Here is a 121,896-nt window from a genome sequence, read left to right as displayed (position 1 = left end):
CCACCAAACCCAGCAACAAATTCTTTGATTTTTTTTTTCAAACTAAATCTTTCATGTTGAACATGCAGATGCTGGAGAAGGCTCTATGCAGTGTGTTGACGGAGGGTCTTGGACTCTAGAAGACATCACTTACTAGCTCTGTGTCCTTAGGTGTTCACCCAGACTCAGTTTCCTTATCTACAAGCAGGAGACAACAGTGCCCATCTCCTGAGATTGCAGTGAGGTAAGAGATGGCGGTGCAGGGTGCGCCTGCATGGGCTGAACCGTCACACATTGTGATGTGAGTAGTAGCAATAAATAGAGAGTAGCTCCCCTGTTTGAGGACGGGAACCTGGAGGCAGGGGCCCCACATTCTAGATAGCACCTGACCCCAGAGCGGTGTGACCTTGGGTTTGTTCCCTTACACAGGGCTTGCCCTGGAAAAGCTCTCAGGTTCCTAAGGTGGCCCCATGCCAAGCTACAAGTCAGCTCCCCTTGGTTACCTACCCAGGTGCCCCTCCCCACCTGCAGGGTAACCCTACTCACTTCCGGGGAGGCAGGCCCTTCTGGAAGTCTTTCCCTTCCACTTCCCGGCAGACAGCACAATGCTCTGCCCTTCTTGTTTCCACGCCTGCCTTCTAGATGGTGACCCACTGCCCAAGTTCAAGTTCTCCATATTTGAGGGGGAAGGCTTCCTGGCAGAAGAAGAGAAGAAAGAAAAGAAGATCACTTTCTCTGCGGAGGTTTCTGAGATATCCTGGCTCCTCTCTTACTGTTTCTTTTTGTGGAAAAACGAGTTTGGAAATAAGCTGAGACCTGGTCTCCTCTCTCTGGGTGGATAAACAGTTGGGTCGTTTTGGGACACAGCTGCAGGTTAAGCCCTTTGCCGCCCCTTCCAGGTCTGGAGAAAGTGAGGTGTGAGGAGGGCCCTACCCAAGGCGGGAAGGTCAAGCACCAGGCGTCTCCTGGACAGGATGAGAAGGCCGAGTCCACTCCGCTCACCCTTCCTATGCACAGAGGAAGCCAACAACCTTGACCTTGGAGGCAGCAGCGCCCTTGAACGACGGGGACGACCCCACGGGGAGATCCACTGCCGCCGGGGGAAAGCTGCATAAACAAAGGGCGTTCCTCAGTGTCCACCCCAAGCCCGCTCCGCCCGGCCCGGGCCCCGGTTCTCCTCCTCCCCGGCGGCGGGCGTGGACCCGCGGGGGTGGAGGCCGAGGTCCGGCCCCTCGGCCCCTTCCCTTCCGCTGCCCCTCCTCTCGCTCCCCGGGGCGCGGGGCGGCCTCTTCCCCACGCGGCGGGATCGGGGCTGCAAGTCGGTCCCCGAGCTCTGCCTGCCTGGGTGGGACAGGCCCGAGGGGCCTGGCCTGGCCTCGCCGAGGGATGGAGGGGACCGAGGAGGCCCCGGCCGCGGGCCGCGGCGCGCGGTGAGTACGCGGGAGGCGGCGGGCGGAGCGGGTGCAGGAGCCGGAGCCCGAGCAGGCCCGCCCCGCACGTCCATCTGCGGGCTGGCTTCCGAGTTCCAGCAAACGGTGCCCGGGTCACAGCAGACGGCGCCAAGCAGGACAGCCAGCCTTCCTCTCCCGACTGTGCCCACGGCACCTGGAGGGGACGTCTCTTTCTTTAAGTCAGGGACACCGATCGTCCAAAGTTCTCGCATTACCTCCTAAGCCTGTTCTCTGTGCTGGACCTGAGAGCCCAGGAGGAGGCGGCTGGGCTGCAGTGACAAAGCTGGTCCATTCTAGATTTCTGTCCTAGGCGACCTCTTGCACGGTATGTGCACGTTGCTTTGAGAAACGTCCATTGTCCACTCCTGAGACGTTGTGTAAATCGGATTGTTTTAAAACTACTAGAGAAGGGCTTGGCGATGAAGGTTCCTGGCGAGCCCTCAGTCAGTGTGTGAAGGGAAGGATGGATTGCTAACTTGTGGCTTGTGTGTATGGGTGGGACCCAGCTAGATGTGTGATGCTGAATGGGATTTTCTCAGACAGCCCAGTATTAAAACTCTGGATGGGTATTATGCAGGTTAACAATGCCTCGATGAAAAAAGCCCCATGTCACTTTCCTTCCCTATGAAGTCATTAATGTCAGCCATGCCACTAAGGAGCAGTGTAATGCTGGTGAGTCACTTACCCCCTGTGGGCTAGCAGTCCCATCTACAAAATGAGGGGGACGGATGAAGTGATCACCAGTTTTGGAAGAGCCTGGGGCTCCTCCTTAGCACCTGTGTGAAGTAATCTCTCTACCTCAGTTTTTCCAGCTGTAGAGGTGAGGATAATAATGCTTCTCTGGCAGGATCTTCAGGGTTATTTGAGAGAGTGTTTGAAAGCACTTGAAAAGACATGCCTGGTGTAGAGCAGAGAGCAGATGGGAGTTGGGGGCTGATGGGGGGAGGGGGAGCTTCTCCTTTGAGCACAACAGGGTGAAGCTAGGAGGCAGCACCTTCCCTGGCGGGACAGATCCTGTCTGTCCCCTTCCTGAGGTCCCTCACACACCCTTAGTAGATGTTGACATCCTCCTCTGAGGCCTCCCTCCAGCAAAGCAAGAGGCCAGGAATTGGAGAATCACCTTGGCTTTCACTATGGTCTCCATTTGGCATGGGATTGTTTGAACTCTCATTTTGCTCACCTGTAAAATGGGAATAGAGCTAGAATAAGAGAACTGGAATGCTATAATTCATTACTAACATTTGCCCTGGATGTCCTCACATTGTTTAAAGGACACTCCTCTGCTCTGACTCCAGGTTACTCTCATCTGGACCGGGCTCCACGCTGAAGCACTTTGGGGACCAAGCAGGTTGCCAGAGCCATCTGGTTGCTGGGTCTCAGAATCTCTGTCTCTTTTCTCCTCTAGAGGGTCCGAGAAAGGGAGCAGAACAGGCAGCCCCATTCAGGTGACCTCAGCTGTAGAAAGAAATGGTCCTGAGCCACAGCTGGATAACAGAGCCCTCCCAAGACCCTGGCCATGTCCTCAGAAAGACAGAACACCCTGCCCAATGGTCCCCCAGCCTCCCAGAGGATGGGGGGTGCAGCTCCAAGGCCCCTCTGTGCTGGAGTCCAAGGTGAGGGCTTTGAAGGAGAAGATGACAGCAGGCAAACAGGGGGCCGACCTCGACCTCACTTCCCATGAGTGCTCATCCCCCAAGAAAACCAAATGCCGGCGAGTCAAGACCAGAGGAGTCCAGACACCTTCAGAGGGCTCTCTCCTGCCAGAGGCGGGGGTGGTTCCCCATGCTCAGACCCTGAATGATGGGCAGCTGGACAGCAGTGTCAATGAGGAGGAACCTGCCAGGAATGGGGACTCCAGGCCTCCCAAGCTTCCTGCATCTGGGCTTGAGTGCTGGAATGGGCAGAGTCTGTGGCCTCCAGAAGCAGTATGGACGTTACCCGGCCACAAAACACTGCCAGGACCCAGCTCTTTGCAAGACAGCTCCACCGGCAGAGTCACACCAGACCAGCCAGGGGGCCCTGGTCCATGTAAAATCACCCAGATGACCATTCTGAAGAAAGGAAGGCCGTCCTGCCATGGAGACCATCTGTTCACAGGGGGATATCTGGACAGCACATCCCTGACCCCTGAGGAAGACTCAGATCCCAGGACAGCCCTGCTGGGGGCCGTCTGGAAAACTGGAGAACGGGGGGCTCTGGGCACTGGAGACAACACTTTGTCCCTGTCTGACCGAGTAGAGAGGAACCGTGTTCTGCTGCAGGAAATGCTGAAGGTCTCAGGACAGAATCTTCCCAAGGTGGGAATTCCAGCCTGGACCCCGTCCTTGGACAGAGCTACACCAGGTAAGGCTCACAGTAGGTCTGGATGGGGCAGCAGGAAGATGTCCAGGTGAAGGAGAAGGAAGGGGGCCAGTCATGGCAGGAGCAAGAAAGGAGGCGAACACATTTGTCTGTCACCAAAATCATTAGTGTGTCCTCTTACTGTTGGTATTGATATAGGTTCTTTACCACCTCCCAGGTAGCCCCGCATGCTGAATTCCCCATGACCCTCCAGGTCAATGGGAGGTTACCCTCTGTGCTTGGAGGAGAGGTTACCAGGACTTCTTCCCTGTACCTTGTAGCCCTTTCCAGAACAGCCTTTTGTACTCCCTCCAGGCCAGCCCTCTCCCATCCAGCGAGCGTCATTGCCCTCTGGTGGATAGCAGACAGGGGCCCTTCCCTACAAAAGCCTAGCTCTGACTCTGCCTGGCTGAGCTTCTACCCACTGCGCTAAGTGCTGTGGTGGCACTGCTGGGATGTGTGACCGTTCAGACCCGAGAAGGCGGCCTTCCTTCATAAACTCACTCATCACCCACCTGCAGGGCATGTGTGAGGTGGCCCATCCACAGTCATGGTAACAGACTGTGCTTCTGATTCTCAGGCTGAGACACAGCAAGAGGTTGGATTTTCCTGGGGAATAAATTTCTGGAAAGACCTCTCCCAGCATTCGTTAAGTAGCAGCTGAGAGCCCAATTTCTGGTAGTGCCCTGATCTCTCCTTCTGTTCTGGGCCCTAGAGCCACCAGCAGGGGGCGTGGACTGGGACTCCGGCATTCCCCTGCAGGACTCAGACACAAACAGGTAAGGGCTTGAAGCCCAAATTTTCTCTCCCTCCTTCCTCGCTGTCAAACTTGCACTTACTGCACACCAGGACAGTAGGGACCTTGCAAAAGCCATAGGACAGGCAAACCCTGTGCAGGTGGACAGAGACGCACTGCCACTCATCATCCCTGAGACCCTGTAGACGGTGCCAGGTGTCCCCCATGCCCCAGGCTGCTGCCCACCTGCTACGTGAGCCAAACCACCAGGCATAGAGGTGAGGATTGCCAACTGCCTGCACCTTGTCCTGTCTGGGTTTCTGTCTGTCTTTAAAGTGAGAGAAATCGTATCTGACTGGTGTAAGGCACGATAATGGTTATGAAAGTCCTCAGGAAAAGTAGAATGCAAAGCTTTTACTCCACCTATTCTTTTCCTGATCGAAGGAGTGTGTTGGGATCAGGGTCAAGGATTTCACTTCAACCTCATAGTGATGGTGACAGACTTTTTGGCCCCTCTATCAGTGTTGGGAGGACACCAACACCTGTCCACGGGCAACATCTCGAGCCAGGCAGAGTAAGAGAAGTACAGTCAAGGCCTGAGCCACCGCTGGTGCCCACACAGAGGTTGGCCCCAGCCCCTGTTGGCACACACGTCTGAGAGGCCCTGGGACTGGGGCCGGCTCCCATTTCCCCAGCTGCATGGTGATGTCAGCCTCTGCGGGGTCTGGTGATTTCTGCTGAGGGCGGAAAGCAGCACTGTTGCTTCTCTGAGATGAGACTGCTCCCCGCAGAAGTCCCACTTAGCTTGACCCGCCCTCCAGAAAACACAGACAGGACCTCTCTCAGAGTCCATTCAAGCTTCGACAACAAAATAGACTGGGTGACTGATACATAACAGAAATGTACTTTGCACCGTTCTGGGGGCTGGCTATCCGGATATTCAGGCAGATTTGGTGTCTGGTGAGAGCCTGGTTCCTGGTTCATAGATGGCACTTTCTCACTGTATCTTCACATAACAGACAAGGAAGCTGTCTGTAAGGACATTAGTTACCTCCTCAGACCCCTTTTCCTAATATCATCATATTGGAGGTTCAGTTACAACACAGGAATCTGGGGGGTGCATAAGCATTCAGACCACAGCGGTCCCCAGTCCTGCACTCTGCTTCACAAAGCAAGGGCTGCCCAGTGTCGGGTGATTTGGCTTCTGGTGAAGAGAGGGATGTCTAGCTCTTTAGTCTCTCATTATTTATGACCTCCTGCCTCCATGGCCACTCTTCTTAGCCTCTTAGCTTGTCCTCACCTGACCCCGCCAGTGTGGAGGAGCGAGACTGCAGAACGGACCGCTGTCCTCAGCGACACTCTGCTCCCCTTGGCCTTCCCGCTGCGCTCTCTCTATCTCCTGCCCTGTGAAGCCTCCTAAGGAGAAGGCCAGAGCAGAGGCCCCTGTTGTGCCTCAGAGATGGGGCCCCTGCCCTGCAGCTGCTCCACCACCCCCTCCACCTGCACCCTCTCTCATGGGGAGTGCTCTGCAGGAAGACACAGCTGCCAGGAATTTGTTCAGAGGTCACTGCTGGAAGGAGAAGCCAAGCTCCTGACTTGCACTGTGGATAATAAGTAACACAACAGACTCATTTTAAAAAAGGAGAACATCATCGTGGGGGAGGGGCTTTCCCATAGTCCTGTGAGGAGATGGCACTGGGGGAGACTCCTCAGGTCAGAGACCTCTGGATTGTTGCCCAGCCTGCCAGTCATCTGCAGCCTTGTGCTGTACCTTAGAATTCAGGTAGGTGTGTGTGCGTGGATGATACACAATACCTGTGTATTGCATGATTTGTGCGAGTCTGTGTGTGTGTGCGTGGATGATGGGTGAGTGGGGAAGGGAGAGAGAGAGCAATCTTGGTTCAAAGACCAATGAAATGTCCACTTGGAATGCCCAACAGATAGGGACACAAAGTTGATAAGAGGACCAGATCTCTGCTAGGTAGACACCCAGGTTGAGGGGTCAAGGAACATAGCCAGATTGAAGGAGGGAGGAGTGCCGGCTGTGCTACGATGCCCCAAAACACTGCCAGGCTCTGTCTCCTCTAAGTGGGGTGGATTTACTGATGCCACTTCTGACAGCCGAACTTCCCACAAGACCTGTGGAGTAAGGCAGGCTTCCCTTAGCTCTGTGCTACATGGGGTTAGGGTTCAGGGCTTGGGGTCTGTACTAAGGAGTGTAGGACCCTGGGCAGAAGAGTGTACCAACACTGTGGCTGACCACCATCATGACCATTCTCAGGACATGCCCTAGTGGAACCTTCTCCAAGGGGCAATGAGTCCTGAGGATCTTTTCCGGGTTTGAGGATTAAGTGGTCCTGCGTCATCCACGCGAGCTTAGCATCTTTGTGGTTAGTGTTGCAATCCAGTAACCATTCTGACCAAGTTAACCCAACATGTACTTATTATGCTTGTGATTGGTACTGCTGTGCAAAGTAAGAAGACCAGAAGCTCATGACATTGACTGCAGAGTCCAAGACAGTTCTTGGTGGATGGGGGGCTGATCCAGCTTGCTGTGGGGTGGTCCTCGGGAGTCAGCTGTGGAAGTGAGCCGTAGAAGTCATCCAGCACCATCAATACTAAGGATCGGAAGAGGAGAAGACCTGTACCCCCAGCCCCAGGGTTGCCCCTCTATTAAGGGATAGGAGAGGACTGAGGCCTAGAGGATCTGAACTTCCCAGCAGCCAAAGGAGCAGGCCGGCAGCTGCTGCTTTCCCACTCTTACTATGTGCCAGGCGCTGTGCTAAGCATGTTCCTGCATTCTCATTTTATCCTAATGACAAACTTTATGTGTTGTTCCTGGTTCACTGACAGAAACCTCTCTGGGGGGAGGTCATGTGACTTGCCTAGGGCTTGGGGCCAGGCACTCAGGGCTGCCTGGCTGCAAAGCCTGTGCTCTATTATGCTGCCCTGCCTTGATCTGTTCTTTCCATCCCCTCACCAGACCTCCTTCCCTTGGGTTGGGAATCTGGGGATCCTCTGCATCCTCCAGCCTGGTCTGTTCTCAGGTATGGACAAAGAAGGGTAGATGAGGGCCTCATAAGATAAGCTTGTTCTTGTCTGGTGCTGGTGGCTCACGCCTGTAATCCTAGCTACTTGGGAGGCTGAGATCAGGGACAGATGGTAGTTTGAGGTATAGTTTGTGAGAGACCTCATCTCCAAAATAACCAGAGCAAAATTAACTGGAGGTGTGGCTCAAGCGGTAGAGTGCCTGCTTTTCGAGCGTGAAGTCCTGAGTTCAAACCCCAGTCCCACCAAAAATAAAAGGTAAATGCATTCTGCCTCTGTGGAGATGTTGAGACAATGGGGCCTTGATTTGGGTAAAGGAGGTGAGAGGTGGGACCTCAAGAGAGCACAATCTGATCAGTGCCTGGGCTAAACCCCTGAGAGAAAGAAGCAGGAGGACCAGAAGAGTGCACTGTGCTTGGGCTACCTGTCAGGCGCCTCCACTCTCAGCAACCCTGGCTACCCTGTCTCACTTGTGCAGGGGTTCTGGATCTGGAATTGTCGTCGCTATAAAATGGCCACAATCATCTTGGCCTCTTCCCTTCTCTGAGAGACGTTGAGATTAGAGTTTCAGGGCATCCCGTATTGATCCAGCATGAGCTAAAATTCTGTGAAACCAGACAAACCGCAGCAGTCCATGCAGTGCTGTCTCCAGACCCTACACTTACAGTGCACACGGGCACCTATAGGACACCTTGTGTGCACCTGTGTGTCAGGCTACATGCGGGCACCAGGAGGCCCCTGAGGTCCAAGGGCTCTCCGTGGCAGTCTGAGAGACAGTACTGCAGGCCCTGACACTCTGGCTGAAATCAGAACTTTGTGGATATGATCTGGAAGGCCCCAGACCCTGGAGCGTGTCTGCAAGGGCTTTACTGATCTGCTGTGGGGAAAACAGGGAGGAGAAGCTCTTTGGGTTGTGCTGTTTATGCCAACATATTGAGTGGTTGACGAGGGGAGTGATGGCCTGGGTGGCTTAATTCCCTTCCTCCCTGTGGGAGGATGGGCCCCTAGGGCATGTACCCCTTCAGGAGGCCTGCTGTGTGTTCGTGAGCAGAGAGGGACAGTGGCGCAGTGTTAGCCACATAGTTCAGACTTGGCAGGGTCTCCATTTTCAGGCCTCTGCTGGAATAGCTTGGGTCAAAACTCGTGCTTTCCAGCAGTTTGGAGACTCTAATTTAAAGGTGAGCAGCCCTAATGAATTTCAGAGGCCTGGCCTGTGCCTTCAGTGGTCAGGCCCGTAGCTGTGAGGAAAACAGCCCTTTAAAAATTAATATATTAACTAGTATTTTTGGAGACTGCTTGAGATTGGGGAAAAAAATTGCTTTTCCAGAACACTTCACCTTCAGTCACCAAACATATGGGGATTTTGCCCCCACACCAAGCAAGTCTGTAGTGGCCACCAGCTGGGTGTCCTGCAGTTCAATTCAGTTCTGACATATCGACACCGCGGTGGTATCACATCCCACACGTTGAGGGCCCAGTCCCATAAGACTGTCCTCAGATGCCAGTCATAAGTCCTGGGCTGTGACCTATGCTTCTGGCCAACTAGCTATAAATCACCGTTTTTACCATTTCCTCCTTAGGTTCCATTAATTTGCTAAGATGGTGCACAGAACTCAGGGAAATGCTTCACTTACGTTTACCCCTTTATCATGGTGGATATTACCAAGGATATAGGTGATAGTCCTTGGAAGAGATGCACAGGGCAAGGTAGGTGTGTGGGAAGGGGTGAGACCTCCATCCTTCTCTGGTTATACCCAGCCCTGATCAATTGCATCACTGGCCATTGTGAGCAACTCAACCTTCTTTCCCTGTCACCTCTCAGGAGGTTGGGGGCAGGACTGAAAGTTCAAACCTTCTAACTCTGTGTTGGTGGGGACCAGCCCCCATCCTCAAGTTATCTAGGGTCCCCCAGCCACCAGTCATCTCATTAGCACACATAAGACATGCTGATAACTGGAATTTCTGTAGGTGTGTGCCAGGAACCAAAGGCAAGAGAGCAAATGTATATTGTGTCACAGTATCAATGGAGTCTCATGTGAGTTGACCACTGTGGGGTGTGTGCATTGTGCGTGTGCGTGCGTGTGTGATTTCAGATAGAATGGTCCATTTCTGCTCTCACTGCCCACTGCCTGACCTGGCTGCAGCCCTAGCTGTCTCTGGTATAGCTTGCCTCTATGGAGGACAGAACCATGTGGTTCCCAGAACGGGAGCTGAGGAAATGTCTGGCAGAGGCCAGTAGGCTGGAGCCTGTGCGGGCTTGTGAAGGTCTGGGTGGAAGCGGGAGCGGACATACCAGATGGGTGAGGCCTGCAGAAATGCTTGGGGGAGCCTGCAGTGGAATGTGGGCACGATCCTATCAGGATCCAGGGTAGAAGGCGGCTGAGGCCACTTATGGAAAGCCCTGGGATTTAGATTTTAATCTGCATGTAGAGACATTTCACATTTAACGGTCTTCCTCCTGTTGCCCAGTCTCCCAACAGCAAGATAATCTTATCTCCTGGAAGTGTGGACTGGCATTGGGCCCTATGGGCTGGCACACTCCTGGTAAAGGAGTTTGAAGGCCATTCAATTCACTGGTGAGGTTCTAGATCTTCTGGTGTCTTCTAGTACCGGGGTCACAATGATTCCTGGGGTAAGCATGGAAGAAAAGACACTCCTGCCCTACCCCAAGTTTCCGAGGGCCAGGAATCACTGAGAGTCTCCAGGGCAAGGTGTCACTAAAAGTGACTGAGCCCTGCCTGTCTTGGTGATCCCTGCACCCCCTCCCAGGCTCACCCTGCCCCATGGAAGAGATCTGCAGGCACAAAGGAAAACCTGTACCACTCCTGGCCCCACCGAGACTAAAGGCAAATGGAAAAAAAGCTAATTTAGCCTCAACCCACTGCAACAGTGTCTAGTGCTATGAACCCTATGTGAGAAGGAGCCCTACCAAAGCCAGTGCCACCTGGAACAACTGCATGTTGTTCTGTACCATGTACTCAGCACTCTCACATTTGCATCTCACATGAAAATCCCATCATAGTCCGATCTTTACCAATGAAGGTGCTCAGGAAAGTAAGTCTATCCAGGGCCATTCCTCTGGAGAAGCTAGGCTGAAAATCAAGAAAAGTCCTTCTCCTTTCCCTCCGGAGCCAAGCAGGCCTCTGCTCCCCTCCTCCATTGGGGGTATCTCAGAAACCTGCTGCCACCTATGGCCACTTCTGTCCCACCCACACTGAGCACACGCAGGGTTGACCAGCCTTACTGGCGTTCAACAGGGAATTCATCACCTTCTGATGTGTTACAGCAATGTAACACGTCACTGTTGATAACAGCAAAAGTAATAATAATAACAATAATAATAAATGCTAACATTTATGGAATCTTAGCAAGTGCCCACCGCTGTGCTAAGGCCTAACTTTAAAGGAATTATTCTCACTTATCTTAACAACTGAACCCTTATTTACCAGATGAGGAAACTGAAGCTTAACCCTAAGTCACCTGCCAGATGACAGAGCTAGGAAGGGACAGTCCAGAGCTTAGAACTGGGGCAGGCTGCCCTGAACCAACTGTGAGCCACCTCTCTGGGCAATGTCTGGTCAGTATCTATGACTAGGTCCCTGCTCTCATGGAGCTTGTTGTCCACAATGTTTCAGGCACAGCTTTTCCTCTTCTCACTCAGGAAATTGCACACAGTATGACAGTAAGAGAGTTTTGTCCTTGGTCATTGAAAACTTTCAAACATACAGAAATAGGCCAAATGGTAAGCAAAGGGTTCACGTGTCTTCTGTATGCTAGTTCCTTCCACTTTATTGACCACATCCTGTTCCCCAATTCATGAACTCGAGATGAAAGGGTTAAACCCCGGCTTGCTGGAGTTTATCATTTCACTCTGGGATTATGATGGCTGCAGAAAAAAGCCACTCTGACCTCTTGACCTCCCTAGCTAAGACAGAAATGGTGGCTCTCCTGACCTGCCTGGCTGTGAGGGGAGGTGAAGTCAGCGCTAAGCCTGCCCCTCGCCCAGGATCCTTGCCTAGATGGAGAGACCAGAGGGGCAGGGGCACATGCTGTCCTTAGGGAGCTGGTGGCTGGAGGGGAACAGAGAAGGTCCTGAACATGCCAGTGGTCCTCTAGGTTCCACCAACAATTACTTCTTTGTAGGCTCCAGACTTCTGTGGTATGAACTTCCCAAGCTGGGGAGCTCAGAATCCCCCACCCTACTGCAAGCTGCCTGGCCAAAGGCCCAGACTCCCAAGGAGGCAGTATGAGTCCTCTCCTCTCTCCAAGCCCCTGCTTGCAGGTGGAGAAACTGGGACCAAGAGAGGGAAAGCACTCTCTGTTCTATGCTCTACACACCAAGCTGATGAGCCCCAGGGTGCAGGCTTTCAAGATAGTGGTAGATGCTGTCTAGTCTTTGGTGGGAATTGCCTTTGCCTGGCTGTGCACTGACTGCCCCCACCCTACCAGGAAATTTCCAGAGCAATTGTGAGAGCCAGGATATGTGGATCATGGGTAGAAAGGTTGACTCCGGACTGTGTGACCTTGGCAGAGGCCAGGGTCAGATTAGACTGGAAAATCTCCCTCAGATGAGAGAGTCTGAACTTGGCTGGTCAGGCAGGTTCAGCATCCCTCAACACTGCACCTGTGGGAGAAAGGCCACCCACCCTCCACAGGGCTGGCTAGGGCCTCCCATCTACAGGGTACACAATAACTAGGAGTCCTTGTTCTGCTGACCTCGGCTGCCAGCTGTGAAGGGGACTGCCACTCTCCTCCCTGCTGTGTGTTACTGCATGAATGCCTCCAGGCATCTAAAAAGTCTGCTTTTATAATCAGTGGAGAAACCAGCTTTGTCTGCCAGAGACTGAAGCGGGGCAGCTGATATGGGCAGGGTGGAGGTGGAGGTGGGGGAACCTGCTCTAAGGAGAGGGAGCAGAAAGGAAACAACAGAACTGGAAAATGGTTTAAAAACCTGGGGGTGAGGCTGATGGTGGCAGCATCTGGCCAGCTGCCTAGGGACCCTCCTGCAGGCCTTGTGACAAATGCCCTCTGACAGCCAGGGAAGCACAGCTGTCGCCGGAAAGTTCTGAATGTGTGGGCGGGCAGCCAGAGGCCCGCGGCTGCAGGGCCACCTCTCCAGGCTGGTAACCTCATTATCTGTGCTGTCGCATCAGGAGCCCCAGGGAACACAGCTGTTCTCTGCTGCGTTGGAGGAGCTGCCTGCTCTGGAAGTCGGCTGGGGGAGGGGTGGACAAGGAGGGGGGTGTCTCTTCTGCCAAAGGAGGCCTCCTGGGGCAGCAGGCCTGGAAACGCACTCTCCCACATCACTCCCATGGAGCCTTCCTTCCTCCAAGGTAGGGCCTTGCTCTGCCAAGGTTCACAGGCACAGCTGGTGTGTTTATGCCATCAGTCTTTCCCCCTCTGATCCAAAGGAGGGCTTGATGCAAATGACGAGAAGAAAATAAAAAGAGAATTGTCTGTCCAGAGCTTGTCTGAGGATGTCCCGAGGAGCCCTTGCCCCTGGAAACCTCAGAGTTTGTCCACTCACATCTTTGTCATCAGGAAACTGTCTGGTACCTCCCCTGGTCAAGATGAGGCTCCTTTTCCTGCAGGGCGTGAAGAGTGGGCTGGGGGATCCCAGGTCTGAGATCCAGGCCATCAGTCTTCTGGCTGCCTGAGTTCTTTCTGTGGACCCTATTGTGAGGACACCCCAGCCTATGTGACAGTGAAGTTACATCAAAGGGTGTCCCTGTCCTTGGCCATAGACATCTTGGCTCACCCTGGGAGCCAAGAAGGCAGAAGACAGGACACAGAAATAATGCTGGAGGCGACGGGCTGCCTGCTGTCTGCTCTGCTGTGCTCTCAATTGATGTTCGACCTTGAGCAATGTGCCACCGGTCCTCTCCACACCGGACACCCTCATCTGTCAAGTGGAGAGAGCACCTGCCCTTGGCCAGCCTGGCTGGGGAAGCGGTCCTCGGAGAACACTGTCTTGTCAGGGAGGGGTGGGCACTGCCGTAACCCGGCACAGGTGGCGTGTCACTGTCTGGGAGGCAGCTTTGGAAAGTGGAGATGTCATTTCTGCAGCTCTGGACTGGCCGGGGAGGCAGCACATCTGGTAGCTGCTGGGCTGCTAGAGGACTTTTATTATTATGAAAATCGAGCCATTTGCTGACTTGGTTCGGGTCCAGTTTCATTTCTCCCAGCCACAAGCATGTGAGCCCTGAGCAGATGCCTGACAGGTTGGGATTGGGACTCAGGCAAGGAAGCACCAGGATTTATAAAAATGTCATTGCCCCAAAGGACCTGAACTCTGATGGGCAGTGCCCGGATCCTCTCGGCGGTGGGCGCTGGGGGCGGTGGCGTGTGTGCTTGAGTGGGGATGTGTGTGGGTGCCGAGAGACAGAAGGAGACGGTGAGGTCTGCACAGAGAGACCATCTGTCTGGGCACAGGCCCAGCCTCACAACCCCAGGGCCTTCTCTTCCTCCTCCTCCCAGACCGCTCCTGCTGTCTGCCCCTGAAGGAACAATAGACTCATCTGGAGATGCTCCTACCCTTTCCAGATCCTCCCGGGGTCTCCTCAGCTCCCAAGTAGATGCCTGAGGCAGGCCAGCTCCTCAGCCCCTGTGTGAGCTCGAGGCCATTTTCTAAGCCCCAGAGCCCGGGCAGGGACCCTCTGCGTGGAGCAGGAGGAGGAAGCACACACAGGGCTTTTCCTGGCAGAGCTGGTGCTGGACACTGTGAAAGTCCTTCTAATCCCTGTTATTTTTCTCTAATCCCTCCCCACCCACCCTGGCCTGTGTGCCACCCTGCAGGGTCTTGGGTCCCAAGCCAGAGCCCGTGCTGAGCACCAGGCCTGAGGAAGGTGAACGCCTGCTGCAGCATGCTCGCACGAAGACCAGGACTCAGCCTCTCCGTGCCAGCCATGATATTGTGCCCACCATTGCTCAGGGCAGCCGGTGAGTGGGGGCCTGAGCCAGGCTGGCTTGGGAAGGCCATGGCAGGGAAGAGTCTGTAACAGGGACAGATGAGTCCAAGCCAAAGTGCTGATGCGTCTTCCTCCCCTCTATGTGAGTGTGTGTTTCCCAGGCCAGGCACTTTCTGTGATCATTTAGTCAGCCAACACCCTTTTACAGAGGGACTACTGCGTGTCATAAATTGAGATACAGAGATGAATGAAACATGATCTGCTCTACCCAGGGGTGTGGAGGTCACAGTCTCCAGGGAGCAAGATAGCTTACTTAGTTCTGAGGACTATGGTGTAGGAGAGGGAAAACAACATGTGTATCCAGTTGGACCCTGTAACTCCACCTGGAAAGGACAGGTGGGGCTCTCAAGAGGAAATGGCTTCTTGGCTGGGGCATGAAGAAGATGTCATACTCACTGGGCAGATGGCGGGGAGGAGGTGGGATGAACATCCTCGGAACCGTAGCTGCAAGCAGAAGCACCATGCTCAGCCAGGCTGGAGAGCCAGAGGCATTGCAAGATGGGGGCGTGAAGGCTGCAGGATGGGGGTGTGAAGGCTGCAGGATGCCCCTGCTCCACCGGCTGGAGAGCTCATGGCATCCCTCAGGCCTGCTGAACAGCTCCATGTCCCCATAACAGCTTGGAGTCCCTGAAAGACATTCAGCCGGTAGACAGCACGATCCCATCTACTGACAATGCCATTTGACTGCAGGGCACGTTGGATCCAGGAGACTGAGGCAGGAGGAGGCTAGTGCCATGGTCCTGGTGAGAGGAAAAGGGAGGAGGGCATGGAGACTTCTCAGAGGTCTTCAAGAACCAGAGCACGTTGGCCTACCAGGCAGCAGAGAAGCCAGACTTCTGGGGTTTGATTCTGACCCTGCCAGATACTAGCTGTGTGTCTTTGGAGAAGTCTCTGTGCCTCAGTTTCCTTATCCAAAGAATGGGACTATATTAGTGCCTGTTTTACAGGTTGTCACGAGGGTTATGTGAAGTAATATACAGGATGTCACCTCTAAGTATTAATCATTCGATTACCTAGCAGTGGAGGCAAGAAGAGAGGAGCATCCAAGACATAGTCCGGGGTTCCCACTCTGTCTGGGAGTTTGGTGGGGCCCTGGCCAACCAGTGACACCAAGGTGAGGGCCAGACTTTGGAGGGGGGAGCCCCAAAGCAGCCATGGGACCCATCAGGCCACTGGATACAGGATGTTTATTTTATTTATTTATTATTTTTTTAATGGTGCTGGGGTTTGAACTCAGGGCCTCACGCTTGCTAGGCAGGCGCTATACCACTTGAGCCACTCTGCCGGCCCAGACACATGTCTTTAGAGGAGACATCAGAGCTGGAGGTAGGGTTCTGTCCTGATTGCATGATGCTGGAGCCAAAGTGTGATGAGACAGAAAGAAAAAGTTCAAGGGCTTTCACATCACGAGTGTGGCTGCCCCTGAGTGGCCACCCTATCTTTAGTGTCGGGCCTCGTCTGTGTATGGTGAACCTTAAAGAGCCACTTACCATGGAGTTCTCCAGCACGCTGAGCCAGCCCCTAGTCACACTCCTCGGCTGAGATGAGGCTCCCGGGCCAGGCCGCATCTTGCCAGGCCTGAGCAGGACCACCTGTGTAGTTAGCAAGACCTGTGACTCACAGTGGGCATGCCGGATCTGCCTTCTCTACCACCATGTGGCACTGGAGGGAATTAGGACTGCTGGTAAAACTGGACCGTGTACTCTTTGGTTGAGGGTGGTGAGCCTGCTCATTATAATTGTGGTTGTTATTGTTATTTGGGGTGCTGGGGATTAAATTCTGGACTTCATACTTGCTTGGCAAGTGCTCTACCACTTGAGCCATGTCCCCAGTCCTTTTGCTGTTTAGTTTACTTTTTCATTCTTTTACCTGGACTGTTTTCCAACCATGATCCTCCTACCTCTGCCTGCCAAGTAGCTGGGATTACAGGCATATATCATCATGCCCAGCTTGTTTTAAAAATAGACTCTTGCTAACTTTTGCCCAGGCTGGCCTCAAACCCTGATCTTCCTGTCTCTACTTCTTGGGAGTCCATCATGTCAGTGTTCAGTGTTCATTGTAACCCTAAGAGGAGCTTGGGGGACCCTAAATCTTGGCAAAATGTGCCTATTAGGCTTACGCTTCCAACGACCTCCTCTCCTGCTCTCACTTTCTATAGATATTAGACTAGGGTAGAGAGTCACAACTCGGACAAGACTATCTGCGAAACAGACTTCCTTGTGTAAATGTCCTCTTCAGTACTTTCTCTCTCCAAATCATTTCAACAGCTCTCCATAATCCCAGTCACTAACCTAAAATAGGTTCCTTTATTCCTGGCCATAGAAATATGCAAGGTGACCCACTTTAGGAGCTGTGGTGTCCAGAAAAGCATTGCTATGGCTTGGCATCCCGGTGAATCCTCGGAGGATATTGCTGTGAACTCCACACCAGATGGCTTACTGCAGCTGCTTCTAAAGGTTATGCTCCATCAGATCGTCCCACAGGGCCGAGCAGAGTAGCCTGGTGATGCCACACAGGCCCCAGGCCTTGGCTAGCTGCACCCAGCCCTGATCTAGGCCCGTGCATCATTTCTCCCAAAGAGCAGCTTGGCGAGAGATGAGGAAGAGGAGGGGCAGGCAAGTCGGCTACAGAAGGCCTTCTTTATCTTGGGTCTGGCTGGACGCGGCCAAAACAGGGCTTTTCCAGGACGTGAAGCGGTGGCGGCAGCTGTGTTTGCTGGAAACAAATCGCAAACCAATGTGGAAATTGAGCGACCCCTGGACATGCAAGCTCTTGCCGTTTGGGGAACAGGCCCACTTAGACCGGTGTTCCTAATCCCAACAGGGCAGGATGTCAGCAGGATGCTCCCTGGTAGGGTGACACTAAGGGGTATTTTCCTGTGTGGAGACTCATGTGGCTGGAATAGCACTGCCATGGAAAGTGGTGCTGTAGAAAGGGGACTCCTCATTAGGCCACACAGCTCCAGGACTACAGCAGAGGCTCTGAGCACAGTCAGACTGGAATCCTGTTTTCCAGAAGTGGTTACTAAGGCCACTGAGGGCTGCCATCTAAAGAAGCTGCCAGCTCTGGGACTTGCCAGCTGCTCAGCTGGCTCCCATGCTCTGCCTGCGCCTTCAAAGGCCTCTCCCTACTTTTCTGCTCTGTTGCGAACACTGCTGGCGTGGGCTGTGGGTCTGAATAATTGGGTTGAAGACACCTTACATGATTAGCTCTCCTTCATTTCTCCTTCCTCCCTTTCATGCAAATTCTGGGATGGCTCCACTCACCATCTTGGTGTAAAAGTTACGGCCACTGATGTAACTTATGGGAACTGGATCTATTACCGTACTGCCTTGAAACTGAGTTTTTTTTTTTTTTTTTTCCTTGCCAGAATTTACAGTCCACAGGTCCCCGGCAGCACAAGGCATTGGCCCTGGGTTCTGTGTGGGGATGGGGGCTCCAAGCTGTGTGCAGAACCTCCAGTGAGCCCTGCCTGTGTTGGGTGGTCCTCGCTGGTAAAAGTATCCTGTTTCGGTGCAGGGCTTCTGCTTGGCAGGGTACCCCTTGACCCTAGGGGGCATGGTGACTATTTCTCAGCAGCCCCTCCAGCCCTAACATCTCTCAGTCTGTGATGGCAAACGCAAAGCGTAAGTGTTCAGAGGACGGAGACACTGTCGTGGCCATTAGTCAAAGTCTCCAGAGAAACGACCAACATGATGTGCTTACAGAGGGAGGTTTATTTTAAGGAATTGGCTCACACACTTGCGGAGGCATGGCAAATCCAAACCTGCAGGCTAGAGACCCAGGGAAGAGGTGCAGTTCAAGTTCTAATGTGGTCTACTAGCAGAATTATATCTTGCTCGGTGAGATCAGTCCTTGTTCTCCTAACTCCTTCAATGATAGGACAAGGCCTATCACATTGTGGAGGGTAGTCTGCTTGATTCCAAGTCTACAGATCTCAATGTTAGTCTTGTCCAAAATACATCTTCACAGAAACATCCCAAATGATGCTTGACCAGGTATCTGGGCAGTGTGGCCCAGCCAAATTGACATAGAAAATTAGCCATCACACACGGTAGCTGTGTAACAGGTAATTTTTAATAAACAGGCATGAAAAGCATACAGACTGAGAAGGAAATTCCAGGAAATGATGGCAGGAGGGCTACACCCGGAGAGTGGGGAAGGAAGCCTGACTGCCTTATGAGTGGGGGGGCTGGGGGAACAAGAGCTGCAGAGGGAAGTAGAGAGGAGTGTGTAGGGCCTGTATTTTCATCCCAAAGCCCATCACCTAAATCCTGTGCTCCCTTGGGGGGCATGATGCCAGCTAGGCACCAGGGGGACCCACAGGAGGCAGGTAGTGAGCTGGACAGAGGCCACTGCAGTATGAGAGAAAAAGAAGTGATAAATGAGAGAAACAGGGTGAACCCCAAATTCTTAGCAGTAGATTGGTGGGAGGCTACTGGTGGGAGGGGAGAAGTATGGGCCTCTGATAGGAACTAGCCTGTGAGCCTGGGCCCATTTGCATAGTGGTCTGTCTCCAGGGGCCCTGGTGTGAGGTTTATGAGTGGGAGGGGTGGCTTTTGTTGCTAAGGAGAACTTGACCACCATCCAGGGTATCTCCCAGAGCCAAAGCTAATGGTGGACGCAAAGAGTCTCCCCAGGACAGCAATGTCATAGTCAGAGACAGGATGAGCAGATGTGAGGCAAGCTGGGGAGGATTTGGAATGGTTAAGACTTAAGAGTCCAAAGTCTGCATGGAGGTGCATGCCTGTAATTCCAGTGCTAGGAAGGCTGAGGCAGGAGGACTGTGAGTGCAAGGCTAGTTGAACATACATAGTGAACCTCTGTCTCAAAAAAAAGAAAAAGACTCAGAATCCAGGGAAGAAGGTCACTGTCTATGAGTCTGAATTTTGTCCAGCCAAGGTGATTAGGAATCCTGAGTGGAAACTCCAGGTCAAGAATGCACAGAAACCCTGACTTCAGGGCTCACACAACCTCCGTAAAGATTTAAACTTAATGTCTTCCTGTGAGGGCTATAATCTGAGGGGGACTGGTTCTAACCCCCCCGATACCAAAATCCATGAATTCCCAGATATGAAAGAGTATAGAATTCACATATAAATTGTACATTCTCTGGTATGCATTAAGCCATCCCTAGATTACTTAAAATACCTAACACAATGTAAACACTATATAGCAGTTGTTACACTATATTATTTAGGGATAATGAGAAGAATGAAAAGTCTCTACCAGCTCAATACAGATGCAATTTCCCTTCCTTTCTTCTTTCCTCCCTTTCTTTCCTTTCCTTCCTTTCTTTCCCTTCCTTCCTTCCTTTTTCCCTTTCTTTCCCTTCCTCCCTCCCCTCCTTCCCCCTTTTCTTTCTTTCTTTTGGTGGTGGTAGTGGGGTTTGAACTCAGAGCCCTGTACATGCTAGGCAGGTACTCTACTACTTGAACCATGCCCCCATCTCTTTTTACTTTAGTTGTTTTGGGGATAGGGTCTCATATATGCTGGGACTGACTTGGACTGGGATCCTCCTATTTGTGCTTCCCACGTAGCTGTGATGACAACACACTACCATGCCTGACTTTTATGTTTGACATGGGGTCTCATGAACTTTTTACCTGGGCTGGCCTTGAATTCCACTCCCCCCCACCCCAGTCTCCACCTCCCGAGTAGCTGGGATTACAGATGTGAGCCACCATGCCCAGCTCAGATGCAATTTCTTTTTCAAATATTTCATTACATAGTTGGCTGAATCCACAGATGTGGAGCCCACAGATACAAAAGGCTGATTGAACATAGCTCCACAGTTCACTAGCAGAAACTCACGATGGCCAGATCACTTCCTTTCCCTAAACACCCACACACTCACTCCACATGTATAATGTCTTAATGTCTTTGAAATCTTCTTTCTGTATGATCAAGAGTTTAATAGTGTTTCATTATGACATTTCCACGTATGTATGCATTATATCCTGAATTGGTTTGTCCCCACTATTTTTCTCCTTTCTATCTTAGTCTCCTTCTTACATTGATTTCAACAGGTTGGAAAATTCAATATTCATTCCAGAAAGTACATCAGCCGCATTCACCTTCTCTACTTCCTTCTTTTCACTGTTCCTCACACTGAGCCAGGCAACAGAGCAAAAGCCCAAAGTAAGGAAGTCCATGTTGATTTTGTTCAGTTGAGTATTAGGATGGGCTTGTAAGCTCCTGTGGCTTGCCACTTGGCTCCTCAGGAACTTAATTTGGGCTAACCTTGTAGCTACCACAGAGCATCATGGGAGACTGGACCTCGGGGTGAGGAGGATAGGCCAGGAGGGCCCAGGAAGGGGTCCCACCTTCCTCACATCTTCAGCTTGTCATCGCTCTCCTGCCTCTTCTTTAGAGATGGCCAGAGAAGCCCAGCCCAGGACCCCAGGATGACATTTGTCTACAGAGAGAACCTCCAGAATGGGAACCTGAGCGACTCCTCCAGTGGGGAGTCCAGCAGCGGTCAGTGGCCCAAGCGGGGTGTCGCCCCATCTCATGTCCGCTTCAAGGACGAGTCTGCCCAGGAAGCTGAGTTCCGTTACCTGCAGCGGTTGCAGCAGCACCAGCGCCAGGTGCTGAGCTCAGTGCTACAGGCGGTGGGCCAGGGCCCCCTGCGCTCCAAACCAGACCTCGCCGACTACATCCACCGGGACCCAGGGGACAGCAGGTTCCACAGGTCTGTGGGTGGCCAGGACCACGGCGACCTCCCTGTGCCACGGCCCACATGTGACAGTGAGAGGAAGTGCCCAGCCTGCGGCAGCTGTGTTCAGAATGGACGTCCTGCTGAGGGGACACTTGGCCCAAGGATCCTCCAGGACTTCCAGGCTGCCGATGGGGCCAAGGCAGTGCCACTGGAGTCCTGTAATTCTCATGGCCTGAATTCCCCTTTTCTGTCCCTCTCTGCCCATCAAGGGCTTCACACAAAATGGATCCAGGAAACACACATCAGAGACACTACAACACGTCCTGAGGAGAGGGACTCTGCCCTGGACAGCACAGACACCTCTGACAGCTGCCGGACAGACAGTGAGGAGACTGGAACCTCTCAGCCCACCAGGGCCTGCAAGCCCACCCAAGGCAGCAGCCCACAGCAGCGACAGCGACAGCGGGGCTCCAGGCCTCAGGGAGACCACAGGTGGTCCAGGAAGGCTGAGATGGAGCTGCCTGGTGGCCTTCAGGCCCAGCCTCACCTGTCTGGGGTTGATGATGTGGAGAGGGGAGATGAGGGAGAAGGAGGCAGAGGACACACTCACGAGGAGACTCCGTTTCTTCGAGAGGATGCTATCCCTAAGCCTCTCGTCCTGGAACTTAGGAGGACTTCCTTGGGATCCCAGAGGCCACCTGAAAAGTGCCTAGGAAGCCACCAGGCCCACTCTGAGGACTCCTGTGCTCCATGCAGGACAGCCTATGACATGACAGTGTCTTCCGAGCCAGGCAGACCGGACCAAGTTACAGAGAACCACAAGTCTCTAGAAATTGTCTCTGCTTCTTCCCTGCCGCAAGGCCATGCACAGCCTTCTGCCCCCCACCCATCCCAGCAGCTAGCTGCTTCCCTCTCCCCTGAAGGCTGGGTGCCAACCCCTCCCTCTTCAAGGAAAACCACGTACCCCAAGTCTCACAGGAAGGTGGTCCGGACTGGACCCCACAGGCCAGGGGGTCAGGCAGAGCCTGTAGATAACACTCTGCCACTGCCTCCTCCAAGAACTGTGGTTCTCAGTCCACCCCAGACCCAGTTCTGCAGCTCCCAAGTTAGGCACCCACTGCCAGACTTGTCTGCTAACAACCATTCCCCTCTGGGGCTTCAGGAGTCCAGGGGAGCAGCTGCCCACAAGGGCAAGGTGGAGGGGAACCCCTGTGTCCAGGAGTCGGAACTGTCCCTGGAGAGCCATGGAGATGGTAAGAATTGCTCTTGGCCCCACTCAGGACAATAGCCACACACCACTGCCAGCAGCCCCGGGGACAGGTGTCAGGGAGCTGGTGGTTATGGACTAGATACAGGATTCATGCTGAGAACAGATTAGCCAATTTCCCCAGGAGAGGCAGGACCATTGGAAAGGTAGACATGACGCCCTCTTACTGCTGGTAACCCTGAGGAGTGTAGGGAAGTTTTAAGCTCCATGGCTGCTGGAGGCCTGGGTTTTATGGGAAATTGACTCCTGCAAAACAGGAAGAGGAATAGCTCTAGGATCTGTTGTTTGCCTACAGTAGTAAATGCCACTAATCACATGGTGGGGGCCCTTCTCTCCAACATCTTCAGTCTGTGCCATGCACTCATCCTTTCAGTATTGCTCGAGCACCTGATACATGCCGGGTGTGGCACTATCACTGTGAGGGACACATAAGTGAATTATGTCAACATGAGCCCTGCCCTTGAGGCTCTGTATGGCCAGACAGACATGCTGTCCAAAAGACAGCGACCAGTGGGCAGAGCTCCTTCAGGGAGGAGCTGCTCTCTCTCCTGAGCCCTCCCTGATCCTGCCCTGCTGGGCTGCTGGACGGTTCCAACACACACAAGACTGCTGGAAGGAGTAGGATAGGCACTCTTTGCTCTTGGAAGGGGACCTGATGTTGTGGGCAGAATCTGGGTGCCAGCAGACCCAGGCTCTGATCCCCACTGCTGCTCAGCTACTCATTCTTGGACATAGGTAACTTACCCATCCCACATCTTCTTCCTTTAATGCACCATGGCTCTGACTGCCTGGGGACTGGCATCCAGGCCTTGGAGGAGAAGGTAGAGGGATGACAGACCATAATGACCTTTGTGAGGATGTGGATGCGCCCCTAACTCCCACAACCATGTGCCCACCACACTGACTCTCCCTCCCTTGCTCATACAAACCTTGAGGCACAGGCCTCCCCTGAGGCCCGACCTGCCCTATGCTCCGACCTGCCCTATGCTCCGCTGTAGTTCCCTTCTCTTAGGTGGGCTCTAGCCTGATGGTTAGCTTGTTCCTAACCACTTCCTGCAGGACTTCTAGCCTGAAACCCAGTGACCTTTCTGGGCAGCTCAGGCCTGTGCCTCTTAAAGGCCTGGAGCAGAGAGTGAGGTGAGGCTCCTCTTATTAGCTGTGAGACCCTGGGTGAGTCACTTAGTCCCTCAGCACTCCATCTGTCCTCCACAAGTGAGGATAACAATGAAACCGGAGAGGTCATCTCTGCAGGGATTTAACTCATAGAGCTGTCCCCAAAGCCCTGGCTACTGTTAAAGCCATGAGAAATCGAGTTTGTTTTGTCTCCCAAGAATACAAACTTTTCCCCTGCTCCCAACTGTGTCCCTCGATAGGATGGGCATGACTTATGACAAGCAACCCTGTCATTTAAACACTTACAAATCATCTACTGTATTCTAGATACTGTTCTGGGTGATTGGGGTTCCAGCAGTCCGTAAGATCTGGTCGCTGTCCTCAAGTAGATTCCAGTTCAGAGGATACTCAGAGATTGACACTGGGCCCTGATTGACTAAGAGCTACTTCCCTGTACTCCATCATCCACTGCTCTCCTGGGGTCTCGTCACTGCCTCCACTGCTCTCCTGGGGCTCCCACTTTCTCCTGCCTCTGAGTCTGGGATCCCCCTTTCCCTGACTGTGACCTGTGGGGATGGTCAGCTGACTCAGGAGGGATGCTTGTGACTGTTGCAGGAGGACTCCCAGGCTCTGTTGGCTCAGCAGACATTGCCACAGTCAATTCCACAGGCATCACCCTCTCCCTGACCTTGGAGGAGCCAGAGTCTAGACAGGAACTGCAGGGAGGCCTCCAGAGGACTGAGTTCAGTTCTGGAGGACACATGCCACCCAGGTAAGTGACAAGAGCAGGAGCCTGGACCACAGAGGTGTTCTGAGTGGGGAAAGATCCCCTACTAGCATGACTAGTCTCACTACTCCCAAATCCTTGGAGGGTTCCTAGACCATGCTTGGCACCCCAACACCCCTTTCCAGTTCCTTTTATCTGATGGACCTGGTTATCTATTCACTGAAGTCCCAGTGTCCCACTGAGCACAGCATCCCTCAGGGTACTCTTAGGGGTTACCTGTTGGGAGGACCTGCTTCTGATCCTAGGCTTGTGAACAGCCAGACATGAGTAAACTCTTTCCCTTCTCTGCTTCAGCTGGATTGGGGTATGAGGTTTTGCCCTGGGAACCTCCTTGGGCTGACTTCAAAGCTGTGGTAAGCCTGGTGTTCTGGCCAGTCACCAATGCCCAACACCATGCCCAGTCACCAATGCAACTCAAAGCCTCCTGTACCACCCAGCCAGCTCCCCATTTTCAGCTCTGTGTACTTGCCAGAATTCCATGTCTGTTCGGCCAGTCCCTCCTGGACATCCCCCAGGGGATCAACACAAGCTGCTTCTTCCATGTTCCCTTCCCAGCAAAGGCAGCCACCACTGCTCACCCATTGCTCAGGCCCCAGACTGGCTCCTTCCACTCCTTCCCACTCCAGTCCACTGGCAGGCCCTCTCCAGCACCCACATGCCCCCTTACCACCATTCCTTCTGGTGTTAGCTGTGTTGCTTTTTCACTGTACGTCTCCAGGAGCCCCCTTTACTCTCTGCCTTCACTCTTGTCCCCTACATGTCATAGTCAAGGGCATCTTTTAAAAGCCTTAATTAAGTGGTGTCATTCTCCTGCTTAAAACCCTGCAATGGTTTTCCCTCTCACATGGAATGGAACTTAAACCCCTTACTGTGGCTATGTAATCTGCTCGGTCTGGTCTGCCTGTCTGATTGTATCTTGTGCCTCTGTCACCCTCTCTTATTACCTGTGTCTAAGCACTACGGCCTGGCCAAGCCTCCTCCTGCCTTGGCCCAGGCACCAGCTGCTCCCTGCACCTGCAGTTCTCACCTCTAGGCTTGGCAGCCTGGCTCCTGCTTATCATTTGGCCATCAGTTTAAAGACCATCTTCTCAGAGAGACACCTTTCCTGGCCACTATTTTAAACAAATGCTGGGTCACTTGCTGCTGCCCTCCACATTCCAGCCACCAATGGTTTTTCGCCTGGTTTATTGGTGTGTTGTTGATAAGCTCCTGAGAGCAAGGACCTTGTTTGTCCTCTATACCATGTACTCAGGGATGGCACACAGCAGGTTCTTAGAAATACTGAATGAGTAAATGAATGGGTGAATCCATCACTGTGTTTTATGGCAGGCACTTGTCTGAGCTATTCTCCCTGGAAGCAAAGCACCCAGAAGAGTCCATGTGGCCCCCTTTCTGCAGCCTGGTTTCAGTTTCTCCCATGAGGCATTGGTGCCAGCCCATCTGAGGCCCATAGGACTGTTACCTCACTACTTATACTCTCCTAGCTCCACTTCATGTCCACCCTTATGTTACAGAGGATCACCAGTGGCCAGGGAAGGGCCCAGGCCACCCTCAGCTGCCCCTTCTGATGGGAACAAGAAAAGAAGCAGCAGTATTGCCTCCGCCCTGGGGCTTAAAAAGCTCTTTTCAGCCCTGGGCCACACTTCCCGGCTCAAGCTGGCCAAGGCCTGCAGCTACACAGAGGAGCAGCAACAGCCTGAGGCACCTGGCCCAGCTTCACACAGCAGCACCCCCAAAGTGAAGAGAGCCCCATCGCTACAGTTCCTGCATCTGGTGAGTCCTCAGGGCCCACCCAAGGGGTCGTGAAGCCTGTGGTGATACAGCCAGTGGAAGAAGGATGAGAGGAGAAAGGCAGTGCTGAGGGTTTCTCCCAGGGGCTCCAGGTAGAGAAGGGGAAGCTGCTGCTGGCATCCCCACTGCTGGCCAATGAGACTTGGGTTCCCAGGACACAGGGTCAGCAGGCAATACCCCTCAGTTCTGTTCTTCCACCTAACCCAGGCCTGGGCTCATCCTAGACTCCTCCCTCTTTGGGCACCTCAACTTTGCCATCTCTACCAAGTCCTGGAGAATTCATGTGTGATCATTCTAGAATCTGCTCCATGGCCACAGCAACTCTCTTAGTCCAGGCATAAGTCATTTCACACCTGGACTACCTCAAGCAACTCTTGACTGGCCTTCTTGCCATGGTCATTCTCCTTATGGCTACTATAATAGTCTTTCTGATATGCAGGGGGTTATTGTTTTGTTTTGTTTGGTGGTCTCGGGTTTTGAACTCAGGGCCTCGTGCTTGCTAGATAGGTGCTCTACCACTTGAGCCACTCCACCAGCCTGGTCTTTCTGATATGCAACTCTGGCCATACCACTCCTTTGCAGGACAAAAGTCCTTGGTTACTTGTCATGTTCAGGATAAAGTTGAGGCCACTTAACATTGCCAGAAGGTTCTATGGTCTGTCTGCTTTCATCTCCCATGGTTCTCTGTTGAACACTCTTGATCCCAGGGATGGCAGACCTCCTTGAAGTTCTGCACTCAGATCTCACTGTCTGACCTAATCTTCACTTGAGGATTTCTCCCACCTTCTCCACCTACTGACGTCTGCTCCTCCATCAACGCCCCCTTTAGAAGCCATGCCAGTCCTTCCTCAGGCTGAGTGAGGGCCTCTGCTCTGCACTTCCCTCCTTTGTGGAACTTGTCATATAGCATTTCCATTGACTTTTGGCTCTCTCCCCTCACTGGAGTGTGATCATTATCCTCCCAACACCTATTACAGTATTACACTTGATACAATGTGCACTCAGTATGAACTGAATAAATGAGTGAGTGAGCAGGGCAGCTTGCTACAGTTCTCCCTTCCTCTGTGCCAGTCTTAGCAAACCAACTACAGCACACCAAGTCACCCAGGCCTCTGGAAACTGTTTTGTTCCAGCGATTTTCAGGAGTGTGTCTCTTCTGTTCTCTTCCCACTCCCACTCCACACCCTGGGTAGAATGAGGTTGATGACCCTGGTCAGAAGCATCAGAGCCTTCATTTCTCAGGCTGAGGGCTGAATGAAAGTCCCTGGCTTGCTTTCACCAAGAGTAATATTTAGAACATGGTTGGTATTCAGTAAATCTCTGCCAGCCAAACCAGTAGAAGGTGGAGAAGCAGAAGTAGGGGGCAAGCTGGGAGAAAGGCAGTGCAGTGACCTTGTGCTCTCGAAAGCTACTGTCTCGTGGAATCAGATTTGTGCAGTGTCTAAGCTGTGACTCACAGATTTATTGCCACCCAAGCTTCTATTGCCATAAGCTCATCAATGGAAGTGACACTGTTAGTGTCACAGAAAGGTTTATGGGTAGTTTAAGCTGAGTGAGTAAAGATAGTAAGCAGCTAGGCCAAGAAAGGGTAGGAGGAAGTGCAGGGAGGGCAGTGCAGCAGAAAGAAATTCTCAAGAACTCAAAAATGGAAGAAATTTTCAAGAAAAAAAAAAAAGACCAAGGAATCTCTCTCACCCAGAAGTATTTATGACATGCCTCAGGGTGAGATACTTCCTGTTGGCATGTGGTGCTGCCACATGTTTGGTGAGGGGGGAGGCGGATGCTTCACTGGTTTGATTTTAATTTTGTTCATGAGTGGGCAGCTGGCAGCCCTCACACTAGACCACGCCAGCTGCTCCCACGTTCTCTCCTCTGTGGGCTGTGGCTCTCTTCCCGGGCTTTTGAGCCTGTGTCTGGAACCCCATTCTTCTTCCCCAAGAGACTCCTACCTGTCCTCCAGGTCTGAGTTCAATGAGGCTTCTCTCAGGAGGCCTTCTTGCGTTTGAAGTGGTCAAGCCCTGCTCTTAAGGCTTCTTGATAATATGCCTGCCTTCTTTAGAGCACTTCTTCATCCATTTGGGCTGCTGTAACAAAATACCATAGAACAGGTCACTAATACACAACAGAAATGTCTTTCCCACAGTTCTGGAAGCTGGGACTCCAAGGCCAAGGTGCCAGCATAGTTGGTGTCTGGTGAGGGTCCGCCTTCTCACAGACCTAACCTCACCAAGAAGAACGGGCAGGAATCTCTGCGGGAGGTGGGGGCTTCTTTCAGAAGACCAAATGAGGCTCTGCCTTCCTGACCTAATTACCTCCCAAAGGCTCCATCTCCTTAGAGATTAAGTTTTAACATGTGCATTTGGGAGAGGGAGGACACAAATATTCAGACCATAGCAGCATGGATTCCAAGTGTAATAAATAAGGTGTGTAATATTTGTTCTCTCTGCTTCGGTCTCTACACCCCCAGTCTCACCTTCAGAATCGCCCCCTATCGATTGGGTCATTCTTGAGACCACAGAACTGTCTTTGTCCCTCAGTAGCTGCTTAGCAGGGCATTTAGGTCCTTCAGGTCTGGCCCGTGTCTTAGGCCCATCTCCCACACTCTGCAGTCTGGCCACTCAGGCCACATGTATGTTCCAGAACATACCATTCTGTCTTTCATCTCTCCATGTCTTCACACATGCTATTTTTCTTTTGCCTGGAACACATGTACCTCTCTTTTCACCTGGACAGCATTTGCTTCCAGCTTCACCCAAGCGCCAACTCCTCCAGGGTCCCCAGACTGCCTGGCCAAAGTCTCTCTCTGCTTCCCACAGTCACCCTCGCTGTCAGTCCAGCACTTACTACGACTCATCAACTTACTTGGCTCATTCCCACCCTAGCGTTTTGTGAACACCTCAAGGAATTTTCTACTTACCTTGCTTTTTATGCATGATGCTTTGAGGTGCATACTCAGATAAAAAGTTTTGAGCAAAAGTGAGCAAAGTGTACTAAAATTATATTTATTATTCTATGATTAGTTTGCTTATACTTCTTAATCAATGAAAAAGTTGATTTTCTTTTTTGAGACAGGGTCTTGCCTTATAGCTTGAACTCATGATCTCAGTCTCCTGAGTCCTGGCTAGATTTTCTAAATCAATGAGATAAGTTGTATTATAATGCTAAATTGTTACTTCAACTGAAGAAAAGAACCTGACACTTCGGATGACCTGTGTAGTTCCATCTCCTGACAAGTGTTAGAGACTCTTGCTGTGGATTTGGATGTGGTGACCAAAGCCTACATTACCACTTCTCTCGAAGAGCCTTCTGGTTCATGATTGAGGCAAGTCCTCTGTCAACATCTTCCCAGGTGACTTTTCTTACCTGCAATACTGTGGCTTTCCCACCAGGTGTCATCCTCCCACCAACATCGGAAAGCTGCCTCCTTTCAGAACCTCCATGCTCTGCTGAGCGGCAAAGGGGACAGGTCCAGCCTCTACCTCGTAGAGGAGCCAGGGAACCCCAGTGCACCTGGCAGGTAAGTACAGGCACAAATGGTAGGACGGATAAACTCAGAGTGGCCAGAGGAGATTAAAACTCCTTTCACCTCAGCATCCTGGCCCTGTCTGTGCAGGGAAAGGTAGTACAGGAGCCTCAGAGTGTCCGTCTCTCAGTGCCTTGTTCTGTGCAGGTGAGCACCCATATGTGGGGTGCCATATGAGTAAAGCTGGCACGTGTGATACTCCCCCCACACTTTTCTGTCTGATGACATGTTAAAAATTAATGTTCAGAGAGTTTCCTCAGCCCGGCTAAAGATCTGATTAAGCACCCAGAAACAAGGACTCCCCAAAGAGACCCTTGACCCATGACCTCTCTGCAGAGGCCCTCTTGACTAGCTGCTCTTACCCAAGTCCATCTGCTCTGTGGATGGACTTCAAGAGGTCAGTTAACTCCTGAATATGTTACAAGAAATTACAGCTTTCCTAAAACTCCCAAGGTCTCTACCTAAAAACGTAGAAACCATTGCTCTTGGTGATGGGGGAGGAGGGCTTACCAGTTTTGTAGCAGATCTGGAGGAGCCTGGGGCAGATGTGGGACCCCTCCCATCTCCACCTCCCTCAGGATGTTTGTTTTGCTAGTTGGGCGTCAGAGGAATCCCAACCTCCATGTCATATTCTTTAGTCTGAGAGGCATCTGTCATCTCAAAGCCAGGGAAAAGCTGGCCCCAGTGCCCAAATCTCTTGACCTCACTGTGTCTCTGGTCCCCTTGCAGGCCAGCCAAGGCCCCTCCCCGGCGTGCCCTCAGTGTGGAGGATGTGGGTGTCCCCAGCCTGGCTCGCACGGTGGGCCGTGTGCAGAAGGTGTTCCCAGATGGCACGAGCCAGTTGCAGCTGCAGCGCCCCCCAGAGGGCACTTTTGGCTTCTGTGTGGCTTACGGGAATGGGCGCAGGGACTCAGGTATGCCCTCCCCTTCCTCAGCAAACTCCGGCAATGCCTCTGGGCTGAAGTCTGTTCGTTCTGGTCATTGGCTGAGTGGAAGGACTGCCTTCTCTTCTTATCCTCCTCTGGGAGCACTTCCTAGGTCTCAGGTCCCCAGGAGCCCACACCTGCAGTGACTTTTTGCTCCAGCAACTGCAGTTCTGGTGGTGTGGGATGCTGGGGGGATAGGACTGGCAGGTTGACTCCAATGTCTCCCCTTGCTGCCTGATGACATGTTGAATTCAGAATCTTGAAGGCCATCTTTTCTAAGGAGAGGCAGAGGGAAATTGTCTGTGCTTGCCAGGTCTCAGCTATCCCTTTTGATGTGGTCGATGTGTTGCAATGACTCCTTCCTCCAGCTGCAGGTCTGTCTGGGCATGTGGAGTATGCCTGCCTGTCTGTGCAGCCTGGGCCACGGCCCTCCCTCAACCGGTTCCTGAGGTTGTGTTCAGTTGGATCCTGGCTCCAGGCCCCAGGCTGGGTTGCCTGCTGTGTCTTGATTCAGCACTGGCAGGGCAGTGAGGAGCTCTTGACCTCATTTGGCACTCCTGCCAGTTCTCAGTCCTGCCCTGTCTATGAGTCCTTTAGTCAAGGTCTGTGGTCTTGAATGCATACAAGGACAAGGGACCCTAAAGATATTCCCTGGATAAGAGTGCACAGGGAAGGAAGACCAGTGGGTATGCTGGGGGAGGGAAGGAGAGCAGAGGGAGGGAGAGGAGTCACAGGAAGACTCACTCAGAAGCCTGTGTGGCCAGGCTCTATGGAGAAGAGCTTAGTCCTGTGCCTTCTCTCTGAGGCCAAGGTTGTTGTTTAGCCTGGAAAAATCCTGCCTGCTGTCATGTTTGCTGAACACAGCATGAATCCTCAAGTCTGTCCCACTTTTCACTGTTTCGGCAAACGTATATTGAGCATCTACTAAGTGCTGTAGATATTGGGGGTTACAGCAGTACACGGATAAGAGCATGCCTTCCCCTGAGCATGCTAGGCTAGCCTTACGACGTGTTAACCTTATATATTATCTATTATATATGTGAGATAGTGAAAGGAAAAGTACTAAAAAACAAACGCAAATAAAGCAAGCATGACGGATAATATAGACAAGCTTTTTTGAGCTGACACTTGAGCAGAGATGGAGGCGTAGTATGTGTGATGCGGGAAGTGTTCCAAGCAGAGGGAATAGCAAGGGCAAAGGCCCTGGGAGGGAAATGAGCTTGGCTCACTGGAGGAACTACATGGAGGTCGGGCAGGGAGCCAAGCTCAGAAAGGTGGTGGGCTGTGTTGTTCTCAGGGGTTTGGTGTTCTCACTGAGTGATTCGGGAAGGCTTACAGCAGAGGAGTGACACTCTTCTCATTTACACTTAAACAAAGCTGCTGTGCTGAGAATACACAGGGGGATAAAGGTGGAACCAGGGAGAACAGTTCTAAAGCTATTTCCATAGTCCAGGAGAGATGACGGTGGCCTGAACAGGGAAGGGGGTGGATTATGCCTGATCTGCAGGTAGCTTTGACTGAGCTTACCAATGGGCTGGAGATGAGTGTGAGAGGGAGGCAGTTCTCCCTGGTCTTGTCAGTGCTCACAGGGAGGTGATGTTTGTGAACACAGGCTGAGCATCGCTTCTGCCTCTTCCTGTAGCCTCCTCTCTGCAGGTAAGGTCAGCCTGGCCCTTGGAGACAGGGCCTCTGGAGTCAGACAGGAAGAGACAGCAGTGTGTCTCTGCTGGCTGGATGACCTTGAGCAGGGGACTTACCCACTCTGAGCCTCAGTTCTCTTGTCTGTGGAATGGGCATAATAATACCAACCTGGAAGTCAGAGGAGTGTTTGATAAGGATCAGAGGATGATGCCCCAAGCTTTTCTTCTCTAATCAGAAAGACATACATTCATCTGTGGACCACTTCCCTCTAAATCCCTTTGGGCCCCTTTGTAGGCTGTGGAGCCCTCCCACCTGTCATGGATCTCTGATGAGCAGGGTCTCTAATGACCAAAGGCTCCTTGGGCTCTGTCCTAGCTCTGCTCCCCCTGCCCAGGTGGAGCCCTGCTCCTGCTACTGCAGCTGGCTGCTGGATGTCACTCAGAGCTCCCCACACACACACAGAGCATGGCAGGTGTTGGAATTCCTTACCACAGGCCCTCTTCCAACAGCCAAGGGTCACTTCTGGGCCTCAGATGGGCTGGTCTAGGACTGGGCTGGCCCCTTGCTAAAACATCAGGATCTGGGTACCTGTCGGGCTTGTCAGCTCTCACATCTAGTGAGAACAGCAGACTTTTCTTTCTGCTTGGCTTACCCAGAGATTGCACACACTTAACAAAGGCCATCTCCAGCAGACAATAAACGCCTACAAGAGCAGTCCCACTGTCATACTTTGGTCATGACTTTCAGCTGGGAAACCTACCCAAGTCTCCCCAAAATGGCTGGAGTGATGTCAGTGTCTGGTTTGGCTCAGCTGCATTCTTTTGGGTTTTATCATCACTCCCACCTGCCTTTTCTGCTGCACAGCAGACTCCAGGGGCCCTCACTGCCTTCTCCCTATGCTACCAGCATGTAGGCTAGGGAGACAGGCTGCTGGAACATGAGAGTGAGGAGGAAAAGATAAGGCAAGGGCCTAAGCGAAGGAGCTTCATGCAGCCAGGGAGGCAGACAGGCTTGGTCAGGGGAAGACAGTCTTGCTGAGAAGACTCAGCTTGGCCACAGAGGAAAGGCAGTTCTACTCCTTAGACTGGGGCACACACAGCCAGATTTGCCAAATAGCTACAAACCTTCAGGCACCTCAGCAAAGGAGGACTCTAAGTCCAGAGCAGGGCTCAGAAAAGCCTGGCTTCTGTCAGGACCACAGGCTGAGCTGAATGGGGCTGCTCAAGGCCAGGTGGGCCAGAATAGGACTGCTCACCAATCCAAGATGCTAGTAGTGCTTCCTAGCCAGAGATGGAGGCACCAGAGCAGAAGCCTTTCCAGACCTGGTAAGCACCTGATTTAGGAAAAGGAAGTGGAGACAGTAATGTGTGGACAGCTGCTTCAGCCTTCTCAGCCAGCCGGGCCTGAGCTGGGTGGCAGGGAGGGAAACAAGGCTGTGCCAAGCTGTTCCTGAGAATTCCAGTCACGGTCGCCACATGAAGGTCATCCACAAAGGTCCCCCCACTCCCACCCCCACCCGCTGTGGTCCTCCACAAGTGCTCTGTGTTTTCAGACCGCGTGTTCACTCAGCAGTGGCAGCAGGGCTCCACTAGCCCAGGAAGCGCCTGCACCTCCTTTACTGTCTTGGGGAGCAGCTGATTCCTCAGCTGGATGGGCCTGTGCTGCATGGCCAGCAGAGGCCAGGGGAAGCTAGCCCTGAGCTCCAGAACCTGCCATGCAATGCGGGCTCCCTGAGAGCCAGCTGAGGGAAAGACACAGAGAAATGCCCCCACCTCCCACCCAAGGACGCTCAGCACCTTCTAGACCCAGGAAATGATCTACTGGCCAGGCAGGGTCTCTTTGGGGAGGTGAGAGACATAGGGATGTGTTTAAAAAAAAAAAAAAAGGAGAGTGAGAGATAGGTGGCTGGAATTTTTTTATTTTTCCTGGATTTTGGCCCAGATGCTTCCAGTCCCACGTGAGGAACCAGATGTGGCTAAGATTGAGGCAGGGCCAGTCCTGCACAATATTGGGATGCAAATGATTTGGCCTCAACCACTTCTACTACTGCAATGTTCCCCCCCACACACTCTGGCCTTTTTGCTGGGCCTGGGCCACTTGGAGCAGCACCTGGATGTATTTATGAGTCTTGCCTTGTATGGTGCCAGGCACCTAGCAGGCATTCTGCTTCATTTAAAAAACAAAACATTTTTCTCTCTATGCTAAAAAAAAACCTCATCTCAGAAGGAGACGTGATTGGCTTATTGACACTAGGGTGTAGATGAATAACATCTTTAAGCATTATTTGTACTGGGGCATTTCCTTTTTAAAAGAAGACACAGAAATGAGGTTATGCCATGGAGGAGGCACCATGTCACTATCTAAAGCCAATTGTGAGGTGCAGTGAGAAGTTGTATGTGTGGCCATGCTCTGAGTGTACCTGTGCTCCCCTTTCCACAGTCACCCACCAGCAGCTTGAGGAGTGGCAGGCTCTGACATAGCTCTCATGCTGCCTTCTCCTCCTTCCCTTTGCAGGGCTCTACGTGCAAGAGATGGCTGACCTGGACACTGCCAAGCTGTACTCAGGGCTGCTTGGGGTGGGGGACGAGATCCTTGAGGTGAATGGGACCAAGGTGGCTGGGCTGGGCTTGGTTCACATCCAAGACCTCCTGGCCCACTCAGAGAGCTTGTCAATCCGTGTCCTGAGGCAGAGGCCTGTCCCTCAGTGACCCAGAGAGGTGCTCCCCTTATTGACCACCTGGGGTGTGGTTGGGAAAGCACTGCTTGGAGCTGTTTTGTGGATCAAAAACCCAGCTTAGGGTGGCATCCAGCCCCTTGGGCTGTGGCAGGCCTGCTGAGATAGACCACCTTAGGGAGAAGCAAGGTGCCTATGTGTATATTTCATTAAGGCCGTTAATTTAAGTAGAACTGGGGGAAAAAAAATACTATTGGTCTCATCCATAACCTGGGTGGTGGCAACATGGATTTGCCCCTTTGTCGGCTGGGGGGAGGAGAAAAATTCATACCTTCTGAAAAGACTCTCCAGCCTCCAACTCTCTAGAACCAGACACTGGCCACATTGGTCCCTTTCAGCCACATCTCCCCTCCCTCCCATATGCCACCTTTGCTCCTAATCCAGAAAGGGACAGTGTGCTGGAATCACACAGCCTTACAGCCAGGGAGCAAATATTCCAAACCAAACATTAATCAGAACATGTGATTCAGTAGAGTTGTATGACTCTTCTGGGAGTGAGAACATCTGAGTGCACCTTCCTCCCCTTTCCACAGTCACCCACCAGCAGCTTGAGGAGTGGCAGGCTCTGACATAGGTCTCATGCTGCCTTCTCCTCCTTCTGATTATTAGAATTTTAATAATCAGATTAAATATTATTAAGAATTTCTAGGAAATTTTATGATATGTAAAGTTGAAAGGAAAAAAAAAAGAAACCACAGCCAACTTCAGGGAAGTGCAGCTGAGGTAGACAGGATCCAGCCGGTGGGAGGCCAGCCTAACTCAGCCCTCTGCCTCTGCCCCATGGAGGCTGGAGCTGCCACAGCCTGGCCTGGAGGGCCTCATCTTTGTTCTCCTGTCCAGCATGGAGACAGGGCTGCAGCTGGTGTCTGGCTGTCACCCAGCTGCAGATTCCTATCCAGACCTCCCTAGTGGCAGCTGTGGGTGGGCGGGCAGGCAGCAGGGAGGCCACAGAGAGAAGGGATGGCCATCCTGCCTGGGTACTTCCTGCTCTGGGCTTGGGCACTCCCCAGAGGGTTGGAACTCTCTTACAAGTGCATGGCTATGTGTCAGTCTTAAATTATTAAAATGTAAGGTTGAAGCGTCTCTTACTCCGAGTTGCTGAAGTCTGTGCTCACTTGACCTTCACTAGCCCTTCACTAGCCCTCAGAGGACCAGGACGGGGCAAGGGTTGAGAGCGGACAGGTGGGGGCACAGGGCATGCCAGAGGAGAAGGCTGAGGAAAGGTAATGGGGAAATCCAGCCTGTGGGGTATGGGGGGTGTGTGGTTCTTCTAGTCTTCACAGCAGGAGCATTAAAACCCCTCTGCTATTGGCCGAGAGGCTGGGGTGAGAGTGAGGGGTCTGTAGGAGGGGGATGAGGTGGGTTGCCTTGGGCAGGTGGGCAGAGGAGTTGGAGAAACAATGCTTGGGGCTTCAGGCTGCAAAGTAAACACTGGGACACCTCAGAGACAAGTCTAGGCACCCCCCCCACCAATGTGTAGAAACAGCCCCATGGCAGAAAACTAGAAGCATAGGGGAAATCGTGGCAGCTCCTGCACCCTAGTTCCTAGCTAGCCTTGAGGGCATGAAACTGTAGAGATTTCACCTTGAGAAAAGCTTCAAGGGCAAAAAGCACCTTCTGTTTTCTCTGTAAGGCAAGGGCTACTTGCCTCCTGCTGGGAAGAAGTGAAGTAGGGGGCTGAGGCTGGGCAAGGGCAAGAAAAGGCCTCAGAAGCAGGAGCTTCTGTAGCTATGGCCTGCCAGGTGCTGGTCAGGCCCTTAACATACCTTGTGTAGTCCTTCCATGTATATCCTGCTTACTGTCTTCATTTTACAGAGATGGGGAACCAGGTTCAGTGACAATGACAGGACACTCCAACTCCTGTGACTCAGGGTCTGTTCATCCCACTGAAGCATCCTGCACCTACGTTCAGGAAGAGGGAAGGGCACCCAGGGCAGTGGAGACTCCCCAGACTCTGGCCAGGGATCTGAGGCACCTTTGTTGGCCTCTGGTCCCCCCCCAGTGGAAGGCGGTGCTGGGGGCCCTGGCTTCTGTGCAGGGGCTGCAGTTTCTCCAGCCGCATGTCTCACCTCTACTACCTATTCTGTCTGGGGAAACTGCTGACCTAGAAGGCCTAGCCCATCAGAACCTACTGCTTCTTATACCGGACCACATACAGGACCTCAAAACCTTCCCAGAACTTGGTTTATTACCAAGAACCAGGTCCTGTGCAGGCAGGAGGGTGCTCAACACACACAGTTTAGGTGTGGGGAGCCTGGGGGAGGCTTTGGTGATTACAGGAGGAAGTGGGGGCGCCTAGCAGGACTTGGTGAAGTAAGTGGGAAGTGACAAGGACTGAGGCACAGAAAATAAACAGCATGTGCATAGGTGTAGGTTTCGCCTGTAAAACCTATGACTTTCCTGCCACTCACAGAAGGCACCTGACATTGGGTCCACATGCAACAGAAACAGGCATCAACTCTGGCTTTCGGACATGTCAATCTCTGGGATGGGTGGGGGTAATTTCAGAGGTCACCAGATGAAGCGTGGCCGAGTAGCTCAGATGCTGCTTTCTACCTCTCTCCTTAGGGATACCTCTCCTCGATTGCTGGCGGGAGGTGACAGCGTGTCCCTTGGACCCAGGCACCCCAGGCTCTGTGTTTCCTGGAAAGGGAGGGTGAGGTCCGGCGCGGGCGCTGGAACCAGGAGGTGACCGCACAGGCCGTAGTCTTGTCCCACCCTAGGCAAATTTGCTGCAAAGCTCATGCAGCTTACAAGTCTGAACCGCAGGATGGGGTGCATGCCGGGTGAGGGTGGGATGCCCTTGCCGGCCCGCACAGGGCACAAGGCCTGGTTGGTCCTCTTGGCAGGGTCCGGCTGCAGGCAGGAGGTCCGGCTGCGGGCAGGAGGTTCGCCCGCCACCCTGTGGGTGCCTCCGCGCGAACGGACGGGTGGGAGAGGGGCGCCGGGCACATCGCACTGCCTCGGGGGTCCCAAGGCCACTTCCCCGAGGCGGGATCTGGTCACAGGCTGGTTAGAAAGTCAGGAGACCCGGAGCCTGAGGTCGGACCGAGGTTGCAGGCCACCCGCCCCCGCACACACAAGCGCACGCAGCCCCGCGTAGAGGCTGGGATGAAGACCACATTCATTTTGCCCAGGAGGAACGCGGTTTGGGGCGAGGGAGGGGCAGGGCTGCAGGACATGTTGGCGGTGCCTTGCGGCAAGGTATGGGAGGCGGTGCACCGGAGGACGTGCTACAGCTGACCCAGGGTCATGAAGATTAATGGGGCATATTCTGGGGCCCGCGCGCTCAATGCATGCAATGTCCCCAGATCTCAGGCAACATGGGGAGCATGGGGAACCGCGGGCACGGCCAAATTTTGAAAACCAAAGTTAACCTGACAATTCGTGACATGCAGTCGCTTTGCTGCCCTTGCGCTGTTCACCTGCTCTGCGCATACTCCTTGTTATCCTTGGGGACGCAATCCTGAATCTCTGAGGGGCACTACTCTACTAATGACCTGTTTGCATGTGCTGAGTCTGAGGCGCAAACGTTAAATCACTTAACCAAGGTCACAACAGCAAGCAATGTTAGAGACAGGATTCAAACCGAGTCTGCAACTCCCAGCCTGCGTCCTCCCACTTTCCTGGGCCCCTCTGCACCTGGCTTACCCGGGGGCCTCAGGTGGCTACCTGACCATCACCAAGCAATGGGGTCAGGGGGCCATTTTTATCTTCTGGAAGTGAGGTCCAAGTTCCCAACTAATGGCACGGCAGACTGCTTTACATGGCAGTGTTTCCAACCCACTTGTGGGTTGTAAAAACAGTGTTGTGAGTTGAGACTAAGCATTTGAAAGAGGGGAGGAGTGCAACTGAGTGACTTCATAAGCATAGGTTCTCAGTCACCTTAGATTGAGCTGGTGGGGGCTGATGAAACCTGGGCCTAGTCCCTTAGGAAAGACATCCTTGATCCTAAGATCCCAATCACCAAGAAGCCTGAGAACCCAGAAGAGGGTGCAATGACATGACTGTGGACCTCCTGTCCCTCCGAACCGGTCCCAGGGCAGAGGGATTCCCATATAGGTATTTTGGGCAGATGCTTTGGTTGTTAGCTGCCCATCTCCCAGACCCCAACTCCAGGCATTCATTCACCCACTCATTCCCTATGCTTATCCATGGGTCTTTGCCTTTCCCCTTGTCCACTGCATACCCACCCCCTGCCTAGCAGCCTTTGCAAGGATTGGAGGTGCCTGTCTTAGGGAACAGCCCATGATTGGAGGTGCCTGTCTTAGGGAGCATCCCATGACATCTGCATGCTGATTTTGGCCCCTCCCCTGAGCTCCCACAGAATCTTGTACCAACAGCCCTGTCAAGACCCTTCACATGGAATTGCTTGTTTATCCTCCATCAAATTTACCTGGCAACAACTGCACCATTCTAGTGCATCTGCCCAACCCATTTCCCACCCCCAAACCCCAGGCTAATTCTGGAGTGATTCAAAAGGCCCTGCTGTCACAAAATCCTCTCCCTGCTTTCCTCCCTCCCCACCATCTTCTGTGAAGTTTCTTTTTCCTATGAAGCCAGAGCACCTGCTTAGAAATGGCAACAACCTTCCTTGGCAAGTAGCTCTGCCCAGCTCTCTCAGTCTGTGCATTTGGACAGGTCGAAGTGCTGGGCCCCGAGGAAGGGAGCTGCTGAGACTGGCTCAGACACTGTGCCCATGGAGCCAGGGTTTAACAGCTGCCCTGCCAGTCCTGGAGAGTAGCTGGGGCTTTCCTGTGGATGCTTGGCTGCCCACTGGGCCTGCCTTTGTCTTCTCCTTCTGCAGTCTGGGCTCAGGCCCCTAGTCACAGTGTGGAGCTGCCCTTAGGACTATGGCCAGGTGCCAAGCACTGGGGAGAGGCCGGCTCTGTCCTTGGGGGTACCCCAAAACAGAGACAGCTATACCTTTGTCATCTTGAGCACCTCAGAGTTTTTCTGAGTTCACAGGATACAGGGTTTACTTTTAGCCAAATAAAAGCTCCAAAACATCTTACCAGTGAAGCTGACCTGTCTGATATCCTGGACTAGATTTCTTGATTCTACAATGGGTTTGAGACATGGCCAGGTCCAAGGCCAACTGCTGTCCATACTTTCTCTTAGGCACTTTTAGCTCAATGCTGTAACCCACCACTAACTTGCACAGCTATTTTGATGCCTCTTTCCTCTCTTCAGCTTTGTGCTGTTTTTCAGGTTAAAGGAACACTTCAGTGAAACATCTGTTTGCCAACACTGAAACTGGAAGGACATCCTTTTTTCTCTTAAAGGTGGCCTTGTATAGTCAAGTTAGACATGGGTTCCAATTCTGATTCTCCCCCTTTATTAGTTGTGTCTTTGGGCAAATTTCTTTTTTGTGGGGGGTAGGGCAGTACTTGTGTATGAACTCAGGGCCTCACGCTTGCTAGGCTGGTGCTCTACTGGCGTGGCAGATTTCTTAATGCTTCATGCTTTATTTTTTAGGCATAAAAGGGATCTAAGCAGTATTTCCCACATGGGTGTTGAGAATTAAGATGAAAACTATTTTACTTCCTACAGCCTTTGTTTAAGACCTGCCAGAACATTAAGTTTTCATAAAATACTTGCTAGAAGAATATGCTATTTAGATGCAAACTTTGGGAAACTAAAAGAACTCTTCCCATAGGTTAGCACTTCAATACGGGAACAAAGGAAGATTCTCTTTTGTTCTCTCTGTTCCCCTACACTCCTTATCCCAAGGGAAACCCTGTTCTGTGAACTATTTTGTATATTATTTTATTGTAAGTTTGCACTTTTAAGAATTCATGTAGCTGGCAAGGGTGTGGTAGCTCATGCCTATAATTCCAGCTAAGTGGGAGGTTGGACCCAGGGGAAAAATGTGCCAGACACTATCTAAAAAATAACTTAAGAGCTAAAACTCTGGGAGTGTGGCTCAAGTGGCAGAATGACTGTCTAGGAAGCATGAAGCCCTGAGTTTAAAACCCCAGTACTGCCAAATGAATAAATAATTCATGTAGATTGCAGAGAGAAAGCACAATATTCATAATTCTGATATTCTAGCACCTGTCAACTTTCCCTTCTCCAGGCAGATACATGTCACTGTAGGGGTGGAATAAGAGAGTGATCTGTGCTTAAGTGTGAAAAAAAGGAAAGAAAGAAACAAACACCAATGACAAAATACCCACAACAAAGTTCCTGGTCTCTCCATGTCTGTTTAATACTGAACAGAATGCTTTTATACAGTTGTAACATGATTTCAAGAGCAGAAGTAAGAAACATTACTGATAGACTTCAGGGTGTAAAAATATCACTTTTGAGGATGGCTAGTTGAGGGTGCTTTGTTTACACAAGTATTTTTTTTTTTAATTCTCAAGTTTATGGTGTCATCAAATATTAGGATTACAAGCAAAGCCTTAAATGCCATTTTACCTTGCAGGGATGTTTTCCTGTAGCTTTGCAGCAGTGGTTCTCAAACTTCAACGTTCATCAGAACCCCAGTGGATTTGCTAAGACAGAGCTGGCCTCACCCCGCCCCCCACCCCTTGCCAATTTGGTAGGTCTAGGGAGGGGCCAGAAAAGATGCATTTCTAACAAGTTCCTAGGAAATGCTGTGGCTACCACTAGTCTCACACTACCCCTGGAGAGTCACATGTAAAGGAAACAGAAGTCAACCTGTGGTCAAGGGCAAAGGTAAACTTGTGGCCCCAAGGGTCAGGCTGATTCTCACCATGTGGAGGGGAAGTGCCACTGGAAACTACCCAAGTTTTACAGTTCTAATCCCGACCCTCACCAAAGTGCACCTCCCAGTTATTTAAAATTAAAATGCAATGAAGTTATTTATCCTGGGAAAAATATAGAACAGTTTATCCCTGCTGAGTTTTGCCATGTGTTATATATCCTGTTTCTAAATTATACTAATTTCTGATTGTAGAGAAGCCAGGGTTCCACTCAAAAACTGAAGTCATTGTCCTTTACAGCATGGCTCTTTTGCCCTTCCTGAGATGACTTCTAGGTCACCTCTTGTGCCTCTTTGTGAAGAGCTGAGCCCAGTGTGGGCCAGTTATGAAGTAATTACAGAAGCTTAAGAACACTTTCAGGGGCTGCAGTATAGCTCAGAGATAAGAGTGTGTGCTTTAGTACAACCACTCTGGAAAAAAATTTGGAGGCTACTTAAAAAGCTAAACATTGATCTACAATTTGATCCAGCAATACCACTCTTGGGGATATACCCAAAAGACTGTGACAAAGGTTACTCCAGAGGCACCTGCACACCCTTGTTTATTGTAGCACTATTCACAATAGTCGTTATGGAAACAGCCAAGATGCCCCACCACTGACGAATGGATTAAGAAAATGTGGTATCTATACACAATGGAATTTTATGCAGCCATGAAAAAGAACGAAATGTTATCATTCACTGGTAAATGGATGGAATTGGAGAACATCATTCTGAGTGAGGTTAGCCTGGCTCAAAAAACCAAAAATCGTATGTTCTCTCTCATGTGGACATTAGATCAAGGGCAAACACAACAAGGGGACTGGACTTTGAGCACATGATAAAAGCTAGAGCACACAAGGGAGGGGTGAGGATAGGTAAGACACCTAAAAAATTAGCTAGCATTTGTTGCCCTCAACGCAGAGAAACTAAAGCAGATACCTTAAAAGCAACTGAGGCCAATAGAAGAAGGGGACCAGGAACTAGAGAAAAGGTTAGATCAAAAAGAATTAACCTAGAAGGTAACACACATACACAGGAAATTAATGTGAGTCAACTCCCTGTATAGCTATCCTTATCTCAACCAGCAAAAACCCTTGTTCCTTCCTATTATTGCTTATACTTTCTCTTCAACAAAATTAGAGATAAGGGCAAAATAGTTTCTTCTGGGTATCGAGGGGGTGAGGGGGAAAGGGAGGGGGCAGAGTGGGTGGTAAGGGAGGGGGAAGGGGCAGGGGGGAGAAATGACCCAAACCTTGTATGCACATATGAATAATAAAACAATAAAAAAAAAAGAGTGTGTGCTTAGCATGATGCTCTGGGTTCAACCCCAGAACTGCAAAAAAGAAAAAAGAAAGGTAGTCCTATAATCTTGTCAGTGGGACCCCTGGCTGTCCTCTCCTCACCCCACCAGATGGCAGGGTATATACATTCTTCCAAGGACAAACCTCAGCTGCAGGGTGACACTTGCTGTTCATGAGTAGGGTGTCAGTTGAATTTACTTTCTGCTGAGCTGGAAAGAACAGCTCTGACCTTGGTCCTACCCCAGGACTGAAGAAAATCTTAGCTGGAAACAGTTACTGGGCTGCCACCAGAACTTTGGTCAGCAAACAGTGAAGCTGAGTGACCTTAATTCTACTATCCCACTAAAACCCAAGGTTTGATAACTCATAACCTTCCTTAAAAACTGGTAAAATATACTTTCTCATGAAGGTCTGGCTGCCCTGGGCTGGCAGAGTGGCTGAAATGATACAGCTCCTGCCTAACAAGCATGAGACCCTGAGTTCAAATCAAACCCTAGTACCAGAAAAAGAAAAACAAAATAAAACCGTTGAAAAGGTTTGGCTGAAATTGGCAAACCAGATACCTGCAATGTTCTCATGAAACCCACACAGCAGGGCAGGCACAGTTAGCATCTACACAGCCATAGGAAGGACATCTGTGGACAAAGGTCACATCAGAAGGAAAACAGCACCAACATGTTAAGTTCATAGCAGAGGGAAACCAAATTCTTTTCTTTTTCAGCCCTCCCCAGACAGCAGAGTTAGAAAAGAGACTATAATACATAAAGAACTTCCAAGTGTATCTAGCTAGCAACAGCCTCACAAAGGTACCATGTAATTCTCAGAGCCTCAGTGTTAAGCCAAAAGGCAAGAAGCATCACAAAGCTGTGGTGAGGAACTAAGCACAAGTTAGTCTCAGTCTACTTTAGGTTCCGTCAAGGAGGTCAGCTTTAAGGGCCTTAACTTGTCCTACAAAGTGTGTGGCTCCCAATGCAGGGCAGGCAAGCTGCAACTGTCTCCTAACAAGAGGATGGCACGTATGTTCCTCTGAGCCTACCATCAAGATGACAACCAGAGACCTGCTCTTTTGGAGTTTCACCCTGCCCTGGGTCATCAAGTGCCAGGCTCAGTCATGAGACTCACAGCAGTGCTGTTCTGGTCACCAGGGTGGTTCTACTACACTCCCAGCTCACCTGCTTTTCTGGATTCAATACCAGAGCATTTCCCAGTAAACAAGTGACAGTGGCATCCACATTTACATACAACAGACCAATGTGGCCCTTGTAAAAATAAGACCATTTTGGGTGTCAGCATATTTTTTGAAGGATGGGAATTGAGTAAGGACAGCTGGATGTGTAAGAAAGACCACTTTCTCCTATCAGGCCAGCTAGGTTAACTAACCTTCCCCTACCTGAAGCAAAGGTCCTGGGAGTAAGTTGCTGGGTCTCCAGAGAGTTCTCTCTTCAGGAACTGATGGTATCAGGAAGGGTGCCTCATGACAAAGAGGATGATACATTTGGGAACCTTTTGGTTTCATCTTCTCTCCACTTTTTTTTTTTTTGTGGGGGGGATGGGAGTGTTGAACTCAGGGCTTCCCACTTGCCAAGCAGGTGCTCTATCACTTGAGCTACACCTCCGGCCCTTTGTGTTCTGATTACTTTGGAGATAGGATCTTGCTTTTTGCTCAGGCTGGCCTAGACAGTGATCTTCCTATTTTAGGTTTCCTGCTGTTGCTGGGATAACAGGCATGCACCATCATACTCAGGGTTTTTTTGTTTTGTTTTGTTTTGTTTTTTCTGAGATGGTATCTTGCAAATATTTTTGCCTGGGCTGGCATGGAATTGCAATCCTCCCAGTCTCAGCCTCTGGAGTAGGTTGGGATGACAGGTGTATACCACAATACCCAATTATAGGTTGAGATGGGGGTCTCGCAAACTATTTTCCTGGGCTGGCCTTGAACTCCAACCATTCTATCTCAGCCTCCAAGTTAGGTAGGATTAAAGATGTTAGCCACTGGTGCCTGCCTTTCTCTTCACTCTTCATGAGCAAATAACAGTCTTTTAAGAATTATTCTTAAAAACTTGAGAGGGAAGGATATGCCAGGGAGAGGAAGCCAAAGGGAAAATGAAGTTGTGCATTCCGTATTTTAGGACTTGCTTTCTAGATAGCCCATTTTTGTTTTGTTTACAAATTTACCTTGTAGTACAAGGTGAACCCAAGCAGTACTAAGTGACAGAGTTGAAATGCAACTCTTATTTATCATTCAGTTTTTTGTTCTTCAAATGCTATGAATTCTTTAAAAAGGCAATAGGGAATAGATGTCCCTCTGGTCTCACTTTATGGTCAGGGAAATTACCAAAGGAAAAATCTTGGCTCCCCCACCTTTACTTACAGAAGGTAAAACACTTAACAGAGACAGATTTCTGTTGGAGTTAGCTAGATTTCTTTTCACAGCCCTTAATCTCACGAGGTGAGAAGAAGCGGAAGTTGCCAAGTTGTTGGCTACCAGACCCATCAGTCTGTTTAACTCTGGCTAAAAGCAGAGAATAATGGGCAAGTTACCAAATTTCCTCCTTCAGCTCTGGCATGAATTCTGAAATTGTGGAAGATACTCATATAAAACACACACACACACACACACACACACACACACACACACACACACACACACACAGAGCAAATCCATTTGCCATGAAGTCCAGAGCATATACATTTTCAGGCCAAACAAAGACAAGACCAAAAATTAGGACTGAAAACCAAAGGTATTTTGGTTTTCCAGATGGATTCACTTTCTGGCAAACTCTCAATGGATCATTCCTCATCTCACCCTCAAATCAGTTAAAATGTTCAAGTAAACATAAATTGAGCTCTTTCTGTTATCCATCATATTCTGCCAGTTCTTTACAAATGCTGAATATGAAACTCTGTGCAGAAGGTGGCAGGAGAAAAACGCAGCTGCTACCTCCTTGTTGCCTCCTTTCTCTCACTATTCCAGGACATAGGATGAAGGAACCATTAAGTTTCCTGCATCACTGAGAAAGGAATATTTGTCCGTGAGAATAAATATGGGTCCCTGGAATGTTCTCTTTGGCTGTCACAGTTCTAAGTTTGAGTGGAGGGCCTTCGAATGGACCCTTGCTCTGTGGTGACACCCTGGCATGCATGAGAGGATGAGACCAGGACTAAGCCAGTCTGAAGCTGGAGTGGGAAGTCCCACAAGGAGAACACCTGCATTTGAAGCTAACTTTCTCTCTAAATAGTTCCCTGTTCAGCTTCGGTCAAGTCAGGTCTACAACAGCCACTGTTTAGCAATACTTTGAACCTGTGAGATCAACATGCCACTTCAAAACAGATCAGACAAAATTAAGTTGAGGGTCACAAAACCTGGTCCTTGAACTAATAGGAGTATCTTACTCCGTAATGACCAGGCATGTTCTAAATAGGCTAGACTGGCATACAATCTGATAACAGCAGAATAGCATGGCTTGTAAATAGGGTAATTTTAATTCTTTGAGATGCTGTTGCTTGTAATGTGGAGTATGGATTACAGTACTTAGACAAAGTCCGCATTTATTTTTAACAAAAGACTTCTATATTCTAACGTAAAACTAAGGACCATTTATGGTCTAAGCTTATAGAAAGAAGACTGTAACATGTAATGATAGAAGTCAAAAAGCTTTGTAAAACATAAATAACCTAGTACCCTACATTTGAAGCCCTTTGAAATAGTCACTTGTTTCTAATTTGAAAAGAAATAACTTATTTATATATCAAACATCAGAGTTGAATGTAAACATGGATGTCAACCACTCTTTCATTTTTACAAATTTGCTTTTAGCTTCTATCAACAGGCAGATTTCCTTACTATCATGATCCTAAACAAGATAAAATATCCTTCTTTTAAAAATTCTTACAAATATTTATTAAAAAGTGCAATTCAAAAGTTAGCTGGGCAAGCACATCATTGCAAATCACAAAAAAAAGGGGGATAACCCCCCCCAAAAAACCCCCAGGAAATACAAACAAAACAATGACAACAAAATTTAGCGTGCTGAGGAATACACAAAAAGGCAAGCAAAGGAGAAGTCAAAGCTCAAACTCTATCTAGATGTTGCTGCTCTTTCCAAGTGCAAAAGGCAACCATGAGGAGAGACAGGCAGTCTCCATTGCTGAGCTCTGGCTCTGGGTCCAACCATTACTTTTTCAGGGAAGTTATAAAAAATATCCTATATACATGTGCACATTTGAGGCATTTAAAAAGTCATCAGAAGTTTAAAGTTTAGTGTCTCAGCAGTTTCAGCTTACTTAAAACTCAATTAAAGCATCTATCATTAAATTTGGACTGGCTCAGTTATTTGAATGGACAATAATAAAGTCAAGTTGTCATCTTTGTAGAAAGCAAAAGAATCAAGTTCATTTACCTACCCATCCTTGCCATTACTCACAGGGAAAGAGAAGTCTGGTCCAGAACCAGCCTTTTTGTGCCATGACTATATCTTTGTAAATGTAAGAAAATGCCCTGACCATCCACCACCACCACTGCAGAATGCCACAGGAATTAAAGTGTCCAGGGGAGGATCACGTAACCCAGTCCACTTGATGTGCTGCAATGTTTCAGCAACACGAAGCCAGCAGGTCTGGCCTGACTCTGGCAACTTCACCAACCTTCCCTAAGCTGTGTCACTGCAGGTCCTACTGCTCTTCTCAACTGTCCCAGCTCATCAGAGCCACAGGCTGTTAGCACCCCAAGCCCCACAGTGGCACAGTATTTTCCATTAGTAATTCCTACCACCAAAAAAAAGCACCTGGCGAAGCAATTTAATCTCAGCTTTTATCCCTGAAAAACTGCATTTTCTGTCACAAACTGCTTCTGAGGCTTCTGTCCCCATCAATAACCAGCTCTCAGGGACTAAGAAATGCTACAGCAATGGGAAAAGAACATACCCAACAACCCACATTCTCAGCAGGTTTCTTTTGATGGGACAGCGGCCTGTCTGAGCAGGGGAAGGGGCTGAGTAGAAGAGCTGCCAGACATGATGGAATGAGCAACAGAACATTAGTGGGTCTTCTAATTCTTCTGTATGAGTTGAAAGCCTCCCTGAAGGAACGAAATCCAGTGAGGCAAAGCAGTGGCTAGCTGTCCTCAGAACAGGACAGGCGGCAGGCAGCTTCTGTTGACCAGCCAGAAGTGTAGACATCTCTCCTCTTGCCGCTAGTCCTTCCCGCACTGGGATGGAGGAGCTGCCTCACTGCAGAGTCACAAGAGGAAGGTCGGCGTGGAGGCACATTTCCAGGAAAGGAGTGTGAGTGACGGAGAGTGCTTCTGCTCCTTTCCCCTCAGCCCATGCAGAGGAGGAGCCCGTACTGCAAGCAGCATCACAGCACCAGGAAGAGGATCAGCACGACCAACAGGACTGCAAAGAGGACAGCTATGGCACACCACTGGCGACGATCTGGAAGGCAGGACATGAAGATTACCCTCTTGGGACTCTGCTCTTCCGGAGACACAAACACAGAATTTGACACAACACCTTTGAAACAGAAAGGGGACAGGTATGCCAATGACGGGCAGATCTTGAATCTGCCTAGGCGCCTGGTACTCTTTGCTGCTCTGACCCTGGCCTGCACTTCATGTGCATTCACAACTTTGCCAGCCTTGTGAAAATGTGCCTCAAGATAAGTACATGCTTTGAGTCCTAAGCCTTTAATTAAAATCTGTGGATCTCAGTTTTCTGTTGGTGGTTAGTGTATCCCTGAAAAAGGTGCTGGCATTGGAATTAAAGATTAAAGCCTGTCTGCTTTACTCTACCACCAAAGTCAAGTCATTTAACTCAACAAAGATCACGTTCTTTTCTCAATGAGCACTGCAACAAGGCAGAAAGGAGATGAAAGCCACTGCTGGTCAATTCAGGAAATAAGCAGCCAAAAAAGCAAGCTCCAGGGAGAAAGCATGATTAATTTCACATCACCCCTAGTCAAGTAAGAAGGAAGACGACTTGAGTGGCAACCATATTACAGTGATTTATACAATTCATCTGTAAATGAAAGCCAAAGTCTTTTCTGAAACCTGCCCTATCAACAATTTAGAACAGGCACAGGGACACAATGTGGTGAGTCCCTGTAAATAGCTGAGAGGAAGGAGCAGACAGGCCCCCAGGGAATGCAGAAACTCATCTCGTAATTCTCTGATTAGGACAAAGATCCTAAGACTTTCCACTCCTTTCCTGAAGTAGAGCTGAAAGGGCATGAAGAAGGAGAGGAGGCCTGTGACAGATAATACCTTCAACCTGCTTAACCATCATGTCCATGGGTCAAGAAAGCTTGTGCATCTAGTATTCTTTCATTTCTTTAAAGATGTTGGATTTCCAGTTTCCAGACTAGCACTTGTCCTAACAAATAAAAAGTTGAACAAACTGAAATCAACAACTCTTCTAAGATCCCTCAAAGAAATGAAGCCACAGGGTAGACTACCGGTCCTAACAAGGCAGGAAACTACAGGTGAACACTGAGAATCATAACTTAACAGTGGACCCCCACCTCATCCAGAAGCAGCCTCCACCAGAACCCATCCTTGGATACAGAAAACTAAACAGTAATTGATGAAATGCTGGAGGCTCAATGTGGACATGTCTAAGATATAAACACTCCACAGGGAATCAGTAAAAGGGAGACCTCCACAGTTTTGTGAGTTTTACCTCCAGAAGATCAAATCAGTGAATGTGGGAGAAAAATCCCCTCTAGCTTCTGAAGGTGGAGGGGTTAAAAAACAAAGAACATTTTGAAATAAACCATAGTATTTTGTTCTTAATAAGGCCAGCCCTCTGGGGAAGCTATTTTACCAGAGTCTAATGTACTGGGGTTTATCAGAGCCTAACTAACCTTGGAGGGGAGAAATAACCAACTCTAGCACGGTATAATCACCCTGCCCCACCTAGATGATCTTGGTCATCAGTGATGACTTTTAAGAACAACAAAGCCATTATCCATGAAAGAAATAATTGATATGTGGACATCATTAAAAGTAAAAACTTCTGCTGTCAAAGACACTGTCAAGAGAATAAATAAGCCACAGATTGGAATAAAATATTTTGTAAATGACACATGTAATAAAGGACTGACATATAAAATGTATAAACAATGTTTTAAAATTCAACAAGAAGAAAACACTCTGATTAAAAAATGGGCAAAAGACCTGAACAGACACCTCACCAAAAAAGAACAATGAACGGCAAGCAGGCAGGCATATGAAAAGATATTCAACATCTGATGTCTTTAGAAAACTACAAATTTAAACAACAAGAAACCACCCCTACTAGAATGGCCAAAACCAAAACACTGATAAGACACCAAATGCTGGTGAGGCTGTGCTGCAACAGAGCCCTTGGTGGAGATGAAAATTGACATAGCCACTTTTGAAGATAGTTTGGTGGTTACTTATGAAACTAAACATTCTGATCATAACCATCAAGCAGTCATGTTTCTTGTTATTTACTCAAACAAACTGCAAGCTTATGTCCATACAAAAATCTGCACATGGACATTTACAGAAGCTTTATTCACAACTGTCAAATACTAGGAAGTAACCAAGATTTCCTTCAATAGATGAATGGATAAATACAGTAGTCCTCCTGGCCCATGGTTTTGCTTTCCACAGTTTCAGTTAGCTGAAGTCAACTGTGGTCTGAAAATACTAAATGGGAAATTCCAGAAATAAATAATCCATAAGTTTTAAATTATGTACCATTCAGAGTACCATTCTGCTCCGTCCAGCCCAGGAGGTGAATCATTCCTCTGTCCAGCATATCTACCCTGTATATGCTACCTGCCCTTAGTCACTAAATAGCTGTTCTGGCCATCAGATCAACAGTATACAGTGCTTATTTATGTTCAAGTAACCCAATGCTACTACTTCACAATGCCTATCCTCCACCTTACGTCATTGTACTATGTAGGTACCGCATGATCTCACATCATCATAAGAAAAAGTGAAGGAGGGTGAATATAGTAGAAATTTTATGTACTCATATGTGAAAATGAGACCTGTTCAAACCACTCTAAGAAGAGGTAGGGAGGGGATAAAGGAGAATGATGGAGGGGTGAATCTAACTAGGATATACTGTAAGCACTTTTGTAAATGTCACAATGCACCCCCAGTACAATAATATACTAATAAAATTTAAATTAAAAAAAGAAAAAGTGCAAATACAGTATAGTAAGAAATTTTGAGAAAGAGACCACATTTACAGTATGTTTATTATAATATACAGCTGTAATTGCTCTACTTTATTAGTTATGGCTGCTAATCTTTTACTGTACCTTATAAATTAAACTTTATTGTAGTTGTATATGAATAGTAAAAACAGTGTATATATAGGGTTTGATACTATCCACTGGGGGTCTTGGAACCCACAGATAAGAGGAGATGAGTACAAATTGTGGCACATGAAAATAATGGAGTATTATTAAGTGCTAAAAGAGAAATGAGCTATCAAACCATGAAGAGGCATGAAGGAAGCTTACATGCATACTACTGAGTATCTTCTCTTACTGAGAGAAGCTGATCTGAAAAGGCTCCATACTGTATGATTCCAACTACATGCATGCTGGAAAGGCAAAACTTTGGAGATAGGAAAAGGATCAGTGGTTGCCAGGAGCTAGGAAGAAGGGAGGGATGAACAGGAATGCAAATCAAAATCACAATGAAAAAATAAAAACCACAAGAAGATGCTACCTCACCCTATTGGAGAATGGCTATTATCAAAAAATGAACAATAACGAATGCTATGAGGATAGCACCATGCAAAAACAGCATAGAAGTTCATCAAAAAACTAAAAATGGAGCTACCATACGACCCAGCAATCCTACCTCTGCATATATAACTAAAAGAAATGAAACCAACATGGTGTAAAGACACCGATACTCTCATGTGTATCATGGCACTGTTCACATTAGGATATGGAATCAACCTAAATGTCTATCAACAGATGAATTTAAAAAGTGGTACATATACACAATGGGTTTACTTATTCAGTTATAAAAAGCATGAAATCTTGTCATTTTCAACAATATGAATGAAGGAGGACATTTGTTAAGTAAGTCAGGCATAGAAAGATAAATACCACATAATCTTGTATGGAGAGTTCTAAAAAGTTGACCTCAGAAAGGTTGAGAGTAGAATAATGGCTACCAAATATTGGAGGGATGGGGTTGGCAAGGAGAGACAGATGGTTGGGAAAGGTGGATCAACAGGGACAATGTTATAGTTTGATAGGAGTTAAATTCTGCTATTCTAAGGCAGAGCAGGATGAATATAATTAACAATAATACATTACATAGCTCAAAACATTCTGGAGAGGATTTTGAATATACTCACCATGGAGAAATAATAAAACTTTAAGGTACACACTGGATAAGGTAATTACCCTGAGTTGATCACTACTCAATGTATGCATGAATCAAAACATCACTCTGACCCTCATGAATAAGTACAAATATTATGGTCAATTCAAAAAATTAAAAGAAAAGAAGAATTTTTAGGGCACTGAAACTATTCTCTTTGATGGAAGATGCAAGTCATATTTTTGTTAAAACCCACAGAATGAATGTCAAGAGTGAACCCTAATGTAAAGTAACTTTTAAGGGTGATAATGTGCCCATGTAGGTTCATGGATTGTAACAAATGTACTACCGTGGTGTCAGATGCCAACAGGGAGCAGGCTGAAGGGGGATTTATGGAACTCTCTATATTTTTCCCCCTCAATTTTGTCGTGAATCTAAAACTGCTCTAAAATAAAGTGTATTAATTTAAAAATATCTCGATAATTTAAAAACCACTCTCATTAAAAGTTTGTATTCTTCTAGTGTAAAAACAGAGAAGGTAATTGCTTCCCACCTCCACCCCCCGCCCCCCGACTTCACACATTCTTCCTATGTCCCATCTCGAATCTCGCTTTTTCAGTGCCAGATTTCCAACACTGACTCAGATTTCCACCTTTTGGCTCTTCATCACCCTCTACCCACATATCCTACTACCCCCAGTCGCTTTCTCTTCTTCAATTGTATTAAAAAGGGATTCTCATCAAGTGGAAACACGTATCACACAAATGAGCACAGTGCAGGCATGCTCTTTTACAGCCATTTTCTTTTGAAGTGGTCAGCTGCTTCTATGAGGCATGAACCAGGCAATCTCAGGGAGCTGCTACTCCAGCAGGCTTCTCTCAAGCACTTCCTATAAAGCTTCAAGCACAGAAGAAATGGGTACTAACCACAACGGCTTTTGTGACCTTGGGTGAAAAGTTTTAACCAGGATCTTCTTTTCTGCCTTTTTTTTTTTTTGGATGGGGGGGGTTGTTTTTGGTGCTGGGAATGGAACCCCATGCAGGCTAAGCACATGCTCTACCACTGAGCTACATCCCCAGCCCTGAGCCAGCTTTGCAAACTCAGGACCTGCCTCAAAAAGTCAGAGGGAAACAAAAGGAACTTCAATGGTAGTTTTTCTTCCTTTCTCAAATATTTTCCTTCCCTAAAAAGAAAAAATGAACCACAGAATGTTGGAAAATGAGATGGGGGAAAATCTCAGCATCACTCAGAAACAGAATATAGCTCTGGGTAGGCAAATGGTAAAAGTGATGTCCCTTGGGTCATTCACAGAAGTAAGCTCTCATGAGGATGAGGAACAGGGGACCTACCTAGCAAGCTGAGACCCCGAGTTCAAGCCCTAGTACCATGAAAAAGGAAAAAGATTTCAGCGGAGGCAAGGGGAGATAAGAAGAGGGATTCTGCCTCTCAAGAGTTAAGGAAATGTGTTCATTTCTTCTTAATCAAACTCTGGTGTGTTTTCAGACTTCCTTATGCACAGGTTTGATAACAAAGCAGTGAATTGAACCAAAAGTTAGGGAAGAGAACAGATATAACTGCAAATTGCCTGGTTAAAAAATTGAAGCAGACACCACCAACAGGAGACCAGTAAGCAGTATTTCTTTTGGTAGCAAGCAAAGATTAAAATGAAAACATAGGGAAACTGTCAAAATGAAGGGCCTCTCAGGCTAACTGCTGTTTCCTGGCTTTTTCTCGTATAAATATAACCAAAGGTCTTACTTTGCTTTACAAATTTTTCTTTTGGGAGAAAGTAGAATAAAGCATAAGTAAGCCTTAGTGCTACTTGTATACATGGAGACACTTTTCCCAGTGCAAGTACTTTCTTAAATTATTCATACCCAGAATGCTGGGAAACAAAGACACAGTGCATCTTTGTTCATTTGCTCTTCCCCAACAGAACTTGTGCTGAAGTAGCTACTTGACTTCACTGAGAGGCCTGGTGTTTAAACCAGTTATATAAATAATACTTCAGTAAAGTATTTCTTTTAAAGCATGGGGGTTAGGGGGAAGGTGGAAGAGTAGAGAACCTAGGGAACAGAAAGAAGACTTTGCAAACCTTTCAGTAAGCACATGAAAAATGAGCTAAGCTGGTGCCTACCTCCCAATTCTCAGTTTCAGGCAAGGAAGTGCCCACTAGAAACATAAAGACATTTGTCCCTGGAGAGAAAGGAACTAAGTCTAGATAAGAGCCTCCCTTGGTTTTGGATGTGCTAGGTCCTTTGCCCTTTAAGGCCATCTGATGCCTTACAATATTTCTTTTAAAAATGCTGATATACTGTTAAACACTTTTATATTATTATTTCATTTAATGCTCATAAGGTGGGAAATAACTTTTTTTTTTTTTTGCAGTGCTTGGAACAGAATCCAAGGCCTTGCCCCTGCTAAGTGCTCTACCATGGAGTTATATTTCCAGCCCTTAAGCTATTTTTATAGGTAAGAAGTTGAGCCCCACAGAACTGTTAGGACTTGGCTAGGAATGAAACTGCTTAAGAACAAACATACATATGTATTTGAAGCTTGCATGTCTCATGCACCTGACAGTAGGAAATCAACAAGAAGGAGGGGTCGAGAAATAGGGACCTTCCAATGGGTTCTATGGTCCAAGAACACTCAAATTACTTCAAGGAGTATCTCAGTCTCTCCTTTCACTAAGCCACCCTCACAGATAAAGAAGAGATACTGGATTTTATTTAAAATCTATTCTTTCCCGTATAATAGGGGAGGTAGTCAGTTAGTGTGTTATAATAAAAAAATGTAGAGTCATTAGAATACATCTTCCCACATATTACTAATCTGAAAACTGTTACTTCTTTATCTTCATCATGGTACAAATTTGCTAGGACATATCAACTGTAGATTTAAATATAACAATTTAAATTATATCTATAGGCCATCTTATTCTTACATAGTAGGTGTTTTTCTATCAATGAAAGAAAAACAGTTCAGGAGAAACAGCAACTGTTTTTTTTCATTTTAGGTGGGACTGAGGTTTGAACTTAGGGCTTCAAGCTTGCAGAGCAGGCATGACACTGCTTGAGTCACACCTTCAGTCCATTTTGCTCTGGTTATCCTGGAGATGGGGTCTTGTGAACTAGTTGTCTGGGCTGGCCTCAAACCTGAATCCTACCCATCTCAGCCTCCCAGGTAGCTAGGATTGCAGCCATGAGCCACTGGCTCCTAGCTTGCAATTGGCTTTTTAATCTGCTTTAAACAGGCTATTTTGGCAAGAAAATAGAAAAAAAAGAAAAAAGAAAAAAAAAGGGATTCTGTAATTGCAAAGAAAGATGCACCACTGGGAGAAAAATCACCAAATACCGTGCAGGGGGAGCTCAAGGTCCATTTCCCAAGCCAGGGTTGCAAGCAGAAGCTATACACTAGTCTTTCATTCCCTGACCCTAAAGCAGCCCAAACAAATGTGCCTCCATCCAGCAAGAGGTCTGCATGGGCATACCTGTGAGGAAATCCCAGAGTTCCACAATTAAGTGCAAATTCTCAAGAGATAAACACACATACCACTGGTCATATGAGACACTTTTGCAAGTTTCTTCATCACATTGTCCAGCCGAGACTGCGTGCTCTCCAACTCATGAGAGAAATCATCCAGCATGCTAGAAAAAGCAGTCAGAGAAGGTAAGTGGTAAGCAGCACCCCGGCAATGATCTGGAGTGGGATTCAATCAGGATCCATTTAACAAACATAAAAGAGCAACAGTGGAACTCAGGACTCCAATCTATTACCCCAAATCCTCGGGTGAAAATATGTTTTGGATTGTGGAATTCTGGAGATTTTTTTAATAGTTAACCATCCCAGCAGAGCCTGGGCAGTCCTATAATCAAACACATTTACATCTCGGCAGGAAAACCTGTGAGGAATCATAGTTCTAGTCAGTTCAGGTGGTTTTTCTGTAACATATGCTTGCTGCAAAAACAAAAACAAAAAGCTCTTAGGTTTGTAGAGCTTTCTAGATTTCAGAATTGTAGCTGTGGCAGCATGGCCTTGACTATACTACACCACCAACTCAAGTGACAGTGCAATGAGTAGAAAGACAGCCCTGTGAAGTCAGACAGCCAGGCTCTGCCACCTGCTACCTTACCTACAATTCTTTGGGACTTTTTAGTCCAACTCCCTTTACAGGGTGCTTGTGAAAACCAGGTAATATACAAAAATACTTTGTGTCAATGTGAATCAAGGAATGTACTTTAACAGATATATTCTTCTTTAGAGCACTCTGTGCTTGATCCTGAGTCAAAAGGGTTCTGAACTAATATCCCTGATGTGTGTGTGTGCACCTCCTTATCTCCTCACAGAAGAGCAGTGTTTCCTCGAGGAGAACCTCTGAGCTCAGCTTAGGAAGCTTCTGTTATTTGCTGTCCAATGTGCAGCTGGGAAAGAAAATGCCAAACTACTGTATTCTTAGGGCAGTAGTGCTTATTTCATAAATTACTATACATTCCAAAGTTTTCCACTTTTGACTAGTGCATGATTATTTTGAAGTTATAACTAACATGCCAGTTAATACTGGGATCTTACTATAAAAGCCTTATTGACTGGCAGTGTCACTGGCAGCTAGAAACTACTGGTCTTGGTATGTGCCCACAAAGGACACATGATAGCCCTGCAGGATTTGGGGCCACCAACTCTTCATTAAGTCAACTATTAAATAAACTCCACACTGACAACTAGACAGATAAGTCTTTGTTCCTTATCTGAGATTTCAAATTAAAACATTTTTAGCTCATCTTAGATCCTGTCAGCATTTTGGCCATGCAGCTGGCAGGCTTATCCAGGCAGGCCAAATACTGCAAACAAGAACTACCTTTGTGTGCTGGTACGGCTTTGCTTACTGAAGACAAAACAGGCACGTCACTCAACCTTCAGCCAAGTACACCCACTAACCAAGTTCTCAGGCCTGTTCTAACTCAATACTGCCCAACTGAAAGACAAAGCTAGTCACATAGGCCACTTCACAATTTCTAGCAGCCACATTAAAAGAGTGAAAATGAATTTCAATAATCCATTTTGTTTAGTTTAATATACCCAAAGTATTATCCTAACATGTAATACAGAAATTATTAATAAGCTATTTTGCCCTTTTTTCACTTCAAAGTCCAGTGTGCATTTTACTCTTGAGCACATCTTTGGTCAGACTGGCCACATTCCACTTGCTCAACAAATGCATGTGGCTAGTGGCTATACTACTGGACAGGTCTAAGCCTAAGACCCATTTTTTTTTTCTTTTCCTTTTTATTTTTACCAGAGTTATATACACACCTAGCTTAAAGAGACAAACTAGTCCTACAAGGCTTTTTTTTTTTTTTTTAATGAAAAAAACAGTTGCTTTACGTTCCTTAGAGCAATTGTTCCCATCTTGTCACAATCTTCCTTGGGTACTTTCTTCATTTTTGGAAGCAACATGCATGTACCTTAGGACCCTCACTTTTGTCTTTAGACTTCACCGACTGATGCAGTGCTAATCAATGAGGATTTAGTTTTCTTTGCATCTGAGTCCCACCTCTGTATCCTTCCCACTTCTCTAATATAGATGTGTCATAGTTTCATTAGATCAATATTAAGCATTTACATGAAGACCATTAAAAAAGTGCTATCCACAGATGAGGGAGCTTTGTGGTGTGAAACACACTGCCTTCCTGGCTGTCTCCACTTCTGGTGGAGGAGTCAGCTTTCTCTGGCCTGAACCAATCAGCTACCTGCTTTCTATAGCTGTTGTTTCTTATTCTGTGTTTTATGTCCCCATAGGTTTTAGGCCTTTAAAACAAAAATTCCTTTGCTCTTATTCCAGTGAGGTTTTGGAAGAATGGAGATAAGGGGTGGATTCAATTCATCATCTTTTTACTAGAAATCTTTCAGGCTGCCTCATCAACACAGTAACTCAAGCCATTAGTCCCTAACCATTTCAACATGGAATTTTAGGGTCAAAACTAACTTTACATAGACAATCTATATAATTACATTGTCAATCTAGACACACTAAGCATGTGTGTCTAGATTCCTGTTATTTCAGCTTCTTAGCTGGTCTCTGCTGGGTTCCACTCTGGTACGCCATCTAAAATCAGTCAGTTTGGCCTTTGCAACACCTGATTATGTTATCACTAGTAACACCACCTTCCCTGGCCTACTGCAATACTTAGAAGGAAAAGCCCTGCCTCCTTGCCATGCTGAAAGGCCTTTTCCACTCTGTTCTTTGCCTCTCTAGATGGGTTTCTACCCCCATTCCCAATTCCCATAGTAGAGATACTAAAAACCTACCTGTTATGTGCACTTTTGCATCTCTACACCTTCACATGTATTCTTTCTCTCTTGACCCACATCCCATCTCAATCTTCTTAAACAACACTGACTCTCACTCACTTGTCTATCTTCTACACATCCTGCAGGTTTCAGTTAAATTCCATTTCTCAGGGAACCCAGGCTAAGCTAAGTCAGGATTCTCCAGGCAGCAGCACTGGCCCTATCACAGTGATATCAGCTTTGCCACTTCAATGTCATCATGTAACCACTGGCTTCATTTACATAATGTCTGTTCTACCCAGTAAGTGGCAAACTCTCTGAATGGCAGAGACAGTGTCTATTCTGTTCACTTCTATATCCCCAGGACCACCCATAGGGCCTGGTGTAGAATAGGTGCTCAGTAAGAATTTACAATGAATGACTACTTAACAATGAATGTGAGGCTGGGATAGAAGAGTTTCTGAAATATCATCGTGGACTGTCTTACTATTTTTTTCCAGAAAAAAAAATTGTAAAAGTGACACTGTGCGGCAGCATTTAAGAATGTTATTTTTGCTACAATACTTTAGAGTATATAAGAGATTATTTTTAAAGAAAAACAAATTTTAAAGTTATGTTTTCCTGGTTTGTTTTGAGAGGGAAGTTTTTGTCAATTGGAGTTAAATTTCTAAGTTTTTTCAAAAAGTTGTAATTCAAGATGAAAACAAAATTCTATTCAATGTAGCAGGAGTCATGGGATGATATGGCGAAGGCAGCTCTAGTATCACATTCACTGGTCTCCCTTCATACCTGTCCATCTTCTTCAGACCAAAAATCTCCACAGGATATAGCCCTATGTTTTGCATTCACATTCTGAACTATGTTTCAAGTATCTGCTCAGAGAAATTTTTATCTGTTCCTAGGAGAAGTTAAAAAATAGCAATAAGTTAGCCTAAACCTCTTTGGGAGGGCAGTCTGTACAACAGAATAAAATGGCTTTGCATTTTACTGTGGAACACCAGGCCTTCTAGGGCTTGTGGATGGCTCCCCCTCAGTTTCACTGCACACAGAGGGGTGTCTCTATACTTACACTGCCTGTTCCTCTAGCTCTCCTCCAATGCGCTGGGACATGTTCTTCAGCACCCCAATGCTGCCAGAGACCAGCTCCAACTGCTCATCCTGCTGTTCCACGATCAACTGGTGCCAGAGAAACGGAAATAAGCAATTAAAATCTATCTTACCTGGTCCCAAGCCCAGCACTCTAGCAGCTGCTAGTTTCTTTGCCAGCTTGGGACAATTCACATTCAGAAGCAAAGCCCAGAAATCAAAGGACCAGACCGTCGCCTCTGAGAACACGCTGCTCAAAAGGCTGGATTGTCAAGCTACTGATACCTCCTGCTGATCCAACTTGTGAACAGTCAGCGGGGCTTGAAGCCACCAAGAGAGATTTACTCTGGTTGGCTGAGGTCCAATGAGGGAACAGACAATGGACGAAAGCACACATGCAGATGATCACTGAGTCATGGGGATGTTTGGAAGCTCACTGCCAAGGTCAAGGTCTCAGTCCACAACACACTGCCACAGCTGAAATGCAAGCCTGACAAATCTCTGGATGAGGGAAAACTATGTACACAGAGTCTTTTCCTTCTTCCTCAAGGACAATCTAGAAGAGGCCCTGTGGTAATAAGTCACCTCAAGGACAACTACTGAAAAGTAGGTATTTTTAATTGTGTTGCATCTCCCTTTCTATAAAAAATTTTGCTTGGTTAACAGCAATTTGATCAAACAACTGGTTAGGCAGGCATGTTAATGGAACTAGAACAAAATAGTACATAACCTATACATATATATAAAACACAATATTTAAGAACCAATAGTTTCAATGAGCAGCTGATCCTCAAATCCTCAGATACATCATTACTTTTCCTTTATTAACACAGCTACACATTAAAAGCTACAACACATACATAATCAACTTCACTTTCCTTCTATCCCTCAACCTCCATCAGTGCAATCACTTTTCTGTGTGATGGAGCAAACTAATAATTTTCAATGAAAAAAACCAATCTTTTCTGAAAGTGTCGTTATGAAAAAATGAACAAAAACCTGAGAATACAAATAAAAGGCTGGGGAAGAGGTACTGTTTTCTTTTTAAAAATCCTTGGCCTTGTCTATCAGTTTTGATGTCTGCTTTGCTTTTTCTGAGACCTAATCAAGTGTGGTTCTTTTGAACATTGTGATCTGAAGGTTTTAAAGCTTTTTACATATGCAATCATTATACATTTGACATTGTCAACTATATGACAAGCTCTGGCCCAACCTGCTTGTCATTAAGCAACAAACTCTGTGGCTGGTAGAGAAATGAGGGCAGGGACCCCACTCATCCTGGGCCATCTGTTTTTGGGGTACCTGTTGCTGTGCCTGCTGCTCCTCAATGAAATGGGAATTGGCTAACTGCAGCTCCCGATCGAGGCGCCGGTACTGATCTGTTGTTCCAGTGTTCCAGTTCTGGCTGCCGCTGTCTCCCAGCAGTGCCTGTGTGAGCAGGGACAACCAGAGCCAGGAGAAATGAATGGATGTTATCTCTGAACAAGTGCTATGTCAGGGTGATACAGAGTTGTAACATGGGCCAGTCTTTTATGTAACAGTATATGTTAGTGCCTATGTGGTACAATTTAAGTAATGCTAGGAAAGGCCCTCTAGATCTTCAAGCCCTCTCAATGGGCCTAACAAATGGCTTTGTCCCCTTAAAGTGCAGTGTCTATATTAAATCAACAGTCACTGATAAGAATTTAAAATTACTTGGTTCTTAAAACAGCTCTTCCTAGGAAGTTCTTCCCTTGGAAGTTCACGAGGGACCCATAGAGTCTAATCAAACTGGTCCCACACATCTGGAGTTTATAATTGAAGGATGACCTAGGGAAGTTTTAAGGTTCTGGGAGAAGAGGTGTCCTCCAGAATAACAAGAAGTTAAGTGATAGTCCCTCACACATGAGAGGCACAGAACCATCCATGTCTGTTAAATTTAACTCCTGAAACTGAAAGCTATAAGCTTCCCAGAGGATAACTGAGTGCTGCTTCCTCAGGCAGGTATGACCACAAGGAGGCACCTGACCTGACACAACCTGGGCACATGGTGGCCCTGATGTCAGAGTTCTCCATGAGGACTCCCAGAGGCCAGGGTTGTGGTCCCCAAGCACAAATTCAAGGAGAAATGGCTAGGTTTGAGACTGTCTTCTTTGTATAGGAAGCCAGACTGGAACATGAGCACTCAGTGTTGACAGTTGGTTTGGAGCAGGTTCCCATTTTTGGTTTTTTTGGGCAGTATTGACGTTTGAACTCAGGGCCTCATGCTTGCTAGGCAGGTGTTCTACCACTTGAGCAACTTCACCAACACTGTTTTGTGAACAGTTTTTCGAGATAGGGTCTTTTGAACTATATGCCTGGCCTGGCTTTGAACCACAATCCTCCTGATCTCTGCCTCCTGAGTAGCTAGAATTACAGGTGTGAGCCACTGGCACAGTTTCCACCTTTCTGACTGGCCAAATCCTTGCTCATGGCACCCCTGAACGAAGACCCAGAAGATACTTGTACCCAAGACTCCTAAGACTCCTTTTCCTTGTACAGTTACCAAAAACTCTACAGGATAGAGTTTTGTATGTGCTGGGACTTGAGCTCAGGGCCTCAAGCTTACCTAAAAGGTACTCTTACCACTTGAACCATACCCCAAGCCCTTTTCTGCTTTAGTTATTTTTTGGATCAGGTCTGTTGTTTTTTGCCTGGGGATGGCCTCAGATCAAGATTCTCCAACCTATGACTCCAACATAACTGAGACCACAGGCATGTATCACCATGCTCAGTTTATTTCTTGAGATGGGTCTTGTTAAGTTTTGACAGTGCTGGTCTTGAACTGTTATCCCTCCAATCTTCACCTCCCTCACAGCTAGGATTATAGCTGTGAGCCACCATGCCTGGCCCCAGGCATTTTTAAAAATCTCTAGCACATTTGAAAGTCTGATCAACTACTTGATCTCTGTCTGAAAACCCCTCCAACAAGCACTTCACGCCTCCTCCTCAACACTGACAAGACTTTCAGAGGTGAGTCCCATTTAATGGCTAGACTTCAAAGGCCAGGAGTGGGAGGCTCAGGATGCAGAGCACCAAGTTCTGAGGCAGTTATTAGAACTCCCAAGACACTCATTTCCCAGACTCTTCTACTTTTGTTGTTTGTTTGTGGTACTGGGTTAAACCCAGAGGTTTGTGCTTGCTACCACTTGAGCCCTGCCCGCAGCCCTTTTTGCTTTAGTTGTTTTTAGGATAGCTCTTATGCTCAGGCTGGCCAGGACTGCCTGAAATAGTATTTATGCTTCTCATGTAGCTGGAATGACAGGAATGCACCACATCTAGATTTTATTGGTTGAGATGGGGACTCACTAACTACCTGGGTTGTTCTCGAACTTCAATCCTCCCAATCTCAATCTTGCAAGTAGTTAGGATCACAGGTGTGAGCCAATGCACCTAGCTCAGAAGCAATTGTTTTGGAGCTCTGAGGGTCTCAAGAGTATCAGTCCAGTCAAAAGGCTGGATGGGTCTGTATCTGGCATAAAGCAGACCCAGGCCTTTTGTGGGTGGCTATGCCAAGATTTAAAGATCATTCTGATTCATATTCTAAGGACCTCCATGGAGCTCAGTAGAACCTAGGGACAATTTCTTTAGGGTCAGAAAGGAGTAGCGCTTACATCATTAGGCCTCTGACAAATAACTGGGGCTTCTTTAGGGCCTGTGTGCTTCTATATCATGTACAGGGTCTACACTGTTGTGGGATATACATTATGCTTTTAAGAGTCACACAGATTTGACAGAAGTAGCTTAGAGTTCATCTGAAGATGCAGAGGACTCCTAGTGCTGGAATACTGAAGGGGGCGGGGGGGGGGGGGGTGGAATGCCTGAGGGGGTGGTCAGAGACGCAGCAAGCAGCACAGCACAGTACCTAGCACTAAGGCTGACTCTGCTACTTGAGGATTTGTTTAGAGAACCGTGGCCCTACTACTCCTTGAAAATTTGAGGCTCTGTGACATTCACTTATGTCCTAAAACAAGATTCTAAGCCATACTTGGAAAGGCAATGCGTAAATACTCATTTTCCTTATATTGCCTCAATTATGCTATCTAAAGAATAAGACATACACATTAAGAGTAACAAGGGAGAACTGGAGGAGTGGTTCAAGTGGTAGAGTACCTGCCTAGCAAATGTGAGGCTCTGAAGTTCAAGCCTCAGTACTGCCTCCCTCCTCAAAAAAAAAAAAGAGTAACAAGAAATGGGTGTTTCTCACCTTGCTGCCACAACTGCTTCAGGTATTGTCACTTGACTTCCTATATGCTCAAGTGCAAACAAGGGAACTCTAAAACTAGCCAGGTATGGCCACTCATTAGCTTCTTTCAAGAGTTAGAGCTAGATGGAATGAGATAGCTAACGGTTTTTCCTATCAGTACTGTTCAAAAACAGCAAGAGAGACAGATAAGAACAAAAAAAACAAGCAAGCAAACAAAAGACTTGAAAAGTGGAAATGCAGGGGAAAAAAAAAAACAAAAGGAAAAGCAAGTTAGGTGGTATTTGTGGAATGCACTCCTTCTCCAAGCTGTTGTAATACTTGTTTTCAAAATTAAGTGGCTCAACAAACACCCACAGGTATAGAAAGTAAGGATGCATATTAGGAACTACTGACTCCTCTTTAGTAAAAACAGCGAGAGATTTCTCAAGCTAAGTGGCTACTAAATGGACTATTGGTACCTTTCTGGAATCTGAATAGAATGAGGTTAAAATAAGTCATTTAAAGCAAATAGTAGGCAGGGTGTGGTGACACACACCTGTAATCCCAGTACTTAGGAGGCTGAGGCAAGACGATCTGAAGTTCAGGCCAGCCTAGGCTACATAGTGAGAATCTCTCAAAAAACAGAACTAAATCTAAGTCAAATCTGAATTGAAATTCAAGTTTAAGTTCTACATGATGTTTGAACACTTTTTTAAAGGATTTTAACAATTAGGAATTTCTTATATACATTAAAGTGTGTAATTCTTTAAAATACTTAAAACAGCTGGGTGTGGTGGTTTAGACCTGTAATCCCAGCACTTGGGAGGCTGAGGCCGGAGGAGTGTGAATTCAAGGCCAGCCTGAGCTACAAAGCAAAAGACCTTGTCTCAGAAGTGTTTGTGTGTATATGTATCTGTGTATGTTTCTATATATGTATTTAAAACAAAGAGAGATAAAATTTAATGCGTATTAAAATTTCCTTAAGTACCTTTGTATCATACTTCAGTCATTATCTGTCTAATGAGTTCTATGAGTAGCAAGGCAGTAACTGCTAGAGATAAAAAACAGGACACAATCCTTCTACCTTCTCAAGGCACTTGGGGCTCAGAAAAAAGAAAGACAGTAAGTTGTTTTAGTGCCCAGAAGAGAGCCTGAACAGTGACTGTGATGAACAGGTACAGCATAAACATAAGAATAAAAGACTCTGTGAAGAGCACTGTAAGGTTAAGCAAAGTTGCTATGGGAGTCCAGGGGAGAACAGCAGAGGGAGAAGACAGGAGGGGAGAGCCCACAGCAGTGTTGGGACAGGCTGACCGGATGCTAGACCAAGCATCCCTGAAAGGCCCATGTGTTAAAGGCTTGGCTCCTAGTCTGTGGCAGTACTGGCAGATTATAGAACCTTTCAGAAGTGTAGCCTAGTGTGTGGTCTTTCCTTTCCCAGTCAGGAGATGAATGCAGTACAGTTGCCATGATGTGCTGCCTTGCCACAAGCCCAAAAAGCAATATGGTCAACCAATCAACAACTGAATGAACATCCAATGAGCCAAAATAAACCTCTCTTCTTTATAGCTGATTATCCCAGGTATGTGTTATAGTAACAGAATGTGGATTAACCAACTAGACTTTCACAAAACCTCCCAATCTCACTTCAGGGACAGCATGCATTGGTCTTACTCTTGATCATGTGATACATGGATGGTCAGCATTTTAAAATTCCAAATATTTAACCATGTATTTTCTTTGGTTCTTATATTCCTATGCCGGAAGTGGCAGCGCATGCCTGTAATCCCAGTACACCAGGCTGAGGCAGGAGGATCACCCAGTTCAAAGCCAGCGTGGGCTACATAGCAAGATCCAATCTCCACACACAAAAAAAAAAAGGTTTGGGAGATACTTATATTCTGCTGTTTTCTCACCTGTCTATTCTTCCTTTCAGCTAATGCCTGCACAGATGAAGTTGACATCTGATCCTTCATGTCCTAATGGGACAAACAGAAGACCGGGAAACAAATGAAAAATATCCTTAAAATCACAGCTAATATTTCTCACAGTAAAACATTCATAATTTATTATTTTCTTTTTTTAAGCAAAATATTTTCAGAGTATCAGAAATAATTTTGTACGGAAACAAAAATTAATGGATCTATTAATCTGAAGCAAAACACTTTTTAAAATATGAGTCATTTTGTTTCTCACATTAACCACACACCAATATACTATACAGATATAACTATAATATTAATTTTCTTTTTTCTTTGAAGAAAAACGGCTGTCAAAACAGTTTGCCATTTTCTGTTAGCAAGCAGACTTATTTTTATAGATGCAAATGTGAAAGTAGTTCAACTTTTAGAAACTTCCTCTAAGACCTATGACAAGCAAGTGCTAGATCAAATAATGCCATCACTTTAGTAATTCCTATTGTGATAAATGAGTAATAACCACCTTGCTTCAACTTTCAAAGTACTCAATCACCCATGCAGCAAATACTGATGTCTGGTGTGTGCCAGGCATACAGCAATTACTGAAACCCTGCTCCCTTGGCACTCACATGGTGATTCATCTGCGTCAGACAATTAATGGGTTGTTAAAATGCAGTTTTCTAGGTCCTATCCAGATCTACTAAGTCACATTCTTTATGGTACATTTTAACTAGTCTCTCCGAGTAGTCTCAAAACTGAAACTTGAGGACCTCTCGTCTACACGAATTCTTGAAACCTCAAAGTGAGATGGTGACAGCCTTATCTCTGGACTGCCAATGTCTCCTCATCTGCAGGATCCCCTTTCTATTTATCAGTTAAAGATAACATTCTGATATTCAATTAACTTCATGTACATTAATAATTATAGAGAGAATATGTGAAATGCTCACTAAGGGTATAATATATGCTTTTTAAAAATAATCTTTCTAAAAAAAAACCAATGAGCATGTTACTTGCATGTGAATGTCAACATATGTACAGAAAACTGACATCTTAGCCTTTGAACACCATATGCAGAATTTGTTTCTGCTATCAGAAGTTGGATGGTGAAGATGAAGTGGCTGTAATGGACAGCAAGGAGGCTAGTGGGGGTGCTGGTAAGACCCTGTAATGCTTCTGGGTGCTGCTCAGATAGGTGTGTCCAGTTAAAAAACTCATCAAGCTGTATACTTAGGATACATGAGCTTTTCTGTACTGTTACACTTCAATAAAAAATTTTTTAAAATACTATTGCTCCTAATTAATAGACAGATGGTGACTGAACCAAATCTTTGAAAATAAATTTTGTCATTTGTGTCAAAAGCCTTAAAAAACATTCATTGCCTTGATTCATTAATTCCACCAAGGGCAATTTATTTTGAGAAAATAATATCAAGTATATACCAAGACAAATGTACAAAAATATACTCTGCAGTGTTATTTAAAATATATAAGAAAAGCAGAAATAAGCACCATGTCAAAATAAGAGACTAGCAACTTACAGTAAATCCACATAACGTAGTATTATGTACTAGACACAATGCTTAGGGGAAAAGTTCCAAAACCAGACAATACACAAATGATCAACCATGAAAAGATGTACGAATCCACTAATGAAGCGCAACTAAGAGAGATTTCTCCATTAGACCAAGTAAGATAAAAAGATTGATAGTATTTAGAATTGATAAATGTATTAAGAAATTTAGACTAAGATAGTCACTGAAGCACAGTTTCTAATTGCTAAAAATTAAAAACACAAATACCTACCTAATAGTAGGTATTTTTAATTTGATAATTAATAGTTGAATAAATCAAAGCAGAGCCAGATTAGAGAAGAGATTAAGAGCATGATCTTTTGTGTTAAAGACCTTGGCCCAAGACTTAGCAATACTTTTAAATAGCTGTGCTAAATTGGACAAATTACCTAATTTTTCTATTTCTCCATTTGGGATAGGGTTTTATAGAGTAATTATGATGACTAATAGAGACAATACATGAAGTGTGATTAACAGTGGCCAACAATATAGTAAACACTGTCACCACACAGAAGTATGCAACCTTTAAAAAGGATAATCCAAATCTACTCCTGTCTAGGATATAAAATCAACATAGAAAAATCATTAGCATTTCTATACACTAACAATGAGCAAACTGAAAAAGAATGTATGAAAACAATTCCATTTACAATAGTCTCAAAAAAAATCAAATACCTAGGTGTAAACCTAACAAAAGATGTGAACGACCTCTACAAGGAAAACTATACACTTCTGAAGAAAGAGACTGAGAAGACTATAGAAAGTGGAGAGATCTCCCATGCTCATGGATTGGTAGAATCAACATAGTAAAAATGTCAATACTCCCAAAAGTAATCTACATGTTTAATGTAATTCCCATCAAAATTCCAATGACATTCATTAAAGAGATTGAAAAATCTACCATTAAATTTATATGGAAACACAGAGGCCACGAATAGCCAAGGCAATACTCAGTCAAAAGAACAATGCAGGAGGTATCACAATACCTGACTTCAAACTGTATTACAAAGCACTAACAATAAAAACAGCATGGTACTGGCACAAAAACAGACATGAAGACCAGTGGAACAGAATAGAGGACCCAGATATGAAGCCACACAACCATAACCAACTTGTCTTTGACAAAGGAGCTAAAAATATACGATGGAGAAATAGCAGCCTCTTCAACAAAAACTGCTGGGAAAACTGGTTAGCAGTCTGCAAAAAACTGAAACTAGATCCATGTATATCTCCCTATACCAATATTAACTCAAAATGGATCAAGGATCTTAGTATCAGACCCCAAACTCTAAAGTTGATATAGGAAAGAGTAGGAAATACTCTGGAGTTAGTAGGTATAGGGAAGAACTTTCTCAACGAAACCCCAGCAGCACAGCAACTAAGAGATAGCATAGATAAATGGGACCTCATAAAACTAAAAAGCTTCTGTTCATCAAAAGAAATGGTCTCTAAACTGAAGAGAACACCCACAGAGTGGGAGAAAATATGTGCCAGCTACACATCAGACAAAGGACTGATAACCAGAATATATAGGGAACTTAAAAAACTAAATTCTCCCAAAACAAATGAACCAATAAAGAAATGGGCAAGTGAACTAAACAGAACTTTCTCAAAAGAAGAAATTCAAATGGCCAAAAAACACATGAAAAAATGCTCACCATCTCTAGCAATAAAGGAAATGCAAATTAAAACCACACTAAGATTCTACCTCACCCCTGTTACAATAGCCATCATTAGCAACACCACCACCAACAGGTGTTAGCGAGGATGCGGGGTAAAAGGAACCCTCTTACAACTGTTGGTGGGAATGTAAACTAGTACAACCACTCTGGAAAAAAATTTGGAGGCTACTTAAAAAGCTAGACATTGATCTACCATTTGATCCAGCAATACCATTCTTGGGGATATACTCAAAAGACTGTGACACAGGTTACTCCAGAGGCACCTGCACACCCATGTTTATTGCGGCACTAGTCAAAATAGCCAAGTTATGGAAACAGCCAAGATGCCCCACCACTAACGAATGGATTAAGAAAATGTAATATCTATACACAATGGAATTTTATGCAGCCATGAAGAAGAACGAAATGTTATCATTCGCTGGTAAATGGATGGAATTGGAGAACATCATTCTGAGTGAGGTTAGCCTGGCCCAAAAGACCAAAAATCGTATGTTCTCCCTCAGATGTGGACATTAGATCAAGGGCAAACACAACAATGGGATTGGACTTTGAGCACATGATAAAAGCGAGAGCACACAAGGGAGGGGTGAGGATAGGTAAGACACCTAAAAAATTAGCTAGCATTTGTTGACCTTAACGCAGAGAAACTAAAGCAGATACCTTAAAAGCAACTGAGGCCAATAGAAGAAGGGGACCAGGAACTAGAGAAAAGGTGAGATCAAAAAGAATTAACCTAGAAGATAACACACACGCACAGGAAATTAATGTGAGTCAACTCCCTGTATAGCTATCCTTATCTCAACCAGCAAAAACCCTTGTTCCTTCCTATTATTGCTTATACTCTCTCTACAACAAAATTAGAAATAAGGGCAAAATAGTTCCTGCTGGGTATTGAGGGGGTGGGGGGGAGAAGGAGGGGGCGGAGTGGGTGGTAAGGGAGGGGGTGGGGGCCGGGGGTAGAAATGACCCAAGCCTTGTATGCACATATGAATAATAAAAGAAAAAAAAAAAAAACAAATCTACTGTCCAACCCAGTGGCTAAAACCAACTGTAGCAACTGAGCACTTGAAATGTAGTCAGTATAGCTGAGGAACTTAATTCATTTTATTTTAATTTAATTAACTGAAACTTAAATTCAGGTACTGGAAAACTTTTAGGTATGTTTGGAAAAAATTAGTTTTGTAAATTTACTATTTCAACTGTACGTTTTATAAATCTAAATAGATTTAATTACTTCCAAATAAAATTTCACATCTGAATTGAGATGTGCTTAAATGTAAAATGAATGCCAGATTTAGAATTATTAGTACAAAAGTTTTAAAAAATTAATCTCTCATTAATATTTCTTATATTGATTGCATGTTCAAATGATAATCTTTTGAATGTATTAGATTAAATGAAATATATTTATAGTTTTAAAATGTAGCTTCTAGAAAATTTTGTTTGACATAAATGCTCACATTATATCTACTGGACAGCCTCCTCTAGATGTATCTGTATTGACAGAAGACCATGTCCACAATATCTTTTTATTTTCTGAGACAGAATGTCACTATACAACCCAGGTTAACCTCAAACTTATGATCCTCCTGCTTCAACCTCCTAATTGCTGGAATTATAGGTATGAATCATTATACCCAGCTTACAATATACTTTTTCACAGAAAGAAATTTATAGAATATCATGTTATTCCTTTTTATGAGTTTGTGTATTTCAATGTCCATAAAATGGCTGGAAAACTGTTGACAGTGATCTCTCCAGGGAGCAAATTATAGACTGGAGGGGCATTTTCACCTTTCAAACACATCAGAATTGTTTGCATTTTAAAAATAGCAAGTATAGATTTTTTATTTTAAAAATTAAAAAAAATTAATTACTGAATAACAGTAGGATCACAACTGTGTAAAAAACATAACTACTTTGTATTAAGAGGAAAATGACTAAGAGGAGAATACAACAAAGTGTGCTTAGGTATCATTTTGAGTTTCAGTTTCTTTATTTTTTTTTCCTGTAGTAAAATTGTTCTAATTTTCTTTAATGAATATGCATTACTTTAATGAAATATGTACTTTTAAATTCCAGACTTAGAGATTTTCTGCTTAATTAAAAACGTGTATGTGGAGGAGGAGGTTTTGAGTCCTGACTGGACAAATTCTTCAACACCTGTGTGGTGGGCATCTGGTGTATGGCCACTGCTGCAGGTAGAGAGCTATGGCTTTTAATTCTAAGATGACATTTTATCTAAGTAGGTTAAAGTCACCTAACACCATACAAGGGATCACCTTTATATTAGAATGTGGCATCTAAAGCTATGTTAGCAAACACTTTTAAACATTTTGTAACAATCTATCATGCCAAAAACATAATTACTCATCCTCTTCCTAACACACGAAGTTTAGAACCAGCAGTTAAAAAGCAGTCAGTCCCAATAAAATATGGTTCATCTGCCAAAAGAACAACAAATGCCCTGGTTACTTATGCTCCTGTTTCCATTTCATCACAGTCTTCCAAGCTGAATGGATGAAACATAAATCCCAGTGCTTCCTACTTAAGTCTCACATCCCAATGACTGTAAAAAATTCTTGGGTTGAAACCAGTTGTGGGTTTTTTGGAAGGAGGAAGAGTGGAGCAGGTATAGTTTGATTCCTTTTGAAAGTTAAAAATAAAGTCAAAGAGTGTTAGTTTAAAAAAAAAATCACTGATAAAACAGATCCAGAGAAGAAGAGGCTGACTTATCATCATTAAAATTTGTTAAGGTCACAGCTTAGCCTGTAACTCAGGTTTCCAGATCCCTTATTCATTTTTCTCTGCCACATACTGCAAAACTAAATACACTACACTACAAAAGTACCAAACTCACTTCTGGAATGCATTTTCAAAACACACAAACCTCATATGTGAAATCTAATAGGGTGACTTTACAAATGTAAAAATGATTACCTCAAAAATACAAAGATGGTCTGAGGATGTAGCTCTGTAGTAGCATATTTGCCTAGTATGAGCAAGGCCCTGGGTTTAATCACCAGCACCACCAAAAAACAAAAAAACTAGAGTATTCTGCTTACTTCAGTAAAAACTACCAGCAAAACTTAGTAAAAACTGCAAACTTCAAAGATGCTTAAAAATCATACAGAAGACTCTTTAAACAAGGGAGGCTTAATAAGCCCATGGCGAATGGATATTAATTGAGAAGTCACACAGGAAGATTTACTTCTTCAGGTAGAGGGAAAAAAAGGTGTTCAGAGTACCACTGACTCCCCCTGCCTAAGAAGAAGGCGTAATTGGCACAAGTTGTTTTAAAAATAAAGTAGATCAAAATTTTGGAGCAGTATTAAATAAAATCCCACTGATAAGAGTAGATTGAGAATAAATATAATGATTAAAGAATATATGCTTTACTGCAAGGCACCATTAAACATTAGGACTGACAGCAGTATCCTTCAGAAAACCTATTCTTATTATAAAAAAAGAAGGAAAGAAGGAATGAAGGAAGGGAGAAGACTACACTTATTAAAAATTAACTGGGGACTTATTCAGCATACAAAAAAATACATCATCTAAAATCAGGGCTTACCAGATTAGCATTTTGAACTGGCTATTAATCGGGAGGGTCTAACCTAAATACTGTCTAGATAGGGCACATAACATCAGAAATAGGCCCTCATCAAATGTGGGCCTATTTATAAACAATTTTGGCGTAAGTATATAGAAAGGCAACTACTGAACAAAACAAGAAATAAGAGTATATAAAGTTCAATGATAATTTACCATTTGAAATAATTTCAAGAGGAAATCACATGATAGAAAGTCTTTGGCAAACACATACTAAGGTTCCTGCCATATGTTAGTACTGGTCTGATCCCAAGTCTTTTTATTCAAGGAAGCTGCTTTCTAGTACATATGTAAAAGACAGCTGGTTCTCTTATATCTAGTTATGCTAATTGAATGGCTTAGCCATATAGTTTCAAAATACAAAACATATCTTAATGATGCAAGATTTTACTTAAATGGGTATTACTCTAAAATAATTCAGGACTAAAAATTTATCCACTTGGATTTTTTTTTTTTTTTTTTTTTTTTGGCATGCTGATAGATGTTTGCTTGCTCTGGATAGCTCCTGAGAAGCTGTCAAGTTATATATGACAATGTCAATAACAAGGGCTGCAAGATTTCCAGAAGCAATTCAGATGGTAGAAGCAGCCACCATCCAAACCCAGGAAGAGCTACTCTTCAACAATGCAAGGGACTGCCAATCAATCACAAAACCAAATGGCTTTACAATAGTATACTAAGGAAAAATGATCATTATTAGTGATATGACAAGTAGGATCACACTATTACAGTATGCTTCTGAAGGCAGCAGTTCAATGTTTTATTTTTGCTCTAGTAAGTCACCCAATACTAAAAACATTTTTTTGTCAATCAGAGAAGTTGTATGTGGGAAACCAGCAATGAATTCACACTAAAAAGTGGTTTCAGAGTCAACTTACTAGTTTACAATTAAGGGAACGAATTCTAAGAAGTGTAGGCACTTCTTACACAGATAACACAGTAAGATCATATTCCTTACCCTGACGATTTGCCGAGTACTTGTAATGAAGGCTTTTCTTATGCTCAATTCAGTTGCATCAAGGTTGAATTTCCTAGGATTTGCTTCAACTATGCGTGGGTCAAAAGTCAAGGTTAAGCAATTTCACTATCAAAAATCTGACAACTTGTTAAACCACAGAATCATTCATATGCCAGCAATCAAAACTGCCCTAAACTTTCTGAAAACACAGTCAACTTGACACTAAACATCCCAAAATTTGCCTGTCCATACCTATGTAAAGATCTCTTTGCTCCAAGACAGAGAGATGACCTGTCAAGTTAAGAAATGGTTCCTGCTAACCAGGTGTGGTGGTACACACCTGTAATCCCAGTACTTGGTATGTGGAGGCATCAACCTGAGATACATAGTAAGACTCTGTCTCAAAAAACCAAGGGTTGGGGTTGTAGCTTAGTATTAGATTGCTTGTCTTACATGCATAAGGCTCTGAGTTTGATGTTCAGCAACCCCCCTGCCACACACACACACATACACACTGCCCCTGCTGACTGGGTTTACTACAAATCTGTAGCTGTCTAAGCATAGGTGAGCCAGGACCTTCCTAATGCTTACCAACACCAATACTATTTTGACTTCTGATTATTCTTCTCGTGACAGACAGCTTTTGGCAAGCCTTTTACAATTGCCATTCCAACATACTTCCCCTTAAGCTACTAGGAGGCTCAATTATATATATATATATATATATATATATATATATATATATATATATATATATAATCTACTCCTTGAGCCAAATCCCCAGCCCTTTTTGCTCTGGTTATTTTGTGAATAAGAAGTCTCACTTCTGCAATCTTACTTTAGGCTTCCCACCACAGCTAGGATGCCACCATGCCCAGCTTTTTTTCCCTCCCACTGAGATGGGGTCTCAAAAACTTTTTTGCCCTGGGGCTGGGCATTGGTGGCTCATTCCTATAATTCTAGCTACTCAGGAGGCAGAGATCAGGAGGATCACAGTTCGAAGCCAGCCCTGGGCAAATAGTTCTCAAGACCCTATCTTGGAAAAATGACCACCACAAAAAAGGGCTACCTGAGGGGCTCAAGCAGTAAAGGCACCTGCCTAGCAAGTGTGAAGCCCTGAGTTCAAACCCCAGTGCCACCAAAAGAAAAACCAACTTTTCTGTCCAGCCTGGTCTGGAACAGTGATCCTTCTAATCTCAGCCTGTGTGCTAGCTTGATGACAGGCACAGTTCTACTGTGCCCAGCTACTGGCTGAGATGGAGTTTCAAGAATATCAACCCCCATTTCCCTTTACTGGCCCTGAACTATAATCCTCCAGATCCCAGTCTCCCAAGTAGCTAGGACTGTAGATGTGATCCACTGGCCCAGGGCTCAAGCTCTCCTTCTTAATCTAAAGAAATCAAGCCTTCATCACAGAAGCTGTCTTTGGTCCTTGTACCCTCTAGCATGGTCCAACTACCTTAAGTCAGACACTAAAAAAACCTCAGTACTCTCTTAGAGTCTCTGCAATTATATATTTGTGTCATTGTTTGATTAATATCTGTTCTCCACCTTAAATTCCATGAGAGATGGTACATTGTTTCAGTTATTAATCTAATCTCAGTAACCAAAAATGTCTGGCATATAGAATATTCAAGAAATTTTTGCAGAATGAATGGTACCTATTAAAACTTTTGTTCTCTATACATCACCATTTCTTTTTTGTTTGGTTGTTGAGACAGGGTCTCACTATAGTGACCCAAACTGATCTGAAACTCACTAAGTAGCCCAGGTTGTCCTCAAACTCACAATTCTCCTGTCTCACTCTCCAGAGTGCTGGGATTACAGATATAACCACCATACTTGGCCCTCACAATTTCTTTAGTTCCCCAATCTTTGTTACTTCCCTCCTGTTTGGGAAGAAGTACCTTCTAGTAACTGTACTTTTGATCCATCCATTCTCTTACTTTTTTTTAGGGAACATACTTGTCTTTTAATAACTCAAAAAGGTACCTCAGATCACTATGACAGAAATTAAGCATGCTACATATCAACTGCATTTGAACTTATGCTAACTATTGAGCAATCCTTATAGAAGCTGGTTTCCTGAATGCTGTATCTCTTTTATGAAAAACAAAATAGAACTCAGACATGCAACTGGCACATCTGAAGTTTTGATTAAATGGGCTTTTCAGATGAAAAAAGGCCACATAATTCAGCTTCAACAGATCTCTGGTTCATCAGTCAGACCAGCGGACTTTTCTTTTAAACATTAATAGCATGAATTAACATAACATATCTATTTTTATTAAATACAGTTTCATGTACAAGATTACTCTCCAATAAATACTGTCTTTTTTTTTCTTTCCCCTCCCCACCCCCTCCTGTCTCAGTACTGGGAATTGAATCCAGGATGCTGTGCATGGTAGGCAAGCACCCCACCAGTTGAGCTATGCGCCAGTCCAGACAACAGCATTTTAACATAACTTCTTAAACAGAAGGAAGAAAAGGATTTTCTTTTGATCTAATTGCCAATGTATAACACTGGTTGTATCTTTATGTACAATATTGATCTATATAATAATGACCATTAATACTTTTGTTTTGAGGTTTTTCCTGCAGTGCTGGGGGTGGAATGCAGGGCCTTGAACGTTAGATTGGAGAAGTGCTATACCACTGAGCTACACCCCAGCCCAAGAGCTAATACTTTCATAGAAGCTTACTGTGCACTAGGCACCATTCTAAGTTCTTTACACGTGTAATTCTTTTGACAATCCTATGACCTAGGTACTCTTATTATCCTAACTTTCTAATGATAAGGAAACTGAAGCACAGAAAGGTTTAGGAATGTGCTCAAAGGCAAAGAGTTAGTGACTGATTGTGATTCTATAATAAATACATATTTGGTCTCTGCCTCTCATTACTGGCACATAGGTCCTAAATCCCTTAGAAACTCTAGAGTGATTAAGGGTCATTCTGTATGCTAATGAGATGACTGAAGGCTGGAAGGTCTTAGACAGCTATAGAATAAGGGCTGGTCATGATGGGAACCTACTTTGCGATAACAGAGTATGAAATTTCAGTTCCAGTCCCTTCCCATCTCTGGGAAAGGGATAGGGTCTAAAGGTTAAGTTGATCACCAATGGCCAATGATATAAATCAATCATGCCTATGTAATGAAGCTTCCATAAAATCTCAAATGGACAGGGAGCTTCCAGATACATGAACAAGTGGAGATCCTAGACAGCGGTGCTCTTGAAGAGGGCATGAAAGCTCCATGCCCGTTCTCCCATACATCACTCTAAGAAGCTGTTCCACTTGCATATTTCGTGTAATAGCTTTTATAATAAATGCGGATCATAACGAAAGTTTTTCCCTGAGTACTGTGAGCTGCTCTAGCAAATTAGTCAAATCTGAAGGGGGTGGGGGCTCAGAAGCATAGGTTAGAACTTAAGAGCTTGGGACTGGCATCTGAGGATCTTATGGGATCAGATGCTAGCTCCAAGTAGACAGCGTCAGATATGGGGATCTTATGGGATCAGATGCTAGCTCCAAGTAGACAGCGTCAGAATTGAATTATAGGACTCCTAGTATCTGTTGGGTAATTGCTTGTCATGTAGGGGGAAATACCCACACATAATACGGTGTCAGAAATACTTTACTGAGTGTGAGAGTAGAGAGAAAAAAATTTGTTTTTACCTTCATAGTGGTGAAGCCAGAACTTGACCATCAGCAGTCCAGGGTCAAAGTCACAACCACTGCACTATGCTGCCTCCATACTGTAAGACTGTTACATGCTGTAGAAGAACTAGGCTATTCTACCTTAGCTTACTGTGCAATTATTTTAAATGTGTCATGGTACAAATAAGAGCAATGTCAACTGATTATATAAAGGAAATACCTTTTTTATGTACTTGAGACATATGGATAAAAACCTCTCCGTTTGCATATGTACCCCAAGTGGCACAGGCATCACAGAAAAGGATATTGATAGTTTCATCAAGGTCCTCCAGATCCCACTCTATGCTACGGAGGTTGTTTCTCAGCTCGTTGGTGGTCCAGTCGATTTCTTCCCTTGTTGCTACAGAGGGGTCCTGGAGGAGCTCCGTCCATCTCTGAAACAATCCCTGGGCAGTGTTGACTGCTTTTTGTACCTCTCTGTAATCAAGGGGAAGGAAAAGAAGAAATCACACATGACATATCCCATGAACAAGTGAACAATCATACACCAGCCTCAGCAACCACAGTTCCCCCAGAAGGTGGCTCTTCATGAACAAGCATCAAAATTTGAATATACAAACTAAATATTTTGTTCTCATCAGATTCTCAGAATAAAATAGACATTATTTAAGAAGCTCTAACACCAAGATGTTTGAGGGGAGCAAATTTAATTCTTCTCTGAACAGACTACAGATAAAAGTAATATAAAGCAGCAATTCCACAAGTTGACTACAGGGCCCTTAACATTCCACTGCTTCTACTAGGTGTCACAGTAATTTATATTCAGATGAAAAAGTCCTGGGCGCTGGAAGGGGCAAAGAAAGGGTTACTCTTACATAGCTTTTATTTTATAGATTGAGGATTTTAATCTGAGACATTTTAAAATCCAAATCTCATTAGATGTCCAAACATTATTAGTTTTAAATATATCTACTTTCTAGACTTAAAAAAAATGCTGTCCAACAGACTATAGTGTTTTTCCTGTTTAGAGTGTGAGACTAGACCAGTAAGTGCTATGATCTATTTGCAAGGTTTTAAGAACATTCCCCCAACCACTGGGCCAATATCCAACACTTAAATCTTATATTCTAACACTACTGAATAAAAATGCCAAAAGAGTAGTGTTAGGTCATAGGGTCTCTCATATAAAAAGATAATAACTCCAGTTGCTCCAAACTAAGAGAACTGTTTTGATCCTTTTATAATTTCTTAACCAATTCTTCTGGAACAGCACAAAAATGTGTTCTAGATGGTTAGTGTGTCTGGTGCCTATGGCTTTAAGATAGAGTCTGCATGCATCCTGTTCCCTCTCACATTTCAAGTACCAGACAAGAAAAGAGAAAGCACTAACAAAAATTATGAAAAGCATCTTACAATATTTAGATTTTTAGCATAGTAGTAAGAGCTCAAAGGCTAAATGTTAAAGAAATAATATATCTACTGGACCCAGACAGAATCAAACAGGGAACTATAAGGCCAACAACCAATCTATGAAGAGATGTTCACATCTAGTTTATGGGTTAGGCAGTCCTCTCACTGTTCCTTAAGTCAGCCTTCAGACTTCCAGTGTTAAAAAGAAATTCTATTCCTAGCCAAAGCAGTAAGGCAAGAAGAAGTAATAAAAGTAACACAAATAGGTAAAGAAACTGTCAAAGTATCCCTATTTGGAGATGACATGATCCTATACCTCAAAGACCCAAAAAACTCTACCCCAAAACTGCTAGACACCATAAACAACTTCAGCAATGTGGCCTTTCTAGACACTAACAATGAACAAATTGAGAAAGAATATAGGAAAACAATTCTACTTACAATAGCCTCAAAAAAAAAATCAAATACCTAGGAGTAAACGGAACAAGGATGCAAATGACCTCTACAAGGAGAACTAAAAACCTCTGAAGAGAGAGGCTGAGGAAGGCCACAGAAGGTGGAAAGATCCCCCATGCTCAGGGATTGGTAGAATCAACATAGTAAAAATTTGGTAGTAAAAATTTTACTACCAAAAGCAATCTACATGTTCAACGCAATTCCCATCAAAATCCCAATGACATTCATCACAGAGATTGAAAAATCTACCCTAGAGTTCATTTGGAAACACAAGAGACCGCCAATAGTCAAGGCAATACTGAGCAAAAAGAGCAATGGCTGGAGGTATCACAATACCTGACTTCAAACTATACTACAGAGTCACAGTAATAAAAACAGCATAGAACTGGCAGAAAAACAGATATGAAGACCAGTGGAACAGAATAGAGGACCTGGAATCCACACAGCTATGCCCATCTTATTTTTGACAAAGGCACCAAAAACATATGATGGAGAATAGACAGCCTCTTCAACAAATGTTGCTTGGAAAAGTGGTTATCTGCCAGCAGAAAACTGAAACTAGATCCATCCATGCCTATCACTCTGTACTAGTCCTTAATATCAGACCCAGAACTCTGAAATTAGTACAGGAAAGAAAAGGGAATACTCTGGAAGCAATAGGTATAGGCAAGGACTTCCTCAGTAGAACTCCAGCAGCCCAGCAACTAAGAGGAAGGATGGACAAATGGGACTATATGAAATTAAAAAGCTTCTGCACAACAAAAGAAATAGTCTAAACTGAAGATACCACCCACAGAATGGGGTGGTATATATATCAGGCAAAGGACTGATAACCAGAATATACAGGGAGCTCAAAAAACTAAACTTCCCCAAATCAATTAACCAATAAAGAAGTGGGCAACTGAACTAAACAGAACTTTTTCAAAGACAGAAATTCAAATGGCCGAAAAAATGCTCACCATCCGTGGCCAAAAAGGCAATGCAAATCAAAATCACACTAAGATTCCACCTCATCCCTGTTAGAATAGCTATCATCAAAAACACCACTAACAACAAATGCTGGCGAGAATGTGGGGGAAAAGGAACCCCCATACACTGCTGGTAGGAATGTAAGCTAGTACAACCACTTTGGAAAACAATATGGAGGCTTCTTAAAAAACTAAACACACATCTGCTATATGATCCAGCAACACCACTCCTAAGGATATATCCAAAGGAATGCAACTCAGATTATTCCAAAGGCACCTGCACACCCATGTTTATTGCAGCACTATTCACAATAGCCAAGTTATGGAAACAACCAAGATGCCCCTCTACCGACAAATGGTTTAAGAAAATGTGCTATTTATACACAATGGAATTTTACTCAGCCACAAAGAAGAATGAAATGTTGTCATTCCCAAGTAAATGGATGGAACTGGAGAACATCATCTTAAGCAAAGTTAGCCAGGCTCAGAAGGCCAAAAAATTATATATTCTCCCTCATATACAGATTATAGACCTAAAACAATTGCATGGGTCATATTCTAAAGGGAAAGTGGGCACAGGAGAAATAGGGAAAGGGAAGGAAACCTAAAACTTGAATGTGGGTGCTATACCCATGGTAGGTGAGCAAATATGATTATATTAAACTGACAGAGGCCACTATGAGAAGGCGACCAGGAAGCAGTAAAGAGGTCTGGTAGAGATGAACCAATTTGGGTTGTAATATGCATGTACATGGAAGCAATGCTAGGAATCTCTCTCTATAGCTATCTTTATCTCGAGCTAGCAAAAATGCTATGTCTTTCTTATTATCTCTTATGTTTCTCTTCAACAAAATTGGAGAAGAGAGTAGAACAGGTTCTGCCTGGAAGCAAGGTGGGGAAGGGTGTAGGCAGAGGGCGACAGACGACCCAAACAATGTATACACATATGAATAAATGAACAAACAATAAAAAATAGTAAAATTAAAATTTAAAAAAAGATAAAAGGGAAGGGTAGGCAGGTGTGGTGGCACATGCCTGTCATCTCAGCTACTAGGAATACAGAGGCAAGAGGACTGCTAGTTCAAGGTTAGCTTGGGTAACTTTAGTGAGACCCTACGGCAAAAACAAAATACAAACAAAAAGATTGGGGCTATGTTTCAAATGATAGAGCTATTTGCCTAACAAGTGCAAGGTACTGGCTCCAAATCCCAGTACTGCAAAAAACAAGACAAAACAAACAAAAACAATGGGGTGGGGGGGGGGTAGGAATTAAGTGAAATGTAAAATAAATCTACTATTTTTATACTTTATTAGGGTTTTTGACTAATTTGGTGAAGGTACTTTGTTTATTTTTAAGTATAAGTATCATCTACCATAACAGAAAACAGAGTGTTAAGTTACCATAAAAGCTTCTCATTTTAAAGAATATAAAATTTCTAAATTCTCTAAAGTAAAACACCTTCCTTCTCAAGAACCTGAAGTTTCAAACCAAGAATCTTTGGTTAGGATGTGCCATGTTCTCCATCACCAGCACATGATGATGCTAGAACTAAACTCTCAACAGCAGTTTGCAAACTTGTTTGAAGAACTTGGACTAATGTGGGCTTTACCTATTACCCTTTACCATAACAGAAATTCAAACAGACATTTAAAATGAATTTACATGTTAATGTAATACTCTTTAATTCTAAAACAAAAAAATTAGTGAGAACAAGTGACAGTGTTGTACATTTCTGCAAATTTCTTTATTACTTGGTGGCTAAGTCACATACCTGCTTCTACATTGTCTTTTGCTAAACACTTTAGTTGAAGAATACAAGCCTCCAGTCTTACATACACAGTAGGAATGAGGAGAACTTTAATAGTCTTTTAAGATAACTGCAGATAACTCGACAGTACGAAACCTGACAAATGGTATTTCTTAAAGGTTGTTGCAATATGGAATCTGAAACTGTATTAAGTAACTTTTATTAATTCTCATAGATTACACTTCATTGGTCCATCTTGCACTTTGAATGGATCTCTTTTACCCATAAATGATTTCATACCAGCATGGGACAGTCAGGGAAGTAAGAGTTCACTAAGTATCTCAGACTTCCAAACACCAACTTATTTCATTATATTATATCCAAAGTCTTATTTGTTACAATCACCACCAATCTCATCAGAAAACCTTAAGGAATGCTGATCTACAGAAGAAGGAGGAGAGAAGAGAGGAAAAGGACGAGGATGAGGAGAAGAAGAAGAAAAAGCAGGTTTGTCTAGAAATGTAGCTCAGTGGTAGAACACTTGCCTAGAATACATGGGGCCCTGGGATTAATCCCCAGAATTGGGGTGGGAGTGAGGCCTCTAATTGTTGTTGATAAAAATGTCAGTTGTTTCGTTTCTCATAAAGTGGAAGGCTTACCTCACTCATTTTTGAGAAAACAACTCAAGAATTCTTTTTAATAGATAATCTTGAGACTTGAAAAAACATGTAAATCTAAGCAAGCACTTTTATCAGTAATTTTCTCAAGGAAAAATGAGATTCTGATGGGGGGGTTACAGAGAGCTTTTCATCAAAACAGCCATCTTATTTCACACCATAATGCTTTTATGTACACTCCCATTTTGTCCATGGAATATATTAAAATGTCCACTAAAGGAGAAAATTCTTACAGATTATGTATCTGACTAATGAATTGTGTTCAAAATATAAAAACTTTCAAAATCAGTTAAAAAAAAACCCACTTAAAAAATAGGTAAAATATTTAAAGTCACTTTACCAAAGACATACATATGACTAATAGCACTTCAAAAGATGCCCAATATCATTAGTTATTAGGGAAGTGCAAATTAAATTGTCAATGAGATATCACTACATATTTAGAATGGCTTTTTATTTTTAATTTTTAAAAAAGTGACAATGCCAAATGCTGGAAAGATGATGGGGTAACTGGAACTCTGGTGAAATGCAAAATGGTCCAATCACTCTGGAAAAAAGGTGTGGTTGTTTCTTAAAATTAAATGTACACTTAACACATGACCCAACAATCTCCTAGGTGACATGAAAATTTATGTTCGCAGAACAACTTGCAAAGTTCTATAGTATTTTTTTATTCATATGTGTATACAATGTTTAAGTCATTTCTCCCCCCTTCCCCCATGCCCTCCTTTACCCCCAACCCCCTCCCTCTCTCCCACACCCCCTCCTTCTCTCCCACACCCTCTCCCTCTCTCCCCCACACCCTCGATACCCAGCAGAAATCATTTTGCCCTTATCTCTAATTTTGTTGAAGAGAGAGTATAAGCAATAATATGAAGGAACAAGGGTTTTTGCTAGTTGAGATAAGGATAGCTATACAGGGAGTTGACTCACATTGATTTCCTGTGCGTGTGTGTTACCTTCTAGGTTAATTCTTCTTGATCTAACCTTTTCTCTAGTTCCTGGTCCCCTTCTCCTATTGGCCTCAGTTGCTTTTAAGGTATCTGCTTTAGTTTCTCTGCGTTGAGGGCAACAAATGCTATCTAGTTTTTTGGGTGTCTTACCTATCCTCATACCTCCCTTGTGTGTTCTTGCTTTATCATGTGATCAAAGTCCAATCCCTTTGTTGTGTTTGCCCTTGATCTAATGTCCACATATGAGGGAGAACATACGATTTTTGGTCTTTTGGGCCAGGCTAACCTCACTCAGAATGATGTTCTCCAATTCCATCCATTTACTAGCGAATGATAACATTTCATTTTTCTTCATGGCTGCAAAAAATTCCATTGTGTATAAATACCACATTTTCTTGATCCATTCGTCAGTAGTGGGGCATCTTGGCTGTTTTAACTTGCCTGTTGTGAATAGTGCTGCAACAAACATGGGTGTGCAGGTGCCTCTGGAGTAACCTGTGTCACAGTCTTTTGAGTATATCCCCAAGAATGGTATTGCTGGATCAAATGGTAGATCAATGTCTAGCTTTTTAAGTAGCCTCCAAATTTTTTTCCAGAGTGGTTGTACTAGTTTACATTCCCACCAACAGTGTAAGAGGGTTCCTTTTACCCCGCATCCTCGCTAACACCTGTTGGTGGTGGTGTTGCTAATGATGGCTATTGTAACAGGGGTGAGGTAGAATCTTAGTGTGGTTTTAATTTGCATTTCCTTTATTGCTAGAGATGGTGAGCATTTTTTCATGTGTTTTTTGGCCATTTGAATTTCTTCTTTTGAGAAAGTTCTGTTTAGTTCACTTGCCCATTTCTTTATTGGTTCATTAGTTTGGGGAGAATTTAGTTTTTTAAGTTCCCTATATATTCTGGTTATCAGTCCTTTGTCTGATATGTAGCTGACAAATATTTTCTCCCACTCTGTGGGTGTTCTCTTCAGTTTAGAGACCATTTCTTTTGTTGAGCAGAAGCTTTTTAGTTTTATGAAGTCCCATTTATCTATGCTATCTCTTAGTTGCTGTGCTGATGGGGTTCCACTGAGAAAGTTCTTACCTATACCTACTAACTCCAGAGTATTTCCTACTCTTTCCTATATCAACTTTAGAGTTTGGGGTCTGATATTAAGATCCTTGATCCATTTTGAGTTAATATTGGTATAGGGTGATATACATGGATCTAGTTTCAGTTTTTTGCAGACTGCTAACCAGTTTTCCCAGCAGTTTTTGTTGAAGAGGCTGTCTTTTCTCCATTGTATATTTTTAGTGCCTTTGTCAAAGACAAGTTGGTTATGGTTGTGTGGCTTCATATCTGGGTCCTCTATTCTGTTCCACTGGTCTTCATGTCTGTTTTTGTGCCAGTAGTATGCTGTTGTTATTGTTATTGCTTTGTAATATAGTTTGAAGTTGGGTATCGTGATCCCTCCAGCATTGTTCTTTTGACTGAGTATTGCCTTGGCTATTCGTGGCCTCTTGTGTTTCCATATAAATTTAACAGTAGATTTTTCAATCTCTTTAATGAATGTCATTGGAATTTTGATGGGAATTGCATTAAACATGTAGATTACTTTTGGGAGTATAGACATTTCTATAGTATCTTAATTCTTAATAGGCAGACAAAACTTGAAAACAACTCAAATGTTCTTAAACTAAAGAATAGGGGACAAACCATGGGACATCTGTGTAATGGGATAGTATTGAGCAATAAAAAGGAACAAACTGATACATACAACAACATGGAGGAATCTTGGGTTGGTGGAATGGCTCAACTGGTAGAGCACCTGCCTAACAAGCATAAGACCTTGGGTTCAAACCCCAGTGCCACAAAAAAAAAAAGAGGAATCTCAAAGGCTTTATGCAAAGTAAAGAAGCCAGACTCAGAGGGCCATATGATTTCATTGATAAAACATTCTGGAAAGGGCAAAAACTATAGGGTCAGGAAACAAAAATCAGTGGTTGGTTGCCTGGTGCTGGCATGGGGGCAAGGGGTTGGATTAGAAAGGAGGGCAAAAAAAAAAGGGGGAGGGGAATATAAGGAAACTTATAGGGGCGATAAGTCTGTCCCATTTATGGAGGCTGTAATTACACAATTATAAATTTATCTAATTTTGCTGACACATGCACTTAAAAGGGAGAATTTTATTGTAGGTAAATTACAACTTTAAAAATATGAAGGAAACTATGCTTGAGGATGAAGATTCTAAAAAGCTGGTAATTCTTACTGTTTCAAGAAGGATAGTCTTCTCTTTTTTGGCAGTACTGGGGATCTTAGAGTCTCACACTTGCTAGATAGGTACTCTACCACTTGAGCCATTCTATCAGTCCTCAAGCAAATGTGACCCTGTGTCTTTGTTTTCACTGTGCCTACAGTGTATTAAGAAATGTAACAACCATGAGAAGAGTGAGGTACCCTGTATTGGTTTAGGCTAAGATACCAGTTTTACACACCATAGCTTTTGTACCATCAGTGCAAATGCCAACAAGGTAGAAAAGACAAATAACATTTGATTATTTTATAAAAGGGTTTTTAGTGATGGTTCTTCTGTGAAAGGACTGCAGGGATCCCTGTGATCCCAGATGATACTGTCAGAACTGCAAGGTCTGACATTCAGACTGAGATAAGGGAGTATGCCGTGGGTGGGTTCTAACAGTGCTAAATGTGAAATCAAGAAGTCCTTCAGCATGCAAGAACTAAAGCATCTGAGTGTGTCCCAATGAAGCAGGAAAGAACTGGCAGTAATTAGAAGAATGTTATAAAGCAATCCCAGGATAACATTTACCATTTTGCAAGCCTGATCAGTGACTTGGTTTATTCTACTCTAAAGCTCTTGATTTTAAGACAGGATTCATTTCTGGTTTTCATTCTGTAGCACAAACGTAAGACAGACAAAATAGCCTTTATTTTACATTTCTAAAGCAGATGTTTAAAGGACTGCAAAGGTGGTCACTGTCAGCACTCACTTAGACCTTGAAAATCAGAACCTAATGTATCCAGGAACCCTATCTTAATAGCAGTCAAAGAGGTCTCTCAAAGCATGCAACAGCTCCCACCTTTCTTCCAGCAACATTTAGCCTGAGGAGTGGCTCAAGTGTAGGTGCTTGCCTAGGCAAGGCCAAATTCACAAGGACTGGAGGAGTAGGGCTCAAGCAGTACAGTGCCTGCTCTGCAAGTGCAAAGCCCTGAGTTCAAACCCCAGTACCACCAAAAACAATAAAACAAACAAAAACAGAAAAATAAACAAACCTCCAAGAAGGTCAAATTCAAAACCCAGTACTGCTGAAAGAAATATAGAAAAGAGAATCTGGAAGATTGTCTTTTCTTTTTTTTTTTTTAATTTAAAAAAAGGAGGAAGAAGAGGAATAAATGGGTAGTAGAAAACAACACTGATCACAAGCCTTTTTTCCCTTTGGTTTTTTGAGATTGGGTTTGAACCTGAGATCCTCTTGACTCAGTCTCAGTATGAACCACGTCCAGGTAGCCAGAGCTATTTTTGTTTTGGTTTTTTTTGAGACAATATCTCACTATGTAGTCCAGACTGGCCTGGAACTCTATGTATCCCAGGCTAGATTCAAACTTGCGATCCCCCTGCCTCAGTCTCCCCAGTGCTGGAATTACAAGTGTGAACTACCATGCCTGGTAGCAAATTTTATTTTTAAGCCAAATATTAATGAAAACCAGAATTTCCTAAAGAACTTATGATTTCTGAATAGTGTCAAGAGTCACAAGACACACCTAACAATGTGCAAGACTAACTAATGAGATCACCCTCTCTAGGTAGAATCACTTGTAAGCACCTAGAATTAAACTCTGATGATCACCTGGCATTTCAAGTAAGTCAATTCATAAAATGGGTATAATGATACCATCTGCTTGAGATTGTGAGGGTGAACAAAGACATGCTGTCTTCTTTCCTTCACACTACTTTCTCAGGCAAGGTTAGGGAGGGGTTTCAAGACCCACTGGCTAGCTAGACACTTCCCATGGAACACACACAGCCAGCTGTGTGAGCACTTCATTCTGTACGGAGCACTCTATTCTGAGTGAGTACTTAGGCAGCAGCCATCCATTTGTCTGTGGTCTCCAGAAAAGCTAAATCTCAAGACATTTTGCCTCTTTATCCTGGAGGGTCCAGGTTAGTTATTGTCGTATTTTTCCAACTATATAATGGAAATGATTAAAATCTAATACCCAGAACTATACATGGGCACACAGATATTCTTTGAACTCGTGGAATTCAGGGTAGCAAACTTCTGGGTAAATAACAGCTTTAGGAGTCATACCAGTTTACTGGTATTCACCTTTCTAGGAATTGCAGTTTTAGCTCCTGACCAGAGAAGTCCTCAAAGGAGAGATGACCATCTCCATGAGTCAAGAGGATTTTCTGTGGTACGTGCTTTCAAAGTCATTTCATGAGCAATAAGTACCACGACATTAGTAATATCCCGCATGAGGCTTCCCCCTTGCTGTCCACCAAATAGCTTGTCAAAATCATGGGACCATGTTCTCAAGGACTGAATACCAGAATGAAAGCCTTTCACTGCAACCCACCACAATGACCTGGGGTCACTTGTAATATGGAGCTTCTTTCCTAATAAACTACTGTCAAAAATGAAAACAGTCTACATCTCTAAAGAATGTATCTGTGGGGGAAAAATAAAATCATCCAAACTTTCAAAACTAGATTTTTCCATTCCTTATAAACAAAAAGTTGATGCTGGCCTAACCTCATTTGTTTTTGAAGCTAGTTCAACAATGACCTGTTGTCACTGATCACAGAGCCTGTGCCATACAAGTTTCCACTCAGTTCCTCCACAGTGAAGAGCTCACTGCTCCAACCAACCTCTAGGCTACAAGTCCAAATGTCTACACAAAAAAATCACAAAGTTTCTGGGTGCCCGTAGTTCACACCTGTAATCCTAGCTACCTCAGAGGCTGACACTGGGAGGATAGTGGTAGGAGGCCAGTCCAGGCAAACAGTTCATGAGACCCTCATCTCCAAAATAACCAGAGCAAAATGAACTGGAAGTATGGCTCAAACAGTACAGCAGCTATCTTGCAAGTATGAAGCCTGAGTTCAAACCTCAATCCCACACACACAAACACACACACACAATTATAAAACTTTCTTACTTACATTTGATCAAGCTTGCCAAGTAAAGGGGGAGGAAGGAGAATCTCAGCCATTAGGTTTAGATATGATCTGAATGTGTCCCCTAAAGATTCATGTGCAGTGTGGAGGTAATGTAACCTTTAAGAGGCGAGGCCAGCACTACCCTTGAAAGAAACTGAGGTAGTTCTTTTGGGACCCCAGTTAGCTCCTGCAATAGTGAGTTGCTATAAAACAGTGAGCCTGACTCCTCCCTTTTCTCTGGCTTCTGTCTCACCATATGATCTCTACCTTTCATAAGTGCTCCCACTATGAAGCCATCACCATGTTGTTATACAGCCAAGGGAGCTCTCACCAGAGGCGAAGAAGATTGGGCTGCCTGATCTTGGACTTTCAGCCTCCAGAACTGTGAGCTAAATAAATCTCTTGCCTTTATAAAGTACCTAGCCTCAGTTGTTACACTATAGCAACAGAAAACTGAGTAATACAGGGAGCTTTGTTTGACTATCTGTCTTTTAGTTGTACCAACAAAGTGTAGAACTGTAATTGCAGCATCCATCATCCTTTTGATTTCACCCCTCTTCATTGACCATGGTGATAAGACTCTGACTTGGCATCTATTTCAGTTATGAGGGTTGCATAACAATTACTCCCAAACTTGGTGTAAATACTCATTTATTATGTTCACAGATTCTATGGGTCAGGAATCAGATACAGCAGGGATGACCTATCCCTACTCCACAATATCTGAAGCCAGAGTTAAGAAACTGTATGGGCTGGGCTACACAAACAGAGGCTCATCAGTAGTTTATCTCCACACGGTCTCTGCCTCATCCTTCTAGCAGAGTGTTTCAGTGTAGTTAGATTCTTCTATGTTAGCTCAAGGCACCCTAGGCTTATGTCCTTAGACAAGAAGATGCAGGAAGTTGTACTGGTTCTTTTATGAGAGGCTTCAGGAATCAAGCAGTATTACTTCTCATTCTGTCCATCGAGGCAGTTACAAAGGTCTGCCCAGAGAACATGAACTCCAGCTTACAGAAAGAATGCCAGCTTCACAATGTAAGAAAAGCAAATGAGACAGGATAGACACTAGTGCGGCCATCTTTGGAAAAACAATCTGTATCAGGTACAACATGTCTCTTTATGGAGGGCTCCCATCTCATCAAAGTACAAAAAGAGACAAATTAGAGACAGATGGTTTCTAACCCAGTGAAGAAACCAGAGAGACCCAGGGTTTGCAAGCCTCTGCAACCACATCACCCTCCATATCCCTTATTCTCCTTGGCTCGCTCTTGCCCCACACCCTACAAACCTCATTCCACTGCCTATCCCTTGAGTAACAGAAAGCTCCTTTTATTGTCTGATTTCCACACTTACATCTTTTGTGTTTAAGAGGAAAACACATACACACACACACACACACACACACACACACACCCTTCACTTGACCTTACCATTTCCAAACTATACTGTGCTATCTTTGTAATCAATTACTCTGTTAGGGAAAAAAAACAAATAGAATCTCTACTTAATTACCTCAGTTATATGCTATTTTTGACCCCCAACTTACTGCTGTTTCCACAAGACAGCACTTCTGCCACCAATGACAACACTGTAGGTCTGTCATGAGTGAATTTAACTTGTCCTCATCTTCAATGTACTTGACACAATATCCCATGGTTACATTCATTTGCTTGAAACTTTTGTTTCTGTGACACTGTACTTGTTCCAGTTCTCTACCAATTTTTCTCCTTCATCTCCCTCTACTTGTATGCCCAGTATTTCTCGGCATACTTTTTACAGCTTTTGGGCACTCATCAGAGCTCATCCAAAAGGTTGGAAGCACCTCTTGCAAGCTGATGACTCCCCAACTGCATTCCCAACCAGTCACCCACGATACATTCCTTTATCTTTAGCAGCCTATAGAAACATTTCATTTGCCTAAAACCAAATGAACCCCACAAGAAAAGCAGGTATTCAAACAAGGAAACAAAAAATAAAACAACAAAAAAGAAAATCTATTTCCTTTTCTAACTTTTTTATTTTAGCCAATAGCACTACCATTTCCCAAGTTTTGAAACTTGTCCAGACAATAGTCATCTTTGACTCCTCCTACTTCCCACTTTGCACAATCTCTACTTTAGCTCAGTTGGTGGACTTCCAAGATAGCTGGTCTATACTCACTGAATGAATAAGAGACCTTGGATTCAGACATCTTGGCTGCTTGCCTCAAGCTCTTCTGACCCTGACTATGAGAACCTTTCCATGATAAAGACCTATTTAAATCTCATTTTTGCCAAAGCCTCCAGACAAATCTATTTTCTTTGTGGAATCAGAAGATCTGGACTTGAACCCTTGAAAGGTGACTATAAACTAGTGACTGCTAGTTAAAAACCTACTTCCTGATTAAGGTAATTTATAGTAAAGTCCAGCAGGTAGGTGGCATGGTCCCAGCTATGGGGGAGGCATATGTAGGGGTCCAAGACCAACTCTAGGCAAAAATGTGAGATCCTATCTGGAAAAATAACTTTTAAAAGGGTTGGAGGCATAGCTCAAGTGGTAGAGTACCTGCCTAACAATCTTGCACAGGAAAGCCTCCTCCCCCCCCAAGCAAGTTTGCACGGGAAAGCCCACCCACACACAGCAAGTTCTAACTCCAGTACAGTCAAAAAATAGTAACAGTTTATAATAGGAACCACATTAAACTCTCAGGCAGGTGGGTATTCCATGCCTCCTGCCCAAACCAGCCAGCATTAATATCCAATTTGTTTTCACTAATACAAATCCTTTTTTTGTGTGTGTGTATGGTATTGGGACTTGAACTCAGGGTCTACCCCTTGAGCCATTCCACCAGCCCTTTTTATGAAGGTATTTTTCCGAGATAGGGTCTTACGACCTATTTGCCCAGGCTGGCTTCCTATCTTGATCCTCCTTATCTCTGCCTCCTGAGTAGCTAGGATTACAGGTCTGAGCCACCAAGTGCCTGGCTCACGAAAACAAATTGTTTCAGTTGCCAGATCTTCTCATTCTCACCCTTATTATTTCCTGCTTCTATCCTTCAGATCAGCTGCTTCCCAGGCCTGGGAGAACCCTTTTATCTCTGCAATCAAGAAGTAGCCACCTCCATGCTGGGTGCTGGTGTCTTTTCACATTATCTACATAGTCAAATATAGTATTAGGCAGTCAACACGTAATAAATGTTTGCAAAGTTGTTTTTACAATTAAATATCTCATTTTTTTAAAAACTACTAAATGACATTTGATTTAATTTGATTTTACTAGACCAAAACTGTTCTGCAAACATGGGTTAATTTCTTCATGGTGACTATAACAATAACCAGTTTTCTTAACAATGAATAAAATGTATGGTGCTTGCCCTCATGGAGCTCGTAATCTAGTGTTAAGAAAGCTAGATATACAGACAAGAGAATACAACGTAACATGTATCATCTTGCTCATGAATTTATCTATGTCATTATTTCAGCACTGATCCACAGTCAAGAATCTGGTAGTAAAACTATCCTTGTAAGGTACATCAAACTTCCAAAGTTGCCATACAGTCACACCTTTTGCCTAAAGGACAGGCTCACTGTGATCAATGCAGTAATGTGCCACTGACAATGTTTTGGTCAACAACAGACATCTTATACAACAGTGGTCCCATAAAATTACGCCCTGGTAATGTCACAGCTATCTTGGTTTATGTAAGTACATTTATGACATCTCCGGCTAACTGAGGCATTTCTCAGAACTTCATTGAAGGCATCCCATCATTAAGCAACTCGTGACTATACTGTCATATTTAAACATGCTTAATTATGTGGTTTTTCTTAGTGGCTTATTTCATTAGAAGTTGTAAATTCTACAAGTTTGTCAAGGAGACAGGGAAAAACCTATGGGACCAAAAATTTTAAATGGGTTCACTCATCAAATACTGAGTAAGTTCCTACTGCATACAAAGATGAGAAAGATTCAAATATGGTTGGGCTAGAGGCACAGCTAAAGCGGTGGGACGCTTGCCTAGAAAGCGAAAAGACCCTAAGTTTAAACCCCAGCGTTGCCCCCTCATCACTCAAATATGGTATTTTTCACCCAGCAAATTAGTATGGATTTTTCAAAATGAGAAAAGGATTATAGGAAATGGGGACCTTAAACATTTTGAGGAGGAAGGAAGGGTGTATTCTAGTGGACAATTTGGTAATATGCATGAAAAGCTTTGCTATGCATAACTTCTGAGTTAATAATCATGTTACAGGAATACAGTCTATGAAAATAACCAGAAAAAGCAATAAGGACCTATGACAAGTGACTTACCACTATATTAATGGTAAAAGTGAAAAATCAGGAATATATAAATGTCCATACTAGGAAATGAACTATATTATGTTTATATGTCAAAGGTAATATACTAACTAAAAGCCCCCCTCAAAGATGGTATAAGGATATAATGAAATACAGGTGAAAAAAATCATAAGGGAATATATATTTAATCCCAATTTCTAAACTAATAATAATATGTACATATGTATATAAGTGGTGGCCTTTCTACTTAAAAACTCGGAATTTTTTTTATTTTATCAAGTATAATTTTCCTCATTATAAAATGATGATAATAATAATATCTACTGCACAAGGACTAAAAGGCAGTCACCATTCTGGATTCTTCTCTGAACAAGGCATTGTCAAAGTCAAAACTACACAAAAGGAGCTTCACTCAGGCACAAATTACAACAGCTTAAATTACACAACTTAAATTATGCTTAAATTACAACAGCTTTCTAACTGGTCTTACTAATTTTTCCTCACACTGATGTGTCCAATACTAGTACCAAATCAATATTCCTAAAACCTTAATTTCATGTTATTTTCCTACTCCAAAAATTTCCTAATGGCCTCAGGCCACTAACTTGACCCTATTCAACCTGTATTGTTTAGTATTAAAAGTATGAGTGGAATTAGGAAGGCTGTTCAAATGTGAAACTTGGGTCCACTTATTAGCAGTGTGACTCCCCTGTGCCTCCTTGGCATCTCCTCTCTAAAATGGGACTAGTCCTCACATCATCTCGCTGTTCTTTCAAGGTGAAAAATCTGTATAAAGTGCTTCCTGAGCACACAATGCCTGGCCCAGGGTATGCATCCTTTAAAATGTTAGTTATCATTCTTACTTCCCCAACCAACTCCCTACTCCACTGAGCCACTCTCCTCCGTAACTTTTAAATTTCACAATGACTCCCCCATGGCTTCTGCTGGTGGTTTCTCACCCATAAGGCACCACTCCTTCATCACCACCACTAGCGTGTGTTCAATATTTATGTGATACATAAAAGGTATTAGGCTGGAAACAGGAAAAACAAACAGTCCCAACCCTCAAGACCTCATAGTCTAATAATGAAAAACAGCCAAAGGAAGAAACTCAAAACGTGTTACGGGTGCCAAGGAAGCCCTTCCTGGAGGCAGTGGGGGTGCTTACACCAAAAGCTGAGTGTTTGAATCAGTCAGAATGGGTGCGTGTGGAGTTTGAGCATCCGGTACTTCAGGCATAGCCACTGAGCTGAGTCTGGCAATGTTGGAGCACTGAGGTAGAGGGAAGGCAGAATGAATGGAGGCTTAGAGATAGTGTTGCCTCAGGAGGTCATGAAGCATTTGCATTTTATTCTGTAGGCAAGAGGTAGTCACTAAAGGATATTAAGTATGGTAGGCCTGGTTGGAGCTAGAAAGACTACACTGTACTACTGTCCAATAAGGATGCCACATATGAGTGAGTACTGACTTAAAATGCAGCTAGTGTGACTGAGGAACTAAAATTTAATTAACTTAAATTTAATAACTGATATGCAATTCAGCTGTCAAGAAATTATTATGTTTGGAACAATCAGAATATTGTGAATTACACTTTCAACTGTAAGATTAATGGACTCTAAATACAAGTCAATGTTTTCTGAAAACTTAACATCCAAATTGAAACCGATGGAAGTAAAATGACACAACAGATTTTGAAGACTTAGTACAAAAACAGTAAACTACTCATTAATCTTTATGTGAGTCACATTGAAAGAAATTATAAGTCTATTAAAGGCATTAAAATTAATATCACCTGTCTGATATTTTTAATGTAACTATTAGAAATTGTAAAATACAATGGTTTGCATTGTGTTTCTACTGGACAGCACCAATCAAATAGACCTAAAGGTTGAAGAAAAGAGACTGGAAGTAGGAAGACCAATAATGAGACTCTTTCATTAGTGTTTAGATATGAGAGACAAGCCCAAAATTATCTAAATTCTGCCCACCTTCAAACCTAATTCAACACCTACTACTACCTCTAAAAGCTTTTCCCATCACAACAATTCCTAAGGAGCTGCCTCTCTCTCTCTGATCTCCTGGGATGCTTATCACCTACATTCACCTTAACACTTTTTATCTCCTGTCCTGTTATTTCGAAATAATTTGTTTCTCAGATTACAATAGAGCTCTTAGTCTAAGGGCCATAATTTAGGCATCTTTAATTTTTCTACATTGTGCAATGCATTTTCAATACTTTTAATAAATGGAAGTACTTGGCTCCCCAGACAGTCCATCACACAAACATCGAGAGACACCCATGTGCCTGACTTTACCTTTCCATAGCAGAAAATACAGTCTCTTTTCCTTCAGGCACCTTAAGGACATGAGCAAAAACAATGTACAATGTACAAGTTAACCAAAACACCAAGCCAGTGTTCCAATAAGGTTGTAATATCTCCTCAGTAAGCACACAAGTAAGCATTGGTAGATTGTACTGGATACTACGAGGAAAAAAAAATGTCAAGATGGCAGAGCAATTAGGGTTTTTACAAATTCCACTCAAAATCAAACAAAACATTCCTGGTTATCTCTGATCTCCACTGCCAGAGATAACATTTGCAACCTAAGCACTAAAAACTTCCATTCAAGGAAAAATCACACAACTTTAAATTTTAAAAATTAACTTCTAAATCGATCTTCTAATAACACATTTTCCAGGCAGGGAGGCACATATTACTAGTAAAACTACACTTGCCATTTTCTCATCTAAATTAAAGTAAGGTGAAGGAAAAAAAATCTTTCTACGGAAATGTTAAGTAGTTGTATACATATATTTTATTGCATTGTGGATAATAAAACATTCTAAATAAAGTATCACTTAAAATTTTTGAGCCAGGCACAGGTGGCTCACGCCTGTAATCCTAGCTACTCAGGAGCAAAGATTAGGACGCAGTTCGAAGCCATCCCTGGGCAAATAGTTCGTGGGACCCTATCTCGAAAAAGCCTTTCACAAAAAAGGGCTGGTAGAGTGGCCCAAGGAGTAGGCCCTGAGTTCGAACTCCAGTACTGCAAATAATAATACAAAATAAAATTTCTGAAAACCTTCAAATACAAAAATAAACAGGCCTACCACTAGATACAAATAAGAAGCTAGTGGCAACTAGATGAAAGCAAAGGACGCTTTACAGTTATTCCTTTATCTTCTGGGAACTCTGCAGTTCTCAGGTTTTCGAGATTTGTTTGACATTCAACACATAAGTTGACAAATTACTAGAAATAAGTGACATCACTGTATTTGTGTAATGGCTACAAAGTTGATATAACATAGTGCCACTGAAGTTTCCATCTCCCAACAAATAAGGGCGGGGGGGGGGCGGGGGGGGAGACAAAGATGGAGTCAGAACAGCTCCCAAGAAAAAATAAGGCAATTCTCTTCTGACAGGCAGAGTAAGAAGTGGGGGTGGAAACCTGTCAAACATCCTGGACGAAACCAAGGAGTTAAAAAAGAAACACTCATTTCCTTTAGCACTGTGGGAAAATCCCGGTTGCTCACAGAATGCCGAGGAAAGTTTAGTTTGGCTGGCTTCATTTTGTTTTCCTTCTAACATCAGCACCGAGTAGAAGGCTGCTTCACCCCCGCCCCCCACCATTACTCAAAACAAACTCCCCCACCGAAGTGAGCTGTGCTGGGGTGCAGCGTTCCCCAGATCAACACCCGCCCCCGCCCGACTCCTGCAAACCTGCCCAGACGCCTCTGGGCATGTTGAGGTCTCGTCAGCCGCGGGCCAGCGCTCCGAACTCAATGGACAATGGAGCTCACCCCATCCACGCGAACTACAAAGCTCAGGAGGGCCATTTCCCTTTTCCTGCCCAGATGCTGTTTTCCCTCCTTCAAAGCGGGGTGCCGAACTCGACAACAGCCCCAGTCCTCCCTCCCTCCCCACCTGCAGGACTGCTGAACCTTTCGACCCCCGAAGAACTTGTATCACAGAGCAAAGGCCAAAGAGGCTCGGTTGGGGACACGGGTGTCACGGTCTAGGTAGGAAGGGAGGTCTCTGGACGCTTCATGGTCATGGCCCTTAAGGCTAAGCCTTCCCGTCTCTTCTCCAGCCTCAACTTGCTTCCCACCCCCTACAGCGAGGAGAACCAGGAGGTGCGGGCAGCCAACACCGCCACCTCCTCCTCGAGTAGAGCCCTCGACCCACACTCACCCTTTCACCACAAAGAATGGGTCCTCCATGGACATGGCGTCCCGGCCCCAGTCGACTCCGCAGCTCCGCGCACAGGGCGCCCGCGCCCTCCTGGCCTCCGTCCGCCCGCCCACCGGCCTCCTGCAGCTGCCAGCGCCTGGGTCTGGAGGACCGTGAGCAACAGGCGAGCGCACAGGCTGGGCGGCCGGGACGGCCGCTGGTCCAGCACTCGGTCAGCACCACAGGCCGCCTCCCGGTGTTGGGCGCCGGCCCCCGCGGCAGCCTCCTCCCCCGGCTCCTCCCGGCGCGTCCGTCGGCCTAACCCCGCCCCCGGGGCCCTCGGCCACGGCCAATCAGGAACGAGACTCGTAGCTCCACTTCCGCACCTGCTCTCACGTGACCAAGGCCGGCCCCGCCCCTGCCGGCGGGGCCTGGACTCCTCGTCACACGACGTTAGGGGCGGGGCTCCAAGTGGTGGGCGGTCTTCTCCAGCCTCTGCTTGAGTTTGAGCAAACTGTTGCTGCTTAATCCAACCGAGGAAGCCAATCAAGTTTTTAGGAAAACTGGAACTGCGCCTGATTTGCATAATCCTTTTACCTTTCCTCTATTTTTGATACTTGATTTTGACCCTGTGTAATTTATAAATCCATGTCATTCTCGACTTGCCGAAAACATTGCCATACTATACATTATTTGATCATGATACAAAACTACACAATTCCTTTAGGTCGTTCCTTGTGCTACTGGTCGATGTGTATCCTCATGAAGAATGTGTTATTATTCTTCTGAGAGGTTTCGAGACATCTTGTGGCCACACAGCTTAGACAAAGCAGAGGCACAGAATCTGTGCACGTTCTACCAGATGGGTTCTATTTTCTTTTTCCATACATTCTGCAAAGAACTGCTCAGGTAATTTTTTCATCCAGCATGTGCTGTTTCCCAGCAGAGAGCACATTTGAGGAACAAAGAAGGAGCCAGGTATGGTAACTTCCTCTCAGCTATGATTCAAGAACTTCCAGAAGGCTTTTTGTCTAGCATGATTAGCCAATTCATATGTTAGATACAATGCTATAGCTTTCCTGGATGGGGATTGTGGACTTTAATTGCTGATAATCATTGAGTACTTGGTGTGTGGTAGGCAGGGTTCTAAGTGTTGTTTCTGCAGCTCTCACAGTGAGATAATTATTGCTATTTATTTGCATTTCATGAATAAGGAATTTGAAGAGATTGAGTGATTTATCGGAGATGACCTTTCTCTTCGGAGCCAGTAGTCTCAGGTTGGGATAAATCCCATTAGAACCTGCACTCTATCATTCATTTCCTTGTCCTTTAAATATAAACAGTGATATCTAGCTTGTAAGCTCTGAGGCTTCAAAGGAGGAACACCAGTCAGGAGCTGCCGTGGTCATCTGACCTGGAGGTATGAGGGTCAGACTAGGATCATGGTAATGGAGAGTGGAGGGGAAGGAGCGAATCTGGCAGATGTTTCCAAAGAAAAACAAAACAAGCACCTAGACATGGTAAAGGAATGAATCGGGTTGAAGGGAGGGAAGAGAGAGGTGAAAGTCAAAGACTCCAGGGTTCTCTGAGATCCAGGAGGAGCACCAGACCACAGGTGTGGGAAAGGCAAGCCATTGGAAGAGAATTGTTGACTTTAGTAATGGACATACTGAGCAGGGAAGCAAAAAGGGATAATTATTCACTCAACAAACACATGTAAGTGGAGGGGCAGATGTGCACAGTGATTAGGAGTCACACTTGGAACCCAACTGCTTGAATTTCAATTTTGGTTCTGCTGCTTCCTGCCAGGAGCATTTTGGGTAAGCTTCTTAGTCTCTCACTGTCCTCAACTGTAAAATGGGCTGCATAAAAAGAGCTTCTTCATACAGTGTCACAAAGATTAGACTGATGTGTGAAAAGGCTTAGAAAGCACCTGATGAATATTATCCTCCTACTCTGATTTAGGCACTGAGGACACAAAGATGAACAAGGGCTGGTCCTGGCCTTCAAGGAACTGTCAGATGGGTGAGATAAGCAAGCAATTACCCACAATGAAAGAGGGCGTGGGTTGCCATAGAGACACACAGTCAAGAGACCAGCGTACCTGTGGGTGTGTCAGAGCTGAAGTAGGGGATTTCTGAACAGTAACTATGGGCAGCCAAGAGGAGGGGTCAGTGTTGTGAAACAGCATGGCGACCTGCAGAAGAGCCATGCAGATGGCATTGCTAGAGAAGAAAGATCCGGAAATAGGAGCTAAGGCTGGATGTGGGTAGGGTTAGATGACTGGGAATGCTGAAAAGCATGACATTCTCCCATAAATCATGGGGGCTGAGGGAAGTGACTGGGTCACATTGGCATTGAGACAGATGCAGCAGGGGCCAGAAGAAAGGATTAGAGTGTCCTCTGAGTCAGGTTCATGGGAACTAAGATGGAGAGGAAGGCTGCAATTAAGAACTACTGGTGAGGTAACAGCAGTAGATTTGGTGACTCTTCGGGATGTGTAGGAGCTGTTGGAAAAAGAGGAGGAAGGCTGCCAGGCTTCTGGAGTTGTTCTTGGATAGTCATCAGCTGCATCACCATGAAAGAGCACAAGAGGAAGATTTGATTTAGGGTGAATATAAATTAGCTGCTAGCATGTTGGTCATTCCTGCCATACTGTAAGCTCCTGGAGGGACTAGATACCATGTTAATGTTATTAACATGGCCTCAAGGCCTAGCAAAGCCTCTTATTATGGAGTTCATGCATTTATTAATGGGACCACAAGTGAGAAGTCAGAGATTTATAAGGGGAAACAGAAGATAGACAGAGTTGGAGGAATTCCATAGTTCAGAGTTTAGAAAAAGCAACAAGAGAGATAGTGGAGGGTGTGAGATAACAAATGTGTGTTGCTATGGAGGTGTCCCTTTCTTCAGTGTGTCACCCTCCTTTACCATCTCTTAAACTAAACCTTGATCTGCCTAGGAAACTAACCTAGGGAACGGGAAGTTTTATGCAAAATGCAATGAGAAGCAAAGAAAGTTATCCTTTCGTTTAGTGGCTTTTTGATATACCACTCACCCACCATTAAACAGTCTTCAGGTCCCACATGAAATAATAGCTCAGGAAGAAGACTCAGCAAACAGCCATCTCCTCCCATCCTCATGCCTCTACCTCCAACTCTCCCCGTTCCCACCAAAAAAAAAAATTAAAGTTTCTTATGAGGTAGAAAAAAAGTAATAAAAGGGTAGTTTCCTCAGGGCGGAGAGTATTGACTAAGAAGGCAGACTTTCTGGAGAGATGGCAGTGCACTGTATCTTGACAGGGTGTCGGTTACCCAGGTGTACGCGTCGGTCAGAACTCATCCAACTATGACACTAGTTTCTGTTCCTGATGCCAAGTGTGGCTAACATGCAAAGCCTGCGTTTTCTGTCCTGCTCTTGGGGCATCCTGAGAACCTCTGTCAGCGAGTGAACCTCCGATGTTAGGAGGGTGAGCAATGGAGGGAACTTACGGGCCCCTGCAAGGTATCAACACAAAGAGTAGGACACAGGTGGCCAGCCCATGGAGCCAATGAGGGTGAGGATCAGAAAGGATCACGGAGGCCAGCACAGATCTGTGAGGGATGACAGATAACCACTTCCTCCACCAAAAGCTGTGGAAGTGCCAAAACACCCTACAAGGGGACATTCCAGGAAACTTCGCTCAAGATAAATTCCACTGGTCTGGCTATGGTTGTCCACATTTCCATCCCAGTCACAGGAACTTTCACACACTGGTTATGTTTTCTTTCCTCTTATTGGCTGTTATCGTCATGTCTACCCTCACCCCCCCACACTGGCTTGAAATCAACAAGGAGAAATCTTAGTCAGCTTACGTATTTAACAATAAGGAGTGATGAGGATTTTATGGACTATCCATTTGCTATTAGAAATTAGAAACATTAGAACTATTGTTTAAAGGTATGACATAAGAATGACTTGAGTAAAAATAGCAGGACACAAAATTGTATCTGTGATGTGATTTCAACTCTCCATTTTCATACCCAGAAGTGATTTTGTACATAGAAAAGTTTTACACAAGAAAAGAACTGTATTTAAAGTTTAGCAACTTTTTACAGTGAAATATTTACTCAAGTAATCAGAAATATAAACACTTTTAAAAAAAGAAAAAGACAATCAATAAAATAGAAGTATAAAAGCTAAGTGACCACATCTGAAAAAGTACACCAGTCTACAGTCATACCACCCTGACTGTGCCCGACCTCGTCTGAAAAAGTACACCAGAAGTTAGCTGGTTTATAAGCAAAAAGGAAAAAACAAGTTAGCCGCTTTAAATCCTTTTTAGAATAAAGCATGTTAAGAATGCCTGAGTGAAAGGATATTAGTTAAAATATGCCATCAGAATTCAGTTAACTTCTTGTAATTTTGAAGGACATTTGACAGTAATTTTGAAGGAATTGGACAATTAAAGGTCCTTATCATTCTTTATGAATTTATCCATGCATAGAGAAGAAAAAGACACAATTTCCCTCAGTAAACAAATGGATAACAGCAATAGTAATACTGACTGCTAGCATTACTATGCACCAGGCTATTAAGTGCTAAATGATATATATGCATTATTTCAGAATTGGCTCCAGAATTTCCACGTGGGCAGGTTCTAGAATGTAATTTGGTTGCATAGCAGGGCTGGGGGGCTTGGATTGAAGTTGCAGGATAGACATGCTATCTTTTTTAAATTGTAGGTTTATATGGGATGGTTCAAGAGGACTGGTGGTGACTATTTGTGTGTAGTAATAAGCTCTAAAAAGCCCAACAAATAACAAGTCACTTTTTGGTTCTACCAGGACTGACTTCATTCCTCACAGAAACCTTGTTAGACAGATATTGTTATTACTCCCATTTTCTGGAGGAGAAACCTGAAGCTTAGAGAGGTTAATAGTTTGCTAACAGTCACATAGGAGCAGAGTGGAAGATCCTCATTTGCAAACAAATTTGTCCAACTGTCTGTTTGTACAAGATTTGGCCTTGGCCAAAAATTGGCAAGTGGATTTTACCTACATATTAGAAAATGACACAGATCTCACACACACACACACACACACACACACACACACACACACACTTCTAATTAACTACAAAGAAAATACAGCCAAGAGGAAACTTCTCATTGAATATGATAAAAAAAAAAAGTTGAAAAACACATTGTTTAATAAACAATACCCTTTTGCTAACTTGGTAAATTTTTGAAGAAAAGTTACCACCTTGGAAAATGAGTCAGATTCCTCAGAGGGCCTCAAGATACATATAATAAATCAGGTATTAAAAAGCCAAAAACATAAAGGGATTTGTAGTGAACAAGATAAGCACAAGCTGCTCTGAAAGCACAGCCTGAGGTTAGAGGACAGGCAATTGCTCAGAGGTAGGGCTTGTTCTTCCCAGGAGAATGTCAAGGACACTCTCCCTCTTGATGTGCCAGTGTAGTGGGGCAGTCTTCTTGTACTTTAAGATCTTGATCCTGACTAAATGCACTTATTTAAAAATTGAAGGACTAGTAAAGCAATTGATAAAGACACATGTTGATGTTGAAAAATATCAATTTGAAAAGAATGTATAAAATAGGATTAGGATGTGAAACCTAAGCAAAATGAACCCCCTAAAAAGGTGTGCTTATATACTACATGCATATTCACAGCAAAAGCACTGAAAAGACAGGTAAAATATACCAACAATGGTTTTCTCTAATGAATGATTCTCACTACTCTGAGGTTTTTTGTTTTGTTTTTAGTGTGTTTTTTGCTGTACTGGGGTTTGAACTCAGAGCCTCAAGTTTGCTACGCATGTGCTCTACCTCTTGAGCCACACTCTCAGCCCTTTTTTGCTTTTGTTATTTTTCAGATAGAGTCATGTGTTTTATGCTTGAGCCAGTCTGGAACCTCGATCCTCCTACATATGGCCTCCCATGTAGCTGAGATCACAGATGTGTACTACTACACCTGGATTGATGGTAGAGATGGGGTCTTGCTAACTTTTTACCTGATCTCTGCCTCTCGAGTACATAGAATTACAGGTATTTGCCACCACTGCTGGCCCTCAGACCTATTTTTTAAAGAGTACAGTATGCATGTTGGGGACATGATATTAACAGAAATTCAAAGGAACAGATATGCTAGCATGAAACTCTGGCTCTAGTGAGGGACATCTGGATGCCTCTGGTAGGGCATAGCAGTATGCATATTTGTTAAGTGAATAATGAAGGAAAGAACAAAGGAGGAAAAGAAAAGGAAAAAGAAGAAAGAAATATAAGGATCTCAGGAGAAGGTGCAAGGAGGTGCTTAAAGGTCACAAAATGTTAATTCCATTATTTGCTTTCTTTTTTTGTTGTTTATTTGTTTGGGAGAAAGGAAGACATATTACTTTTCTATTGCTACTGTAAAAAAAAAATCACCGTTAACTTAATGACCTAAAGCAACATAAATTTACACTCTTACAGTTCTGGAGGCCAAAGAATCCCAGTGTTGGAGGGCTGTATTCCTTCTGGAGGCTCTAGGGAAAATCTGTTCCTCCTTTCACCAGATCTACAGAATCTATTCCTTGACTCATGTCCTCTTTCAGTAATGGCATTGCTCCCACCTCGTCTTCCATTGTCACATCTTCTCTGATCCTGACCCTTTTGCCTTCCTCTAATAAAGACTCTTATGATTACACTGGATCCACAAGATAATCCAGGATAATCTTCCCATCTCAAGGTCTTTAATTTAATCACATCTGCAAAGTTCTGCATAAGATAGCATATTCATAGGTTTTGAAGACTAGGGTGTGGACATCTTTGGGGCAGGACATCAAATCAGCCTACCACAGAGGTAAACAGTGTGCATGGGTCTACTACCTCTTAAATGCATAATAAACAGAACCTCATGGACTCCTTCAACAATCCTGTGAAATGCATGCCAGAATTGCTATTCAAGTTGAAGACACCAAGCCTCAGTGCAGTTTGGGATTCCATCCACAGTCAGCTGGGATGCAACCCAGATCCCTGAGCCTGAGCCATGGCCTTGCCTCCAGGCTTCTCTCCTATTCACCTGTACTTCCTCTTTCCTGTCTGGGCCTGTTCCCCAGCTCTCTGCTGTTTTCCAATCTGTCACATGTTATAACCACATCTTGACCTTGGGGATTGCCAATCAGTCAGCTGAGAGGCTGCCCCTCAGAATTGTAAGGCCTTTTTTTTTTTTTTCATTTTGGGGGGCCTATTATGCTGGGTGCAAGAGCATTAGGGAAGGCAGACCTTAGCCAAATACCTGACAATCTAAATATCACAAGGTATATCTAACAGATGGGATATAAGACTGCAGGATGCCAGAGCATAGAGTTCCAAACCCTGGCAGCCTGATGTGACTTTCTCTCTGACCCTTGGGCAAATCCTAAACTTCAGGGAAGGCACAAAGGCAGTAACTGAGCTCCGTAAGTAACCGGGTATTATTAATCTTTGTTTCCCCATGCCTCGCACGTAACTCTGCTCCATAAATAAAAGTTGAGGACAGGGTGAAGACAGGCAACGCCAAAAGAAACAATCTGTGTCTGAAGCCACCAAAGGGTTAAAACTTACTGCTTTCACGTTTGTCTCTTTCTATTCTACTCAGCAACTGATGACAGTACATACTTTTCCCTGTTACTATTGGGAGAAGGTTTTGCATGTTGCTCAGTTGCTAAATCACCCAAGAGCGATTGGAGCATAGGTTCTCAAAGGATCAGCAGGGGCCTGTCAGTGTTTTGATTAAAGAACCCGGAAACAGAAGGACTTTCGTAGCGGTTGATGGCGCTCCTGTTACCTCTCATCATTGTAGGCATGGCGAAGCACAACCAGGCCCGTGAGTATCCCCGATGTTCTTTACTCTAAGTCCAAAGCCAGGAGCATTTGCTTCCTAAAACTTGTGGTGAAAAACTGAAGAGCCGGGGCAGAGACACGTGTGCGTTATACCCAGGACTTGAAGGGGTGGCGAACCAGCTGAACAAGTTTCCAGTGTATGTTAGTAGCATTTTGATGTCACCCACCTTTTGAGCAGATGGAAGTCATTCTGAAAAGAATTTCCTGGTAACTGTCTCATTTTTCCTCTGAGCACTGTCTCCTTTCTTTTCTGCTCATATCTTTCCTTTTATTTTTGTTTCACCTCTTTTTTTAACTTAGGAGAGTCTCATGGGAGTGTACTTAGAGTTTCAGGGGCATTGAACAGTTTCAGAGATCCATTGTTCATGATAGATGTTTTTCCTCCTCACCACAGGGTCTACCTGTAACAAAAGATCCAAGAAGGATAAAACCATGGCGCTGGGCTTGTTTACTGGGTGTAAGAAATATTAATCACATAGAAGGAAGAGTTTTAAAGTTTAGGGGACTCCTGTTACTGGGGAAGCAGAATTCTTCTGTTGTCCCAACTTTGCAAGAGGACCTTTTAGGGTCAGGAAGCACCTGTCTTCTCTGCCCTAACCAACTGCTCTCCAGGCTGGGTGTTGGTGGGAGGGTCCAGAACTCAGACCTGCCCACCACCTTAGCTGGTGACTGATGACACACAACCATGTCAGGAAGGAGCTCTTTCAAATCATCTGTGTATTAATTCTATAATATTGATTGATGGCCTGCTGTGTGCAAAGTGCTTTTGGGGATATAACAACCCAGCGCAATGACACAGCCTGTACTCTAGCTACCAAGAAGACAGAGGCATTTGAAGCCACCCTGGACAACCATAATGAGAACCTAGCTCCAAAAAATACTTTTTTTTTTTAAATGTCAAATTTTATGTTATCTTTATTTTTTTGCCATGGTTTTTTATTTTATTCATTGATTTGGCAGCACCGGGGTTTGAACTCAGGGTCTCACGCTTACTAAAGAAGCACTTTACTACTTGAGCCACGCCACCAACCCTCCAAAAAATACTTAAAATGAAATTAAGATAAGGCCTAGATGTTTCTCTAGGCCTAGAGAGATTGATGAAGCTCACATGGTGAGAAGTCTGAAGTACACACAACTATTCTGACCTTCAGTCTGACCTTCAGTTTTTCACAACACCATGGCACCGTTGGATGTGAACACTTGGTGCCTTGGTAATTGGGGGAACGTAAAATAAAACAAGTTACAAAGGGTAGGGGAGGTCACTTTGTGCTAGTTACTCTCCTTTTGACCCCTTTGACGCTTTCCTTCTCTGTGCTATTTTGTGTCCTGGAGGCTGACTGCTACAGACTGCATCACTCTTATCTCCCTTGCAGGCTGATTTCTACATGGGTTCAACCTGTGGGAGATGCTGAAAGAAGAGAGACCAGAAAGGGGAGGAAAGAGAGACTGGAATATGTCTTTCTTGTTCCTTCCCCTCTTTCAGTAACATCTCTGATAGTAACTGTGTCCCTCTGCAATCTAGTTTTTTCCCAAATAATCCCTTATTTATGGTTCTCACTCTCATCAGGCTTTAGTAAGTCTTATTTGCTATTCTTATGTCTTCACCCTAGGAATAATAATGGTTTCTCATAGTGGCTAGACTCCAGGTGCTCATTATCCTTATTTGCTCCCATAACCTAGCTCATACCTCTGCAAGGTGTCCCTTTATTAAGGCCTCTCCATGCAATCCATCTGGAGTAAAAGCTGTTTCCTGCCAGGATCCCATCACTGACAGGGAAGGGATTTTCAAGTTATGGGAAAAGACATGAGGTCTACTTGATATTTGTGCCCAGTGCTAGTCTTGATTAGGTGCTTCTAAACCATTGGTAGGGAACACAGGGAAGGATAACAGAGTGTTGGGGTCACAGCTCTAGAAATTGTTGAAATAACTGCACTATCTCTTCCAGTATGTTGCTGGCATTGATCCCATAGCCCAAAGGTGACCACTCCTCCCTTTGTGTTCACGTGGCTACTGTTTATAGTTCTATGATTTTCTATTTCCAAAAATCTTCCCTGCAAGATTCTCCTTAAAGGCTGGAAGTGATAGTCTCAATTTTCTCTTATTTCCCTACCTAGTACCCAATAGGCATTTAATAAATGCTACCTGAGTGAATTTATGTTCCAAAGTAATACCCATTAGAAAGTGAGGGAAGAGAAATGACCCAAACATTGTATGCACATATAAATAAAAGGAAAAAAATGGTTAAAAAAAAAAAGAAATTGAAATTATCTGACTGTGAGCTAGAGAGAGCTTGGGCAGCAATAACGACTACAAATTCAAAACTGTGATTTATCATGGTTGCAGAATTTGTCTGGAAAAAAAGTGTTTCATGCTTTTACCACTCATCTTATTCTTCATTTCAATCCATGAGAAACTGAACTGGTGATGTGGGTGGATTTAATCAGACTGGGAGCATGCATGAGAATTCTCCTGAATGGTCACATAGGGTTTGTGTGTTTCGCCTTGCCATAATCAAGGTCAGTCTTTTGATGTCATTCATAATGTTGTGGATGTATTAGTTCACAATATCAGTCTATTTCATGAATGGTGGAGTCCGTCAGAGACAAGGACCAATGATGGATAAGCCCCCTAAAGCTGCCAGTTGGGCTAGTTTAGAAGACAGACTTGTTGATTATCTACTTAGAAATGATCTTAAGTTCTGACCTGAGAAAATATGGGCATTTGCTATAGATTTTATTAGACTTCAGTCTATTTCCATGGAGTCATTACCAGGGTACATGCAATAGAAATCTCTCCAAGACTCCCCTAAGACTGTCATCTTCTTGGTTGACACTGAATTTACCTAAATCTGAGAAATTCAACTAATTTGTAAATTTTTCTTCAATTTGGTGGAATATCTGTCTATTCTCACTTGACCTCAATCCTCCTACCCCAGAGAATTGCCAAAAACTGAAGGGAGGGGACCTAGATTAAAGGTCAACGTGTGGCTCTCTAAATACTTTTATTTTATGAAGCCCAAATTGAGACAGATGACAAAGGACATTCTTTCTGACATCCAGGTTTATATTTATTAGGGAAAACCTTTCAAGAGCATATATGTCAAGTCACATCTTGTTACAACTTCAATGAGTCATTTAAAAAGAATAGTATTCATAAAATTGGAATTCTTCTGGAAAATATAAGTCATATGGTCATCATTGTACCCAGAGTACTGAAAGAAACCACCAGAGGTCATTCATTCATTCTCTCCCCAGGTCTCTGCAGGGCCCTTCTGTGTTTCCTTGCTATTCCTCTAGCATGACCAGCATGTACCCTCCTCAAGGACTGGGGTTTGCTATGCTTCTGCCATGGCTTAATTCCTCACTCTAGCCACATCTCTGCTCAAAGGTTTGCTTCTCAGAGATACCTTTTCTGGTCCCTTTATCTAAAAGATCAACTTTCTCCACACTATCTCCTTTCTCTGCTTTATTTTTCTTTTGCAGGGTTGATCACCACCTGATCTTGTATTATATATTTTTGGCTACCGATCTCCCTTCTAGAAATTAGATCAGAGGTCTGGGACTTTGATTTGTTCATTTCTGAGCCCCTAGCAACTAGAACTTAGTGCTTACTGGAAATTCAGAAAAGAATAAGGCCTACATGAAATGAGATACTGGTAACCTTCAAAAGGGTAGCCATGAAAGAGTAGCTAAGAAGTTAGACTGTCACACTTGGCACTTTTAGGTTCCCGATAAGTTCCCATCATTAGACAAGTAATTAGGGGAGGGGACTAACAGTTCCTGCTGCATGTAAAAGTGTTCACATCACAGCCTGATTTGAGAAGTGTCCAAAGTTTCTCTTAACTAAAAATATCGCCATCCACTTCTCCCCCCTCATTCCCTTGATGCCTGAAATTCCAAAGAGTAGTTCCCAGGAGTCATAATCATTTTAACCTTATTAAGGCATTGGGCATTGGAAGACACAACAAATAACTTGGACTTTGTTGACTTGGTTATCCAATGAGGACCTACTGCCACCTGAGGAAGGTCTGGAGCCTGGACCCCAGCAACTGGGAAATCAGAAACTGTGAGTCATCCTTGACACAAGGGGGCGAGAGAGAGCAGCGATGGTCTAGAAGTTAGAAGGCTGACACAGAGCCTGGGCTGGGGAATTGCCCCTTCACTAGGTAAGGCTGGGTACTGTAAGGTAGAGAGGCTTCCATTGGCGAGATCAGATCTTGGTACCAGGTTCTTCCATTTATAGATTCTAAGGGTGATCTTTGGCAACTAATCTCTCTGCACCCATTTTTCATCTGTGGAATGGGAATGATAAAATCTATCTCAAAGGGTTGTTGTGAGGAGTAAATGAAACCCATGTTTATCAAGGGCTTAATATGTTACCTTGGTACTTGCTCAATAAACATATGCAATTCTGTTGGTTGTGATTAAGATATGCCACTTTTCATGACTCATTGAAGATTCAAATAATCTGCACTTCCCCATTCGAGCATTTCCCAATGGGTGGCTTCCTATTAGAGCAGGGTCTCTGCCCTCTGACCTCCTGGAGCACTCCAGCTATTATCTGCCTCTTTTGTGGCAATTGCATTTACTTATGCGCTTTAGTTTCTCAATGATACCATAAATTCCTGAATGAAAGTACTGTCACCTGATTTGTTTTTTTCTTTCTGACATTGCCTCACAATTTCCCCTACATGGTAGATAATAAATACAAATTATCTCCATGGATGATTGCCTGATAACACATCATCAATTATATTAGGTTTTTACAACCTTTTTTGTAAAAATGGACAAACTGGCTCTGTTCTAGGTTAAAGGGACATAATTTAGGACTATAGAGTAACCAGTGTACCTATTGTAAGAACCATTTGGCTGTGTTGGTCAGGCTCTTCAGAAATGCCTATCAGAAGGTCATGGGAGGGCTGGTGAAGTGGCTCAAGTGGTAGAGCGCCTGCCTAGCAGGAGTGAGGCCCTGAATTCAAACCCCAGTACCGCCAAAAAAAAGGAAGGTCATGGGACAGAGCAGCAAATACCCTTTAAGAAGCAGCATCTCACAAAAAGAGAATCAGAAGATGAGATGGAATTATATGAGTTTTCCATATCTGTGGGCTGATACTGTCTTTTCATATAATTCAGCCTTAATAGTTATACTAGAAATCTGAACATCTGAACAACATATTCTGGTAGGATGTAAATTATCACAATGTCTAACATAGTATGAAAGAGAGCGTACCATGGACTTTCTCCTATCTTTTCTGTTCTCAGTTACTGACTTCACATCTGTCAGTCAACATCCCATCACAGTGAAGTAACATTTTGGAAGCCCAACTAAGGAGCAAGCACAACTTGTACACTGTAGAAGTGCGACTTGTACCTTGTACCAGATGGGTAACCAGGCCCATGGTGCATGAAGAAGAGAGGACTGTGATGTCCTGGATCAGAGCCATATGGGGTAGACAAGCAGACCTCAGATGGAGTCTAGTATTTAGGTACTGAGCTATCTTTGAACTCAAGGCTTGTTGGTGCAGAACAACTGCTCCAAAACCAGGAAGAGGACTGAAATTGGGGACAAAAAAAGGAGAGTATACTGTACTGTCAGTGCTTTATAGCTACTTCTTTTAACTCTACATAATGCAAAATTTTATGAAGTTATAGTTTAATAAGAAATTAAGTGCTATAGTTTTGATTCTTAAATGTTCCCCAAAACCCACATGTTAAGATTTGGTATCCAGGATGATACTAGTGGGAGGTGATAGAAACTTTAGAAGCCGGGCCTAGTGAGAGGTCTTCTGGTCATTGAGGGTATAGCTCTGAAAGGGATTGTGGGCCCCTGACCCCTTCCTTTCTTTTTCTTCCCTGCTCAACCACATACTACTGAAGAGTCCGCCAAAAACAAACAAGAAAGTATGAGAACTAATGCTTGTGATTTATTCTTCCCTTTTTAAATTTTTTTTGGGGGGGGACTGGGGCTTTAACTCAGAGTCTACACCTTGAACCACTCCACCAGCCCTTTTTTTTAATGAAGGGTTTTTTCGAGATAGGGTCTCTCGAGCTCTTTTCCCTTGGCTGGCTTCAAACTGCGATCCTCCTGATCTCTGCCTCCTGAGTAGCTAGGATTACAGGTGTGAGTCTCCAGCGCCCAGCTTGTTCTTCCCATTTGCCTCTATCTTTGTATAGTTGCATCTCCAGAGTAGCCACAAAACCTTTCTAGATGTGGAGAAATAGAACGGTTTGAAAATTAATTGAAGGCTCAAATATATCTGTATTTTGCAGATTTCAAATTGGATATAAATTAGATTTTAGATCTGCTCCCCATTCACCAGTCTTCCTTGAATGAAAAATATTTTTTAAACTTTAAGTTCCAGGTTAAATTCAGCATATTTTGTTATTCCAAAACAGAGAAATAAAGTGCTTCACCAACCATTTGGTTTGTGAAGTATTTACCAGCTTCCTACCAACTGCCAAGCTCCCTGTGCTAGGCCTTGTGGGAAATATGAAGAAAAAGAACTGAAAGTCAGTCCTTAAATGGCTCAGGGTGGAGAAAGTAGAAGGCAAGCAAAGGTAGATAGCACAGAAGGCAAAATGTGGTAACCATTGTGCTTTTGCTTCAATCTCTGGCTCTTATTTTCATAAGAGCCAAAACTTCTATGAACAGAGACTCTCATGACAGCCCAGAGGCTTCGTCTATGTTGCCACCAACATCAGCCCCACCCACTACAGAGGGGAAAGAGGAAAGTGAAAGGTTAAAGCAATAGAGAGGGGCACTGGGGGCCTTATGCTGTCTGGGTCTGGAGGACACCAACCTGTCTCTTGCTCAGTGCTGCTGCTGACATGGAGGATGAAGGTATGAGAAGGGAACCCATGGGCTGAGTGCCTGCTCTGAACCCTGCCAGACTGCCCACCCCAGTTGGAGTTGCAGAGAGAAACAGGGGTTCACGCTGGCTCTACAGAACTGGTACAATTAGGCAGAAGGTGCCCAGTAGGCCTGGTTCTATCTCAGGGCATCCTGTCTCATAGTAGTTAAGGTAAGTAAGGGTACTTCTGGTATGGGGGTGGTTAGGGCTCATAGATGAGCTACATATTATGAATTCTTTCATAAAGTGTGTTAGTCAGCTTTCTATCACTGTGACAAATGCCTGAGACAGTCAACCTATAAAGAGAAAAGGTTTATTTTTGCTCACTGTTTTAGAGGTTTCAGTCTATGATTGATTGGTTGTTTTGGGGCCTGTGGTGAGGCAGCACATCATGTTGGGAACATATGGTAGAGCAAGCTGCTCACCTCATGGTGAACAGGAAGCAAAGAGAGGGAGAAAGAGGAGGGGGCTGGTGCTCTTCAAGAGCACACCCTCACACTAGGCCCCACCCATCTCTTAAAGGTTCCACCACCTCCCAAAGAAGCCACACCGTGCATTGAGCTTTCAGCACATGGTTTTTACAGGGAGAGGGTGGGAGGACAGCGACATTTAAGATCCAAACTATAGGAGACACTTTTAGAAAAATATAGACAGACTTGCTTGAACAGAGGCTAACCCAACCATTTTGTAAGCTGATTTTTTTTTTTAAGTTTGTGGGGGTTTTTTCTTCACTATATGTTTATAAATTGAGAGGTAGGAATGAACATCATTGAATGGGATTTAGCTTAATAAATAAGAGCCAGACACTCATGGAGGTTTTTCTGCAGTGACAAGAGCCACACTGGAACACTCGAGTGCTATGGGAGTTCCCAAAGAGGATGCCAGCATTGGGTTAGACAGTATGGAAAGAGTCTGGAGAAGTGGTGTCTAATATGGCCTTTTAATACAGGCAAGGGAAACCCTGAATATGTTCCACACTTCAGAGCCTCATGTTGACCCTGTACTATCCACATTCCTGACCTTTCCTCCCTCCCAGAGCAAGGAGTCTGGGAGGCCAAAGGATGTGGCTATCCTATGTCCATGCCTCTCCACTCTAGACCACACTCTATGTGGCTGGGAACATGTCTTTCCCTGTCAGATGACTCAGGCTATGTAGGTTTACACAGGCTACTCCTTTGGTCCATCTCAGAAGGGTGGACTATGCTTCTTGTGAAGCCCTGCTAGGTCCAAGGGATGGCCAGGAGCCTGTGTTTGTGAATGAAGTTTGAATGAGAGAGAAGGAGTATTTAAATGTGATCACAAAGCCCTTGGTAGGACTGGATGGAGCCAGAAATTGGAAGCAAAGGAGGTAGGTTCCAGGCCAAGGACTGGGGGCTAGAGGATGGACTTGTTTTCTCTATGCCACTACATCCAGGTCTAGAACTTCACAGAGACAGACTTTTAAAACGTGCGCTTGGCCTTCAAGGTCATATTAAGGGTTATTTCTCAAGTTAGCAGGTTAGAACATTTAGTTTGTTCGGTTGATTTATTCCTTTTAAATATTTGGATTTCTGGCATGTGGGTCTCCATTGGTCCTCTTGACTCAGCCATGCAGATGTCACGGCTGGTCATGGGACTGTTTGGAGAGGGAGTTTTGATGACTGGGAAGGATTTAGGTGGGGAAGAATAGCAGGAGGTAACAAGACAAAAAGCTGAGAGATGGGTGTTTCCAGACAATGGCCTGGAACCCACCTCCTTCTCTTTCCACTTCTGGCTCCATCCTGCTCTGCCAATAAGAACTGGGCACCTCTTACCTGCCAGCTCTTTGGCATAATGCGGCATGGAGGGCTTGCTCTTCTCAGCCTGGGCTTTGCTTCCCTCCCAGGCATTATCATTCCCACTGCCCTCTGATGTATGTGGCTATCAGAGCTGTGGTTCCCACAACTCACTCTGCTCCCTCAGATCTCCTGTTTGAATGCGTAGTTACTGCTTTCTCCCAGTTTCCTCCCTCCTGTACTTCCTCCCTTTGTCTACTCACCTCCTACCTGTGTCTGAGATCTCCTCTAAGATGTTACCTTCTCGGGAAAGGCTTCCTTGAGGGTCCATGCTAGCATGGAGACTACCTCACCAGACCCCAAACTTCTTGGATCAGTGGGTTCAGAAGAGTTCAACAGGAACAGAAGGGAGGCCAAACACTTGTTTCATTCACCATGCTTTTAACCTTTAATGATGATCACAACCCTTATATTGACATTTAATGAAAAAGTAGAGCAAGAATAAGAAAATGGTGCTGGTGGCTCACACCTGTAATCCTAGCTACTCAGGAGGATCTCAGTTCAAAGCCAGCCTGGGCAAATGGTTTGCAAGACCCTATCTTGAAAAAACCCATCACAAAAAAGGGCTTGTGGAGTGGCTCAAGGTCTAGGCCCTGAGTTCAAACTCCAATACTGCAAAAAAAAAAAAAAAAGAAAAAAAGCAAGAAAATGGCTAGTGGGGGGGTTTAAAATCTTTTAAAAATTGTTTCTTAGGACACCTGAGTGTTTATGGGGGTTCTTGTTCTGCCTAACCTAGTGTGTGTATGCATGTGTGTGTGTGTGTGTGTGTGTGTGTGTGTGTGTGTGTGTGGGTCCCCACGTGTCACAAAAGGGTGAAGTGGGAGATCCTCATTTAGCCACCTAGAGGCAATGTTGGTAAAACAGGGAGTTGGGTTATTAGGGTTTTTCAACCCTCAGATTTCCTGAGGGTTCCCTCAGGCATGGTCGCCTTGGGGAGCTCAGTGAGTGGTCTTGGGCCCTTCCCCTAAAATCAGAGCAGTTGCTATACTTTGTTTACAAGTTGAGGTTACTTGTAAAATTTTATCCTAAGGTTCCTAACCTGAACAAAAAAGGTCAGGTCATTGATAAAGAGTTCTAAAGTCCTTTCCAGGTGCTAATTTCTGAGGAAATGGCAGCCGGATCCCCAAAGTCATGGGTGCTGCTGAGTATGGAGATGGGATGCCAATGTGGGGATTCAGTGGACTGCCTTTATGCATTTGGTCATCTGGGACTCTAAATATCTTCCTTCCTTGCCTTCTCCCCAGGGACTCACTCTCTGAGATATTTTCGCCTTGGTGTTTCGGATCCTGGCTATGGGGTCCCTGAATTTATCTCCGTTGGGTATGTGGACTCACACCCTATCACCACATATGACAGTGTCACTCGGCAGAAGGAGCCTCAGGCCCTATGGATGGCAGAGAACCTGGCACCAGATCACTGGGAGAGGTACACTCAGCTGCTGAGGGGCTGGGAGCAGACATTCAAAGTGGAGCTGAGACACCTGCAGAGGCACTACAACCACTCAGGTGTGACTGCAGCACTCTCCCTCACTGGTCCCTCCCCAGCAGAGAAGCCTAGGGCTGCCTATGGACAATGTGAGCAGTTGCTGACTTGTACTCTCTATAGCTTTTGGGAAAGCCTGGAAAATCTGGTTAATGGAGTTCGATGCCTACCATCTGCCCTTTGCATCTTTGTCCATCACTTTCCTGAGCGCTCTTTGTCCTTTGCTCCCATTCCCATCCCATTGCCATCTAGTCTTCTAACTTCTATCTTCTTTCTGATTCTAAATTTGCCCATTTGTGTGCCTCATTTCCTGGTACGCATGGTGATTTGCTTACTTATGCCTAATGACTAACTACATTAACTTTCTTAGGGATATTTCTGGCTCCTATATGTTTCCTGTTTCTCTACTGTACTCATATTAGCATAAAGTTTCTCAATTAATCATTCTGAAGATAAGATAATTCCCCAAGGCAGGAATTATGCCCTTTGGCATGTGGTACGTTACAAGTATCTGTCAACAGTGGATTTAGATAACAGGACCTCATGGAGACCCAACAATGCATGACAGGTCTGTTCGGTGACATCTTGTAGAGCAAAGGGTACTTCCAACCTGCCCCAGGCACATCACCTGAGAGCCCCCTCTGTCCCTACTGACTTGTGTATGTTCCAGGGCTTCACACTTACCAGAGAATGATTGGCTGTGAGTTGCTGGAGGATGGCAGTGCTACAGGGTTTCTCCAGTATGCATATGATGGACAGGATTTCATCATCTTCAATAAAGACACACTCTCCTGGGTGGCTGTAGATAGCGTGGCTCACATCACCAAGCGGGCATGGGAGGCCAATCATCATGAGCTACAATATCAAAAGAACTGGCTGGAAGAAGAATGCATTGCCTGGCTAAAGAGGTTCTTGGAGTATGGAAAAGATACCCTACAGAGAACAGGTAAAAAGAGAGAACATCTTGTTCTCACAGCTCTGGAACAACTGGTTCTATACATAACTTTCTCTTATGTATGTGACATTCATCCTGTACTGAAATCCATTTCTCTTTTAGCTGGACTATTGTGACCTATAACTTCCCATGAGAATTCTCATTAGTCATATTTTTAGCAACATTTTGACAAAATTTAGCAATTTACTTGTTTTTGATAGAATGGAGTACCTCTAAAGGAACTTCCTTTTTGGGGAAGCCAGTGAGGCAAATCCTTCCATCTCTTGTCAATGATATGTTGGAAAACAATTTGGCAATTCTTCCAAATTGAACTAGGAACTCCCACAACCCCAGTATAAGTGAAACTCTGGCCTAATGAAGAAGGCCTTTAAGAAAACAGAGGTTCTTAGCCTTACTCAATGACTAATTCTACAATTCCTTCAATAAAGAGCTCCTCCTCTACTTTAAAAATATGACCAAATGGCCAACTAGTTAATGCAGAATTTTTCCTTTATGATCTTATGATTCAAAATGAATTATGTCTGTACTATGCTGCAAGAAACTCCTCGACACAATGTGCTTTCTTTTTTCACAGAAGAAATTCCCCGGTGGAGGGACTTTCCAGAGTTGTGGCCGGCCTGTCTGGAAGAAATCTGAGCTAGTTATGAACATGTGCTTTCTGTCTAAAAGCAGACTATTAGAGTTTGTCTTTGACTTTTCTTCTCACTAGTTGAATGAGTATCTTAAGTTTAACGGTTGCAGGTACCACAAACCTATTTCAAGCTGGCTTAAGCACTTCCTATCTGAATGCAAGTAGTAGAGCAGTATGGCGATCTATGGAATCAAAACCAGGATTTGAATGGCTTTCTCCATGAGGTAGAGATGTGGCTACTAGCACAAAGCTCATATCCTCTTGGCTTTACCATTCCAGAATAATTGGCTACTATCTTCCAGGATTAGTTACCTAAATAAATAAGTACAGGAGGACTCTGATTGGCTTGAGTTGAATCATGTACCATCTCAGGCTGATCACTCTGACCATCAGGGTATGCTTCTAAAACTAGATAATAAAATCCTTGCTAGAACTAAATGTTTTAACTGGGGAGAACTCAACAAAGGATCATCTGCAGAGGTATAATAAGGACTGAATAATCCAGTAAGGGATGGTGAAATGTCTGGAGATGTACAACATTGAGAAGCCACTAGACCTCCATGGTTTGAAGGGCAGGGGAAGGGAATACTTCTAGCAGAGTCCAGCTAGTGCCAAAAAGAAGATCCTCCAGGCATAAGTTGTGATTATGGAGGTAGATGGCCATTGTCAGGACTGCAGTGAGGTGGGTTGAGAACTGATGACTAAAACCTCAACCTCTCAGCTGGGCATAGTGGCTCACATCTGTCATCCTTGCTACTCAAGAAGCATAAATAGGAGGATCAATGTCCAGGTAGGCCCAGGCATAAATACAAAAATTATCAAAAACCTACAGCAAAAAGGACTGGGGGCATGACTCAAGTGGTAGAGCACCTTCCTGGTAAGAACAAGGCCCTAAGTATAAACCCTAGTACTGCCAACAAAACAAAACAAATCAAAACAAAACAAAAAAAACACCAACCCCTCTCTCCTCCAGCTCTCAGATCTTTGGCTAAGGATGCTCATCCTAGTGACCAATCTCAGCTGGAACCAGAGGGCAAGAAAGGCCTGGAGATGTAATCTGAAGAGTACAGACTCCTGGGGCACTGGGCAGGGCACAGAAAGTTAGGAAGTAGATCTGGGGACTAGCAAAGACAGACTAACCACTATACTGTTTGGGTCATGGTGACCAATATTGGTCAATATTGGTACTTCTTCACAGATGCACATGTTGGAGTAATTTTCCAAAATATGCTTTTGAAAAAATATGCTATTTAGCAGGAGAAAAGATTCCTGTTATCAGGAAAAAGGGGGAGCTAATAGATGTTAGACCAGAAAAGTAAAATAGTGTGGTAATGCCTACTTCACAGAAATTGATGTGCATTTATATGTATGTGTGTATATGTATATATGTATGATGAAAATACTTTGTAAATTGTAGAGTGCTGTTCTCATATTAAATGTCATTATTTTTACCTGACTGAAGAATGTCTGACAGAGAGGACTTGGTTAAAATATATGGCCAACTTGGCATTGAATATGACCCTTAATCACTGAGACATTTTAGGCATAAATGAAGAGGGCCCACATAAATCCACTTCCTGATCTTGATGCCTTTGATTGCAAACAAAGAGAACCCCCAGATGCCTGGCCTATGACTCTCAGTGAACACAGAACCGGGGAAAAAGTTGGGAAACTGGAACAAAGTTATTATAAATTGAGACTTGATGGTTCATCCTAATCCTGTTGATTCTGTTCAGTGCAAGGTGTTCTTTAGAGAAACAAGGGGGAGCCTGGACAGTGTGGGAAGAGCATGGGAAGTTTGACTTCAGTGTACCTGCTCCCCACTCCAAGCCTTCTCTGTATCTGTCATGAGTGTCCTAATGCAGTCTCAGCCTTCTGGTCAAAACCCATACCTAGAAAAGAATTCAGGACTAATTCTTACAGGCACTGTCAAAAAGGCTTTCCTGGTGAAATTCACATTTTATTTTTAATGTTGGGAGGTCTTCTCCTGTTACTAAACTTCATGCCTCAGGAGAAAGACAAGGAAGGTATTGTTGAGGTGAAGCTCTGCCTTGAATCCAGAGTGGCAGATAATAAGGTGGTGGGGAGGAGGTGAATCTTAGAGATGAGCAGGAAGCAAATCCTCTAAATAGTGTGATTGGTCTCTGTGTGGCTTTGTGACCCAGTTTCAGTTTCATCCTATGGAAAATGAACAGAATAGTCCCAAGGAAGCAAGGTCACAAATGGACAATCCCTTGTTGTCACTGCTAGAGCTCTTATATAATACAAATTTCTGTAGCTCCTTCGAGGGCACACCATGATGTAGATTATTGCATGCTTCTATTTGATGACAATTATCAAAGTGCCAATCTGCATATACCAGGCAATTCAGAGCCAAAATTGAGCAGAGATGGCTGTGTTATTTATTGGCCCAGAATTAAGGTGGGGGAATACTGAGCTCTAATTTCCAATCTCTTAGTAAATTACTTATCATATGCAACCACACATTTTGTGGCTCACTTTTTCTTGACACTCAAATGTATTTCAAAGGTGAACAGTAAACATTCCGAGCACATGTTCCAAACATTCAATGCTATATGGCTTTTCCTCCTTGGAGGTGCGGAATGTGGCTTATTTCCACATTCTTCATTACCTAGCCATCTTACAAAGTATATTACAAATAAGTTTGTTGTTGATGAACTTGGGTTCTGGGTCATTCTTGGTTTTAGATATTTCTTACAGTGAAAAAATTAATTGGGAAGCCAGTTGCCAAGTTTGAATATAGTATGCTCAGTACAATAGACATGTCTATTTAACTTTAGCTTCTTCTTTCTAGAGCCCCCACTGGTCAGAATAAATCGCAAAGAAGCTTTTCCAGGGATTACAACTCTCTTCTGCAGAGCTCATGGCTTCTACCCCCCAGAAATCTCCATGACATGGATGAAAAATGGAGAAGAAATTATCCAAGAAGTGGATTATGGAGACATTCTTCCCAATGGGGATGGAACTTATCAGACATGGGTGTCAGTTGAGCTGGATCCTCAGAGCAGCGACATTTACTCCTGTCACGTAGAGCACTGTGGCGTCCACACAGTTCTTCAGACCCCCCAGGGTAAGGACAGAGGTCATGACTGTCCAAGGAGACTTAGGAAAAGGCTGAACAGGAAGCCATGCTGCTTGCCATGGAGGGGAGGGCAAATCATGGCATCACCCCTCATGCTGTGGAATGGGTCTTTTAAACCAAAGGTTCTCACACTGTTTGGTCCCAGGGCTTCTTTATACTCTTACAGATTATTGAAGACCCCAAAGAGCTTTTGTTTATGTAGATTATATCTAATGTTATTTGCTATATTACAAATTAAAATTAAACATGAGAAAATACAAGCACATATCCCATTAGCCATCAGATTGATGAGTGAGAAGTGATAATGTTGAGTTTCCTAATGATCACAGAGACAAAAGTCCCAGAAAGCTAACATAGAAGGGAAAGGGGACTTGTGGATTTTTCTCATTTGCTTGCTTTCAGAGTTGGAAACCATCCTTCTTGCAATGAAAGCTGTCTTTGGGTCCATCGTCCTCATTATTATCCTGTGTGGCGTTGGTGTTCTAGCCTGGAGAAGAAGGCCCCGAGGTGAGAGGCATGTGGAGGTATTCCAGGGGACTGCAGGTGTTCTCATTCCTACAGCTCCTGAGGTTTTTGTTCTTGGTATCTGCTCCTCTGAGCTGCATTTAGAAACAGGTCAACCTTCATGTTGGGGTCACAGAAGAACCTGGGACAACTCTCCCACCAAATAGGAAATATACATCATGGATACTGCTCACCAGGGAAGTGGCCTGTTTTCCTAGGCAAAAGATAACAGCGATTGTGGTTTGTCTTTTTTAGACCATCTTATTAATGATTAGTGACTTAAGGGAATATCACTTTTTTTTTTTTTGGTGAAACTGGAGTTTGAACCCAGGGCTTCATGTTTGCAAAGCAGGCCCTCTAGTACTTGTGCCATACCTCCAGTCCATTTTGTTCTGGTTATTTTGGAGATGAGGGTCTCTCAAACTATTTACCCAGGATGGCCTTGAACTGTGATCCTCCCGATCTCAGCCTCCTAAGTAGCTAGGATTACAGATGTGAGCCACTGGCACTTGGCAAGTGTCACCTTTTGTATCAAGACTATAGTCAGTTTCCCATTTTTACAACCATTTTTCTTTTCTTTTTTTTGTGTGGGGGATCGAATCAAGGGTACATGCTAGGCAAGTGCTCTACCACCAAACTATATTCCAGTCCTTAACAACCATTTTTCTATCCCAATCTTATGAAAGTCCTTTTTCCTTCTAAATTCATTTTTCAAAACATAATATGTGGGGTGGCAAAGTGGCTCAAGTGGTAGAGCATCTGCCTTGTAAGCGTGAGGCTCTGAGTTCAAACCCCAATACCACCATAATAATAATAATATGTTTGTGAGTAGACACCTTTGGAAAATGGGACTTGGGATAAGGAAAAGGGGATGGAGAAACAAGAGATATACAGGCTCTTTATGTTGTGGATAGAAATAAATTAATTTATTAAATATATGTGAAATAACTACTGTGTTCCAAGCACCATACCAGTTGCTGGGAGATAGCAATGAAAAAGACAGACATGATCCCTGTTGTCATAGAGCTGATGATATGGTCTTGTAAAGTCATTTCCTGCCTCTGGTTTTACTAGTTGCTCAAGTTGTTCACAGCAAATATTGATGAGACCTGGGTCATGGTTTGGAACCCAGGTGAGCAGGATCTTGGCTTTGTCTCAATCTTGAACCCAATTCAGGTGATGCTATCCAAGTACATGCTATTATATCCTAGTGAAACTGACCCTTTAGTATAAAATCAACTCAGAGTTAATGAGTCATTAATGTTTCCCTTATAAATAAGGTATAACACTAATCCAAGTCCAATAAATGATAGCTGCTGAAGAAAAAATAAAGTTTTTTTTACAGCTACACACCTCTCTCAGGAACTGAGTTCCTGCCTTTTATCTTGTGGAGTTTGTGAGTGTGACTTAAAATGTGTCAAGTTCTAAGAGAATCTTGACAAAGCAGGCTAAAACTGTCAGTGCCTGCTTCTCAGATTTTGCTGAACATTGCATATTTTATTTTCGAGCTGTGAGGAAACATACATGCATCTGACTGAAAACCACTTTTCCTTTCAGAACAAAATGGAGTCATCTACCATCTTACACCAGAT

General features: G+C 44.6%; 3 protein-coding genes across 8 annotated transcripts in view; 2 read left to right on the top strand and 1 right to left on the bottom strand.

The window, feature by feature from the left end:
* The first annotated feature begins 1,283 nt into the window (after positions 1-1,283).
* Kiaa1614 (KIAA1614 ortholog) lies at positions 1,284-54,771 on the top strand. 3 transcript variants are annotated; one of them, XM_074047309.1, is made up of 10 exons: positions 1,284-1,409; positions 2,836-3,773; positions 4,486-4,549; positions 14,350-14,493; positions 20,896-22,436; positions 24,179-24,335; positions 25,865-26,123; positions 29,531-29,658; positions 30,394-30,578; positions 54,686-54,771. In XM_074047309.1, the coding sequence occupies exons 1-10, from the start codon at positions 1,366-1,368 to the stop codon at positions 54,754-54,756; spliced, it is 3,531 nt and encodes a 1,176-aa protein (XP_073903410.1). In that variant the 5' UTR covers positions 1,284-1,365; the 3' UTR covers positions 54,757-54,771. The 3 variants fall into 3 exon arrangements, with proteins under 3 accessions (XP_073903410.1, XP_020020664.2, XP_073903411.1); XM_020165075.2 differs by lacking the exon at positions 54,686-54,771 and adding an exon at positions 34,746-41,521; XM_074047310.1 differs by lacking the exons at positions 1,284-1,409; positions 54,686-54,771 and adding exons at positions 1,614-1,755; positions 34,746-41,521.
* Stx6 (syntaxin 6) lies at positions 44,451-97,389 on the bottom strand. The gene is made up of 8 exons (XM_074047311.1): positions 97,122-97,389; positions 77,588-77,757; positions 73,621-73,715; positions 65,792-65,854; positions 60,974-61,099; positions 59,655-59,761; positions 55,850-55,944; positions 44,451-48,410 (listed from the first exon to the last, which is right to left on the bottom strand). The coding sequence occupies exons 1-8, from the start codon at positions 97,154-97,156 to the stop codon at positions 48,334-48,336; spliced, it is 768 nt and encodes a 255-aa protein (XP_073903412.1). The 5' UTR covers positions 97,157-97,389; the 3' UTR covers positions 44,451-48,333.
* Positions 97,390-104,785: 7,396 nt separating this feature from the next.
* LOC109687250 (major histocompatibility complex class I-related gene protein) overlaps positions 104,786-121,896 on the top strand; it is an 18,158-nt gene continuing 1,047 nt past the window's right edge. The window contains exons 1-7 of one of the 4 annotated variants that reach the window (XM_074047307.1): positions 104,798-104,947; positions 108,907-109,030; positions 114,874-115,203; positions 115,782-116,057; positions 119,513-119,788; positions 120,203-120,307; positions 121,862-121,896. The exon at positions 121,862-121,896 is cut by the window's right edge and continues 1,047 nt beyond it. In XM_074047307.1, the coding sequence (XP_073903408.1) occupies positions 108,964-109,030; positions 114,874-115,203; positions 115,782-116,057; positions 119,513-119,788; positions 120,203-120,307; positions 121,862-121,896 (1,089 nt within the window). In that variant the 5' untranslated portion in view covers positions 104,798-104,947; positions 108,907-108,963. Of the gene's footprint in view, positions 104,948-108,906; positions 109,031-114,873; positions 115,204-115,781; positions 116,058-119,512; positions 119,789-120,202; positions 120,308-121,861 lie in introns of all 4 variants that reach the window. The other 3 variants (XM_020165079.2, XM_074047308.1, XM_020165080.2) reach the window with 3 other exon arrangements.

The sequence above is a fragment of the Castor canadensis genome, chromosome 11 (genome assembly GCF_047511655.1).
Source record: "Castor canadensis chromosome 11, mCasCan1.hap1v2, whole genome shotgun sequence".
NCBI lineage: Eukaryota > Metazoa > Chordata > Mammalia > Rodentia > Castoridae > Castor > Castor canadensis.
The sequence above is the reverse complement of the archived record's forward strand: the minus strand, read 5'-3'. Positions and strand labels throughout refer to the sequence as shown.

Coding starts and splice junctions, on each gene's coding strand:
- Kiaa1614 (XM_020165075.2), top strand. CDS start 1,366: ATGGAGGGGACCGAGGAGGCCCCGGCCGCGGGCCGCGGCGCGCG. Junction 3,774..4,485: donor CTTGGACAGAGCTACACCAG/GTAAGGCTCACA, acceptor TCTGGGCCCTAG/AGCCACCAGCAGGGGGCGTG. Junction 26,124..29,530: donor CGCTACAGTTCCTGCATCTG/GTGAGTCCTCAG, acceptor CTTTCCCACCAG/GTGTCATCCTCCCACCAACA.
- Stx6 (XM_074047311.1), bottom strand. CDS start 97,156: ATGTCCATGGAGGACCCATTCTTTGTGGTGAAAGG. Junction 73,716..77,587: donor GGACCTTGATGAAACTATCA/ATATCCTTTTCT, acceptor CTTTTGACCCAC/GCATAGTTGAAGCAAATCCT. Junction 48,411..55,849: donor AGTGTCTCATATGACCAGTG/GTATGTGTGTTT, acceptor CCTGCCTTCCAG/ATCGTCGCCAGTGGTGTGCC.